Source organism: Somniosus microcephalus, unplaced genomic scaffold (genome assembly GCF_052327205.1).
Source record: "Somniosus microcephalus isolate GS21.2 unplaced genomic scaffold, FLI_Smic_1.0 unresolved_chr9, whole genome shotgun sequence".
In the NCBI taxonomy this organism is placed as follows: domain Eukaryota; kingdom Metazoa; phylum Chordata; class Chondrichthyes; order Squaliformes; family Somniosidae; genus Somniosus; species Somniosus microcephalus.
The window spans coordinates 24,360,610-24,504,788 of NW_028225187.1; the positions used below are offsets into that span (position 1 = coordinate 24,360,610).

The window sequence follows — 144,179 nt, forward strand, 5'->3', positions numbered from 1 at the left end:
AAAGTTCGTTGAACTGAAACAATAACTCTATTCTCTCTCCACAAAGGATGCCTGACTATTTGAGTGTGTCCAGCACTTACCGTATGAAGTAAGTTAGACAGACAATGTGTCTTTGAATTAGTTAAATAGCAGCCACACATACTCTGCCCTTACTTCCTGTAATCCGCTTTCAAAACTGTACGAGAACAGTGTCCAGATCTTGAGAAACCACTGCATGATTTATTGTTTAAGCTACCAGAGCACATCATCCAGTTTGTACCCTGTGAATTACTCGCCCACCTTTTAACAATTACAAATACAGGCCGAGTATTACCGATTATGCGCATTAGAAACAAATACAGCAGCGAGCAACGCCCTGTGTAGACTGTTCCTCAATTCAAACAGTTTGCGTAACTCTCTATTTCAACTTTACATTGAAATAAAAATCTTCGAGGAGTTAAAATTAACAGACACTAGAATCATACTCACTGATCCCAAGAAGAACTGAGAGAGTATACATGTTCTAATTAGATTCGCGCACAATTTTCAGAGCCTCCAAAGGACTGAGATAGATTTCTTTCTTAACTTCCTTAGTCGTTGGTTTGTGCATAAAGGATATGACGTGGCTGTTGCTGTAACCAAGATTGCAACACAGATACCACGTTAATCAAGTTGTTACTAAAGGAACGAATAATCTTCTTCATCCTCATAGGCAGTTCCTCGGAACCGAGGATGTCTTTCTTCCACATTAAAAATGTGTTCACAGGTGACTGATGAGTCCAATGCAGGACCTACAGTCTCTGTCACACGTGGGGCAAACGGTGGTTGAAGGGGCGGGAGGGTGGGGTGCTTCGGTTGACGTGCGCTGCTTGCGCTTGGCTTCCGCTTGCTCCCGGCGAAGAGACTCGAGGTGTTCGGTGCCTTCCCAGATGCTTCTCCTCCACTTTGTGCTATGGTCTCAGGCCAGGGATTCCCAGGTGTCGGTGGGGATGTTACACTTTTTCAAGGAGGCTTTGAGGGTGTCCTTGAAGCGTTTCCTCTGCCCACCTGGGGCTCTCTTGCCGTGCCGGAGCTCTGAGTAGAGTGCTTGTTTTGAAAGTCTCGTATCGGGCATGCGGAAAATTTGACCCATCCATCGGAGTTGATCGAGTGTGGTCAAGGCTTCGATGCTGGGGATGTTGGCCTGACCGAGAATACTGACAATAGTGCGCCTATCCTGCCAAAGGATTTGCAGGATCTTGCGGAGGCAGCGTTGGTGGTACCTCTCCAGTGTTTTGAGGTGCCTCCTGTACATGGTCCATGTCTCTGAGGCGTACAGCAGGGTGGGTATCATTGCTGCTCTGTAGACCAGGAGCTTAGTGCCGGGTTTGTGGTCCTGGTCTTCAAACACTCTCTTCCAGACCTGTCAGCACATACAATTACTACACACTCATTCTGAACATGAATTTGACATGTTACACCGGTGTGTAATATATTGAGTTACGAGGAGAGATTACACAAACAACGCATGTATTTCCTAAAATTTAAATGTGAGGAGGTGATCTGTTCGATGTTATCAAGATAGTAAGGGGAACAGATGGGATAGATAGAGATAAACGATTTCCGCTGGTTAGGGATTCCTGGACTAGGTGGCATAGTCTTAAAATTAGAGCCAGACCTATCAGGAGTGAAAATATGAAATTCCAAAATTATACACACAAATGGTGGTCGAAGTTTGAAACTATCTCTCGCAAACGGCAATTGTTGCTAAATCAATTGTTAATTTTAAATCGGAGATTGATAGCTTTCCATTAACCAAAGGAATTAAGGGATATGGGCCAAAGGCAGATTAACCATGATCTCAATGAATGGCAGAACAGGCTCGAAGGGCGGAATGGCCTCTTCCTTTTCCTATATATGTAAATAGAAGCCTGTAGCATATATTAAACAATGTATTGAAACAACCACCTACAATGCCAGTGCGTTTTAGGCAATCACATATAACTTCCCGGTGCCTCTCTGAAGATGTTTCAATATTAAACATCTTGTTTCAATGATGAAGGACTGAAAACCTTAATTTAAAAAAATAGAGACTGTTTTAGGATCACAGAGAGAAGCTCAGAAGGATTAACTTCTATTCCAGATTATGTTAATTGTATGTTGACGTTATCTTAATATATTTGCATATATATGTACATATTAGTACATTTAATCGCTAAACACACAACAACCCTGTTTAATTTTCAGTACAACAATAAGATTACTCGCTACATTATTCAAAGAGCAGATTTGTATAATAATTAGCTTTACGTACTGTAACCTATCTGCAGCCAGTGCAGTATTTAGCAGGAAGCAATGTTTCATAGCCAAAGATAGTGAACAAATCACTTTACACATATTTCATCTCTGATAATGATACCCTGTATTATTCCAAAGACATGCAGCAAACAATTTGGTTAATCAGAAGTGTTTTGTGTACTTTTCAGAGACATATTACAAATTATTGTATATATATAGTAAAACAGCACAGAATGTGGTCATCGTGCCTGTACAGTCTCTTTGAAAAAACTATTCAGTTGACCCACTCCCCTGTTATTTCACCAAATCCCTGTAAATGTTTCCTTTTCAACTATAAAATCACTTACCTTAAATTAAGTGTGAAATCTGTTTCTATTTTCCTTTCAAGCAATGAATTCCAGGTAGTGATTAATAGGGTATTAAAGAAATATCCGCAACTCCCCTCTTTTTTGCCAATTACCATAAATGTACATCCTCTGGTCAACGATCTCTAGCCAGTGGGAACTGTTTGTCCTAATTCAACCTATCAAAACCCGATATAATTATGATCACTTTAGGTTCTTCTCAGGTACACGATGCAGATTGTGGTATCTATTTCTCCCTACACTCTCTCTTACGATAGATATGGAGAAAGAAAGAGATAGAGAGAGAGGCATTTAGACAAGCTTACATATATACAGACAAGCATAAAATTAAACCGAAAATGAATACATTGCTGAACATGTAATGATTGATATCCAGAATACATATAAAGGCACCTTCTCTGAGCCACAGTTTTCCCTCGCTAATTGATTAGAAGGGAGCTGTATTATTAATGTATCGTTTCTGTGGCATTGATCTATCTGCGAAGAAGACAGCAAGAAAATTGGAAAAAATGTAGACTTGCATTTATATAGCGCCTTTCACGAACATCGGACTTCTCAAAGCACGTTACAGCCAATGAAATACTTTTCAAGTGAAATCACTGTTGTATTGTGGGAAACGGTGCTGCCATTTTGCGTACAGCAAGGTCCCACAAACAGCAATGTGATAATGACCAGATAATCTGTTTTTGTTAGGTTGGTGGAGGGATAAATGTTGGCCAGGACACCGGGGATAACTCCCCTGTTTCTTTGAAATATTGGCCGTGGGACCTTTTTAATGTTCACCTGAGAAGAGGGACAGGCCCTCTGTTTAATGTCTCATCCAAAAGACAGCACCTCCGACAGTGCAGCTCTCCCTCAGCTTTGCTTCAGAGCTTCAAGTATGGCTTTATGTGCTCAAGACCATAGAGTGAGACTCTGAACCCACAACCTTCTGACTCAGAGGCGAGTGTGCTAGCAACTGAGCCACAGTTCACAGGGAAGTGAGTCAAGCAGTTACACTTCCCTCTCTGCACAAAACAGTGTGTATTAAAGGCATCTTCCTCAACTGATGGTGTTGCTGTGAAAATGCCAGCAGCAGCTTACAGCAGAGATATCAGTTTTCAAAGGAAACAGGTTAAATTGAGCAATGCCTGAATCAAGTTTCCTCTAACTGCAGGCAGCTTGTGATTCAGTCTTTGTGAATAATTATTCTGTTTCCATAACTGCCGGCGCCAGGATTACTATTTCATGCTTTATTCTCAGACCTGTACCTGAGATATACCTATATTGATAATTTATTCTCCAATGCGTTTCATCTTATATCATTTGTCTTCAAATTTGCACTAACTTCCCAAACGGGTGGATTTTCCAAATGCTATTTTCGGTTGGCTGAGTGAGGAATAATGACCAGGACAACAGTGCAGCTGCCCTGATCTTCATTGAGTCATGGTGTGGGATAACTTACATCCACCTGAGGGAGGAGGAAGGGGCCTCAGTTTACCATCTCATACTAAAGAGGGCACCTCCGGCAGTGCAGCGCTCCCTCTGGCGATTTTACCACCTGCCCTAAATGTGCACCCTCTGGTTGCTGATCTCTGGACAGTGAAACGGTTTTTCCTATTTGCATCATCAAAATAATTTCTAATTATGAATAACTCTATTAAAACCCCTTGCCCTTCCCTGCTGCACAGAGAACATCACCCTGCTTCTCTACCATTTCCACATAATCGAAGTTCCTCATCTGTTTCCATTCTGTTCAATTTTCTCTGCATTCTTTCCAAGGCTTTTACATCCTTTGTAAAATCTGATGGCCAGAACTGGACACAATGTTCCATCTGAGCCCCCAAAAATGATGTTTAATGATTTAGCATCACCTCATAATTATTCATCACTACTTTATGGCTCTATTTATAAATCACATGATACGGTATACTTTTTAACAGTCTTTACAATTGGCCTGCCAACTTCAAAGATGTGTGTAAGTGAACCTCCAGGTCTATCTGTTACTGCACCCCCTTTAGAATTACACCAAGCTATTTATATTGTCTCACCTCATTCTTCCTTCCAACAGGCATCACTTCCCTGCATTACGTTTCAGCAGCAATGTCTCTGCACATTTGAAATGATGCCCTTTAACCCCAAGTCCAGGTCGTTATTATATAGGAACAAGGGCAGAGGTCTCAATAAGCGAACCATGGGGAACCCCACTACCTACTTATCTCCAGTCTGAAAAACAAGCCTTCAGCACCACTCACTTCTTTCTGACCCTGAGCTGTTTTTATATCCACGCTGCCACAGACTCTTAATTAATATAATTGAGAAAAGGACAATAAGCAACAATAAGTGGGCAATTACCGTTCAATAGTTTTTAATTGAATGTCGAGGAATAAAAGGAGGGACCCGGATACAGTAGCAACACAGGCAGCATCTACAAGCAGGTTGTATTGACTTGTTTAAGGGGTAAGAGTTTACATGTTTTAAGCTGAGGCAAATACAGGGCTATGGCAAAACGGCAGGATATTGGAATTTCATCAGGGTTGCTGCAGCAAACAGCCAGCAGAGAGAGAAACAAACAGACAGAGAGAGAGACAGGGAGAGTGAGAAAGAGAATCACAAACACACAGACATAGACGGAGAGAGAGGCAGAGAAACAGATAGAGAGTGAGACAGAGAGAGAGTGAGACAGAGAGGGAAAGAGGGAGAGTGAGTTAGAGACAGAGAGAGAGACAGACAGACAGAGAGAGAGGCAGAGACAGAGAGACAGAGAGGGAGACAGAGAGACAGAGAGAGAGACAGAGAGAGAGAGAGGGAGACAGAGAGAGACAAAGAGTGTGAGAGAGACAGACAGAGAGAGACAGACAGGGACAGAGACAGAGAGAGATCGAGAGAGAGTAAGACAGAGAGACAAACAGAGAGAGAGAGACAGAGAGAGACAGGGAGAGAGAGGGAGGTCTGAATGGTGTCATGAGCATCTGCAAAATCCTAAAGTTTCAGAACACTTCAAAAGAAGCAATTCATGCGAAAGAGAAAACTGCTTACGTTTGAATGGTGACTGTACTCAAGGTTAAACTAGGCTAAAACAAACAAAGTGACATACTGGTGGGGTGGGAGGGGATCGGTTGATGATGATGCGGTGGTGTACATCACTAATATGCACAGACTGTATAAACGTGCTGTCAGAAAGATATACAGGTTATGAAAGCCTTTATTAAATCAAAACACGATTGTATTCCGTGCATGGGTAGTTTTAAAATCTAGGTGAGTCGATGTTGTAACACAATTAACATAAAATAGAATATGAGTAACTGATATGATATTGTAGTACTGTATAGCCTAGGCTTCACTTTAAAATGTATGTTGGTCTGTTCAAAGATGACAGAAATGCGCAATTGTGGAGCATTTTCTGGACCTGAATCCAGTATTTGAGTGATAGTTCGTTATTTGACTTGTGCAATGTTGTAATCTACAGGATATTTGTCAGCAATTTCTCCCAGTGAATCTGAACCGTTCTTTCCCAAGGGAGGGAAAGACTCTGTAAGTAACCTATTAGAGATTGAAAAGTGGAGTTGAGGAATTTCACGGTTCTCCAAAATTATTCTGCAGAAAAAGGGGATCTCCGGGTGACTCGGAGATAAGGTATTGTATGTGATCAGTGATTAGAGTTGTTAACAAAGGACCACGTCCGTATACCACCTTCTGTGTAAGCGTTCCTGACTTGCTGATAATGAATTGGGTGATGCCTCAGGAAAGGGGCTCGGGTAGGTCTGGCGGTGGATGTCACAGGGAGGATGGCAGTGAAACTGCCAAGAAGGAAATCACTGTGTCTGTCGAAATAAATCTTAGGCCAGCGCTTTTTCTACACTCCTTCACAATGGAATAATTCAGATTCAAAGATTCCCTGAGATATGAAGTGGAAGATCTATTCCATTGATTCAAATGATGCAGCAATTAAATAACATCACAGCCAACCTCATCAACTGAATATGGAAGGACATTGATGATATTGTGCCATTTCAATAAAATTACATCCAGTGTTTGTATACATTGGGCGACATAAAATGTAATGTTTTTGGCCTGATAATTGAGCCACAGGCCTAATTTGCTGCTGTCATATTTGCCTATAACTTCAGTTAAAACATCAGCTCGGCTACACTCTATATTGTGCAGAATATTACTATAAAATTCTAATCCCACAGGGTGGACAGCACTGAGCCAAAGCCATCACGGCAGATGCCTCGTTACTCAGAAGGAGCAATAACCTGCTGTTTGAACATGTTAATACTAAACGGTCACACGCAACAAGAAAGGTGGAACCTGACCAGCCAAGAAAATTAATTGCATTTCAACAGCGGCCAGCTTCTGTTAAGGTGCTTTCCCAACATTGATACTGTGCAGTCACATGGTTCACATAGTGAGAGAGCGGGAACAGTACAGCAACAGGAAATGATAGCTTGACAAAATATTTGAAAGTATTCTTCCTGTTGTAGTGTTAACCAGAGCTCAATGGGTCGCACTCTCGCACAAGCTCATGGGATCAAGTCACGACTCCAGAGACTTGGGCACAAAAACCTGGGGCTGACACTCCAGTACAGTGCTGAGGGAGTGCTGCACTGTCGGAGGTGCCGTCTTTCAGATTTTTCTGCTCTCTAAGTTGGACGTAAGTTATTCCATGGCACAATTTTGAAAAGGAGCATGGAAGTTATTCCCGATTGACCTGGCCAATATTTATCCCACATTCAACATCACAGAAGCAGATGATCTGGTCATTATCACATTGCTGCTTGTGGGAGTTTGCTGTGTGCAAATTAGCTGCCGAGTTTTCTATATTGCACGTCACTAATTTTCAAAAAGTGCTTCATTGGCTGTATAGCATTTTGGGATGTCCGGTGGCCATGAAAGGCGCTATATAAATGCAAATCCTTCTTTCATTTCACAGAATAGGCAGCTAGCTGGGAGAGGTTTTGATCTCAGCTTCATTAGCATATGTTATACCTCTTATATTGTGAAAGTTTAATGCATGTCATTTACTCTGCTTACGTGTTTGTGTCTTTGCTTTCCATTTGTCACTCATTAGCGTGCAGTGAAGGGAATAAAGGCGAACAGCATTAAAGAGTATCTGCATCAAACAGCACCTACCATTCACTACAACTGGCACGGATGAATGATGTACTAATGGCAGAATTTTAACTGCTTTATATTACCCCGAATAAATGGTTTCGTTGGCACTGCCACTCACCTTCCCCTCTTGTGTATTTTGAACATACACAACGGACTGTGAACTTCTTCATCCACCTTGTTATAACTTTCCGTTCCTGACCTTTAATGTCCTTCTCCTCCCTCTAGACTGCCGCCCCTCGATAAATGATTCCATCCTCTCTGATGCCTTGGAGATTTAACCCTTCCATTGACCACTGCTCAAATACTTTCTGTTCCTTTCCCATTGACACAAAATCTTGGCATCACAATGTTGTCATTAGGCTGAACTCCAGCCGAGGCAACTGTCTCGAAAGCTCTCTGTTAATGAGCTGCGATAATGATTAAGCTGGGTCTAGAGCACGAATCACATGAAAAGGTGGCTCTACACCCATTCGATCGTCACCTCCTGTTAAAGTGGGAATTACAGTCACTATTTACAAAGAAACATAGAAGATAGGAGCAGGAGTATGCCATTCGGCCCCTCGAGCCTGCTCTACCATTCAATGAGATCATGGCTGATCTTCCAAAATTAGTACACTGTCCCTGCTTTCTCCCCATATCCCTTGATCCCTGTAGCCTTAAGAAATATATCCAACTTCTTCTTGAATATATGTAATTAATTGGCCTCAACTGTGGTAGAAAATTCCACAGGTTCACCACTCTCTGGGTGAAGAAATTCCTCCTCATCTCTATCCTAATTGGCTTACCCCTTAGTCTGTGACCCCTGGTTCTGGACTCGCCGACCATCGGGAACATCCTTCCTGCATCTAGTCTGTCTAGTCATGTTAGAATTTTATAAGTTTCAATGAGATCCCCTCTCATTCATCTAAACTCCAGCGAGTACAAGCCCAATCGACACAATCTCTCCTCATACATCATTCCTGCCATCCCAGGTATCAGCCTGGTGAATCTTCGCTGCACTCCTTCAATGGCAAGAACGTTCTTCCTCAGATAAAGTGACCAAAACTGCACACAATACTCAAGGTGCGGTCTCACCAAGGCCCTGTACAACTGCAGCAAGACATCCTTGTTCCTGTACTCGAACACTTTTGTTACGAAGGCCAACATACCATTTGCCTTCTTAACCACCTGCTGCACCTGCATCCTTACCTTCAGCATCTGGTGCGCAAGATCACCCAGGTCTCTTTGCACTTCCCCTTCTCCCAATCTATTGCCATTCAAAAAATAATCTGCCTTCTGGTTTTTGCCAACAAAGTGGAAAACCTCACATTTATCCACATTCTAGTGCATTTGCCATGTTTCTGCCCAATCACCCAACCTGTCCAAATCGTACTGGAGGTTCACGACATCCTCCTCACAGCATACCCTCCCACCCAGCTTTGTGTCGTCTTCAAATTTGGAGATATTACATCCAATTCCCTCATCCAGATCATTAATATGGATTGTGAACAGCTGGACCTAGAAATTCATTGTAGCCACTTTTGGGGCGGTAAAGTAGGGCGGCCGCTAAAGTTTGCGCTCGCCGCCAAATCGAGGCCACTTCTCCGATAGTCATTAGCTTCACCCTAAGAGTTTGCTCGAGCGCTAAAACTGGCGCTGCACGCCTCTCTGTAGGCGCTAAGCCGGCAGGCCGGGGTGCTACACCGGAAGTTGGGCGCAGGGCAGGTGCGGCGAGCTGCTGATTGACGGCAGACACTCTGGCTCCGGTGAGCTCTTAAAGGGGGTGGGTGGATTTTTTTGAAAGGCCGACGCTGGTGTATTTGTGGTTTTGGGGAGGGTGTCTCTCCATCAGTTTGTTAAGTGTTCCCGGAACACCTGTCGTCTCCATCTCCTCCTCCTCCTCCTCCTCCTCCTCCTCATTCTCCTCCTCGTCCTCCTCCTCCTCCTCTCCCCCCACCCCCCCAGCCATACCGTACCATTTGTAGTACAGGAGGGCCCTTTAAATTGCGCTCCCCGCAGCCCGCATCGGCTGTGTACCGTTCCACTTCACAGTCGTTACGGCCGCCCGGCGCACAATGGGCCGGCGTGAGTGAAGTTCCGGTTCAGGGCGCACAAAGGGCGTTGCACTAGTAAATGACATCATGATCTGCGCGCGCAGCAGGGCGCGCGCTAAGACTTTGCGCCGGTGCTAAATGTGTACTGAAGTTGGGGCGAGGCGCAGATCGCGCTGCGCCCGGGCGCTAAGCACCTAGCGCTCGAGATCTACTCCTCCTAAGATGCTAACAGCTGGCGCGCCCAACTGAATTTCTAGGCCCTGGGGTCCTAGGACCGATCCATGCAGTACCCCACTAGTCACTGCCTGCCACTCGGAAAATGACCCGTTTATTCCAACTCTTTGCTTTCTGTCTGCCAACTAGTTCTCTATCCAAGTCAATACCTTTCCCCAAATCCCATGTGCTTTAACTTTACACGCTAATCTCTTATGCAGGACCTTATCAAAAGCCTTCTGAAAGTTCAAATACACCACATCCACTGATTCTCCCTGATCTATGTTACCAGTTACATCCTCACAAAATGCCAGTAGATTAGTCAAGCACGATTTATCTTTTGTGAATCCATGTTGAATTTGTCCGATCCTGTCACTGTTTTCCAAGTGCTCTGCTATTACATCTTTTATAATGGACTCTAGCACTTTCCCCACTACCACTGTCAGGCTTACCAGTCTGTAATTCCCTGTTTTCTCCCTACCACCTTTTTTGAATAGTGGGGTAACATTAGCTACCCTCCAATCCATGGCTACTGTTCCAGATTCCATCAAATGCTGGAAGATGATCAGCAAAGCATCAACTATTTCTAGGGCCACTTCCTTAAGTACCCTAGGATGTAGATTATCAAGCAGTGGGGATTTATCGGCCTTCACTCCCATCAATTTCCCTAACATCATTTCCCTACAAATACTGATTTCTTACAGTTCCTCTCTTTCATCAGACCCTATGTTCCCCGAAATCTGTGGGAGGTTTTGTGTCCTCCTTTGTGAAGACCGAATCAAAAAATGTATTTAATTGGCCTGCCATTTCTTTGTTCCCCATTATAAATTCCCCTGATTCTGACTGCAAGGGACCTTAGCTTGACTTCCCCAAACTTTTTCTCTTCACATATCTATAAAAGCTTTTACAGTCAGTTTTTATGTTCCCTGAAAGCTTACTCTCATATTCTATTTTCCCTTTCTTAATTAACCCCTTTGACCTCCTTTGTTGAATACTAAACTGCTCCCAATCCTCAGGTTTACTGCTTTTTCTGGCCAATTTATATGTCCTCTCCTTGGATCTTATGCTATCACGAATTTCCCTTGTTAGCCACGGTTGAGTCCCCTTTTTTGTTTTATTTTCATGCCAAACTGTGAGGAATAAATTCTGTAGTTCATCCATGCGATCTTTGAATGTTTGCCATTGCCTATCCACCGTCAACCCTTTGAGTGACATTCCCCAATCAATCCTACCCAACTCCAGCCTCAGACCATCGTAGTTTCCTTCATTTAAATTTAGGACCCTATGTTACCCATAATATCTTGAAAAGTTCAATAAAATCACATCTTAATCATCTAAATACCAAGGAATACAACGGTAGTTTGTAAAATAAGTGTGTGATATTCACTGGTGTATATTATTATAATTGTGTTGGTCCGTTTATTATAGAACAAACTTTGACAGAAACCTGTTATTTTCTGTCCTTTATATAATGAAGTTTACATTTGTTCTAACACAGCAGCAACATTGTGACACTGAACGCGCACCAGATCATATGTGTTAATGCAATGTTAATTGGCTTATTCATCAGTCAGAGCCTGAGTGTAACATCAGTAATGAATTCTATCGTTTCAGACCCCCCACCTCCTCCAACAAGGCCCAGTTATCCGGTATATCTGGTCAGAGAAGAACTCATCATTATCTGCGAAGCTGCCAATGGTTACACTTTCGGTCAGCTTCAGTGGTTACTCAGGTGGCCGGTTGGCAATGCAGCCAATGTAATATACAAGGAACAACAATCGTTTACTAACTCAATAATAAATGTAAATAACAATAGTGACGGATGCTACAAATGCCTTTATGAGAAACAAGTGTCCGGACGCCGGATTAACTCTATTCCCAGTGATGCTGTGACTGTCCTAAGTGAGTTATACTTTCTGATATTTTATGCCATTCCAATTTTGTATAACGGCTTCCAGAGATCAGCAACACCTTCAGTTGAAGAAACGTAGATATTGCTCTTGGGCTGGTGCACAAATGGGCGCTATCCAATCTGCTGCACGTTTTTGGTCCCGCCTGATGTTGACATCGATTGACTGCAATGGAACTGAATATCTACCTGTAAAACTTGGCTCTGATAATTGGTAAAAATCTTATTGTGTGTGCTCAACCCTCTGTGGAAACGGAAACTGGGCAGTGTTAAAAAGGGGCGGCCGATTAATTCCCACCATTTTGTGCTTCCGCACAACACAAATTTCACCGCAAAAATATGCTTTTACCGAGTTACCACGTTAAATTGTAGCGACATCTAGAATTGTTCTTCTGCTGCATCTTTATGGGGTAGAACTTCCTCCTGGGCAGCAACGGTATAATGGGCGGCATCGCTTCTTCTGCCTGTTCCACACCCCGGTGCGTATAATGGGAGGCCGATTGCATTGCTCACGTTTTGTGTTACACCCGATATGATTTAATACTGCAACATCTTCAGGAAATAAATTTATAACGAATTAACCCGAGCTATGGCAGCAGGCTAAAAACCAGTAATGTAATATAAGAATTGCTAGACGAAATCAATAGAAATGCATCTGAATGATGCCGTTGGCGTCTCTATTGATGTTGGCTGCCTGTGTGTGGCTGCCTCAACTTCAGCTGGATAATATGGGCAATATGGGAATGCTGCCCATTATATATCATGCTCGCTTTTGCTTTGCATTGTTTTCAATGGAAAATAAAATAATGTGGGGCAGGCAGTGGGTATGATTGAAGGATGACCGGAAATCGCCGTTTTACGCCCCTAGGGAAGTTGAGAGTTCTGGCGCATATCTCTGTAATTGTGGCCCATGATAACAGATCTTGTTTTACATTTTTGCGATGGTGCAAATTGGGTGATTTCCATTGGCCGCCTGTAATACTTGCAAGCCTGCTTTTCCCTCCATTGAATTTATTTATAAAGACCGGTCAATTCATTATCAACCGTTTTATACCACCTCGCAAAATTACTTGACCCTCAGAGACTCGCGCCTTAGAGATTTATTTTGCGATACGAATATAAATTCTTTCAAATCTATTATTTTAAACTTCTGTTCCAGGACAAATGATGATCGCCAGTGTTTCTTTATACCACGAGTCGGGTGTGTATATGAAAGTAGAGTCAGCTCCCATTACCTGTTCCGATTCCAACCAGAACAAGGTTAACAACTTCACTTTCTATCGGGACAATTTGTTACTGAGCTCCCTAGATATTGGTTACCCTCATGGTTTTGCCTCGATCATTATCAGCAACATTTCCGATATACGCACAGGATTTTACAGCTGCAAGTACGAGTTGAGAGTGTTCGGGAGGCAATTATTATCACACCTCAGTAACTCTGTGTTAATAACTGTAGAAGGTAACTCTTCCTCCTTCTGCTTTACTTAACAAAATCTCAATTCCTGCAGCTAGAAGGAGTTTATGATTTCCTCACTCATGCAACAAACAATACATCCCCCATCCTTCGGCAAAACATACTCTTTCTGAACTGGTAAGAGATGCGGCTGTTACACAGCTGAATTTCGTCTTTGGCAGAAGCGACAAACGGGCGGAATCTTATTGGCCGCGTGTTATTTGCCCCGCCGGATATTCAGTCCAATTAACATGAATGGGACTGAACCCGCCGGTGAATCACCTGGCGGTAGAAAATCTGTGGAGTTACTGGTCGATCATATCCAGTGTCTTTCACTTCTATTCGTGACAATTGTTGTGATTGGTTAAGCATTAGACTAACTGAATCCTGCTCTAGTGAATTATCCTGCTAAACCTTTTGCCTTGCCACATCTCTGCTCACCTTCAACAATTTTGGCACATGCCATGTAAATCTACTCATAACTGGTATTATGTGGCTGTCTCTCCATATCTGTAGAGCTTCCCCTGTGGAAGCCCCAATACTTTAAATGGGCTATTTCAGAGTGTGTTCCTGTTCTGCAAGACACAGCAGTAAGAATAGTGACAACAATCTGGTTAAACATTAGTCATATAGGGATAGATATTCTACCTACCGCTTGGGCAGATCCCCGGTGTTCCCATTACAGAAACCAATGGAAATGTAACTGGAGACGGTTCTACAACCAGCTGCCAATGCTTAACGACAATTAATACACTTAGCCAGCAAAATAAACAACGAGCCCATTATCCAGGAATGAATCTGCTACCTATGAGGATCCGAACCACACTGAAACTGAAATGGATCAACATTTAGCACATTAAAGACAAACGTGAAGTTGAAGTGTGAAGAATGATTGTGGTGGAATTGGTCATGGCGGCACAGGGGGTAGGGAGTGCGCTTGTAAAACTGACGGTAGCACATTAGTGACCTGGTATATGCTGTGCCCGATGTTCAATTAATTCGCCGAGTAATATGCTGTCAATTGAACTTAATATCAGTCGCTACATAGAGCGGGCGGCCGATCCAACACCATCCGGTTTTCGCCACCGTCCGAGTCCAATTTCTCTATTGACTTCTAACGACTCAATCATATCATCAGCAACTTGCCCAATTGTACTTAGCGCAACTCTACACTGAATTGATGGCAATGGCTTCAACATAGGAAATTTAGTCAAATTCACTCAATACGTTTTCTTTTCAGAGATTTTTAAACCAGTTATATCAATACATCCAGGAAAAGTTGAAATCGGTGGAAACGTCTCTATTACCTGCACCAGACCGACTGTCTATCGCAGCATCATATTCTTCTTGCAGAGAGCTGGCAATACCAATTGCTCTGCCTCCCTGACTGTGTCAGCAGAGGATAATTCTGTCACCTCCACATTCACCTTCACAAATGTGACTCAGGATGATGAAGGAGTCTACTCCTATTGCTATAAAGCAATGGTTAATGGAACAGTGATATCATCAGCTATCAGTCAACTTGTGCAGGTGACTGTAAAGGGTGAGTGCTATTTATACAGTGACATGTGGGTAAAGGTAAAGAATGAATACAGGGCTCGTGGCAATATATACATTTTTCGATTTCTGCAGCCACACTGTATAAATGAATCAATTCATCCTGACAAACAGACAAATAACACATGGAACGAAAGAAAGCTGCATTAGACTCAAGAGATCTGTGGGTAAAATGTAGTTTAACCGAATGTAACCCGTGGCCTAGATTCGAGGTGGTGAAATTCCACCTGTGCGGGGATGGAACATGTGCGGAATCGCATCTGCTTCCAGTTATAAAACCGCTCGAAATTGAATGTAAATTGCTGGGTTCTATCAAGTACAGACAAAATGCGACACCAAATTACCTCCTAAACAATGATGTTGAAAATTTGTCCCAGCACGTCAAATATTCGCTCTTACTTCCCAAATGTGATTCCACGATTGATATAGAAAAGGTAAGAGTAAAGTCCAGGAAGATATTGTTATCAAACAATGAACAACACAAATGGGTGCTGCTTTACACAGTGTCTCAGTGGGTTCAAGCAATGAGGCACTGAGCATTGGCCACTGGCCTTTGAACAACCAGAACAAGAATAATAGACACATTTCACGAAGCACATGAGGGCGCTCTTTGGACAGTAAACAATTTGAGCAAAGCCTCAACTGGGAGACGGGGGGTTCAATGGCAAGGGTGAAAAGAGGGCAGGTGCGGACACATCACCTGTTATACACCCGGCCCGAATTTAGTTCCCATTGAATTTAATAGGTGAATCTTACAGTTGGCTGATGGCGCAGAATGTGCAGTATTGAAATAGACACCCATTATAAACCACACCGGATTTCCCTTTCCACTGAAGGTGATGGAATGTAAAATCGGGAGAGTTGCACATTCAGCGGCTAATTCAATGTCGCCCGTTGTTCACCTGTGACAGGAGTTCAAATTAATCCCAAATGGAAAGTAAAATGAGCTGCGTGTATATCGGTCAGCCGATCCGCTCCCCCCTTTTGGTAAATCTCCCGAATTCGGATTTCACCCTTCGTCTTCCGAGGAGGAAATATTGATAGACCGTGAAGAATTCGCAAAAACTGTGCGCTGGTAAAAGCCAAAAATAGTTTAACGCGGTTTGTGTATTAATAAGAACCATTGTAAGCCCGTTTAAAACTATTAAGTAATATAAAAACCATCAGGTTGTTTCTGACACAAATATTCACATCGAAGAAAATTCAGCACAGCTAATATTCATAGAATCATGCAGCCCAGAAGGAGGCTATTAGCGCCATGGTGCCTTTGCTAGCGCTCTGAAAGTGCTCTCCAAAAAGTCCAACTCCCCTACTCCTTCCCCTTAGCCCTGCAAGTTACTGTCGAAGATGCTTACAACACTTTTTCAGGCATTGCATTCCAGATCATAAATCGCTGAGTTAAAAAAAATCTCCTCACCCTTCCTCTGTTTTTTTGACAAATAAATTAAAATCTGTGGCCTTTGCTTAACAACGCTCCTGCTAGTGGAAACAATTGCTCCCTATGTACTCTATAAAAAAACCCTCATAATTTTGAATACATCTCTACTTAATCTTTCTTCCAAGGAGAGCAATCCCAGCTTTTCTAGTCTCTCCACATGACTGAATTCCCTAATTCTGGTATATCTCTTCTGTACCTGCTCCAAGGCCGTGACATTCTCTCTAGAGTGTGGTGAACATAATAGTACACAAGACTCGAGCTGAGGCGTAAGCAGTGATTTATAAAGCTTTACCATAACTTCCTTGTTTTTGCCTCTTTTTTGAAACCAACGTGTCCTGGATACATTTTTCGCAGCCTTCTCAACTTGTCCTGCGACCATCAAAAATGTGTATATGTGAATGGACAGTTCTCTCTGTTCCCGCATCCAGTGTAAATGTTTTCCATTGAGTCTATTCTGCAGCTCCTCATTTTTTTCCCTGCCAAAATGCATCACTTCACAAATCTCTCCATCAAATATATCTACCATTGTTCTGCCCAATGCACCATTCTTTCTCTTTCCTCCTAAAGTCTGCTACTATGCTCCTCACTGCTCACTATATTTCTATGCTTTGTTTCATTTGCGAACTTGGCGATTATTCTGCCGATACACCGTGCAGTTCATTAATATATATCAGAAAGAGCAATGGTCCTAATATCAACTCCAGGGGACACCGAATTATATATCCCTGCATTCTGAAAAACAGCTGTTCACCACTGCTCTCCGCCTCCTCCCTCTCAGCCAATAGCGAGTCCACGCTGCCAATCCCCTTTAAACTCGAGGGCTTCAAATTTGCTGCGGTTGAGTTTATTTTAAGTGCCATTTACTGTACAACCAATCTTCGACTACTTATTAGATCTCAAGCATTGTGAAAAGTAACCAAGTGTAAAATGAATTAGTGGTGAAATTCAGACATGAACCTATCTGTCTAATACAGCAGCTTGTTATTTCACAGCCAAATCACCGATTGAAATGATGTTTCGCAATGTTTGTGTGATTGCGGTGGGGGTGTTGGAGCAGTTGCTGCAGCGATCGCCATAAGGAACCAGATAAGAAAAGGTAAAATAAAGAATTTGTCATCATTTAACTATCTTCAACTTAAACAGACCAAGTGTTTCATTGCTATGATGATACAACCACATGTGTTTGATACACACATTGAGTTAAATCATGAATATATGTATTTCTACAATGGGGAATAATAAACTCCCGGCCGACTCCAGTCAACTTGCTAGTAAGCCCCAAACATAGAAACATAGAAGATAGGAGCAGGAGTAGGCCATTCGGCCCCTCGAGCCTGCTCCGCTATTCAATGAGATCATGGCTGATCATCCAAATTCAGTACCATGTCCCTGCTTTCTCCCCATACCCCTTGATCCCTTTAGCCTTAAGAAACATATCCAACTCCTTCTTGAATATATTTAATGAATTGGCCTCTACTGCCTTCTGTGGTAGAGGATTCCACAGGTTCACCACTCTCTGTGTGAAGAAATTCCTCCTCATCTCTGTCCTAAATGGCTTACCCCTTATCCTTAGACTGTGACCCCTGGTTCTGGACTCCACGACCATCGGGAACATCCTTCCAGCTTCTAGTTTGTCAAGTCCTGTTAGAATTTTATAAGCTTCGATGAGATCCTCTCTCATTCTTCTAAACTCCAGCGAGTACAAGCCCAATCGATCTAATCTCTCCTCATACGTCATTCCTGCCATCCCAGGTATCAGCCTGGTGAAACTTCACTGAAATCCTTCCATGGCAAGAACATCCTTCCTCAGATAAGAAATACATAAAAATCATATGCGGCATCACAAAGAGGGAAGAAACAAAGAGAAAGGGAGAGAGATAAACATGAATCCTAAATTTATAAAAAGAGGAATTCTAAGTTTATCCGGGTAGAAATCTGTCCCGGGTGATAGCAGAAAAGGGATTTAGTGGAGTGGTCGCTCATTCCACGCCCCGCTTGATTTTGAGTTCCATTGACACTAATGGAATTGAATACTGAGCAGCGCGTGTAGCAGGAGGCCGACCGTCCAAGCTGAACCTCGACTCCAATGAGACTTCTGTGTACCCGGCTTGTGTAATGATTGGTTAACACAACTTACTTTGAAATGAATCAACGACAGAGGTCGGTAAATTGAGCATCATGATCTAACCTGTCTCATGGAATACAACACTTTATGTTCTGAAATTCGCAGGACATGCCAGTTTGGTAAAAGCTGCCGCCAACTTAAATGAAATGAATCCTACCTTCAATGCAGAGGCCACGTTTTGAGAACATAAAGACACCACGATGCAACATATGATGTGATAATTTATACTGCTTTCTTATTTAGACGGTTATCATTCTAAATCGGTAGCACTCCCCATAATAATAAAGGATTCCGCTCTCCTCTTACATCTAACCTGGTGTAGGTTTTTAATGAATTCGGCCCAGAGAAAAGCGCATATCAATGATAACTGCAAGTTTCCGATTTCGCTTTTGGAATAGCCATCATTTATTTGTCTTTATAACAACAGGGGTGTTATTTTGTACAATGCGTTTCAGACTATCATTAGCAACCTGACTGTTTTTATATGAATGGAAGTCTCTTCCATCATTCATATCAAACGGAAGACAAAAAACGTAACATGAAGTTTCATTCAAATAATGTTTTAACATGTTTTATATAATGCACTTAACTCATTACAATATATTAATGGTTATTTTTACTGGCTTCCTAACGAAATCAACATAAATACTTTTGTGATAATTGGCAGGTTGTCCAGTTGCATTCAATCTGTGTTCCTTCTGTAATTTCACTTAACTGATTTCATTCTGTTTTTGTCAAATTTGGTTAATAGATGTGATCAATATATGAGATTAACGTATTGGATTAATAAATCTTTATTTTTGAAATCCCATTACTGGTACAAATTTCGTCATGACACAGAATGCTGAAGATTGTCAGCCAATGCAAAAGCATCATGATTTAAGATACCACACACACACACACACACACATATACACCAACACAGATACACACACATACACAGCTACACAATGTCATGCACAGACACACACACACACAGATACACACACAGACAGATACACAAACACAGATACACACACACACAGATACACATAATGTCATGCACAGACACAGATACACACACACACAGATACACAAACACAGATACACCCACACACAGATACACATAACGTCATGCACAGACACACACACGCACAGATACACAAACACAGATACACACACACATAGGTACACATAACATCATGCACAGACACACACACACATGCAGATACACACACACATAACGACATGCACAGGCACACACACACACACAGATACACAAACACAGATACATACACTCAGAAACACATAACGTCATGCACAGACACACACACACACAGATACACAAACACAGACACACACACACACACAGATACACATACACATAACATCATGCACAGACACAAATGCATAACCACAGACTGAAATTTGCACACAAAACACGGCCACACACACATATATAAACATACACACATAGAGCGCATTCACACACGAAAACACACACACACAGAAATAAACATAAGCACACACACTCCCACACAATCACAAATATACCAATATACAATTAGTAGCAGAAATCGGCCACACAATCCTTCGAACCTGCTCCGCCATTCAATAACATCATGACTGATCTTCGACCTCAACTCCACTTTCCCGCTCGATCTCCATATCCCTTGAGTCCAAACATCTCTCGATCTCAGCCTTGAATATACTCAATGAATCAGCATCCACAGCCCTCTGTGGTAGAGAATTCACAAGATTCACAATCCTCTCAGTGAAGAAATTCCTCCTCATCTCAGTGTTAACCCCGTTATCCTGAGACTGTTCCTCCTATTTTTCGACTCTCCAGCCAGGGGAAATAACCTCTCAGCATCTACCCTGTTAATCCCTCTCTGAATCTTATATGTTCCAATGAGATCACCTCTCATTTTTCTAACTCCATAGAGTAAAGGCTCAATCTACTCAAACTCGCATAGGAAAAAGCCCCCATCCAAGGAATCAGTCTAGCGAACCTTCTCTGCACTCCCTCTAATATATGTATGCACTTTCTTAGATAAGGAGACCAAAGCTGTGCTCAGTACTCCAGGTGTGGTCTCACCAAAGCTCTGTACAATTGTAGCAAGACTTCCATACTCGTATTCACCAACCCACTTGCAATAAAGGACAACAAACCATTTGCCTTCTGCATTGCTTGCTGTGCCTGCATGCTAACGTTCTGTGTTTCCTGACCGAGGGCAACTAAATCTCTCTGAACACCAACATTTAAAAATTTATCATCATTCAAAATAATCTGCTCTTCTATTCTTGCTACCAAAGTGGATAACCTCACACTTCTCCACTTTATCGTCCATCTACTACATTAGTGCCCACTCACTTAACTTCTCTGTATCCCTTTGGAGGCTCTTTGTGTTCTCCTCACAGCTTACTTCCCCACCTAGCTTCGTATCATCAGCAAACTTGGATATATTGCACTCGGTCCCATCATTAATATAGATTGTAAGTATACATAAAGACACACACACACACACACACACACATGAATGGCTTTATATGCAGAATGTATATATTTCGCATCGCTCACAATCACGGGGTTGGGGAATGGAGATGGGGGGCGGGATGCAGGCAACTCATATGCGAAAAAGCACAATCGCACCTGCCACCAGGCCAGCGGTGACAGCATATAATCTGGACAATCTGAGGTCCACACCTGTAGTAATGGTTGCGTAGGAACACATTGTGCAGCTTTAATAATTCGATAGGCACTATTTTTGTTGCACCTATTACAGTTCTACGGAGTACTACATCTGCAGAGTAATAAGCTCGGTAATTTGGTGAGTGAAGTGGTTGTTAAGGGTTGATCTCTTTCTAAAATGTCTTTACATTTTGCATTTAACATTTGGCATTTAACTTAACTTTAACCTTAATTTGTAGTTTATTTCACAGTGATAAACAGACTGCCTGCTAGTGCCAGCTGCACAGTTAATGCGGTATCTAGCTAGAACTGGTTACCTGGTAATTCCTGTCAGCAGGGGCTGAATCAGGGATTTGGAATTTCTGCTGGTTTAATGATCCACGGAGGTAAGTAGCATCGAGTCCAGGTCTATGGATTAATGCTTCGACAGATTAATAAACTCGGAAATTTGCTAAGTGAGGGATTTCGGTGAGGTGGGTGGGGGGGGGGGGCGGGGAGTAAAAGGTTCTGCTTGATGCATAACAAAAATAAACAACAAGGTTAAATTATGACTGTGGGCTAAGTTACAGTAAAGACCTAATGCATATAACTAATTTTAATACACTCAATTGACTATTAATATTAATATTGGATGAGTTAATGAATTTCCGACTTTACTACACTGTAGAGTCACAACCTTCAGGTTAAATATTTCAGATTTGGTACATGGTCAACGACAGGAGGGTCTGATTTCGATTGAGGCAAGTATCGGGATGCAGAAGGTAAACATAGAAACATAGAAACATAGAAGATAGGAGCAGGAGTAGGCCATTTGGCCCCTCGAGCCTGCTCCACCATTCAATGCGATCATGGCTGATCATCCAAATTCAGTACCCTGTCCCTGCTTTCTCCCCATACCCCTTGATCCCTTAAGACTTAAGAAATATATACAACTCCATCTTGAATATATTTAATGTATTGGCCTCTACTGCCCTCTGTGGTAGAGAATTCCACAGGTTCACCACAGGTAAAGAAATTCCTCCGCTTTTCTGTCCTAAATAGCCTACCCCTTATCCTTAGACTGTGACCCCTGGTTCTGGACTCCCCGACCATCGGGAACATCCTTCCTGCATCTTGACTGTCCAGTCCTGTCAGAAATGTATAAATTTCCATGAGATCCCCTCTCATTCTTCTAAACTCCAGATAGTACAAGCCCAATCGACCCAATCTCTCCTCATACATCATTCCTGCCATCCCAGGTATCAGCCTGGTGAATCTGCGCTGAACTCCTTCCATGGCAAGAACATTCTTCCTCAGATAAGGCGATGTAAACTGAACACAATACTCAAGATGTGGTCTCACCAATGCCCTGTACAACTGCAGCAAGACATCCTTGTTCCTTTACTCAAACCCTCTCACTACAAAGGCCAACATGCCATTGCCTTCTTAACCACCTGCTGCACCTGCATGCTTACCTTCAGCAACTGGCGCACAAGGACACCCAGGTCTCGTTTCACTTCCCCCTCGCCCAATCTATTGCCATTCGGATAATAATCTGCCTTCCTGTTTTTGCCATCAAAGTGAATAACCTCGCATTTATCCACGTTATATTGCATCTGCCATGCTTTTGCCAAATCACCCAACCTGTCCAAATCATCCTGGATTTTCTCGGCATCCTCCTCCCAGCACACACGCCCAACCAGTTTTGTGTTATCTGCAAATTTGGAGATATTACATCTAGTTCCCTTGTCTAGATCATTAATATATATTGTGAATAGCATTGGAGAAGTCTCAGCCCTTGCACTTGTCGAACCGGTACGACGTTCTTGCTGCCTGTGTGGACGAGAGCAGGGACTGCAGCAAGGTTGAGTAAACTGAACACAGCACGATTGTACAGGGGGATATTCATGTTGGGGGAGTAAAAACGAATGAAGTAGTGGTAGGGGACAGTATAGTTAGGGGGATAGACACTGTTCTCTGCAGCCGAGAGCGTGACTATAGAAAGCGGTGTTGCCTGCACGTTGCCAATTTTAAGGACATATCGTTGGGGCAGAAGAGGAACTTGAAGTGCGAGGGAATTATCCTGTTGCCGTGGCCCACGTAGGTACCAATGACATAGGTAGGTCTAAGAAAGAGGTTCTGCTAAGTGAGTTTCAGGAGCTGGATCCTAATTAAAAAGCAAAGCCACAATGGTAATTATCTCTGGATTACTACCAGACCCACGATCAAATTGGCATAGGGTCAATGAACTCAGAGATTTGAACGCCTGGCTCAAGGATTGGTGTGGGAGAAATGAGTTTCGAATCATGGGGAACAAGCACCAGTACTGGGGAAAGAGGGGCTTCTTCCATTGTAACGGGCTTCACTTGAACCATGCTGGGACCAGTGTCCTGGACAATTGAATAACCTGGGATGTAGATAGGGCTTTAAACTAAATAGCGGGGTGGGGTGGTGGGGGTGTGTTCAGGTGAGGGGAAACTTAGAAATTTAAATAGAAAGGAGAAGGCCAAAATGCAAGGTAGCTTAGGGGTAATGAGAACCAGAGAGTGCGAAGAAGGGACAAAGCGTACAAACATAAGAGCGCACCAGCAGACAGGGTCAGAGTAGGGAAAATAGCAAAAAGACAACACTAAAGGCTCATTATCTGAATGCACGCAGCATTCAGAACAAGATAGATGAATTAACGGCAGAAATAGAAATAAATAGTTCTGTCTGAGAGTGTTAAAAAACAAGCCTGTCGGCTTTGTGTCTTAATGCGAGGAGCATTCGTAATAAGGTGGATGAATTAGATGTGCAAATAGATGTAAACGGATATGATATGATTGGGATTACGGAAACATGGCTCCAGAGTGACCAGGGCTGGGAACTCAACATCCAGGGGTATTCAATATTCAGGAAAGACAGGCAAAAAGGAAAAGCAGGTGGGGTAGCAATGCTGGGTAAAGAGCAGATTAACATAATTGTAAGGAAGGATATTAGCTCTGATGATGTAGAGTCTCTATGGGTAGAGCTGAGAAAAACCATGGGACAGAAAACGTTAGTGGGAGCTGTATACAGACCCCAAAACAGTCATGTGGAGGTTGGGGATGGCATTAAATGGGAAAATAAAGATGCGTGCAATAAGTGCACAGCAGATATCATGGGAGACTTTAATCTACATATAGATTGGGCTAACCAAAATAGTAGCAATAATGTGTAGGAGGAATTCCTGGAGTGTATACAGGATTGTTTCCTGGAGCAATATGTCGAGGAACCAACTAGAGATCAGGCCATCTTAGACTGGGTATTATTTAATGAGAAAGGATTAATTAGAAATCTTGTTGTTCGAGACCGCTTGTGGCAGAGCGAACATAATGTGATAGAATTCTTCATTAACATGGAGAGTGAAGTATTAGACTCACAGGCTAGGGTCCTGAACTTAAATAAAGGAAACTACGCTGGTATTAGGTGTGAGCTGGATAGGATTGATTGTGGAATGTTACTCAAAGGGTTGACGGTGGATAGGCAATGGCAAACATTTAAAGATCGCATGGATGAACTATAGAATTTGTTCATCTCTGTTTGGCATAAAAAATAGAACAAAAATGTTGACTCAAACGTGGCTAACAAGGGAAATTAGGGATATCATAAGATGGAAGGAGAGGACACATAAAGTGGCCAGAAAAAGCAGTACACCTGAGGATTGGGAGCAGTTTAGAATTCAAAAAAGGAGGACAAAGGGATTTATTAAGAGGGGGAAAATAAAGTATGAGAGTAAGCTTGTAGCGAACATAAAAACTGACTGTAAAAGCTTCTATTGATATGTGAAGAGAAAACGATTGTTGAACTCAAGCGCAGGTCCCTTGCAGTCAGAATGAGGTGAATTTATAATGGGAACAAAGAGATGGCAGACCAATAAAATACATACTTTGGTTCTGTCTTCACAAAGGAGGACACAAATAACCTCCCAGAGATGTCGGGGAATATAGGGTCTAATGAGAGGGAGGAACTGAAATGAATCAGTATTTGTAGGCAATCACAAACATACGAACATACAATTAAGAGCAAAAATATGCCATACGGCCCCTCGAGCTGCTCTGCCATTCAATGAGGTCATGGCGGATCATCCAAACTCAGTATCCTGTCCCTGCATTCTCCTCATATCACTTGATACCTTTAGCCTTACCAAATATATCTAACTCCTTCTTGAATATATTTAATGAATTGGCCTCAATTGCCTTCTGTGGTAGAGAATTCCACAGCTTCACCACTCTCTGGGTGAAGAAATTCCTCCTCAGCTCTGTCCTAAATGGTTTACCCCTTATCCTGCCCCTGCTCCTATCTTATATGTTTCTATGATCTACTAGCCATTACAGAGACGTGGTTGTAAGGTGAACAAGGCTGGGAATTGAATATTCCGTGATATTTGTCATTTCAGAAGGATAGCCAGAAAGGAAAAGAATGGGGGTTGTTCTGTTAATAAAGGATGTGATCAGTACAGTAGTGAGAAATTATCTTGGCACGGGAAATCAAGATGTAGAATCAGTTTGGCTGGAGATAAAAAATAATAAGGGAAATATGTCACTGGTGGGAATAATCTATATGCACCATAACATTTGTTACACTCTAGGACAGATTATCAGTCAGGAATCAATGGGGGCTTGCAAGAAAGGAACTGCAATATTCGTGGGCGATATCTTCATATAGATTCGACAAATCAAATTGCCAAAGGTAGCCTTGAGGACGAGTTTATATAGTTTATTCAGGACAGTTTCTAAAGAACAATACGTTGTGGAACCAAGCAGTGAACAGGCTATTTTAGATCTGGTACTTTGTAATGAGGCATAATTAATTAATTATCTCATAGTAAAGGTTCCTGTAGGGCAGAGTGATCATAACATGTCGGAATTTCACATTCAGTTTGAGGGTGAGAAACTTGGATATTAAACTAGTGTCTTAATCTTAAATAAAGGCAATTACAAGGGTAAGAAGACAGAGTTGGCTAAAGTGGACTGGGAAAATAGATTGAAATGTAAAATGGTAAATAAGCAGTGGCAGAACTTTAAGTAGATATTTCATAACTCTCAACAAAGATATATTCCAGTGAAAAAGAAAGACTCGACGAGAAGGATGAACAATCCATGGCTAACTAAGGAAGTTAAATATGGTATCAAATTGAACGAAAAGGCATGAAATTTTGCAGATATTATTGGTAGGCCAGAAGATTGGGAAATATTTAGAAACTTGCAAAGGATGATTGAAAACAAATAAAGAGGATGAAAATAAATTATGAGAGTAAAAATGCAAGACATATATAAAACAGGCAGTAAGAGCTTCTACAAGTGTATAAAGAAGAAGAGAGTAGCTAAAGGAAACGTTGGTCCATAGTGGATGATTCTGGGGAATTAATAATGGGAAAGAAGGAAATTGCAAAGACTTTCAACAAATATTTTGTATCTGGCTTCAAGAGAGATGTAAAAGCCCCCCAATGTTAGTGGAAAATCAAGTGGCAAAAGGGAGGGACTTAAAACAATCACTGTCACTGGAGAAAATGTACAAGATAAACTAATGGGACAAAAGGCTGAAACTGCGTTCAGACTGGAGGCACCGGCTTTGCAGCAAATGAGAAGCTGCATGAGGCAGAGCGAACGGCATAGTAGTCGTGACCGAGTGGTTAAGTCGATTGTCAATCGAAACCTTTTGGGGTTTTCCCGCCTAACCTTGAATCCTGTCGATGATGTCATCCAAAGTGATACAGTTTTAATTTATTTTCCTGCTGCCTTTCAGTTCCTGCGCAGAGGCACATTCAAAGCTATATAGAATTATCACAGGATCATAGAAATTTACAGCACAGAAGGAAGCCTTTCGGCCGATCTTTTCCATGCTGGATAACAAAGAGCTATTCCAGCCTAATCCCACTTTCCAGCACTTGGTCTGTAGCCTTGTAGGTTACGGCACTTCAAGTGAATATCCAAGTACTTTTTAAATGTGATGTGGGTCTCTGCCTCCACTACCCTTTCAGGAACTGAGTTCCAGACCCCCACCATCCTCTGGGTGAAAAAGAACTCCCCTCAAATCCCCTATAAACTTCCAAACAAGTCCTTTAAATCTATGCCCCCTGGTTATTGAAACTACCGCTAAGGGAAATTGGTCCTTCCTATCCACTCTATCTTGGGTCCTCATAAATTAATACACCTCAATTAGGTCTCCCCTCAGCCTCCACTATTGCAAAGAAAATAACCCCAGCCTATCGAATTTTTCCTCATAGCTAAAGTGCCCCAGCCCAAGCAACATCCTCGTAAATCACCACTGCACTCCTTCTAGTGCAACCACATCCTTCCTCTAATGTGGTGACCAGAACTGCATGCAGTATTCTACCTGTGGCCTAACTGGTGTTTTATTCTATCCAAGCATAACCTCCCTGCTCTTTTATTCTGTGCTTCGGCTAATAAATGCAAGTATCCCGTATGTCTTCTTAACCTACCAGTCTGGCTTGTACAGGTCCCACCTCCCCCAGAAACGGTCCCAGTGCCTCAAGATTCTAGATCCCTCCTGCATGCGCCATCACTCCAGTCATGCATTCATCAGCTCTATCCTCCTGCTTCTGCAGTCATTAGCACGAGGCACCAGGTGTAATCCGGAGATTGCTACCTTTGAGCTCCTGCTTTTTAATCTTTCTCCTAGCTCCCTGAAATCTGCCTGCAGGACCTCATTTCTCTTTCTACCTATGTCGTTGGTACCGATGGGGACCACGATCTCTGGATTTTCACCTTCCCCCTCAGAATGCACTGCAGCTGCTCAGTGACATCCTTGACCCTGGCAGCAGGGAGGCAACATATCATCCTGGAGTCACGTCTGCAGCTGCAGAAAGGCCTGTCTATTCTCCTAACTATCAAATACCCTACAACTATTGCTCTTACGCTCTTCCTCCTCCCAACCTGGGCAGTGGAGCCACCCATGGTGCCGTGAACTTGGCTCTTGCTGCGATCCCAGAGGAACCATCGCACAAACCAGTATCCAGAACTGAATATTGAGCGAGATGCACTCAGGGGACTCCTGCACTACCTGCCTGGTCCTTCGCTTCCGTATGGCGGCCATCCATTCCATTTCTTCCAGCACACTCTAAGAACATAAAAAATAAGTGCAGGATTAGGGCATATGGCCCCTCGAGCCTGCTCGGCCATTCAATAAGATCATGGCTGATCATCGACCTCAACTCCACTTTCCCGCCCGATCTGCATACCCCTTGATTCCCCTAGAGTCCAAAAATCTATCTACCTCAGTCTTGAATATACTCAATGATTCAGCATGCACAGCCCTCTGGGGCAGAGAATTCCAAAGATTCACAACCCTCTGAGTGACGAAATTCTGACTCATCTCAGTCTTAAGTTGCCAACCCCTTATTCTGAGATGATGCCCCCTAGTTCTAGAGACTCCAGCCAGGGGAAACACGCTCGCAGCATCTACCCTGTCAATCCCCTTCAGAATCTTGTATATTTCAATGAGATCACCTCTCATTCTTCCAAACTCCAGAGAGTATAGGTGCATGCTACTCAATCTCTCTTCCCAGGAATCAATCAAGCTCCTACAAATAGCAATGTGATAATGACCAGATAATATATTTTTAGTCGTCTTAATTGTGGGATAAATATTGGCCAGTGCACAGGGAATAAGTCCCCTGCTCTTCTTTGCTATATTGTCCTGGGAGATTTTACATCCACCTGACAGCAGACGGGTCCTTGGTTCAAGGTCTTCTCCGAAAGACAGCCGCTCTGACAGTGTCCTTACAGTGCAGTGCTGGGGTTTGAGCAAGTCTGTGTCCTTACATTACAATGCTGGTTGTTGTAAAGGTCTATGCCCTTGCAGTGCAGTGCCAGCAGCTTTTTACAGGTACGTGTACATACAGTGCAGGTGCCATTATTATGAAGGACTGTTTTCTTAAAGAAAACCGTGCTGCGGCCATACAGGTCTCTGTCCTTAGATTGAAGTGCTGGGTGTTGTATGAGGTAATATACGAATTGGGAGCATGATGTAGGCCATACAGCCCTTCGAGCCTGCTGCACCATTCAATAAGATCATGGCTTATCATGGAACTCAACTCTACTTTCCCGCCTGATCTACATAGACCTTTATTCCCCGAAAGTCCAAAAATCAATTTATCTCAGCCTTGAATATATTCAACGACTGAGCATTCACAATCCTTTAGGGTAGAGAATTCCAAAGATTCACAACAGTCTGAGTGAAGAAATTCATCCTCATTCAGACTTAAACGGCTGTCCCTTCTTCTAATTCATTAATATAGATTGTAAATGTCTGAGGCTCCAGCAATGATCCTTGCAACACCCCACTAGTTACAGCCTGCCAACCTGAAAATGCCCCGTTTATCCCTATCTGTTTTCTGTCCGTTAGACAATGCTATATCCATGCTATTATATTACCCCCAAACTCACGAGCCCATATCTCACGTGGAATGTGGTCGAATCTTAACTCCCCTCAGAATTCACTTAGCAAGCCTCACATTTGTTCCAAACCAGTACGACAGACTTTAAGAAGAATAAAATTGAATGGACAACTCTGCATCGAACTAGGCATTGGATTCGGACAGGACAAAATCACATCCAGCCCAGTCGACCCTGAAAATGGCTGCTCACTAAAACCTGGGGAATCTGCCCAAAATTGGCAGACTTGTCCCACAGACTAGTCAAGCAATAGCCTGACAAAGTCATACTCACAGCATCATAGCATTCAGCAAACATCCCAGAATCCTCCATCACCATCCCTGGATACGTACTGTCTTGGTGGCAGGACTGACACACCAGTGGTTGCTGCACAGTCGGGAGGGAATCGCCCTGTAAGTCATCAAAATTGACACCGGACCCCATGAACTCAGATGGTTACAGGTCAAACATGGGCAAGGAAAACTCCTGCTAATTATCACCTATCGCCCTCCCTCAGCTGATGAATCTGTATTCCTTCATGTTTAACACCACTTCGAAGAAGGACTGAGATTGCAACGGTACAAAATATACCCTGGGTGGGGGACTTCAATGTTCATCACCAAGATTGACTCGCCAGCACCAGTACTGACCAAGCTATCAGAGTCCTGAAGGATATCGAAGTCAGGAAAGGCTTGCCGCATGTGATGATACAACGAGCACGAGGGGCAAAGAAAACAACTTGACCTCGTCCACGCCAATCCCCCTGGCGCAGATGCATCTGTCCATGACAGTACTGTGGAGGAATGTCCGCCACACAGTCCTTGTGGAGACCACATCCAGTTTTCACATTGAGGGCACCCTTTTCCGTGTTGTGTGGCACTACCACCGTGCTAAATGGGGTAGATTCAGAACAGATCTGGCCATTATAACTGGGCAACCATTAGGGGCTTTGGGCCATCAGCAGCAGCAGAATTGTAATCTATACAACTTGTAACCTCATGGGTTGGCCCGGCATATCCCTCACTCTACTGGTATTATCAAGCCAGCGGACTACCTCTTGTTCAATGAAAAGCGTGGAAGAACATGCCATGAACTTCACCAGGCCTAGATATAAAGAGCTGCCAATCTGGCGAAGCTACAATCTGGACCCCATGCATGAGAAACAGCGGAAGCATCGTGATATAGACAGAGCTAACCGATCACACAAACAACGGATCAGATCAAAGCTCTGCAGACCTGCCACATCCAGCCTTGAATGGTGGCAAGGGATGGGAAATAAATGCTGGCCTTTCCAGCGACGCCCTTATCCCATGAACAAATAAATAATAAATCAGCCCAGTCGATTGTTTTCGAGATTAAAAGACCAATTTCCTCCATTCTTTACTCATAAACCAGAGCTTTGGCTTTGGGGATCAGACTCCTAGCCGTTGCGTGCTCTGCGCCCCACACTTAATGTCAGCCTTGTATTTCGGTGAATAAAGCTGAACAGATTTCTTAAACATTGGATGGAGCCGAGCCACACACAGTTGCACGGTGATTTCCCTGACTTGTACTCTCTTGTTTGTGTTTGTAGATGAATATTTTACTGATATTTTTGATTGCTGCATTGCCTTTGTTGGATTGTTCAATGTCCAATCTACTTAAACACCTTACCCTCAGCTCCAACAACACTTTTCATTTAATGCATAGAATTCTAATTCCTCTAACTGTGTGTAGTAATTTACACTGGCCCGCATTAAATTACACCAACCATTATTGTTCTCACTTGAATATTTTGCCTAAAATGTCGTGTTGTTTCTGAGCTGTGTTCTCCACCTATAGCACCCTCTCTGATTTGACAATATCTAAAATTTGATCAATTGACATTGAGTTTCCTAGACTTTCTTAAAGAGGGAAATTAGCAACAATACCTTTCCCAACACCGATCCCCACAAAGCCCACACAGTTCTCCCCCGCCCTGCCGTGCCGTAACTCCTGTAACATTTAACCATTGTTTTCTAACTTTCAAAGTCTTTGTTATCCAGTTCCAAAGTGTGACGTGTCACATTGAAAGTTTTATTCCCATAGCAGTATTAACCTGGGTGTAAAGCGGCTGACGCAAACTGTTTGTTCAAATGACTGTAACTAATATCAATGGCCCGGGGACAGAACTGTACACTGGAGATTTCCCTGCTGTATAAATGAGGGCTGCTTTCAATGTCTCACTTCACAGTTTTCACCGGGGCTGGTGTATCCATCACAACAGGAATAGTCACTTCTCACATTAAATGGAAGTCCCGATACTTCAACAGATAAGAGCCATTTACTTCCCTATTCTCGCAGCTGTTGGTGTTCCTGGTAAGAGGTTATTAAAATATACGAATCGTATAAACTCTGTTAACTACATGGCTTCTGGTGCTGCGTGTCTGACAAAGCAGCTGCTTTTTGAGTTCCTCTCTTGCCGTTATGTAAGCTGCAGTGTCAGTTTAACCTCAATGTTCCTGTTTAATTAATGTGGTGTCTTCTTTCACGCTCTAGTTTCTAGTGACGTCACCGTGCTTTTTCTGAACTGATTGTCTTGCAATCTGGGCTCCGGATCAAAGGACTCTATCAAATGAGAAATGTTGTCACTAGACATGAAGTGTGTAAAATGGCAACAATTACATAGAGCTGATTAATGTCTTGTTTGAAGCATTCTCCAAAATTCACATTGAAATAATTAACAATGTAATTGAATGAGTTTCCCAGGTGTTACAGTATTGCAAGGAACGAACGTCCTACTAATCACTTACTTTCTATTACAGCGATATTTATTTTGAACTGTGCACAGTGAGCACATCAGCAATGTTGGCCAAACTACAAAGTTGTAAATGTTAATGGAATTTCGATGTCTTATTTACTTATGTTTGGAAGCAAGATTCAGTCATGTCTGCACATTGACAACTTCTTGATCTCATGATTCAGCTCAGTCCAATGTTGTCCTACATTCCTGTTGTTGCGTTCTGTTTTAAATCATTTTTCTAACTATAAAGAAAATGCATTTGAAAGTGGAGCTGTTTGATGTTATGTATTGTCACGTTCCTGTGTATCATTAGGAAACCTAAGTTACCGCATTATTTACAGATCAGAATCGGCTCTGGGTGGACTCCTGTATCTCTCCAGTTAGAAAGTGGTGCATCATTTTATTGAGCACAACTCAATCATTTAACATTAAACTCAATGCTTGTTGGAGTGGCTCTCCCTGAAGTTACAGGTTCTCCCAGTAAGCTGCGTTTCAATATGTGTATTTGTTGGCTTGGCTTTGTTGCCAGCGCGCCGGCATTTATTTCAGGAAGTTGTGTGTTCCAGTCTCTCTCTTTCGTACCTAAAACTATAACAAAACTAAAATGTCATTCAGGGGGTGCTGAATGTCAGAGGTTTGTAGAAATACCAATCATTCAATGGTTACACTATAGTGGGGTCATTGCAGCAAGAAGCGCAGGGGAACCGAAACGTGTGTCTGCTGAAAATAATATTTTAATAATATCCTGTAAGTGAATAGGAGTCCAGAAAGAAGTTATATTTGGATAGATCAGTCGGTAATGCAGAACAAAAGAATTTCAGTATGTCAGTATTTGATTCGGTAGATAATTGTGAGGATAATTCTTTGGCTATTTCAGTGTTTAATTCTATACATAATTGAGAGGTGAATTCTTTGTAGATTCTAGTGTTTAATTCGATGTGTAATTGTGTGGATTATTCTTTGGATATCTCAATGTTTAATTCGATGGATATTTGAGAGGATAATCTTTGTATATTTCAGCGTTTAATTCGATGCAGAATTGAGAGTATAATTCATTGTACATTTCAGTGTTTATTTCTCCAGAGAATTGTGTTTAATTATATAGATAATTTAGTGGAAAATTATTTGGATATTCATTGTTTAATTCGATGGAAACTTGTGTTGCTAATTCTTTGGATATTTCAGTGTTTTATTATATCGATATTTTGAGGATAATTCTTTGAAACATTCAGTGTTTCATTCTATAGATAAGTGTCTGGATAATTCTTTGGATATTTCAGTGTTTAATTCTATAGATAATTGAGATAATAATTCTTTGTACAGTTCAGTGTTTAATTCTTTAGATAATTACATTGATACCTCTTTGGATATTGCAAATTTTAATTCAATGAATAATTAAGAGGATAATTCTTTTGATATTTCAGTGTTTAATACTATAGATACATTGTGAGGATAATTCTTTGGCTATTTCAGTGTTTAATTCGATGGACAATTGAGTAGATAATTAATTGTATATTTCAGTGTCTAATTCTATAGATATTGTGAGGATAATTCTTCAGATATTTCAGTGTTTAATTCTATAGATAATTGAGAGGGTAATTCCTCAGATATTTCAGTGTTTAATTCTATAGATAATTGAGAGGATAATTCTTCAGATATTTCGGTGTTTAAGTCTATACAGAATTTAGAGGATAATTCTTTGTAGATTTCAGCATTAAATTCGATGAATAACTGCGTGGATTATTCTTTGGATATTTCACTTTTTAATTCGATGGAAAATTGTGAGGATAATTCTTCAGATATTTCAGTGTTTAATTATATAGTTAATTGCATAGATAATCCTTTGGATACTTCAGTATTTAATTTGGTGCATAATTGAGAGTATAATTCCTTGTACATTTCAGTGTTTATATCTGTAGATAATTGTGTTTAATTATATAGATAATTGAGTGGATAATTATTTGGATATTCAATGTTTAATTCGATGGAAAATTGTGTTGGTAATTCTTTGGATATTTCAATTTCTACTGTTATAGATATTGTAAGGATAATTCTTTGGATATTGCAGTTTTTAATTCGATGGATAATTGAGTAGATAATTATTTGTATATTTCAGTGTCTAATTCTATAGATATTGTGAGGATAATTCTTTGGATACTTCAATGTTTAATTCTATAGATAATTGAGAGGATAATTCTTCAGATATTTCAGTGTTTAATTCTATAGATATTTGAGAGGATAATTCTTCAGATATTTCAGTGCTTAATTTTATCGGTAATTGAGAGGATAATTCTTCAGATATTTCAGTGTATAATTCTATAGATAATTGAGGGGATAATTCTTCAGATATTTCAATGTTTAATTCTATAGATAATTGAGAGGATAATTCTTCAGATATTTCAGTGTTTAATTCTATAGATATTTGAGAGGATAATTCTTCAGATATTTCAGTGCTTAATTTTATCGGTAATTGAGAGGATAATTCTTCAGATATTTCAGTGTATAATTCTATAGATAATTGAGGGGATAATTCTTCAGATATTTCAGTGTTTAATTCTATACAGAATTGAGAGGATAATTCTTCAGATATTTCAGTGTTTAATTCTATAGATATTTGAGAGGATAATTCTTCAGATATTTCAGTGCTTAATTTTATCGGTAATTGAGAGGATAATTCTTCAGATATTTCAGTGTATAATTCTATAGATAATTGAGGGGATAATTCTTCAGATATTTCAATGTTTAATTCTATAGATAATTGAGAGGATAATTCTTCAGATATTTCAGTGCTTAATTTTATCGGTAATTGAGAGGATAATTCTTCAGATATTTCAGTGTATAATTCTATAGATAATTGAGAGGATAATTCTTCAGATATTTCAGTGTTTAATTCTATACAGAATTGAGAGGATAATTCTTTGTAGATTTCAGCATTAAATTCGATGAATAATTGCGTGGATAATTCTTTGGATTTTTCAGTGTTTAATTATATAGTTAATTGCATAGATAATCCTTTGGATACTTCAGTGTTTAATTAGGTGCATAATTGAGTGTATAATTACTTGCATATTTCAGTGTTTAGTTCTGTATATAATTGCGTTTAATTATATAGATAATTGAGTGGATAATTATTTGGATATTCGGAGTTTAATTCGATGGAAAATTGTGTTGGTAATTCTTTGGATATTTCAATGTCTACTTTTATAGATATTGTAAGGATAATTCTTTGGATATTTCAGTGTTCCATTATATAGATAATTGTGAGGATATTTTGGGGGGAAATTTCATTGTTTATTTCGATGGATAATAGAGAGGATAATTATTTGAAGATTTCAAAGTTAATTCGATGGATAATTGAGAGGATAATTCATTGTATATTTCAAAGTTTAATTTGATGGATAATTGAGAGGATAATTCTTTTTATATTTCAGTGTTTAATTTGATTGATAATTGAGAGAATAAGTCTTTGGGTATTTCCGTATTTAATTTGATTGATAATTGAACGGATAATTCAACAGATAATTGAGAGGATAATTCTTTGGATATTTCAGTGTTTCATTTTGAATGGCAATAGATTGGGAGGAGGGGAAGTGCAAAGAGACCTGGGTGTCCTTGTGCACCAGTCGCTGAAGGTAAGCATGCAGGTGCAGCAGCCAGTTAAGAAGGCAAATGGTATGTTGGCCTTCGTAGCAAGAGGGTTCGAGTACAGGAACAAGGATGTCTTGCTACAGTTGTACAGGGCCTTGGTGAGACCGCACCTTGAGTATTGTGTGCAGTTTTGGTCACCTTACCTGAGGAAGGACGTTCTTGCCATGGAGGGAGTGCAGCGAAGATTCACCAGGCTGATACCTGGGATGGCAGGAATGACGTATGAGGAGAGATTGTGTCGATTGGGCTTATACTCACTGGAGTTTAGAAGATTGAGAGGGGATCTCATCGAAACCTATAAAATTCTGTCAGCTCTGGACAGGCTAGATGCAGGAAGGATGTTTCTGATGGCCGGGGTGTCCAGAACCAGGGCTCATAGTCTAAGGATAAGGGGTAAGCCATTTAGGACTGAAATGAGGAGGAATTTCTTCACCCAGAGAGTGGTGAACCTGTGGAATTCTCTGCCACAGAGGGCGGTGGAGGCTAGTTCATTAAATATATTCAAGAAAGTGTTGGATATATTTCTTGAGGCTAAAGAGATCAAGGGATATGGGGAAAAGGCAGGGACAGGGTACTGAATTTGGATGATCAGCCATGATCACATTGAATGGTGGAGCAGGCTCGGAGGGCCGAATGGCCTACTCCTGCTCCTACCTTCTATGTTTCTATCTTTCTATGATTGATAATTGAGAGGATAATTATTTGGATATTTCAGTATTCCATTTGATTGATAATTGAACAAATAATTCTTTGGATATTTCAGTAATTCTTTAACTAAATAATTGAGTGCATAACTGAGTTCGGAATTCTGTTGAAATTCATTGAATAATTACATAAATAATTATTTTGATAATTCTGTTGATAATTGTTCAGATAATTCTTTTATATTTTAATATTTAATTCGTAGATAATAATGTCGATGTTTTAGAGGACAATTCTTCGATTGTTTCAGTTTTTTGTGTTTGGATAATTATTGTATAATTTATGGGTTAAATATATATATAATCCATGTGAATGAATTTCTCGAAATTGTAGATCCAATGAAAGTTATGTCCATGTATCTGTTGTTCGTTATCATAATATTGACTTTCATATTTCAAATTAATCTGTGTTAAATTAAACTCATGTCTTCATTCGGTCTGGTGCTGGTGTCTTGGGGGAGGGAGGGAATTCTGCTTTGAATTATCGAGTGTTTTATCCACAGTTTGTAACATTGCTAAGTAAAGTCTCTGTGGTCAACAGCAGCAACATAATTGATATCAGACAGACAGCAGTGGGGAGCCTACAGCCAAACCATCTTCAGTTCCTGCCCACATGTGAATGTAAAAGCTTTCTCCGCATCTATGTATGAAAATACGCCTATCCTCGTATCCGGTGCTTGCGCTTTCTGCCCAATATCTGCTCCTGGCTTCCCTCCACAGGGCGCTGTTCATGAGCTCTGGCGGCTTCCTATCACGGATTGGGTCCACCTCTAACTATATCACAATGATTCAGCACTTTCAACAACTCATTACTTCATATTCACTTCTTTATCATACAGCAAGCTCGATTTTGAAACGGAGGAAACAGGTGATCGAATTGGACCTTCATCCTGCAAAGTCCCCATTGCAACTTTAACCCCTCCAATCCCCCTTTCTCCTTCGTGAGGCGCAGTACCCATGGAACCGTCACCAGGCCGAGCCCCCATTGATATTTCACACTGCCCAAACCCCACTGCACCTTCCCGCTGCTCAAACCCAACTGCAACTGCTCCCTGTCCAAATCCCACTGCAGCTTCCCCGTTCCCAAAACCCACTGCATCTTCACCCTGCCCAAACTCCACTGCACCTTCACCCTACTCAAACACCACTGCACCTTCCCTCTGCCCAAACCCCACTGCACCTCCCCCCTGCCCAAATACATATGCACCATCCCCCTGCCCAAACACCACTGCACCTTCCCTCTGCCCAAAGCCCACTGCACATTCACCCTGCCCAAAAGCCAATGCATTTTCACCCTGCCCAAACGCCACTGCACTTTCCCGCTGCTCAAACCCAACTGCATCTGCTCCCTGCTCAATTCCCACTGCACCTTCCCCCTGCCCAAAACCCACTGCACATTCACCCTGCCCAAACTCCACTGCACCTTCACCCTGCTCAAACACCACTGCAACTTCCCTCTGCCCAAACCCCACTGCACCTTCCCCCTGCCCAAACCCCACTGCGACTTCCCCCTGCACAAACCCCACTGCACCTTCCCCCTGCACAAATCACTGCACCTTCACCCTGCCCAAACCCCACTACACCTTCTCCCTGCTCTAACCCCAATGCACATTCACCCTGCTCAAAACCCACTGCACCTTCTCCCTGCTCAAAACCCATTGCACCTTCCCCCAGCCCAATCCGCACTGCAACCTCCCCATGCCCAAACCCCAATGCACCTTCACCCTGCTCAAACACCACTGCACCTTCCCCCTGTTCAAAGCGCACTGCACCTTCCCCCTGCTCAAACCCCACTGCAACTTCCCCCTGCCCAAACCACAGTGCAACCTCCCCATGCCCAAATCCCAATGCACCTTCACCCTGCTCAAACCCCACTGCACCTTCCCCCTGCTCAATCCCCACTGCACCATCCCCCTGTTCAAACCCCACTGCACCTTCCCCCTGCTCAAACCCCACTGAACCTTCTCCCTGCTCAAACCCCACTGCACATTCCCCCTGCTCAAACCCCACAGCAACTTCACCCTGCCCAAACCCCAATGCACCTTCACCCTGCTCAAACCCCACTGCACCTTCACCCTGCCCAAACCCCACTGCACCTTCACCCTGCCCAAACCCCAATGCAACTTTACCCTGCTCAAACCACAGTGCAACTTTACCCTGCTCAAACCCCACTGCACCTTCACCCTGCTCAAACCCCACTGCACCTTCTCCCTGCTCAAACCCCAATGCACCTTCACCCTGCTCAATCCCCACTGCACCTTCTCCCTGCTCAAACCCCAATGCACCTTCCCCTGCCCAAACTCCACTGCACATTCCCATGCCCAAACCCCACTGCACATTTCCTCTGCCCAAACCTCACTGCACCTTCCCCTGCCCAAACCCCACTGCACCTTCTCCCTGCTCAAACACCACTGCACCTTCCCCTGCCCAAACCCCACTGCACCTTCCCACTGCCCAAAACCCACTGCATCCTCCCCTGCTCAATCCCCACTTCACCTTCCCCCTGCCCTAACCCCACTGCACCTTCCACGTGCCCAAACCCCACTGCACCTTCCCCGTGCCCAAGTTCCATTGTACCTTCACCCCGCTTGGTTCCCATTACATAGAATAGAATGACGTACAATTCTACATCATAGAAACCAGCCATTATGCCCAAAAGATCTATGCCAGAGTTTCTGTTCCACGGGAGTCATCTTCCACCTTTCCTCATCTCACTCCACCAACATATCCTTCTATTCATGTTTGCCTCCTCTACTTAACTAGCTGCCCCTTACATGCATCTATGCTAAGCGCCTCAGCCTCGAAATGTCATAGAGTCATAGCGTCATAACGGCACAGAAGGAGGCCATTGGCCCATCGACTCCATGCTGGCTCTCTGTAGAGCAATCCAGTCAGACTCATTCCCCCTGGGGGTTGATTTATGAAGAAAGGTTGAGCAGGTTGTGCCAATACCCATTGGAGTTTACTAGAATTAAAGGTGATCTTATTTTCACATATAAGATCCTGAGGGGGCTTTACTAGTTAGATGTAGGGAGGATATTTCCCCGTGGGTGGAATCCAGATCTTGGGGGCATAGTTTCCGAATAAGGGCTCGCCCATTTAAAATGGAGATGAGGTGGAATTTCTTCTCTCAGCGGGTCGCGAAGTTATTGCATTCTCTACCTAAGACAGCTGTGGAGGCTGGGTCATTGAACATATTCAAGATGGAGATAGACTGATTTTTGAAATATAGAGGAGTCAAGGGTAATGAGGAGCGGGCAGGAAAGTGGAGTTGAGGCCAAATCAGATCAGCAATGATCTTATTGAATGCAAACGAGTTTCAAATTCTAACCCATTTTGCACTTTCTCCAGTGCTTCTACATACTTTTTGTACTAAGCAGATCATAACTGTGCACTGCACTCTAAGTGTGGTCTCGCCAATGGTCTATATAGGTTTAACATACCTCCTCTGTTATTGCAACCCATTCCTCTTGAAATAAACTCCGTTGCTTTGAATGCACGTTTTGTGGCTTCCTAAACCTTCTTAGCTACTTTTAATAATTTGTGATTTTGTCCCACTAAATCCGTTTTCTTCTTTCCCCCATTTGGACTCTTATTGTCCAAGGCTCATGTGGCCTCCTTATACCACCTAACAAAATTCACCACCTCACATATATATTTATTTATAATCATTTATCATTTACTCTCCTTGATTCCATTCTGTTAATATCTTCTTGGATTTTGTCGCAGACTTCCTCAGTGTTAACTTTACCGCATAATTTGATGTAATCCGCAAATTTCGATGTTATACTTCTGATTCCCAAGTCCAAACCTCCACTATAAATTGTAATCAAAAGTGGCCCCTGTGGAACAACAATTCCCACCTTCCGCCAATCTGAGCAACTACCTTTAATCTTTACCCTCTGCTTTCTATTCACCAGCCAGTTTAATATCCATGCGGCTACTTGCCCACTGAGTCTACATGCTCGGATCTTAGTCACGAATCTACTATGGTTATGGAAGCTCTTTGAACGTCTATGTATACTACATTCACTAACTTACCCTTACCTACTCTCTCTGCTAGTTTGTCAAATAATGCTATAAAGTTGGTCAAAGATGTCCTTCCCTTTTGAAATCCATGCTGACCAGTCTTTATTATTGACGTAATAAAGACTCACTACGCACTTTAATCGACTTGTAACAAAACATGGAGGTCTAGTTAGTAGCCACTAGCTTCCTGTTTCCAGACTGTCTCTGGCCAAGCTGGGCCCAACCCCTACTATTTATACTCCTCGGGCGACGCCCTCAGCTGGCCGTTCAGTAGTACTTCCTGAGTTACTTCTTGTAGAAGTTGCGATTTATGACAATTATGTTTTCGGATTTTAGAGTTTCTTCTATTTTATGTTTGAGCAAAGATTTTAATACCTTTCCTCTCGCCGATTTTAAGCAAACTGGACGACAGAATTTGTTTTACATATAATAAATCAAAAGAAATATATATATATATATAGTGGCTCTGCTATCTCTTTCTTAGCTTTGAATATGAGGGGTAACTGTCTTTCCAGACCCACGGTTTAATCCTCTAGTTAATTAATGTCTAGTTCATTAAAAATTTCGCTCCTGTCTATCTTAGAAGCCCTGGTTACCTTTTTGGATTCTTTGGCTAACTTCACGTGCACCATGTTTGTGACGCTGGTAAAAACTGCTTTAAAATAACTGTTCAATATTTCTCATTTCACTGCCTTTATTTTAGAGTTTGTCTTGTTCATTCCTTTGTGGCTATATCCCTATGTTCCTATTCCTGTGTTTATAAATACTTAACTATTTATTTTTATATTGGTTGCTAATTTAATATCGTATTTTCTTTTGAGTTAATAATTAGTTATATTAATTTAAGGACAGAAGAACATAAGAAACAAGATCAGGTGTAGGCCACATGGGCGCTCGAGCCTGCCCCGCCAATCAACAGAATCATGGCTGATCATCGACCTCAACTCTACTTTCATGCCCGATCTCCATATTCCTTGATTCCCTAGAGTCCAAATATCTATCTGTCACAGCCTTGAATATATTCAAAGTCTCAACATTCACAGCCCACTGCGGCAGAGATTTCCAAAGGTTCACAACCCTCTGAGTGAGGAAATTCCTCCTTATCTCAAGATTCTATTGTAAGGGGAATAGATAGGCATTTCTGTGGCCGCAAACCAGACTCCAGGATGGTATGTTGCCTCCCTGGTGCAAGGGTCAAGGATGTCTTGGAGCGGCTGCAGGGCATTCTGGGTGGGGGGTGGTTGAGCAGCCAGTTGTCGTGGTGAATATAGCTCACTACGATATAGGTTAAAACATGGCATGAGGTCCTAAAAGTTGAATACAGGGAGTTAGGAGGTAAATTAAAAAATAGGACCTCAAAGGTAGTAATCTCAAGATTGCTACCAGTGCCACATGCTAGTCAAAGTAGAAATAGAAAGATATTTCAGATGAATACGTGGCTAAAGGACTGGTGCAAGGGGGAGAGATTCAAATTCCTGGGACTTTGGAACGGGTTCTGGGGAGGTGGAACCAGAACAAACTGGACGGTTTGCACATGGGCAGGACCGGGACCAACGTCCTTGGGGCAGTATTTGCTAGTGCTGTTGGGGAGGGTTTAAAGTAAAAGGGCAGGGGGTTGGGAACCAGTGCAGGGAGACAGAGGAAAGGGAAACAAGGAACGCACCAAAGGCAAAAGACAGGAAGGAGAAAAGCAAAAGTGGCAATCAGAGAAATCAAGGGTTTATATTAAACATGGCCACAGTAAATAATATTTTTAAAAGGACTATGAGTGCTAAAAAAAAAGCCTGAAGGCTTCATGTCTTAGTGCGAGGAGCATTCGTAACAAGGTGGATGAATTAGCTGCGCAAATAGATGTAAACGGATATGATATGATTGGGATTACAGAAACATGGTTCCAGGGTGACCAAGGCTGGGAAATCATCATCCACTGGTATTCAATATTCAGAAAAGACAGGCAAAAAGGAAAAGGAGGTGGGGCAGCATTGCTGGTTAAAGAGGAGATTAACACAATTGTAAGGAGGGATATTAGCTCTGATGTGGAATCTGTATAGATAGAGTGGAGAAATACCAAGGGACAGAAAACGTTAGTGGGAGTTGTGGTGTATGTGCCTTTAAGAGCCCCAGGTGTGCTGTAATGCCGGTAATTGCCACTCGGGCTATATAAGCCTGTATATTGTGTATATCCATTAGAACCCCCCCCCCCACAGACTTTGCTTAGTAATTACCTATGAACCAACTCCTGTCTTCAGTGTCTTTATCAACACACGGACACTACAGTGGCGATGAAGTGGAAACGGACTTACCTGCAATTCGGCAGCACCTCAAGGACATATTTTCCTCGGGTGTCCAGAAGACTCAAGGAAGTGAGAGAAGCTGTGGTTTCACCAGCTGGCCAAGCTGGTGGCAGGTACTGCGCTAATCCTTCCTGGGCGTCAGGCTGGGCCTCCAGTGGCTGGCTCTACAGCTGAGACAGGCAGCGAAGTCGGAGGCATGCAATAACGGACTGGGAGGGAGTACTCGGGAGACGGCCGGCGCGGCAAGCAGGTCAGCATTCAGATCTCCGGCGGGAACGAGTCTCCAACGGTAACTAAAAAGAAAAAAAAGGAAAGAGAACGGAAACCGCAGTAAACAACGTTGTTATCGGCAGCAGCGGCGGGAAAGCGCGGGAAGCACAATAACTTTGCTACAGAAAAGAAAACAAAGCGCGGGAAGCGCCATATCTTTTCTGAAATGCCTAAGTCTGGCAATATTGATGCTTTTGATAGCGAAATGGAGGATTGGACCACATACGTGGAAAGAGTAGAGGTATATTGCACTGCAAATGGAATAGAAGATGAAAAAAAAGCTTCAGTACTTCTGAAGTTAATGGGCGTAAAGACATACGGGATGTTATGAAATTTAATCACTCCAGCCAAACCAAAGGACAAGAATTTTAAAGAAATTGTTGATACCCTGCAGGAGCACTTAAACCCAACACCGCTGCTGATAGCGGAATGATTCAAGTTCTTCAAGAGAATTCAACATAAGAATGAAAGTAACTCTGATTACCTAACCGAATTAAGAAAGCTATCAAAGTACTGCCAATTCGGGGCAGGACTATCAGATTATCTTCGAGACAAATTCGTTTGCGGTCTCTTAAGTGAAGGGACATAAAAAAGGCTGCTTTCTGAAAAAGATTTAACATTGGACAAAGCTTTCAGTCTGGCTGCATCATATGAAGCAGCAACAACAGGAGCTGCAGAGATACAACAAAAACCACAGGACTTCGGCACGCATGAAATGACACAGGGTTTCGAAAGATGTTATCGCTGCGGCAGATCCACCCATAACTAGAGGGACTGCTGGTTCAAGGAAAAAGCATGCAGGCAATGCGGAAAGATTGGACACATTGCACGGGTATGCCGATCTGGACAAAATAAATCCACAGACAGAAAAAAAAAATCAATAAAGAAAAGTGCAGGAAGGTACAAATGATGATGGACAGTAGCTCCGAAGTCCAGAAGAGCGATAGCGACTTCGAAAACAAGAGGCTAAGCTTTCTCAAATTACATAATGTACTTGCCAAAGATGATTACCAAACCATTTGGGTTCTCCTCACAATAGCAGGGTCCCCAGTTAAAATGGAGCTAGATCCAGGATCAGCTCTAGCCGTAATAAATCGACGGGATTACGAGAAGCTATTTTCGCATATAACTCTAAAAGACACATCCATTATCTTAAAAACATATACGGGGCAGAAAGTATACCCCAAAGGAAAAATAAAGGTGCCTGTTGTATACAACGGCAAAGAAATACAAAAGTTGTATTTATACATTCTACAAGATGGTGGTCCACCGTTGTTGGGACGTGAATGGATCAGGAAGATACGTTTAGACTGGAACTCCATTCAGGAACTAACGGTGACCAGTAAGAAAAAAAACAATGATGACATCATACCTGAACGATTAAAAGACATCTTGGCCAATGCCAAAGAAGTGTTGCAAGAGAAACTAGGAACCTTGAAAGGCATCACCGCCTCAATAAAAGTGGAAGATGCAGCAATTCCCAAATTTTTTAAGGCAAGACCGGTGCCATACGTAATACATGCAGCACTCGGAGCAGAGCTGGAGAATTTGGAAAAAGCAGGCGTATTATCCAAAATAGATTGGACTGATTGGGCAACGCCCATCGTTCCAGTCATGAAAAAAGCATTGAATACAGATAAATCTGAAGAACAGAGAAAAATTCGCATCTGTGGTGACTTCAAGGTGACTATAAACCCGGTCCTTCACACAGTACAGTATCCTCTTCCGAGGATAGAAGATATTTTTGCCTCACTATCCGGAGGGAAACGTTTCACCAAAATTGACTTGGCACAGGCATATCTACAGATGGAGGTTGAGGAGACCTCTAAAAAGTATCTCACGATAAACACACACAAAGGCCTGTACCAGTACAATTGACTGGTTTTTGGAGTAGCATCAGCTCCAGCTATCTGGCAAAGAGGTATGGAGCAAGTCCTGCAAGGGATTCCGGGGACTCAATGCTACCTAGACGACATCCTTGTAACAGGAGAAAACGTAAACGAGCACCTTGCCAATTTGGAGCAGGTGCTAACTAGGCTGAAAGAACGGGGCCTACGAGCGAATCGCCTCAAGTGCGAATTTTTCCAAAATCAGATATCATATTGTGGCCACATAATTAATAATGAAGGGTTGCAAAAGTCACCTGAAAAAATTGAGGCGGTCATAAAAGCCCCAGCACCTGAAAATGCTTCACAATTAAGGTCGTTCCTGGGATTAATAAATTACTATCATAATTTTTTACCGAACTTATCAACTCTTCTACACCCTCTTAATGAACCTCTACAAACAGGAGTGATTTGGAAATGGAACGAAGACTGTAAACGTGCCTTCCATAAATGCAAAGACTTAATCACATCCGAAGAAGTTTTGGCTCATTACAACCCATCACTGCCAATCAGACTGGCGTGCGATGCATCCCCTTATGCCATAGGAGCAGTATTATCGCTTAAATTCCCTGATGTTTCAGAACGGCCGATAGCTTTTGCGTCATGCTCATTAAACTCAGCAGAGCGTAACTATGCCCAAATCGACAGGGAAGCACTCAGCCTGGTATGGGGAGTGACGAAATTCAACCATTACCTACACGAACAAAAATTTACATTGTTGACTGACCATCAACCCCTCATCTCCATATTCAACCCTAAAAAAGGTGTTCCCATTATGACAGCGCAAAGGCTACAGAGGTGGTCCCTTTTTCTAGGGGCACACCAATATAACATAGAATACAAAGGGTCAAAACAGCATGGGAATGCTGACGGTTTATCGCGCCTACCATTACCAACGGTAGAAGAGGCACCTACAGTAGACCCAGTAGAGATGTTCCACTCTACCATAGTGGAATGTCTACCAGTGACAAATTCTGCCATTGAAAGGGAGACGAGAAATGACCCGACTCTCTCAAGGGTCTACGATTTAACAGTAAAGGGATGGCCAGCACATGGCGTACCATTGTTGCCAGCATTCTCGCAAAGAAGTGAACAGCTGTCAGTGTGCCGAGGAACCTTGATGTGTGGATCCAGAGTGGTGATTCCACCCAAACTCCAGGATAAAGTGCTAAAGGAGCTTCACGATGGGCATCTGGGTGGAGTGAAAATGAAGAACCTAGCTAGGGCGTTTGTATGGTGGCCAGGTATCGATGGAGACATCGAAGAAATGACCAAGAGCTGCCTAGGATGCCAGAAGGTCCAAAACGGTCCACCACAAGCCCCTCTACATCCATGGGATTGGCCCTCATCTCCCTGGCAAAGGGTGCACATCGACTTTGCTGGTCCATTTATGGACTCAATGTTCTTAATCACGGTTGATGCACACTCCAAGTGGCCAGAAGTAATAAAGATGTCCTCCACCACCACGGAAATAACCATCACAGTATTAAGGACCACATTTGCCAGGAATGGGCTGCCTGAACAGATCTGTTCTGATAATGGACCGCAATTTGTGTCCGAAGAATTCAGGACGTTCTTAACAAACAACGGGGTTAAGCACTACACGTCCGCCCCACACCATCCCGCCACCAATGGATTGGCTGAAAGGTTTGTCCAGACCATCAAGAAGGCCATAAAGGCCATGGGTAATGGAGACATAAAACTTCAGCACAAGGTGGATAACTTCTTATTCGCATACAGGAATGCAACACATATGGTTACCAACCGAACTCCCGCCATGATGTTCTTCAATAGAAACCTAAGATGCCGGCTGGATTTGGTCAAGTCCAACATCAGAAGGGACGTGGAGAACTGGCAGTTTCAAGGCATGAATGAAAGGCCAACTAGAACCTTCCAGATAGGTCAACAAGTTTTGGCCCGGGACTACCGTACCGAGAAATGGCAGCCTGGAACTATCTGCACACGACTAGGACCACTGATGTATACCGTGGACATCGGAGAAAGCATAATAAGGCGCCATGCTGACCAAATCATAAAGTCATCCAAAAAGGGACAACCTACACCACAACTCTATACATCTAACGATGAAGTAGAGATACCCATATCTACCTCCGATCCGGTGGTACCGAAACCCGGGATACTGGAACCCGATGAACCCGACACTGGCATTCAAGCCGAATCAGCCTTGCCAGAAGAACCTACTACACCACCAGAAACTACTACACCCCCGAGGCGTTATCCGGACCGAGTCAGGAAGCCTCCTGAGAGACTGACTTATAATTAATTAACTACAGCAATGTATATTATTTTGTTTATAGCATGTAATTAATAATTACTTAAAATATGATGTGCTGGGTAGCTAAAAGGGGAGGAATTGTGGTGTATGTGCCTTTAAGAGCCCCAGGTGTGCTGTAATGCCGGTAATTGCCACTCCGGCTATATAAGCCTTTATATTGTGTATATCCGTTAGAACCACCACCCCCCCCCCAGACTTTGCTTAGTAAATACCTGTGAACCAACTCCTGTCTTCAGTGTCTTTATCAACACACGGACACTACAGGAGTTGTATACAGACCCGCAAACAGTAATGCTAAGTTTGGGGATGGCATTAAATGGCCAGGTGAGATTTGAAAACAAGTATGAGAATATTAAAATTTAGGATTTGGCAGACCGGGAGCCAATGAAGGTCAGTGAGCTCAGTGGGTGCTGGGTGAACGGGACTTGGTGCAAGTTGGGATATGGGCAGCAGAGATTTGGACGACTCAAGTTTATGAAGGTTGGAAGATGGTAGGCCGGAAGAAAAGAGTTGGGGTTATCAATCCGAGAGGCCACAGCGGCATAGATGAGGGGGTCAGCAGCAGTTGAGATGAGGCAGGGGCTGAGTCGGTGATGTTACAGAGGTGGAACCTGGCAGTCTTTGTGATGGAGCAGATATTTGGTTGGAAGCTCATATCGGGGTCAATAAAACACCAAGTTTGGGCAAGGCTGGTCCAGCCTCAGAAAGTTGCAAGGGAAGGATGGAGCCAGTGGCTGGGGAATGAAGGTTATAGTGGCGACCGAATACAATGGCTTCGGTCTTCCCAATATTTAGTTGGAGGAAATTATAGTTCATGACAAATAGTGTGAAAATTATGGACAAGGGACGTGTTGGGTGAGCTGGTGGTGAGATGGAGCTGGGTGTCTTCGGCATGCCTTTGATTCAGACGTTGTGTTTACGGATGATGTCGCTGATGGGCAGCATGAAGATGATAAATAGGAGGAGTCCAGAGGTAACGGTGCGGGAGTGGGAAGATAATCTGCTGCAGGCTCCGATTATATCGATAAGATTAGAACCAAGTGAGTGCAGTCCCCTGCAGCTGGCAGACGCTGGAGAAGCATTGGAGGAGAATTGTCTGGACAAAGGATGCAGACAGGTCGTGAAGGAAGAGGAGGGATAGCTTACCACAGTCACAGTCGCATAGGATGGCACTTGTGACTTTGTTAAGGGCCGTTTATGTACTGGGGCAGTGGGTGACACCAGATTTGAGGGGTTCAAACATGGAATTCTGTGAAAGATGGGCACCGACTTGGGAGGAGACAGCACGATCAAGGACGGGGTAAGGAATGGGAGGTTGGAGATTGGGCGGTAGTTGGCAAGGACAGAGGCTTCACGGTTGTTTTTTGAGCAGGTGCTGATGACGGCGGATTTGAAGGGGAGGGGACAGTATGTGGGGAGAGAGAACTGTTAACAATATCAGCTAACATGGGGGCCAGGAAGTGAAGTTGGTTGGTCAGCAGTTTGGTTGGAATAGGATCGAGCGAGCAGTAGGTGGGTCTCATAGACAAGTTGAGCTCGTAGCGGGCATGAGGGGAGCTATGAGAGAAATTGGATAACGATGCGAGTTTAGATTAGATGGCAGATGGCAACCACCAGTGCGTGAATGATTTCCTATTAATCAGTGCAATAATAACTTGAAAGTTTACTCAAAAAAACTTTAATAATGATGGTTTTACTGCGACTCTGAGTGGAAACAAATCTCACTAATCTTTGTATCTCTTGCAGTTAACTTGGTGGCGATTGTGATCCTGTCCCAAGGAAAGTGCGGTCTCTCCAAATGTATCACTCGCTACCTGGTGGCCATGGCAACGGCCGATCTCCTGGTTGTTTGTACGGATGTAATATTAGGGTTGATTGTTGAAATTTATTTCCCAGCTTCATTCTTGACCATTACCCCCGTGTGCTGTCTCAATATAGTCCTGGTTTGTGCAGCCACAGCGGCCTCGGTCTGGTTCACAGTGGTTTTCACCTTCGATCGATTTGTGGCCATTTGTTGTCCGAAGCTGAAAACAAAATACTGCACCGAGAAAACAGCGGCTGTCGTTATCGGGGTGGTGAGTGCGCTGGGATGTTTAATAAACATTCCCTGGTACTTTGTATTTGACCCTGAATATATAATGGAGAACGTACCCCGGGGTTGTGTCTGGAAACCGACCTTTCTTACTTCACCCGCGTGGGCAGCGTTTGACGTCTTTAATCTTACTTTAATCCCTTGTGTCCCATTCGTTCTGATTTTGTTGCTCAATGTTCTCACCGCTAGACACATTTTAGTGTCCAGTCGAGTCCGCAGGGGACTCCGGGGCCTCGGCAATGGAGAGAATCACAAGGATCCAGAGATGGATAACCGAAGGAAATCCATCGTTTTGCTCTTCAGTATATCGGGCAGTTTTATTTTGTTATGGACGACCATTGTTGTTTATTTTCTATTTCTCCGCATTACCATCTTTGATTATGATGATGTTAAGGACATTGAATCGGTGGGATTCATGCTTCAGGTTCTCAATTGCTGCACAAACACATTTATTTATGTGCTGACCCAGGATAAATTCAGAGAGGAGCTAAAGAATGGGGTAAAATATCCACTGAATTCAATTGCAAAAGTATTTAAATAAGTGAAATAGCTGAAGTGTTTCCCACACAATATTTATCGGCGATAGCAATACAGCTCAAAACATGTTTAATGGATCAATCGATATTGGTACAACATTTTAAGCAATGTTGCAAATCGATGCTTGCTGTAATATATTCTCCTTAATAAACTGTGTTATGTATTGTCACAGATGTGATTCTTATGTTAAAAGTTATTAACTGTTAAAATTAAAATAAACGAAGACTGAACATGCCCAGGTAATTCAGTTTCTCTTCTGATGGGAACAATTGTTCTAATGATGCACGATGCTGCATCATTCTTCCAGCGGACACTAAATCCATCCAATCAATCATCTTAAAGCTTGCCATAAACAGAGGGACAACCAGTAAATCTAAGAAAAGAGTGTATACAAATTATATGAATGTATATTTATACATTGTATATTTATAAACATCTGTTTATACACTGTATGGATAGATCTGTGTTTGTGTTCAACCATAAATGTTTTTCGATGCTTTGGCAACATAAGATGCACCTTGTCATGCCAATAAAGCGATTTGAATTTAATTGAATTGAGTGAGATTGGGAGGGAAACCAGGAAAAGGACACGGGGGAGCTGGAGGGGTGTCAAGAGCAGAGGGTTTGGGAATGCGGACAAACTGAAGAAACGGGTGAGGAGACAGAGGATTCAATGCAGGGGGAGGAGAGGCTGGGATTCACAGGGAGAGACTACAGCAGAGAGTGAGAGGAAGTTAATGTATAGATCACAGTAACACCACTCAAATAATAAATTCAAACATTCATTTCTGTGTTTACTGGTGTCAGCTTGTTGGGTTTAAAATGTGGTCAAATAATTAACTCAGCAATTCAGTTACATCAAATTCAAATTCAAATATATCCGTTATAACTGCCTCATTTTTTATTGAATTCATCTGTTGCACAGTTTTAAAAATCCACTATTCCAATAATTGATTACGATTACTAATTCATGCATCCTATATGTTAATTAATTTTTAAGAATGTGTACTTATAAGTCATAAAGTAAGGAAAAATAACATTCACGAAAACAGACAGAGGATCTGACGCACAAACACAGGGAGCGGGTCCAACAATAACATCTCACCAAATCTGACCACATCCTAATAACACCTTGAAGTCACATCTACTTGTAATTTTACTCGAGGTTTCAGTAGCTCCCTCTCTCTCACTTTCACTAAACATATCCTTCTCGCTTGCCTTCTCCCTCCCTGTTTCTCTATAGCTCCTCTATCATTCCGCACTGTCTGTACTCTCTTTGCCAAAGCTTTTTCACATCCGATTCAATCCTATCCTACAACGCCGAAATTCTGCTCACATGCTCCGTGCTCATTGATCCTATTCTCAGTGTCAGTTTGTCCATTGGCGAGATCTCTGAAAAATTAAATATCTCTGCAGATGATCCACGTCTCCTCCTGTTCATCTGCACTCTTCCCTTCATCTGTAATACATGGAATCAACAGAATCGAATATCTCTACCAAACAGAACTATAAGTAATTGAAGTCCTTTCTCCTGTAATTATAAATTGCAGCATTAGATGGGACGATTTTTCAGTTAACAAAACGCCAACATCACCGCTGCTCCTTATAATCTCCAGATCAATAGAAGGGCTTCTGATTCCAACAGATACAGTGCAAACTGATACAGCATATCCTCAAAATATTTCATTTTACAATGAAGTCCAGTGACAGTCAGTGAGTCCATCACACTGAAGCAGAGAAGGATCTATGAAAGTGTCAGCAGCAATGAAGGTAATCACAAGGATCCAGAGATGGAGAACCGAAGGAAATCCATCATTTTACTCTTCAGTATATTTGGCAGTTTTATACTGTTATGGGTGACCCTGATTTTATATTTATTCTCTATCAGCGAATTGCAAAGATTTATGCTTCCTCCGTCAATGACCCTCTTTATATCCCAGGAGCCACAGCAGGAATGCTGCAGCTTCTCAGTTCCTGCACCAACACGTGTATTTATGCTGTGACCCAGACTACATTCAGAGAGGAGCTGAAGAACGCGGTGAAATACCCTCTCAATCTAATAGTTAAATTAGTTAAATCATAGAAAGAGCGGAAGGGTTTCAAGCAGTAAAACTGATTCCCATTCCATGCTTCATTCCCTCAGTCCCCACTGGGCCGAAACTACATTTTTATTAACAGCCCAGAGTCCTAAAATGATCTTAAATCTGATCCTGTTATTATTTTTTGTTGATGATCTGACCTATTGAGGCGGGACTCGCTCCGATGACGACACATTAATTGTTTCTCAAAAAGGCGGCACTAAAGTGCTCAGCTGGAGTTCCAGTAAAGGCCTGCCCTGCACCGACAGCAACATGGGCAAACCCGCCAATCACAGTCGCCGCTCTGGGCCTGGTCAGAGCTCTGCACTGCACATAAATGGAGACACAGAATGACAGAGATAGATAAAGAGATAGGTTATCAATAGATAGAGAAAGGCAAAGAAAAGAATATAGAGTTACATAGAGAGATAAACATACATATAGTGGCAGGTGGAAAGTGGAAATGACAGATAGTGAGAACCCTAAAACAGAGACAAAATATAGGTCAGAACTCAGAAGGGAAGAAAGAGACAGAAAAGAAACGTAGAGCAACCGAAAGTGAAACTGATTGCAGAGCGTAGAGGGGCAGAGGTAACACGTTAAAGAAAGTAAACACAACAAGAGACCAATCAAAATAGGTAAAGAAGCAAAGAGTAAGAGATGTAGATGTTGAAATGGATAGAGAAACAGGAGAGAAAAAAGAATAGAGAGAAAGAGGGAGAGAGGGAGAAATTAATGGGCAAATACACTGAGAAGGCAGAAAGAGAAACCGGCAAAAGATGAGATGGAGGAAAATAGAAAGATATAAATATAATGAGGAAAGTTACACGGAGGATAAACATAAACAGTAAAGGCACAGGTATATAAATTTAAAAAGCAGCACACATTCAGCAGAAATTAAGAGAAAGATAGGAGTTTGTGAGCAAGAGAAAACTGCGAGAAATTGTTGTACAAATGGAGACAGAAACTGAGAGAGGTCGAGGAAAGTTAAACAGGAATAATACAGTCACGCAGGGGATTTATCAGCTTTCATTCCCATTAATTTCTCCAGCACTATTTTTTTACTATTAATGATTTCCTTTAATTCCTCCTTCTCACTAGACCTTTGGTTCGATAGCATTTCTGGAAAGTTAACTGTTTCCTCTTCCATGAAGACAGAACCACAGTATTTGTTTAATCACCGCACCATTTCCTTGTTCCCCGTTATAAATACTCCCGTTTATGACTGTAAGGGACCTCCATTTGTCTTCTCTAATCTTTTACTTTTTACATACTTGTAAAAGTTTTTACAATCCGATTTTATGTTCCTTGCAAGTTTTCTCTCATACTCATTTTTTCTCCTCTTAATCAATCTCTTTTCCCTTTTTAGATGAACTCTAAATTGCTCCCAATCCTCAGGCTTGCTACTTTTCCTGGCAACTTTATATGACTTCTCTTTCGATCCAATACTCTCCTTAATTTCTTTTGATAGCCGTGGTTGTGGCTCTTTTGCTTTTGTGTTTTTGCGCCAGAAAGAAATGAATAACTGTTGCAATTTCACAGTGTTCCGTTTGACGGTCAGATGTAGTTTTAATTACATTAATAGAGCCATGTTCAGAGATGTTTGATGACACTGAGCTGCTTAAAAAATGCGATGTTCAAAAGTGACTCCCGCTGTTACACTGCCTCCGATCCCTCCCGTGCTGATGGCAAGAATTCAGTCATGGCCATGTGATGCCGCGTTGACAATCACCCTATACATCGATGATAAGCAGAAACTGCACCACGGGCACATAAGGTAAATAGCAGAGGATCCACAGTGCGAGTTAGGAATTTTTTTTATGCAGCAAGATGTTATGTTCTGGGCTGTCCTACTTGAAATGGTCGTGCTAGCAGATTGAATGTTAAGTCTTGAAAGAAAATTGGATGTACACATGTAAAATGAAAAACGTGCATGGCAATGGGGAAAGAGCAGGAAGTGGGATGAATTGGATAGCTCTTTCAAAGAGCCGCCACAGGCCCGGTGGGCCGAATGGCCTCTGTCGGTGCTGTACCATTCTAAAATTCTATGATTCTATGATTCGGTTTCTACGATTATATAACAAGTTAGGAAGTGACAACATCCAAGCTTCGACAATTGTTGTATTTGCCTGGAGATCACTAAGCTGCTCCTGTGCAAAGTTTTTCAATTGCTCCATTATGCTTTTCCATTTAGTTCTTCTCCATCCGCTGGTCGGAGAGGCGATAGAAAGTGAGCATGTGACATTAAAATTAATGCCCAATTTATTAATATAAACCTGAGTGCACTATTACGTGACTGATTCATGATTGATTGATAATCGTAATAGATGTAGAGCTCTAGGGCGCGTTAAGTTATCACATAAATTGTTATTTATTCATTCATGGGATTTTGGTGTTGAAGGCAAGTTCAGAATTTATTGCCCATCGCTAATTGCCCTTGAGTGTTATATAGGCCAGACCAGGAAAGGACGGCAGATTTCCTTCCCTAAAGGACATTAATGAAACAGATGGGATTTTTTGACAATCCGGCAGTTACATAGTCACCATTACTGGTACGAACTCTTTATTTTGGATTTATTTAATTAATTGAATTCCAATTCCCCAGTTGCATTTGAACTCTTGTTCCCCACTTATTAGCCCAGGCCTCTGGATTACTAGTCCAGTAACATTAACACTATGCTACCGTTCCCACAATGGAACATTAGAGAACAGTTTCTTAAATTTCTAACATAACCAAATAATATTTCTTTTTTCTCGAGGGGTCATCACCATATTTCCCGTATTTTAAATTTGTTTTTAATAACACTGCCTTTTGCTGTACAAACAGCTTTTATTTCACGTGTTGTATTCATTATTTGGATTTGGCCGTCGCTGATAATGCCAGCATTTATTGCCCATCCCTAGTTGCCCGTGAGAAGGTGGTGGTGAGCCACCTTCTTGAACCGCTGCATTCCGTGTGGTGAAGGTACTCCCACAGTGCTGTTAGGGAGGGAGTTCCAGGATTTTGATCCAGCGACAATGAATAACCGGCCCGATTTATTTACAAGTCAGGATGTGTGAGCTGAAGTGGAACTTGGAGGTGATGTTGTTCCTATGCGTATGCTGCCCTTGTCCTTCTAGGAGTTTGAGGTCATGGATTTGGGAACTGCTGCCGAAGAAGCCTTGGCGAGTTGCTGCAGTGCATCTTTCAGATTGTTCACACTGCTGCCACAGTGCACTGGTTGTGAAGGGAGTGGTGTTTAAGGTGGTGGATGGGGTGCCCATCAAGCGGGCTGCTTTTCCCTTAACGGTGTCGAGCTTCTTGAGTGTTGTTGGAGCTGCACTCATCCAGTCAAGGGGAGAGCATTCAATCACAATCCTGACTTTTCCCTTGTAGATGGTGTAAGGGTGTTGGGGAGTGAGGTGGTGAGACACTTGCCGCAGACTACCCAGCTGCTGACACGCTCTTGTTGCCACAATGTTTTTGCGGCTGGTCCTGTTAAGTTTCTGGTCAATGGTAACCCCCCCAACATTTAATACCGTTGAGTGTCATGGGAAGATGGTGAGACTCTCGCTTATTGTCGATAGTCATTGCCTGTCACTTGAGTATCGCAAATGTTATCTGCCACTTATCCCTGAAGGCTAAATGTCATTCACGTCTTTCTGCATGCGGTCATGGATTGTTCATTTTCTGCATGTTACTGATATCTCTGTAACAATCATTAAAAATTGCATGTCAGTTCCGAAGATGTAGAAGCATTCAAAAGCAGAGAGCATGCTGCCTTCTGACAGTATTTCCATTGATTGACGGATGCCTTTCTGGTACAGAACACATTGAACATGCTGTATTACAATAAGATAAATGTAGGAACCTCGGCTGCCCCGTGTCCTAACACGCAGCAAATTCCCTTCACCCATCACCCCTGTGCTCGCTGTCCGACATTGGCTACCGGTAAAGCAACACCTCGATTTCAAAATTGTCATCCTTTTCTTCAAAACCCTCCAATGGCCCTCGACCATCCCTATCTCTGTAATCTCCTACGGCCGCACAGCTCTGCGAGATATTTGTGTTCCTCTAACTTTGCCCTCTTGAGCATCCCTGATTATAATCGCTCAACCATGGTGGCTGTGCCTTCTATTGCCTAGGCCATAACCTCGGGAGAGCCCTCCCTAAACCGCTCCACCTCTCTACCTCTATTTCCTCATTTAAGACGCTCCTTAAAACCTACCACTTTCACCAAACTTTTAATCATCTGCCCTAAATTCTTCTTATGTGGCTTGCTGTCAATTTTTGTTCGTTTTATCGCACTCCTGTGAAGCACCTTGGGACGTTTTACTAAGTTAAAGGCGCAATATATATATATATATGCACAAGTTGTTGTTGTAGCTTCCTTAAATGAATTCCCTTGCGCAGGAGATGCAACACATGCCCTTATACCAGTCCCTTCCCACTGCCCAGGGCCCCAAACACCCCTTGCAGGTGATACAGCGATTTACTTGCAATTCCTGCAATTTAGTATACTGTATTCACTGCTCACGGTGCAGTCTCCTCTACCTTGGGGAGATCAAACACAGATTGGGTGACCGCTTTGATGGAACACCTCCATTCAGTCTGTAAGGGGGACCGCGAGCTTTCAGTCGCCTGTCACTTTAAGTCTCCACTCCACTCCCACTCACACCTCATGGTTTGCCGCCTTTTACACTGTTCCAATGAAGCTCAACGTAAGCTTGAGGAACAGCACCTCAATCTTTCGATTCGGCACTTTACAGCCTTTTGGACACAGCATAATTTTCAACAATTTCAGATCATAACCTCTGCCCCTATCTTTTTTTATCTATATTTTTCTCTCTCTCACATGGCAGCTGTCCTTCATTCTGCCATTGCCATTTCCCCTTCATCTAGAGCCATCTTTTGTTTCTTAACTTGACCCATTGTCATCTACTTTTGCCTTGCACATCATCCCTTTTGTATCTTAATCTCTCCTGCCTTCCATCCTATCACAGACCTTCCCTTTTGTTCTTTCCTCCCCTCCCCCCTGCCCCCTCCACCTGGCCCTGCACTTCCATCTCCAACCTTATGCCAGTTCTGACGAAGGGTCATCGACCTGAAACGTTAACTCTGTTTCTCTCTCCACAGATGCTGCCTGACCGGCTGAGTATTTCCAGCATTTTCTGTTTTTATTTCAGATTTCCAGCATCCACAGTATTTTGGTTTTGTATCACGATTGATTTAGTTGAAAACACGGTTGCCTTCTCTGATTAATGGTAAGAGTGAATGAAATCATGCAAAGAGTTCATCTCCCAATGCCAAAAGTTACAGTTTCAGATGGGAAAACACACAGTTCAAATCCGAGCGTCTCCGGCCATGGTTTCATTCCTTAATGCTCTTTTTACATTGAATTAGATGGAATTAAAAGCACAGAAAGAGGCCCTTCGGCCCAGTTGGTCCATGCCGATGTTTAGGCATCACGTGAGTCTCCTCCCACCACTTTTCATTTAACCCTATAGCATAACCTAATCCCTCGTGATTTATCTATCTTCCCTATTAACTGCATCTATGCTATTAGCACCAACACTTCATGTGTTAGCCAGCTCCACATTGTAACCACACTCTGGCTGAATACATTGCTCCTAAATTTCCTGTTTGACTTACCAGTTATTCTCTAATATTTATGGCCCCAATTTTGGTTTCCCCACAAGTGGAATCCTTTCAATTTCTCTCATATTCTTAAAAGTCTCTTCAACCCTCAGCGTTCCTTTTTCTACAGAAAGGATCCCCAGTCTGCTCAATCTTTCCGGAGATGTATTACTTTCGGTTCGAGTTAACTCAATTCGTGTATATTGCTCTCTGAGATAAATCCTTAGTTTGGCACTAACCTGAAAGTGTGTTCTCTGATCCTGACACACAGTTAAACTATTCGCAATATTCCAAGCATAGCTTATTGTGCTTTAGTGAAGGAAACATACGAATACAAGAACATAATAAATAGGAGCAGGAGTATGCCATTCGGCCCCTCCAGCCTGCTCCACCATTCAATAAGATCATGGCTGATCTGATCGTGGCCTGAACTCCACTTTGCTGCCCGCTCCCCATAACCCTTGATTCCAATGTGTTTCAAAATCTGTCTATCTCCGCCTGGAATATATTCAATGACTCCGCCTCCACAGCTCTTTGTGGTACAGAACTCCAAAGAATCACGACCCTCTGAGAGCAGACATTCCTCCTCATCTCCGTTTTTAATGGGCGACCCTTTATACTGAAACAATGCCCCCTAGTTCTAGATTCCCCCACGAGGGGAAACATCCTCCCTGCCTCTACCCTGTCGAGCCCCCTCAGAATATTATAGATTTCAATAAGATCACCTCTCGTTCTTCTAACCTGCTAAACATTTCCTCATAAGAAATCTACAGTCCTTACCCGGTCTGGGCTATAGATAACTTCAGCCACACATCGATGTTTTTGATTTCTAACTGCCCTCTGAATTGGTCAAACAACCACTCAGTTGTATCAATACAGCTAGAAAGGAATAAAGCAATAACATCGAATTGATAATTACGCTATGATCTAGACATTGAATAAAATCACAACAACGGCTTATCTCGCACACTAGACCCTGCAATGTCCTCCTCACTGGCATCTGTGGACTGCTGGCCAGTTTGGGCGAACCTAGTGAAGTAAAAGCCTGACGTACGCATATTCATAGAATAATAACTTTCAGCTAACGTCCGTGGTTCTGTCCTGCCCCACCAGCAATGTCTAGCTCTACAATAGGCTCGGAAATAACAACATTGACCGAACTGGCCGGGACCTGAAGGGCACAGATGCCAGACCGGACTTGCTGCAGGTGGAGAGAGAACCAACACGAGCAAATAAGCTATTCAGTAAACCGGTCGCAGAATTATCAGCTCAAATCTGGGCATCGATGTGGCGTAGTTGGCAATCAGCAGCAGCAGAATTGTGTTCCTGCACAATCTGTAACCTCATGGCCTGGCATATCCCTCACTCAAGCATTACTGATAAGTCATGGGACAAACCCTGGTTCGAAGAGATGGAAGGTCTCATCGACAGTTGTATCAAGCAACACTTACTCACCAATAACCTGCTCACTGATGACAAGTGTGGGTTCCGTCAGGACTACGTGACTCCAGCCCTCATTACAGCATTGGGCCAAACATGGACAAAGGAGCTGGCTTCCAGAGGTGAGGCGAGATTGACTGCCCTTGACATCAAGGCCGCCTTTGACCGAGTATGGAATCAAGAGCCATAGTAAAGCTGAAGTCAATGTGAATCGGGTGGGGGGGAACAATCCACTGGCTTGAATCAAACCAAGCAAAGAGGAAGATGATTGTTGCTGTGGATGTCAATCAGCGCAGCCCCAGGATATTGCTGCATGAGTTCCTCAGGGAAACCTCGTAAGCCCAACCATCTCCAGCTGCTTTATCAATGGCCTTTCATCATCATAAGCTAACAAGTGTGGATGTTTGCTGATGATTGCACAGTGTATAGTTCCTTCCGGAACTCCTCAGGAAATAAAGCATTCCATGCCCCATGCAACAAGACCTGGATGACAATCAGGCTCGGGCTGATAAGTGGCAGGTAACATTCACGGCACTCAAGCTCCAGGCAATAAAGATCTCCAACAAGCAAGATTCTAATCACCACCCCTTTACAGTCAATAGCATTGCCGTCGCCGAAACCCCCAACATCAATATACTGGGGGTCAGCATTGACCATAAACTTAACTGGACCAGCAACATAAACACCGTGGCAACATGAGCTAGTCAGAGACGACGTATTCAGCGTCGAGTGTCTCACCTCCTGACTCCTTAAAGATTTTCCACCATGTACAAGGCAAACGTCAGGAGTGTGATGGAACACTTGCCTGGATGAGTGCAGCTCCAACAACACTCAAGAAACTACAAAATCCATGTGAACGCAGCCCTCTTGATTGGCAGCCCAACCGCAACCTTCAACTTACAGTCCCTCCACCACCGGCGCACTGTTGCTGCAGTGTGTACCATCTACAAGATGCACGGCAGCAACTCGCCAAGGCTTCTTTTCCAGCACCACCTAAACTCGCGACATCTACCACCTACAAGGACAAGGGCTGCAGGCGCATGGGAACAACGTGACCTGCAAGTTCCCCTCCAAGTCACACATCATCCTGAATTAGAAATATATCGCCGTTCCTTTATCGTCGCTGGGATAAAATCTTGGAACTCCCTTACTAACAGCACTGTGGGAGCACCTTCACTGCAAGGACTACATCATTTCACCACCTTCTCAAGGGCAAATAGGGATGGTCAATAAATGGCAACCTTGGCAGCGATGCACTCATCCCAGAACGAATGAAAGGAAAAGATCCACTTGGCATGATAGGATTGGCAGGATGATCAACTCACAGTACTGGTAAAGACCAGGTCCTATCTTTATATTGAGGACGCCCTCTGTGGTGAAGTATAGCATTATCGCCATTAAAAGTGGGATAGATTAAGGGCAGATCTATGAGCTCTAAAGTGTGCATTCAAGAGTCGTTGTGCAACATCAGCAGCAGTAGAGTTGTATTCCATCACAAATATGTAGCCCACAAACCAGCATAACCCTCACTCCTCTGACACAAAGATGTCAGATGAACAACTTAAGTTTAATGCGTTTCAAAGTGCATGCGATGATCATAACCAGGTGAACCAGTAAATGAAGTGCCTCTCGGGTGAAGCTGGAACACATGCCTAAATGCAAGATAAAAGTCGGAAGTAGCATGACAGCGCCATTCCAGAACCAACAAATCAGGTCAGAGGTCTGCCATCCTACAACATCCAGTCGTGAATGTGGGTGCAAAATTGTGCAACTAACTGGAGGAGGAGACGGTTAGAACATCGCCATCCGACATAATGACGTGTGAATGCAAAACGCAAGGGGGATGAGTTCGCAAGCATGCTCAGCCAGAAGTGTTGTGCACATGCAGTTTCTTGTACAGCTCCTGAGGTCCTCAACAGATGCCAGCATAAAGCCAATTCAATTCTCTTCACGTAAGCTCAAGAACCTGCTGAGTGCCCTGGACACCTAAAGAACTATGCGGCCTGACAAAGTAGTGCTGGATTCCGCTCCATCAGACTAGTCACAATCATCACCTCACATTCTGCGCCTTTAACTCAGTAGGTGCTTCCAGTAATTGTTGGTCAACATGGAAGAGCACTAATTCATCACTTGTCGAGGAAAAGATGTTCATTGTCAGGAAGACTCCTTCAGCTTGTTTGACTCAATTCCTCAATCCATGAGATTTATTGAGTCTGGATTCAATGTTCATTACCCAATGATCGTGCATTTTTGTCCGGATATAGCATGTTTGGCCTATCCTGAGGATGACACTCGAACTTTACAGGCTTGATGGTGGGATGCTAAGTCATAGCTATGACTCGTTGTAAACAACTATGGGACGCTGTCTATGGGACAGAAGAACGGAAGGTCATCAGAAATAGGAGCAGGCTTTGGCCATAAGGACCCTGGAGACTGATCCTCTATTCAAAAAGATCATGGCTGATCATCGACCTCAACTTCACTTTCCCACCCGAGCTCCATATCCCTTCAATCCATTTGCATCAGCCTTGTATATAATCAAAGACTCAGCATTCACAGAACTCTGGGGCAGAAAACTCCAAGGATTCACAACTCTCTGAGTGAAGACATTCACCCTCAGCTCGGTCTTAAATGGCTGACCCCTTATTCTGAGTCTATGCCTCCAAGTCCTAGACACTCCAGCCAGGGGGAAAACAACCTCTCAGCATCTACCCTGGCAATCCCTTCAGAATCTTGTATATTTCCATGAGATCACCTCTTATTCTTCTAAACTCCAGAGAGTACAGGCTCATTCTGCACAACCTCTCAACACAGGACAGCCCGCTCATTGCATCTTGGAGGCCAGACTGCCCATGGCATTGATTGTGGTGGGAAATACTGGATTGGAGGCAGATTCTCCTCGGTGAAAGACTTTAATGAAACAATTGTAATTTGTATAACAACGCACAGCTTTGCTGAGTATTTTTGCTGCTGAAACTGGCTCGGAAATACCAACACTACACGTAATTTCTAGGCTGCTGTTTCCATACCATAATCAACACACCAAGTGTTCACACCTCGTCTGCAGGTCGGATGTTAAAGTGACAGCAAATCCATCATTGCAATATCATGAAGAGGTTGAGTCAATAATCAAAAAGGCTAATGGAATGTCGGTCTTTATGTCTGGATGACAATATATAAGGGTTTATAAGTTATGCTACCACTAACCAAAACATTGGCTAGACCAAACCTGGTGTACTGTGAGCAGTTCTGGGCAGCACATCTTAGGAATGATATGTTGACCTTGGAGGGAGTGCAGCGTATGTTTACCAGAATGATACCCGGACTTCAAGGGTTAAGTTCAATGTAGAGCTTAAACAAATTGGCTTGTATTCCCTAGAATTTAGAAGGTTAAGGGGTGATCTGATCCAAATTTTCAGGATATTAAGGGAAACAGATAGGGTAGATAGAGAGAAAATATTTCCGCTTGTTGTGGATTCTAGCACTAGGGGGCATAGTCTAAAAATGAGAGCCAGACATTTCAAGTGTGAAATTAAGAAACACTTCCACACACAACGGATGGGAGAACTTTTGAACTCTCTTCCATCAATGGCAATTGGAGCTAGGTCAATTATAAATCTTAAATCTGAGATTGGTAGCGTTTTGCTAACTAAAGATATTGCGGGATATGGGGCAAGGGTGCGTATCTGTACTTAGGCTCGAGGGGCTGAAAGGCCTATTCCTGTTCTTATGTTCCTACATTCCTATGTTCAAACTGCAATGGATAAGGTATGAATTGTTGAAGGTATGAATTGCAGTGCCTCAGAAAAAAGCAGATGGGTTCAATCTTCATCTTAGGAAATGCATTACATTAATAATTCGGGAGTGTATAATTTAAATGTTTGAATAATTTTATTTTCACTTGAGGCAAACAGATGTATGTCTGCGATTGTATCTTCAAACCTGTTCAGTCGCAATGCCCAGAAAATGTCCTCTGTGGAACGATTGACTACATGCCTGTTATCTCACTCGCCAGATAACTTCTCCAACGGCAGGAAGTAGAACAGAACCGTTATGAGATTGTATGTTGCAAATAGGGAAGTGGTGGCAGGCCAGTTAGGCAGGAGATATATTATAATACTGAGAACTCGACATTTTTATGTGCACATTGTGTTTGAATATTTAACCCTTCCATTGTCAAATCAACCGGCATTGTAAATATTAGTTTTCATTTTTTTAGACAATATGGCAGAATGTTGTTCTGTCCCCAGGAATAGATATTAATGCCGCTGCTCTTTTTTACATAGACTTTGACTGGATTTGGTAATAAAGGCAAAATTTCAACGTTTGCAGCTGACACGAAATTTGGAACAGACGGAAACAATGAGGAGGTTCTGGAAACCGATTTAATTTAAATTTTCAATAAGGAATTGGATACATCCTTGGAAAGGAAACTTTGGCAGGGCTATGGTGAAAGAGCAGGTGAGTGGGAACAGTTGGATAGCTCTTGCAAAGAACTGCCACAGGCACCATTGGCCGAATAGTTACTTCCCACTGTAAACACAATTTGGCAATCGAAGAGATCTACTACAGCCTTCTGAGCTGATTCACAACATAATCAAATTACTCTTCATTATCCGTGCTCAATAATTGCGAGTTTACAAGCAGTTTGCGCCACTGGATTTTTGCTCAGGTACAATCGCGTTGCCATGACGTTGTGTTTCAAGGGAAAGAGAATAGAAGAGTTATTCGCTAAGAGAGAAAATATGATCATCCGCCATGTTGCAATGAATTGGAGTGAGGAGCGGAACGTAGATGGACAGGACCGGAAAAAGTAATGATCTGGAAGTAGAGCAATGCCGAGGTCATAATCCGTTGCGTAGGTAGCACAACAGCTGCAGAAGGAAGTGCCAACAAAACCATTTAATGAGGGTAAAATGTATCGTAACAAAATCCTGTCAGTAGCACAGCATTCGTTTTTGTCAGGTTTCCTGAATTGTAGGTGTAGTTTGCTGAGAATTGTCTTTAATGGTGTTGCCCTTTTCTCCCTTTACTGCAACCCTGTGATTGATATATGGAACGTAGAGTCAGTGAAACAAATCCATCTGTAATACCAGTAAGAGTAAATTGCATGTTTTGAATACCCACATATTTTAATGATGCATAACAAAAAACTCTTCCAGATATCTTATGGCTGCAATGCGAAGGAAAATTTCAAAGATATTGTAAAGCTCCCACTTCCTGTTGCTGCACTAACCCTACTCTTAATGCAATGACATGAAAGCAGGAAGGAAGGAGCAGGCTCTTGCTGTGTGAATGCAGTGGCTGCAGAATTTATCAGTTCTGAGTGGACCTCAACAGAAACTGGCCGCTTCAGAAATAGTGAAAGATTTCTCCTCTGATCAGGTTCCATATTTCATGATACCTGTGAGTGGTGAGTATTAACCTGTTCAGACAGTAAGTTATTGTTACATCTCGGTAACGGGAACTGTACTTTATTTGATTTTTTCCAATGCTGTCAACTCTGGTTTAAAATTGTTTAGTTATCTTCTGTACAGTACGCAGTGTAGTTAAACAGGCATTACAGGTGATTGTAAAAGCTGACATTCAAACGTATGGCTTTATCAGCAGGACTACAGTGGAAGTTTGCAACACATAACAGGGCCATTGAATTCATTCTGTCTCTGCTGGCTGTTTGTTGCAGCTAGCCAGAACACATCCTAATATCCTGCTGCTTCCCCACAGCCCCTGGGTTTTCATCTGATTAAAACGTTTATTCACTTAAAACTTTACACGTGGCAATGTACAGTGCTTGCGCTTGCTGCTGGCCCTGACACTTCATCCGGATCCCTCCTGTTATTCCTCGACTTTCAATTAATATTTAGTGACTGTAATTTCTATAGTCGTGGCTGCTTATTGTCGTTCCATCAATTATATTATTAGTAGGGCAGTAGCAGCGTGCATACAACATTGGCTAATGGACAATAAGCACAGTGGTGCTGCACGCTTATTTATCAGCCTTGGGGGGAGAACTTCGTGGTGTTCCTCCGACGTCGGTTATTGAGAACGCTGCTCTTTTTAAGATACATTAATGACCTGGACTCGTTTATAAAGGGCATAGTTTCAAATGGGCAGGCACATGCCATCTGAAATATAATGCAGAGAAATGTGACGTGAAGCATTTGCGAAGAACTATGAGATGCAATACACATTAAATGGTTCTGTTTTAAAGGAAGTGCAGTAGCAAAGAGAATTGACAGTTCACATTGACAATTGTGACGATGACAGGACAAGTAGATACGGCTGATAAATAAAATCATACGGCAGCTGGGCTTTGTAAAGAGAGGCACAATGTAAATTAAAATGAACACATAACAACATAAGAAATATGAGCAGGAGTCGGCCACTCGGACCCTCGAACCTGCTCCGCCATTCAACAGCTGATTTTCAAACTAAACTCAACTTTCCTGCACTATACCCATATCGATTGATTCCCTTAATATCCCAAAATCGGTCGATCTCTGTCTTGAATATACCCAGTTATAGTCCAACTGTTTTATTTGAAATCACAAGCTTTTGGAGTGCTGCTCCTTCGTCAGGTGAAGTGGAGAGATGCCTATAGACACAGATTATATAGCCAGAGAATAATGCCAGATGATTACAGGTAATCTTTCTAACTGCCATTTATCACACCTCGGCAGAGAGATAATCACAGCAATCATCATTGATGTAATGTTTTCCTGACTGACCTGTTTGGACACCATTCACACCTTTGATTGCTGTGATTATCTCTCTGCCGAGGTGTGATAAATGGCAGTTAGAAAGATTACCTGTAATCATCTGGAAATATTCTCTGACTATATAATCTGTGTCTATAGGCATCTCTCCACTTCACCTGACGAAGGAGCAGCGCTCCGAAAGCTTGTGATTTCAAATAAAACTGTTGGACTATAACCTGGTGTTGTGGTGACTTCCTACATTTGTCCACCTCAGCCCAACAGCGGCATCTCCACACCTTGAAGCTACTCAACGACTGAGCCTCCAGAACCCTCAGGGGTGCAGAACTGCAAAGATTCACTACACTCTGAGAGAAGACATTTTTCAACTCAGTCCTAAACGGTGCCCCACTTATTCTTAGACTGTAACCCCAATTCTAGATTCCCCAACCAGGGGAAACATACTCCCTGCATCTAACATGTCAATCCCATTAAAAATGTGTATGTTTCAATTAGATCACCTCTCATTCTTCTAAAATCTAGGGAATATAGACCTCAATCTCTCCTCACTGGACAATCACCACATCTCATGAATCAGTCTGGTGAACCTTTGTTGCACCTCCTTTATGACAAGTATATCCCTACATAGGTAAGCAGAGCAAAACTGTACATATTAGATGTGGTCTAAACAAGGACCGATGAAATTGCTTTAAGATGTCATCACACTTATACTCAAATCCTCTTGTAATAAATGCCAACATATCATTTGCTTCCCAAATTGCTTGATGTAGCTGCATGTTAACTTTCAAACATTAGTGCACAAGGACACCCAGGTCCCTCTGAACACCAACATGTTCCCCGCGAGAATCGGCGGGAATCACGGGCTGAGCGGCTGTATAAAGGCTCGAGAGACACAGGTAAGGCCTCAGTGCGAGAATCGGCGGGAATCGCGGGCTGAGCGGCTGTATAAAGGCTCCAGAGACCAGGTAAGGCCACAGTGCGAGAATCGGCGGGAATCGCGAGCCGAGCGGCTGTCTAAAGGCTCCAGAGACCAGGTCAGGCCTCAGTGCGAGAATCGGTGGGAATCGCGGGCTGAGCGGCTGTATAAAGGCTCCAGAGACCAGGTAAGGCCTCAGTGTGAGAATCAGCGGGAATCGCAGGCTGAGCGGCTGTATAAAGGCTCCCGAGACCCAGGTAAGGCCTCAGTGCGAGAATCGGCGGGAATCGCGGGCTGAGCGGCTGTATAAAGGCTCCAGAGACCAGGTAAGGCCTCAGTGTGAGAATCGGCGGGAATCGCAGGCTGAGTGGCTGTATAAAGGCTCCAGAGACCAGGTAAGGCCTCAGTGCGAGAATCAGCGGGAATCGCAGGCTGAGCGGCTGTATAAAGGCTCCCGAGACCCAGGTAAGGCCTCACTGCGAGAATCGGCGGGAATCGCGGGCTGAGCGGCAGTATAAAGGCTCCAGAGACCAGGTAAGGCCTCAGTGTGAGAATCGGCGGGAATCGCAGGCTGAGCGGCTGTATAAAGGCTCCAGAGACCAGGTAAGGCCTCAGTGCAAGAATCGGTGGGAATCGCGGGCTGAGCGGCTGTATAAAGGCTCCAGAGACCAGGTAAGGCCTCAGTGTGAGAATCAGCGGGAATCGCAGGCTGAGCGGCTGTATAAAGGCTCCCGAGACCCAGGTAAGGCCTCAGTGCGAGAATCGGCGGGAATCGCGGGCTGAGCGGCTGTATAAAGGCTCCAGAGACCAGGTAAGGCCTCAGTGTGAGAATCGGCGGGAATCGCAGGCTGAGTGGCTGTATAAAGGCTCCAGAGACCAGGTAAGGCCTCAGTGCGAGAATCAGCGGGAATCGCAGGCTGAGCGGCTGTATAAAGGCTCCCGAGACCCAGGTAAGGCCTCACTGCGAGAATCGGCGGGAATCGCGGGCTGAGCGGCTGTATAAAGGCTCCAGAGACCAGGTAAGGCCTCAGTGTGAGAATCGGCGGGAATCGCAGGCTGAGCGGCTGTATAAAGGCTCCAGAGACCAGGTAAGGCCTCAGTGCAAGAATCGGCGGGAATCGCGGACTGAGCGGCTGTATAAAGGCTCCCGAGACCCAGGTAGGTTTAACAATCTCCAGTCTTGGAACTCGGAGGGAAGGAGAGAGGTAAAAAGCAATCCAAGTGTGACGTCACCAGAAAGCGGGTAAGTGATTGGTTGGTAAGTATTTCTCCCTTTTTAAGCTTAAATCTCTTTGGTTTATAGTTTCTAAGGTGTGATATTCACCAGCTAGAATCGGGGCAGAGGGTATTTAAGATTAATATTAATAAATTTAATTAATTACATAGAATGGGAGATCAGGTGATGTGTTGCTGCTGCAATATGTGGGAGCTGGTGGACACCATTGATGCTCACGGTGATCACATTTGCAGTAAGTGTTGGCTGCTCGAGGAATTCCGGCTCCGTGTTGAAGAGCTGGAGTCCGAGCTTCAAACACTGAGACACATCATGGAGGGGGAGAGTTACCTGGACTCTGTGTATCACGAGGGATTCACGCCAATTAGATTAATTAATTCAGATGTAGTCCGTGGCCAGGGTCAGGATGGTGTGACTAGAATTTTGGCAGGTACGGGGATCCAGGAGGTAGTGTTGGAGGAACCACAGCCCTTGCACTTGTCCAACAGGTTCGAGGCTCTTACTCCCTGTGAGAATGGGAACAGGGACTGCGGGGAGGATGAGCAACCTGGCAACAGAACCGTGGAGCACGGGGGCCATTCAAGTGGCGGGAGTTAAAAGAAATGTTGTAGTGGTAGGGGATAGTATCGTTAGGGGGATAGATAGAGTTCTTTGCAGCCGAGAGCGAGAGTCCCGAAGGCTGTGTTGCCTGCCCGGTGCCAGGGTTAAGGACATCTCCTCTGGACTGGAGAGAAACTTGGAGTGGGAGGGGGAAGATACAGTTGCCGTCGTCCATGTTGGTACCAACGACATAGATAGCACAAGGAAGGAGGTTCTGCTGAGGGAGTTTGAGCAGCTAGGGGCCAAATTAAAAAGCAGAACCACAAGGTGGATTATTACCTGAGCCACGAGCGAATTTGGCAAGGACAAATAAAATTAGAGAGTTGAATGCGTGGCTCAAAGACTGGTGTGGGAGAAATGGGTTTTGATTCCTTGGACACTGGCACCAGTACTGGTGCAGAAGGGAGCTGTTCCGTTGGGACGGGCTTCACTTGGCCAGAGCTGGGACGAGAGTCCTGGCGGATCATATAACTAGGGCTGTAGAGAGGGCTTTAAACTAACTCGTGAGGGGGAGGTTCCTAGAGAGCAAATAATAAAAATTACAACAGAGAAGGTCATAGACTTAGGTAGAAGTGGGGAAATTAAAAACGAGAGCGTGTCAGGAAGTGGCAGAAGGTATGGAGTATAATGTAAAGTAATAAAAAGGGCAAAAGCAGGAACTAAGTGTCACAAAACATCTTTGAAAGTTCTCTATCTGAATGCACGTAGCATTCGTAACAAAATAGACGAGTTAATGGCACAAATAACTACATATGGCTATGATCTTGTGGCCATTACAGAAACATGGCTGCAGGGTGACAATGCCTGGGAATTAAACATACCAGGTTATTTAACGATCAGGAAGGACAGGCAGGAAGGAAGGGGAGGTGGGTGGCTATGTTAATAAAGGAAGGAATCACTATAATACAGAGAAATGATATTGGGTCAAAAGATCAGGGTAATGAAACAGTTTGGGTGGAGGTAAGGAATAATAAGGGGAAAAAAACACTAGTGGGCGTAGTCTATAGGCCTCCGAACAGTTGCAACTCTGTTGGATGGAGTATCAATCAGGAAATAGTTGAGGCTTGTAATAAGGGAGAATCTATAATTATGGGGGATTTTAACTATCATATTAATTGGACAAATCAAATTGGGCAGGGCTGCCTTGAGGATGAGTTAATTGAATGTATTAGGGATGGGTTTCTTGAGCAGTATGTAACTGAACTGACCAGGGGGCAAGCAACCTTAGATCTGGTCCTGTGTAACGAGACAGGATTAATCAAAAATGTCCTAGTAAAGGATCCCCTTGGAATGAGTGGCCATAACATGGGTGAATTCCATATTCAATTAGAGGGTGAGAAGGTTGGTTCTCAAACAAGCGTGCTAAGCTTGAATAAAGGAGACTATGAAGGTATGAGAGCGGAATTGAGTAGAGTGAATTGGGAAAATAGATTAAAGGGTAAGACGATACATGATCAGTGGTGTACATTTAAGGAGCTATTTTACAACTTCCAAAAATATTTATTCCACTGAGAAGAAAAGGGTGTAAAAGAAAAGACAGCCATCCGCGGCTAAGTAAAGAAATTAAGGATAGTATTCGACTAAAAACAAGGGCATATAAGGTAGCCAAATCTAGTGGGAGGATAGAGGATTGGGAAAACATTAAAAGACAGCAAAAAATAACAAAAAGATTGATTAAGAAAGGGAAGGTAGATTATGAAAGTAAATTAGCAAAAAATATAAAAACAGATAGTAAGAGTTTTTATAGTTATATAAAAAGAAAAAGGGTGGCTAAAGTAAATGTTTGTCCCTTAGAGGATGAGACCGGGAAATTAATGGTGGGAAATATGGAGATGGCAAAAACACTGAATGAATATTTTATATCTGTCTTTACAGTAGAAGACACTAAGAATATCCCAACACTGGACAAACAGGGGGCTAAAGCGGGGGAGGAGCTAAACACGATCAAAATCACTAAGGAAGTGGTACTCGGTAAAATAATCGGACTCAAGGCAGATAAATCACCTGGACCTGATGGCTTACATCCTAGGGTCTTGAGGGAAGTGGCGGTAGGGATTGTGGATGCATTGGTAATAATTTTCCAAAACTCCCTGGACTCGGCAAATGTCCCGGCAGACTGGAAAGCTGCTAATGTAACACCCTTATTTAAAAAGGGCAGCAGACAGAAGGCTGGAAACTATAGACCGGTTACCCTAACATCTGTGGTAGGTAAAATTTTGGAGTTCATTATTAAGGAGACAGTAACAGGACATTTGGATAATCATAATTTAATAGGACAAAGTCAGCATGGTTTTCTAAAGGGGAAGTCATGTTTAACAAATTTGCTGGAGTTCTTTGAGGAAGTAACATATAGGGTGGATAAAGGGGAACCAGTGGTCGTAGTGTATTTAGACTTCCAAAAGGCATTTGACAAGGTGCCACACAAAGTATTATTGCTTAAAATAAAAAATCACAGGATTGGGGGTAATATTCTGGCATGGATAGAAGATTGGCTATCTAACAGAAGGCAGAGAGTTGGGAGAAATGGTTCATTCTCACTGGCAATCAGTAACTAGTGGTGTTCCGCAGGGGTCAGTGCTCTTAACTCTTTACAATCTATATTAACGATTTGCAGGAGGGGACCGAGTGTAACATATCAAAGTTTGCAGATGATTCTAAGATGGGAGGGAAAGCAGTGAGTGAGGAGGACATAAAAAACCTGCAAGGGGACATAGACAGGCTAAGTAAGTGGGCAGAGATTTGGCAGATGGAATACAATACTGGAAAGTGTGAGGTTATGCACTTTGGCAGGAAAAATCGTAGAGCAAGTTATTATCTTAATGGCAAGAAACTGGAAAGTACTGAAGTACAAAGGGATCTGGGGGTCCTGGTGCACGAAACTCAAAAGGTTAGTATGCAGCTGCAGCAAGTGATTAAGAAGGCCAATGGAATGTTGGCTTTCATTGCTAGGGGGATAGAATATAATAATAGGGAGGTATTGCTTCAGTTGTACAAGGTATTGTTGAGACCGCACCTGGAATACTGCGTACAGTTTTGGTGTCCATACATAAGAAAGGACATACTTGCTCTCGAGTCAGTACAAAGAAGGTTCAATCGGTTAATCCCGGGGATGAGGGGATGGACATTTGAGGAGAGGTTGAGTAGATTGGGACTCTACTCATTGGAGTTCAGAAGAATGAGAGGCGATCTTATTGAAACATATAAGATTGTGAAGGGGTTGGATCGCGTGGATGCGGCGAAGATGTTCCCGATGATGGGTGAAAGTAGAACTAGGGGGCATAGTCTTGGAATAAGGGGCTGCTCTTTCAAAACTGAGATGAGGAGGAACTACTTCACTCAGAGGGAGGTAGGTCCATGGAATATGTTGCCCCAAATAGCTGTAGAAGCTACATCATCACATAAATTTAAAACACAAACAGACAGTTTCCTAGAAGTAAAGGGAATTAAGGGTTACGGGGAGCGGGCAGGAATTTGGACATGAGTCTAGGTTCGGATCGGTCATGGCCCTGTGGGTAGCGGAGCGGGCCCAGGGGCCGTGTAGCCTGATCGTGCTCCTATTTCGTGTTTCTAATTCTGTGAGATTCAGGAGGTGGTTCTGTGATAGTGGATTGGCGGTTAGGATCAGATCAGCCATGATCTTATTGAATGGCGGAGCAGGCTTGAGGGGCCGATTGGCTTACTCCTGCTCCTATTTCTTATGTTCTTTTGTTCTTATGTTTTCTCAATTATATTAATTAAGAGCCAGTGGCAGCGTGGGTATAAAATCAACTCAGGGTCAGAAAGAAGTGAGTGGAGCTGAAGGCTAGTTTTTCAGACTGGAGAGAAGTATGTAGGGGGTCCCCCATGGGTCACTTATTGAGACCCCTGCTCTTGTTCCTATATATTAACGACCTGGACTTGGGGTTAAAGGGCATCATTTCAAATGTGCAGAGACCTGGCTGCTGAAATGTAATGCAGGGAAGTGATGCCTGTTGGAAGGAAGAATGAGGTGAGACAATATAAATAGCTTGGTGTAATTTTAAAGTGGGTGCAGGAGCAGATATACCTGGAGGTTCACGTACACACATCTTTGAAGTTGGCAGGCCAATTGTAAAGGCTGATAAAAAGTATACCGTATCATGGGATTTATAAATAGACCCATAAAATAGTGATGAATAATTATGAGGTGATGCTAAATCATTACACATCATTTTTAGGGCTCAGATGGAACATTGTGTCCAGTTCTGGCCATCAGATTTTACAAAGTATGTAAAGGCCTTGGAAAGGATGCAGAGAAAATTTAACAGAATGGAACCAGATGAGGAACTTCGATGATGTGGACATAGTAGAGAAGCAGGGTGATGTTCTCTATGCAGCAGAGAAGGGCAAGGGGTTTTAATAGAGTTGTTCATAATTAGAAATTATTTTGAAAATGCAAATATGTATAACCGTTTCACTGTCCAGAGATCAACAACCAGAGGGTGCACATTTAGGGCAGATGGTAAAATCGCCAGAGGGAGCGCTGCACTGTCGGAGGTGCCCTCTTTAGTATGTGATGTTAAACTGAGGCCCCTTCGTCCTCCCTCAGGTGGATGTAAGTTATCCCACAGCATGATTCAATGAAGAGCAGGGCAGTGTCCTGGTCATTATTCCTCACTCAGCCAACCCAAAATAGCATTTGTAAAATCCACCCGTTTGTGAAGTTGTTGCAAATTTGAGGACAAATGACTATAAGATGAAACGCATTGGAGAATAAATTATCAATATGTATATCTCGGGTACAGGTCTGAGAATAAAACGTGAAATAAGATAATTAACTGAGCAATCCTGGCACCGGCAGTTATAGAAACAGAATAATTAGTCAAAGTCTTCCCTGGGCTGAATCACCAGCTGCCTGCAGTTAGAGCAAGCGTGATTCAGTCATTGCAAATTTTAAGGTGTTTCCTGTGAAAACTGATATCTCTGCTGAAAGCTACTGCTGGCATTTTCACAGCAATACCATCAGGTCCCTATAATCCAAATTTCTCTGTGCAGAATAGTATAGTCGGGAAAGTCTATTTCTGTACTCCCATCGCAAAAAAGTTAGCACCTAAGATTATTGAACCATCATTTTTCACATTGTGCTCTTTGTGATCAGTGTCGCAGATGCTGTAAATTGTGATACAGCTCCTCTCTAATCAAAAGCGCCAGGAATCTTAGCTCATAGGACATGCCTGTAAATGTATTCTGGATATCAATCAATACATTTTCAACAATGGGCCAGAAATTAGGATCGGGGGCTTGCCGCGCGTGCATGCCCCCGATGTGCACTCACCCGGCGCACCGACATCTGAAGCCCGAGCCTGCTTGCATTTCCTGTCATGGGCCCGGTTCAGATGTCGGCGCGATGTGCTTACCTGATCCAGTGGCGTAGCTGGTGCGATGTGCCGGGTGGGATCAGGTGAGCACTGTGCATCCAATCAGGGGAGGGGAAACTCATTCATGAGTTTGATAGTAAAGACTGTCAAACTCATGAAAATTACAGGCGCCCAAAAGACTTGTTTAACTTTAATTAAAATTTAGAAAAACATCCCAATAATTAAATAAACTATAAATAAATTTAAAAAAGTATTTAAAACAATTAATAACATTTTTGAATTTTTTTTTTTACGAGTTCGGATCTAAAAATAAACTTACCTTACTGTAAAGTCCTTAAAAACAATGAAGCTATGGAAAAAATGAAATAATTTTAAATATTAAACCACTTACCTTCAAGAATCCACTGCTTATGCCTCCTTTTTTCATTTCCAAAAAGTTCAGGCCCTTGCACACGCGCAAACCTGTCAAAACGTTGGACCTCTTAACCCCTTAGTTTGATGGAGAGGAAATGCTGGTTTCCCGCGCATGCGCTATGCATGCTGGAATCCAGCAGTTGCAATGGGCCCACGCGTGAGTACACCGTCCGTACTCACGTGTTGGGCCCGGAATTACTGGCCCAATGTATTCATTATTAAGTTTATCCGTGTCCTGCATATATGTAAGCTTATATAAATGTCTCTCTCGCTAAATGTACATTAGAGACAGAGAGAGAGAGACAGAGACAGATAGAGACAATGAGAGACAGACAGACAGAGAAAGACATAAAAAGAGAGACAGAGAGAGACAGACAGAGAGAGAGAGACAGAGAGAGAGATAAAGGGAGAAGGGCAGGGGGAGAGAGAGACAGAGAGATCGAGACACGGATGGAGAAAGAGAACGTGAAGTACAGGGAGAGAGAGGTAGAGAGAGAGACAGATAGAGAGAGAGGGTGAGAGAGAGATACAGACAGGGAGAGAGAGAGAGAGAGTGACAGAGAGAGTGACAGAGAGAGATACCACAATCTGCACCATGTCTCTGTGAAGAAAATAAAGTGTTGTTAATTATGAACGGTTTGGATACAGTGAATAAGGAACAAGGTTTCCATTGGCTAGAGGTCGGTGACCAGGGGATGCACAATTATGATAATTAGCAAAAGCATCAGAGGGGAGATGAGGATTTTTTTTAATAACCACTTATTTTGTATCTGTCTTCACTGTAAAAGACGCAAAAAGCAGACCAAAATTTCTGGGGAAGCAAGAGTCCAATTAGGGTCAGGACTTAAACTTACTAATATAAGTAGAGAAAAAGTACTAGAGAAACTAATGGGAGTAAAAGCCAACAAATCCCCTGGACCTGACGGCCTACAAGCTAGAATTCTAAAAGTGGTGGCTGAAGAGACAGTGGATGCATTGGTTTTGATCTTCCAAAATTCCCTAGATTCTGTAGAGGTCCCAGCGAATTGGAAGGTCACAAATGTAACACGGCTATTCCAGCAAGGAGGAAGAGAGAATACAGGGAATGACAGGCCAGTTAGCCTGACATCAGTCATCGGGGATATACTGGAATTCATTGTTACGGAAGTTGTATGAGGGCACTTGGAACATTTTAACATGTTTACGCAGAGTTAACATTGTTTTATGAAAGGGAAATCGTATTTGCCAAATTTGTTAGATTCTTTTGAGGGCAATCTGTGGATGTAGTATATTTTGATTTCCAAAAGGCATCCGATAAGGCATCACGTAAAAGGTTATTACACACGATAGGGGCTCATGGAATAACAGCAGAAAATGCTGGAAAAACTCAGCAGGCCAGGCAACATCCGTGGAGAGATAATAGAGTCAACGTTTCCGGTGAAAACCCTTTGTCGAGACTGGAAAGGCACAGGAAATGAAATAGATAAAGAGGTCAGGCTGGGAGAGAACAAAAGAGTAGTGAAGAGACATTAAGAGGTATTCAAAACAAGACGAGATCGTGATAGGACTAGTGGAGAGACAAAAGACGGCTCTAGATTAGATGTGAAATGCGCTGGCAGAATGGGAGACAGCTGCCATGTGGGAGAGAGAAAAAAAAGGTGGGGGGGAAAGGTCAAAAACAAAGGTGTGGATAAAAATATAAGAAAAAATGGAATAGGGGCCGAGGTTATGATCTGAAATTGTTGAACTTGATATTGAGTCCGGAAAGCTGTAAAGTGCCGAATCAAAGATGAGGTGCTGTTCCTCGAGTTTACGGATAGGGGCTCATGGGGTTGGGGGTAATACTGTAGCATGGATGGAGGATCAGTGTTGGGGCCTGAGCTTTTTACAATCAGTATCAATGACCTAGATAAAGGGACCGAGTGTAATGTATCCGAGTTCCGGATGACACAAAGATAGGTGAGACATTAAGCTGTGAGGAGAACTCAAAGAGTCTCCCAAGGGATATAGATCGACTTAGTGAGTGGGCAGTACGGTGGCAGCTGGAGTATAAATAAGTGTAACATTGTAGGAATTGGTAAATTCCTGACGAAAATACTGAGAGCGAGTCAATCAGATAACCAAACGATGTTTAATGCAAACTGGAGGAAGTAACATTCAAAACTGCAGGAGAACTAATCAACAGGTGTTTGCTTAAGGCTGGCTCCAAGAGGACTGAGAGGGGAGGCTCCTCAGTCCGACGTCATGACGTCATCACGTTTCCCGCCGTTGGGAACATCACGTGACCCACGTGGTGACGTCATCTCGTTTGGTCTTAATCCTTTAGCGACGCGCTGCTTACATGCAGCAAACGAATACAGATACCGATTCACTCTGTTAAAGGCAATTATGTACATCCATATAAGAGTCCCTTGGTGGCTCTGCCACAACCTGACGTTATTCACTTTGGTAGGAAGAATAGAGAAACATAATCTTTTTTCGATGGTGGGAAACTTTTAAATGTTGGTGTTCAGACAGATTTGGGCGTCGTCGTGCAAGACACACTGACAGCTAGCATGCAGGTACGGCAAGCAATTAGGAAGGAAATGGCATGTTGGCCTTTATTGCAATGGGTTTGGAGTATAAATGTAAGGAAGTCTTGCTACAATTGTACAGGGCCTTGGTGAGACCACACCTGGAGCACTGTGCACAGTTTTGTACTCTTTATCTAAGGAAGGAGATACATGCCTTGGAGGCGTTGCAAAGAAGGTTTACTAGATTGATTCCTGGGATGAGAGGGCTGTCCTGTGATGAGAGGTTGTGTAGAATGGGCCTATACTCTCTTGATTTTAGAAGAATGAGAGGTGACCTCATTGAAACATACAAGATTTTGAAGAGAATTGTTAGGGTAGATGTTGGGATGTTGTTTCCCCTGGCTGGATTGTCTTCAACAAGGGGGCATGATCTCAGGATAAGGGGTAGGCCATTTAAGACCGAGATGAGGAGGCCTTTCTTCATTCAGATGGTTGCGAATCTTGGAACTTCACTGCCCCAGAGGACTGTGAATGATGATTCTTTGAATATATTCACGGCTGAGATAGATTGATTTTTCAACTCCAGGGCAATCAAGTGATGTGGAGATCGGGCAGGAAGGTAGAGTTGAGGTCAATGATCAGCCATGATCTTATTGAAAGTGGGAGCAGTCTCGTGGGGCCATATGACCTACTCCTGCTGCTATTTCTTATGTTCTTATGTTCTTATTATCAGGAATTAATTGTCTGAAAGGGTAATGTAATCAGATTTAATAGTTATATTGAGGCAATTGGATCTATGCTTAAAAATAAAACATTTACAGAGCTATGGGTAAACAACTGGGGAAAGGGATAAATTGAATAGGTCTTTCTTGGAGAGTGCATAGGCGCAATGGGTCAAATGATCACATACTGTACTGTTTCGTTCTAAAATTCTATACATATATGCATATGTATATTTAATACATATTGCAAAAACATTGTCAAGACCTCAATTTATTTATTTATTTATATGAATTCATTAATACAACAAATTGCCACTAATCAAAAAAATATCTGGTTGCAACATAACTATTTCTAAAATAACATAGGGAATATATAGGACCAGGGAAGATCACATTTATCTATCAACTAACCAATTTATTCCATTGGTTATGTCTGTGGTCTGTAGCCGTTCCAACCTTAGAATAGAAATGAAATCTTGAAACATTAGCACACTTGGAACATGAGGAGGCCATTCAGCCCCATGAGACAGATTTGATATTCAATGAGATCTTGGATGGTCTGAACCTCAAATCCATTTACCCACCTTTGCTCCATATGTTTAATACAATTAAGAAACAAAATTGAATTTATCAATCTTGTCATCTCTATCTGATTCAAGATCCAAAGCGTTTTGATGGGATAGTTTGGGCCTTCAAAAATCCTATGTTTGAAATATATTCTCCTTATCTCTCGCTGTTTTTTTCTGCCAGTTGTCTTCAATCTGTGATCTTTGGTTACCCGCCCTCCTAGCAGTAAAACCACTTCCTCCTTGCTTACTCTATCAAAACAACTCATAATTTGCAATAGCTCTAGCAAATCTCCCCTTAACCTTCTCTGCTCTATGGAGAACAACCCCAGCTTCTCCAGTCTCTCCACATCACTGAAGTCCCTCATCTCTGGTACCATTCTGGTCAATCTCCCCTTAACCTTCTCTGCTCTAAGGAGAACAATCCCAGCTTCTCCAGTCTATCCACATCACTGAAGTCCCTCATCCCTGGTACCATTCTAGTCAATCTCCCCTTAACCTTCTCTGCTCTAAGGAGAACAATCCCAGCTTCTCCAGTCTATCCACATCACTGAAGTCCCTCATCCCTGGTACCATTCTGGTCAATCTCCCCTTAACCTTTTCTGTTCTAAGGAGAACCCCAGCTTCTCCAGTCTCTGCACATAACTGAAGTCCCTCAACCCAGGTTCCATTCTATTAAATAACTTCTTGTACCTCATCATGGCCTTGACACACTTACTGAAGTGTAGTGCCACAGTTGCACACAATACTCCACCTAAGGCCAAAAACGTTGTTTATAATTTTTACCATTACTATAACTTCACTGTATTTGTTCTAAAGTTTTAACATAATTGATTTAATCTATTAATCGGAAAAAACGTTTGCATCACGTTCTTTTCATATACTGGAATGTATCTCTTGATTCTCCCAAATATTGCCAATTGATACATTCCCATTGTGTTTGTTCGCCATCTTATCTGCCAAACTCTCTTCCCAATTTTATCCAGCGGTTACCTTTTATCTCATCCAAGTTGACTTTTTTATTTCCAGTACAGTAACATTGTTGTTGACTATCTGCTTTCAGATTCATTTAACGGCCTGCCTAATAACATATTGGCTCTTTTATAATCCCATATTCCTAATTCATTTAGTAGAGTTGTGCCCAGGGATGCCACCTTTCCTTTGCTTTTAGTAATATTGTAACCTAGTAATAGTTGCAGGCAGCGGAATATCTTGTCCAGCTCGCCCACCTATCCCAGGTGTCAGCCTTGTCTAAGTGGTAACACTGTTTCATCTTAATCAGAAGCGCATGGGTTAAATTCTAACGTGAGAAATTTGATCACGTAATTTAGACTCACACATCAGTGCAGTCCTGAGGGAGCGCAGCAGTGTCGGAGTTACCGCCTTTATCATGAGACATTAAACCGAAGCACCATCTGTTCTCTCAGCTTGAACAGCATTATTCAATTAAGAGCAGAAGAGTTTCACTGGTGTCCTAGTGACTACCTAGTGACTAGTGAGCCCTAAACCAACCCAGGAACTTCCCGACTTTGGCCGTCTGGTCTCACACGTTGGGAATGCTTCCAACATTTCGACGTTAATCAATGTCCTGCCTTGGAAAAGGAAGAGGAACTTCAGGCATGAAGCAATATAAAAAAAAGCAAGTGTCAAAATATCCGTTGATGAGCAATTGAATGTTTGAAGACAAATGATTATGAGATAAAACACAATGGAGAATAACTGATCAACATGCATATCTTGGGTAAGGGCCATAGATTAAAGCATGGAATGAGATAATTAACTGAGGTTTCCTGGCCCATGCACTATTAGATGCAGAATAATTTGTCAAAAACTTCACTGGGCTGATACGCCAGATGCCGGCAGTTAGAGCAAGTTTCGTTCAATCATTGCTCAATTTAACATTTTTCCTGTGAAACTGACACCTCTGCTGAAAGCTGCTGCTTGCAATTTCATAGCAACACCATCAGTTGAGGAATATGCCTTGAATACAACTGCTTTGTGCAGAGCAGTGTATCTAGGGAAGTATAACTTCTGTATTCACATCTCTGTCAGCTGTGCTTCAGTTGCTAGCACACTCGCCTCTGAGGCAGAAGGTTGTGAGTTCAGAGTCTCAATCTAGGGTCTTGAGCACGTAAAGCCTTGCATAATGCTCCAAAGCAAAGCTGAGGGAGAGCTGCACTGTTGGAGGTGCCGTCTTTCAGATGAGATATTAAACCGAGGCCATGTCTTCTCTCTCAGGTGAATGTTAAAAAGATCCCATGGCCACTATTTCAAAGAAGTGCAGGGGAGTTATCCGCGGTGTCCTGGCCAATATTTATCCCTCAACCAACCTAACAAAAACAGATTATCTGGTCATTATCACAGTGCTGCTTGTGGGACCTTGCTGTGTGCAAAATGGTTGCCGCATTTCCCACAATACAACAGTGATTTCCCTTCAAATGTACTTCATTGGCTGTAAAGCGCTTTGAGATGTGCGATGGTCGTGAAAGGCGCTATATAAATGCAATTCTTTCTTTTTTTTCAATTTTCCTTCTGTCTTCTTTGCAGATAGATCAGTGCCGATGAAGCGATACATTAATAATACAGCTCCCTTCTAATCAATTAGCGAAGGAAAACTGTGGCTCAGACAAGGTGCGTTTATATGTTTTCGGGATATCAATCATTACATTTTCAGCAATGTATTCATTTTCGGTTTAATTTTATGTTTGTCCTGTATATATGTAAGCTTGTATAAATGCCTCTCTCTCTCTCTCTCTCCGGAGCAGGAGGTGAGTTGGGGTCACTCGGGCCGGGCCTCACAACCGATCGGCCCGAGACACAGAGCGGGGGAGTGGCAGCGGCCGGCCGTAAACAGCGCGGCCCTGTAAACTGCCATTTTATAAAAAAGCCTTGGCAACGCCGGGCCCCCCCCCCAGCTACTATATATGTAGTGAGGAAATAAAATTAATTAAATCCGCACACTAGTCTGTAAATAGTAAAATAGCCAAGCAATTTATTTAAAATACAAAATTATTTAACAGTACAATATGGACAGTCCGCGCAGGTATCTAAGGGCTGATCAGGGAGTACAGCTTAGAGTTCCTGCCAATTGTTGCTGGCTGACTCCCCGATTGTCTTTGGTCTCTGGTATTTAAGTGTACAATAACCGTGGCAGGCTGGTGCATAATCCATTAATTGGCTTAAAGCCCACGTGCACATTTGCTAATTGGCTGATTCCCTATCTCGCATCACATAATCTTTCCCCTGTATTTATTGTCACATGATCTTTATGACCTCACCTATTATTGTATCTTTGCGACCTCTAGTAAAGTTGCATGTCTACATTTCTATCTCACTGTGCCCCGTGTGATTTTACTTAACTCTAGGTTCCATTATTTGTGGTTGGTGCTTCTGTACCTGTTTTATCTAATCTTGCAAAAGCATCAAGTCCTTGCGGTTAACATGTCTGAACTGTCTCCGCTGTTGTCTCGTGTGCAAGCTGCATTGTTAACCCCTTAATTCCTGAAGGGTGCCAATGCTTCACTTCTGAGCCATATGCAAAGCCTCTTTATTTCTGGCTGTTGTTGCCAGGCAGAAATGCATTGACTACTTATTCTTACACATGAAGCTATGCTTCTGCTAAGTGTGATTTCTAAAAATCCACTTCAATATATATATAGTGAGAGAGAGTGATAGAGAGAGAGAGAGAAAGAGAGAGAGAGAGAGAGAGATACCACAATCTGCATCATGTATCTGAGAAGAACCTAAAGTGATCATAATTATAAAGGGTTTTGATAGGTTGAATCAGGACAAACGGTTCCCACTGGCTAGAGATCATTGACCAGAGGATACACATGTATGGTAATTGGCAAACAAAGAGGGGAGTTGCGGATATTTTTTTAGTACCCTATTAATTATTACCTGGAATTCATGGCTTGAAAGGAAAATAGAAACAGATTTCAGAGTTAATTTAAGGTAAGTGATTTTATAGTTGAAAATGAAACATTTACAGGGCTTTGGTGAAACAACGGGGGAGTGGGTCAAATAAATAGTTCTTTCAAAGAGACTGCACCGGCGCGATGTCCACATTCTGTGCTGTTTTATTATATATATACAATCATTTGTAAAATGTCTCTGAAAAGTACACAGAACACTTTTGATTAAACAAATTGTTTGCTGCATGTCTTTGGAATAATACAGGGTATCATTATCAGAGATGAAATATGTGTAAAGTGATTTGTTCACTATCCATGTGTATTAAACATTTCTTCCTCCTAAATATTGAAATGGCTGCAGATAGGCTACAGTAGGTGAAGCTAATATTTAAACAAATCTGCACTTTGAATAATGTAGTGAGTAATCTTATTGTTGTACAGAGAAATAAACAGCATTGTTGTGTGTTTAGCAATTAAATGTAATAATATGTACATATATATGCAAATATATTAAGATAACGTCAACATACAATTAACATAATCTGGAATAGAAATTAATCCTTCTGAGCTTCTCTCTGCGATCCTAGAAAAGTCTCTGATTTTTTAAATTATGGTTTTCAGTCCTTTATCATTGAAACAAGATGTTTAATATTGAAAGGTCTTCAGAGAGGCGCCGGTAAGTTATATGTGATTGCCTAAAACGCACTGTCATTGTAGATGATTGTTTCAATACATTGTTTAATATGAGCTACAGGCTTATATATAGGTATATAGGAAAAGGAGGCCATTCAGACCCTCAAGCCTGTTCTGCCATTCATTGAGATCATGGTTTATCTGCGATTTATTTCCACAAACCCGCCTTTGGCCCATATCCCTTAATTCCTTTGGTTAACGGAAAGCTATCAATCTCCGATTTAAAATTAACAATTGATCTAGCAACAATTGCCGTTTGCGAGAGATAGTTTCAATCTTCGACCAGCATTTGTGTGTAAAATTTTGCAATTTCATATTTTCACTCCTGATAGGTCTGGCTCTAATTTTAAGACTATGCCACCTAGTCAAGGAATCCCTAACCAGCGGAAATCGTTTATCTCTATCTATCCTATCTGTTCCCCTTGCTATCTTGAAAACATCGAACAGATCACACCCTCACCTTCTAAATTTTAGGACATACAATCCTAATTTGTGTAATCTCTCCTGGTAAATCAATATATTAAACACACACACACACACTGGTGTAACATGTCAAATTCATGTTCAGAATGAGTGTGTAGTAATTATATGAGCTGACAGGTCAGGAAGAGAGTGTTTGAAGACCAGGACCTCAAACCTGACACTAAGCTCATGGTCTACAGAGCAGCATTGATACCCGCCCTGCTGCACGCCTCAGAGACATGGACAATGTACATCAGGCACCTCAAAACACTGGAGAGGTACCACCAACTGTTCCTCCACAAGATCCTGCAAATCCTTTGGCAGGATAGGCGCACCAACGTCAGTATTCTCGCTCAGGCCAACAGCCCCAGCATCGAAGCTTTGACCATGCTGGATCAGCTCCGATGGATGGGTCACATTGTCCGCATGCCCGATACGAGACTTTCAAAATAAGTGCTCTAATCGGAGCTCCGGCACGGCAAGAGAGCCCCAGGTGGGCAGAGGAAACGCTTCAAGGACACCTTCAAAGCCTACTTGAAACAGAGCAACATCCCTACTGACACCTGGGAATCCCTGGCCCAAGACCGCACAAAGTGGAGGAGAAGCATCCGGGACGGCACCGAACACCTCGAGTCCCTTCGCCGGGAGCAAGATCAAGGAGCGCACGTCCACCCAAGCACCCTACCCACCCGTGCCTTCAACCACTGTCTGCCCCACCTGTGACAGAGACTGTAGGTCCTGCATTGGACTCATCAGTCACCTGCGAGCTCAGTTTTATTGTGGAAGAAAGTCATCCTCGGTTCCGAGGGACTGCCTATGAAGAAGAAGAAGAAGATTATTCGTTCCTTTAGTACCAACTTGATTAACGTGATATCTGTGTTGCAATCTCGGTTACTACAGCAACAGCCACATCATATCCGTTATGTCCAAACCAATGAATAAGGATATTAAGAAAGAAAACTATCTCGGTCCTTTGGAGGATCCGAAAATTGTGCACGAATCTAATTAGAACATGTATACTCTCTCAGTTCTTCTTGGGATCGGTGAGTATGATTCTAGTGTCTGTTAATTTTAACACCTCGAAGATTTTTATTTCAATGAAAAGTTGAAATAGAGAGTTACGCAAACTGTTTGAATTGAGGAACAGTCTACACAGGGCATTGCTCGCTGCTGTTTTTTTTTCTAATGAGCTTAGTCGGTCAAACTCGACCTGTATTTGTAATTGTTAAAAGGTGGGCGAGCAATTCACAGGTTACAAACTGGATGATGTGCTCTGGTAGCTTAACAATAAATCACACAGACGTTTCTCAAGATCTGGACACTGTTCTCGTACAGTTTTAAAAGCGGATTAAAGGAAGTAAGGGCAGGGTATGTGTGGCTGCTGTATCACTAATTCAAAGACACATTGTCTATCTAACTTACTTCAAACAGTAAGTGCTGGACACACTCAGAAGGTCAGGCATCAACTGTGGAGAGAGAGTAGAGTTATTGTTTCAGTTCAAAGAACTTTCATCAGAACTGGAAGTTGTTAGTGATGAGCAGCTTTTAAGAATATAAAGTGCCAGGATAAAGTCGACGGGAAATTAATAAAAGGAGGCAGTCTGTGATAGATTGGAGGACATGAGTGATTCAGTGACAAAATGGATGATGGTGTAAGGCAAATGGGAGTGCTAATGTTGCAAGTCTACAAACACATATTGGGTGCGAAGGATTTTTAATGGTTACAGTAGAACAGCAACAGGTAAAGGAATCGTGGAAAATCTAACAAGGTGGAGAAGCTTAACCTGGTTCGGGAATGAGGCGGAAGATAGTAGGTAGACTCCCACGGGTGCGGTTGGTGGTCGGAAATTGTTTCTGGGAGGGAAGGGCTGATGGTGGAAGTGTGCGAAAGAGGTTTCTGGGAGTTGTTCCCAGTCCCTGCTCTTATTTTAAAAGCACCTCATCTCTAATATCTTCTAGTTCTCATTTCAATTATCGACCTGAATCGTTAACTCTGTTTCACTCTCCACAGATACTGCCTGACCTGCTGAGTGTTTCCTGAATTTCCTGTTTGTATTTCAGGATTCCAGGATCACAGTGTTTTGTTTTATCTATCTGCCTCACTATCTCGTTGTTTTTTCTTTCTTACACTCTCTTTTTCTTTCTTTCCTTCTTTCTTTATTTCTTTCACTCTCTCTTTCCTTCTGTGCCTCTTTCTTTACTTCCCTCTTTCTTTCTTTCTCCCTCTTTCTTTCTTATTTACTTTCTTTCTACCATTCCTCTTTTTCTTTCTCTCTCTTCTGTCATTCTTTCTTACTTTCTTTCTATCTTTCTTTCGTTCTTTCTCCTCTTTCTTTTTTCTTTCTTCATTTCTTTCTACCACTCTTTCCTTCTCATTCTTTCAATCTTTCTTTCTTTCTTTCAATCTTTCAATCTTTCTTTCAATCTTTCTTTCAATCTTTCTTTCTTTCAATCTTTCTTTCTTTCAAACTTTCTTTCAATCTTTCTTTCAATCTTTCTTTCTTTCAATCTTTCTTTCAATCTTTCTTTCTTTCAATCTTTCTTTCAATCTTTCTTTCAATCTATTTTTCTTTCAATCTTTCTTTCAATCTTTCTTTCAATCTATCTTTCTTTCAATCTTTCTTTCAATCTTTCTTTCAATCTTTCTTTCTTTCAATCTTTCTTTTTTTCAATCTTTCTTTCAATCTTTCTTTCTTTCAATCTTTCTTTCTTTCAATCTTTCTTTCAATCTTTCTTTCAATATTTCTGTCTTTCTTTCAATCTTTCTTTCAATCTTTCTTTCAATCTTTCTTTCTTTCTTTCAATCTTTCTTTCAATCTTTCTTTCAATCTTTCAAACTTTCTTTCAATCTTTCCTTCAATCTTTCTTTCTTTCTTTCAATCTTTCTTTCAATCTTTCTTTCAATCTTTCTTTCTTTCAAACTTTCAATCTTTCTTTCTCTTTCTTTCTCTCTTTCTCTCTCTCTTTCACTCTCTCTTTCTCTCTCCCTTTCTCTCTGTTTATTTATTGCTCTGTGTCTATATCGATGTGTGCATCTATCACCTTTTGCACTATTCCACAGGTTGTTCCCCTGTGTCTATTCCCGTGAGCTATTTGACTGGCAGTCTGGACCCGAGCCGTTCATTTCTTTTTCCACTTTCTCTCCCCTTTTACTTTTCTTGCTATCCCTCCATGACCGTGCCCTCCTGTTGTTCTGCCTCCTTCCCTCTCTCCACTTTTGGATAGTCTACCCTCCCAAATCCCTACTACAATCCAACATAAAGAATAAGAGAAGTTATCCATTCCTTTTTATGACAACTTGACTAATGTTAACCCAGTGCCCTAATAAGTGACTTCAGTCTGTGTTGAAATCTCGGTTACTACAGCAACGTTCCTGTCATATCCATTATCTCCAAATCAATAACAAAGGCAATTAACAAAACACAATATCTCGGTATTTTGGAAGATCCGAACAGTGTGCACGAATCTAATTAGAACATGCTTACTCTCGCAGTTGCTCTTGTGATCAGTGGCCATGGGTGTACTGTCTGGTAACATTAACTACTCGAAGATCTTTATTGCTTGAAATGAGGAACTGCCGACACAGGGTTCAGCACACAGCTGTTTTTTCTCTAAAGTGCATATTTGATCATATTCGACATTTCTTTGACATTTTAAATACATGAAGTAGCAATTCACAGGATACAAACTGGATGATGTGCTCTAGTAGCTTATAATATAAATCGCACAGATGTTTCTCATGATCTGGACAATCTTACCGTACAATCTAAAAGCTTATTAAAGGAAGAAAGCAGAAGGTATGTGAGGCTGCTATAGACATACGTCAAAGACACATTGGCCCTGTATTTCCGATCGGTGGCTTTGTGCGTGCGGATGTCTCCGATCAGGAAAAATCTACGCATTAACCTGTTGGCTCTGTAGGTGCCGAGGATTGCGATCCTGGTTCTCTCCACTACAAAATGCGAGGAGGACCATGTATCCCAGGGACTCATGTGGTTCGGAGGCTTGCCCTGTTCAAAGTGCAGAGGCTTGTCCTGGATCGGCAATGTGGCAGACGGAAGGTAGTTAGACTCCCAAGGGGGGCGGATATTTATTATAAATGCTCTTCATCTCTAATATCTGCTACTTCTCATTACATTTATACACCTAAAACTTTAACTCTCTCTCTCTCTCTCTCTCTTTCTTTCTTTCTTTCTTTCTTTCATTCTCTCTTGACAAATGTTTGAGGAGGTTGGGCCTATACCCATTGGAGTTTAGAAGAATGAGAGGTGATCTTATTGAAACATATAAGATTCTGAGTGGGATTGCCATGTTGGATGCTGAGAGGATGTTTCCCCTAATGGGGGTATCTAGAACTAGGGGGCATAGTTTCAGAATAAGGGGTCGCCCATTTTAGACGGAAATGAGGAGGAATTTCTTCTCTCAGAGGGTCGTGAATCTTTAGAATTCTCTACCCCAGAGAGCTGTGGAGGCGGAGTCATTGAATATATTCAAGGCGGAGATTGACAGACATTTGAAATACAGGGGAGCCAATGGGTATGGGGAGAGAGCGGGAAAGTGGAGTTGAGGGCAAGATTGGATCAGCCATGATCTTATTGAATGGCGGAGCCGGCTCGAAGGGCCGATTGGCCGATTCCTGCTCCTGGTACTTATGTTCTTATGTTTCTTATGATCTTTAACTCCCTCCTTCTTTCCTTCCTTCTGATTCTTTCTTTTTCTTTCTTTCCTTCTTTCCGTCTTTCTTTCTGTTGTTCTTTCGCTCTTTCTCTGTTTCTTTCTTTCTATCTTTTTCCTTTGCTCATTCTCTATTTCATTCTTTCTGTTTACGTGATTATCTCGATGTATCCGTCAATCTCTTTATCCCCCTGACTATCTTTCTTTCTTTCTTTCTGTTCACTTGATTACCTCGATGTATCCATCAATCTCTTTATCTACCTGACAATGTTTTTCTTTCTTTCTTTCTTTCTTCTTCTTAGTTTTTCTTTCCTTCTTTCCCTCTTTTTCTTCTGTCGATCATTCCCTCTTTCCTTGTTTCTTTCTTTCTTTTTTCTTTCTATCTTTTTTCATTCTTTCCTTCTTCTTTCTTTTTTCTTTTTCTTTCTTTCCTTCCTTCTTACCATCTCCTTTTTTCTTTCTTTTTTCTCCTTTATTTCCTTCTTTCTTTCTTATTTGCTCTTTCTTTCTTTGGTTCTTTCTTTCTGTCAATATGACTATCTCGATGTATGCATCAATCTCTTTATCTACCTGACTTTCATTCTTTCTTTCATACTTTCATTCTTTCATTCATTCTTTCTTTGTTTCTATCTCTTTCGTTATTTATTGCTTTTTAATTTATTTTTCTCTCTTCCTTTGTTTGTTTCTTTCTTGTGCTCATTCTCTATTTCTTACTTTCTCTTTCTTTCTTTGCAACTATCTCTTTTTGCAACAGTCTAGAACAAGATGTATTAACATTTATATCAACTACGAAACACAAAGTGGCATTTCAAAATGTTTTTCTCGGTGTATACGATCTGTTTAATTATGTAGTAGTATAATTATGCTTGTTGTTGTCTGATAATTTTGATTCAATTTGAATTTTGTGCCATACCTGTACTGAATTACAAAGGTACACCTAATTCTGGGAAAGAAAATCTGATGGCAATTTCGGAAGTGATAACATGCGAGCTCTGGGAGCAGTTGGTTAATGCGACAAGTCAACCGGTTATTGATAGGCAAAAACTTTTCATTGATTCATTTTTTTTCTTTCAGTTCATTTCCAGGCGTTGTTCGGACAGAAAATAAAATGTATGTATGCGACATTAAAATGAATAGTCAATTCATTAATATAGTCATCAGTTAGCCGAAATTAATACTTCATAGTTGGAATGTCGTTTAACTCCAGGGCGCACTGATCTAATGCAGGAAGTGTTGTGCAACATCCCGCAATTGTTTCTTAAATTCTGATATTCAAAAAAAAAAATTGCACTTATTTGAATGGCGATCACGGCTTGTACGCGTTTTGTAAAATTGTATTTATTAACACTGTCCATCACTATTATTAGATAGGGCTCAACATTCATCTCGGGCGGGGCGCAAAACGGGCAGCATCGGATCAGCCGCCCGTAATACACAGCGCCTGATATTCAGTATTTGGGTGGATCAATTGGTTGGCGACCCTTTCGGGATGCCAAAGTCGCCGGCGCTAATTTTTGCGCCCCGTAAATGTTAGCGCCACTCCGCCGGAAATTCATTAGTAGTGTCCCAAGCAGAATGTGGAGAGCGACTGGAAGAGCCCCACCTCCTTCTTGGGCTGCCATAACGGATGATCGGGTGGCTATGTGCAACAGCATCACGTGCGTTGGAGCATACCGCTGCCTCATTGCAGGGTTCCTCCCCTGATTAATAGGGTGGAATCTAGCGCCGCACATATCGGGGCCCTGCTAGACCACCAGGGAGCGGGGTGCAGTTAAAACAATCTGGTATGCCCCTGTGGGCGCTAACGGGAGGCGCTAATCCACCTAATTTACCCGTTTCTAATATGACTGCTGTTGCACTTTCCTGTTGTGTTGTTTGAAACATCATGTCACTGTTACAGCAATTTAAAAATTGCACATTAATTCCAATGATCTACAAAGCGGAGAGCTCGCTATCTCCTGACACATTTACCATTTCAGTGCGGGGGCATACATTGGTAAAGGGCAGGTTGAACTTAGGTTATTGCAGTGATATTGATGTTAATTGATTGAAGCTTTTCGGTGCTTAAACTCTTTTCACTGTGCTTTCCTCAGATGATTTATCGAAGCAAATCTTCACTGTGAATCCACCATATGAAGTCATTTTAGATGGAGAGACAGTAACTATGACTTGTCGCTGTCAGTGTCCCCTCACAATGAACCGTTATTACCGAAGGCAAGGTTTATTCACGGAACTGGAAGCTCCTGAAGGACAATGTTATACCGCTTGTGAATTCATCGCAGATCATGGCTATCAAAATCGTTACTCATGTGTATGTCTACACTCAGAGAATGAACAATGGAGATCTTCAAGACCGAGCAACACTATTCAGATAATTATTCGAGGTATGTTAACAAAACCTATTCTCCCAATGGGATTAGAACAATTTGTGCTTACTCAGCAATCAAACGATCCAGTGGAACAGAAGGACACTTGCGCTGCAGTTATATTGGACCTTTGATGTTAGTTTTCAAACCCAACCTCTTTACATGGTGTGAGCGGATTTCTTAATGGTTACCAGCACAGCAAAGGGTTATCCGGTGACAATAACTCAACTTAAGATTCACACACGATTTTTTTTTCTATTAACAGGTTTAGTACATACACTATTAACATTAATTTTATATAACTGTTCTACAAGGTTATATTATTTCACAATAGAACCTTAGATTGGTTACAGCACAGAAGGAGGTCATTCGGCTTGTCGAGCCCATGCCAGCTCTCTTCAAGAGCATTTCAGCTATTCCCGCTCCTCCCGCAATTTCTCCATAGCCCTGCCATTTTTTTCCCTTCAGGTACTTATCCAATTCCATTTTGAAAGCCATGATTGGGTCTGCCTCCACCACCCTTTCAGGCAGTGCTTTTCAGATCTTGTTGCTCGTACATCAACATTCTGTATTGTCCAGTCAATGCACATTCCATCAGCAGATTCATACCCACACATGTTGACATTTCTCATACATCAATATTCAGTAGTTACTGGTCTTTGCACTGTAATTCAGACGCCTTGTATGCACACAAGTTTACACTTCTCGTAGATTAACATCCCATTGCTTAGTTTGCAATTGGGCCAGAAATTCGGGTCAGAGGCTTCCCGCGGGTGCAAGCCCCCGACCTGCACTCACCTAGCATGCCTGCCATTGTGCTGTGGGCCCGCGTGGGATCCCGATCCTGGGCCTCCTCCAGCTGCCGGCGTGCAGTCCTTGCATATCCCAGGGGTGCAGTTAATTCAAAGCGTATCCTGGGATCACGTGGGCCATGGAGAGCCAATCGTAGCAGGGAATCTCTATTCATCAATTTGACAGGAAGACCTGTCAAATCTATGAAAAGAGATCAGCCCCAAAACCTAACTAAAACTTCAAATACATTTTTTAAAATCACATTTTTAAATAATTATAAATTACATAAATTAACTAATTTAAACAATAATTTTAATTAAAAAAAAATTAATTACAATTTTTAACGGGGCTAAAATTAAACTTACCTTTCTTTAAAGTATTTAAAAATAATAAACCTGTGGAAAAAATGTTTTAATTTTACATAATTCACCACTTTCTTTGTTAAAACCAGGCCTTATGTCTGCTTGTTATAAGCATAGCTGCTGGAGACTTACACTCCTGAGCAACCTGGAAAAAAACAGAATTTCCATGCATACACGCTGCCTCTCTGGCGCATGCGTTTGACCTCCGAACTCCTTCCTTCAAGGGAATGGAAGTTCCAGTTTCCGGTGCATGCACGAAACCGGCACTTCCGTTGGGCCTACGCATGAGTATCCAGCGCATACTTACCCGTGGGGACCCGAAAAGGTTAGTTGATGGGATGTTTATATTAAGGCAATACAATAAACATCAATCTTGAACACTGGCTGTTGCTAAGTGAAATCACTCTCTCGCTCTCTCTCTCATTCTCTCTCCAATGATGCCAACAGCATTTATTTGCTGTGTACTGAATGAACTATACATGAAAACCTTTCAGAAGCCGATTAATCCGAGTTCCAACAGAATCAGATAAATGGAACGTCGGCCTGGGAATGGGAGGTCATTTAAAGCGTTGAGCCAAAAGAAGGTCGGGTTTTGTAGATTGAATGGAGATGTTCAGGAAGCGGCTAACCAAAGGTGATTATTGAAAGCAGAAAAATAAAGACTGAATTAAATAACTTGCATAATAGAAAAAATCAGCACATTCTGGTTCACCCTGTGTCCCATCTGTCCTTTCCTTGAAATAATAATAAAAAGCGAAGTATGCATTGGAATGAAGGCGACAGATTTTGTTCCATTTTCACAAAAGTGTCCTGATATGTTATTGAGTAGACTTTTGACACACAATTTCATGCGGTATTTTTGATACAGATGAACTCCCGGAGCCGACATTCTACATGGACCCACATTCCGGTGCAGTTTCAAATGGGGAAAATGTTGGCATTTCCTGCAAAGGCGACATTCGCTCAAGAGGGGGTACATTTCTATTGTACAAAGATCAGAAAATAAACCATGTACAGGCTCGCACTGTGACTGGCGATGAGCGGAATGTGACCTTCAACATAAATACCCGAAGCAAAGGCTTTGTGGGAAATTACAGTTGTCGATATCAAACAGATGTTGCAGGACGTTCGATAAATTCGCCATTCAGAAAAGATGTCCCGATTATGGAGACAGGTAGGGACCAACACATTTCAAAATGAGGTTGTGTGTTCTTGTATCTCAATGTCTGTCTCGTTCGCTCATATATTGTAAATATAGATGACCAATTCCCTTTAAAATCGAACTGAGACATACATATTTCGCTGCAGCTGTTAACTGGGGATCGTTCTGTTATCTGCTGGCTTAAAGTTCCCATTAGTTCTGCATAGCCTGCAGAGGCTGAACCCCTCCGCCTGTTATCCAGAAATAATGGTCACGAATTAAGAGCTGGAAGCGTTATTTAACGCTGTTTCTTCATAAGCGTTGAAACGCCAGAAAGCTCCTGAATTTGATTTCCATTCGCTTTGAGCGCTGTGCATCAGCAGCAAACATACCAGGGAATGGTCTCTGCATACATTCAGTGCTGCCTGATAGGGTGCACCACAGTTCTTGTGTCTGTCTCCACCAAGAGAACTGTGCAAAAGATTAATAATACATGAACCAGTCTGCGGCTGAGAATATTCCCAGGGCAGAGGTACGAAAGCGTCGGTATCGGATATGCCGCCCGTCTTAATCAGCAGTCGAATATCTCGCCCATCGATATCTTCTGATTTTTAACTTGGGCACTCCTCCATTTTCTGCATGGTCTGATGGGCGTGGAAGGCCAACTCGGACTATCTGTGATCCATCCAAGTAAGGAGATCACACATTGAATGAAATTGACACGTTAAAGATGGCGCAACGCAAATTCACTGTGATGCTGCCTGGTATGATGAGATAGAGATATGAAAAAATCCTTCAAATATACAGGCTAGTTTTATTGGACCAGATATTCTGATTCCTACGGGTGGGTATGCGCTGTGTACCCGCAGGAGTAAGACCTGCTTTTACCAGGATAAGAGTTCAAAAAAGAAAAAAACATTTCACTGATTTATCATTTTAAAATACTTTTTAAAAAAATGTTAGTTTATATGTAGCCCTGTAAAAAACTTGAATTAGTTCTTTCAAAAAATTATTATTTTGTTTAAAATGCTTAATTTATTGTAATTTCAAGTCATTTTAAAAATGTGTTTTTTAAAATAACATTATTTAAAGTTTTGCTATGTTTTTTCATTGATCTCAATTCATATATTTGACAGGTCTTCCTGTGAATTGCATGAAGGGAGATTCCCTCCTGCGATTGGCTCCCCAAGGCCCACGAGATCCCAGGGATGCTGTGATTGGAAAATATGGGCCATTATAAAAATGACAATTAAAATGGCCCTGAAATTCAGGTCGGGGGCTTCCCGCGGGTGCAAGCCCCCGACCTGCACTTACCTGGTGCGCCGGCCGTTGAGCTGTGGGCCCGCGTGGGATTCCGATCCTGGGCCTCCTCCAACTGCCGGCACGCAGTGCTCGCGTATCCCAGGGGCGCAGTTTGTTCGATGCGTCCCCTGGGATCATGTGGGCCATGGAGAGCCAATGGTAGCAGGGAATGCTTCATTCATAAGTTTGACAGGAAGAGCTGTCAAACCTATAAATACTATAAGCCCCAAAACATCACTAAAACTTCAAATATTTTGTTTTTAAATCACACTTTTAAAATAACTATAAATTGCATAAAATAACTATTTTAAACAATAATTTAAATTTTTGAAAAAATGAATTACATTTTCTAATGGGGCTATAAATAAACTTATCTTTCTTTACAGTATTTAAAAATAATAAACCTGTGGAAAAAATGTTTTAATTGTAATTAATTCACCACTTACCTTGTTAAAAGCAGGCCTTGCGCCTGTTTTTAAAAGTTTAACTTCTGGACACTTACCCTCCCGGAGAAACCTGCAAAAAAAAATGTAAGTTCGATGCGCACGCGCTGCCTCTCCAGCGCACGCCTTCCACCTCTGAACCCTTTCCTTTAAGGGAACGGAAGTTCCGGTTTCTTGTGCATGCGCAGTGCATGAACGAAATCGGCACTTCCATTGGGCCTACGGGTGAGTACCCCGAGCGTACTCATCTGTGGGGACCCGAATTTCTGGGCCATAAATGTTTTTTAAATTATGAAAGCACGGAAGTTGGCTTCTATGATAATTTAAAATCATGATAGAAGCAAACTAGTGTCAATAGTTAGGGGCCTATAAGGAAGTGTAGTAAATACAATATTAGAGGGGAGACAGCAGGAAAAGTCCCTCTATACAGAGAGATGTGAGGATATGGGGCTTAGAAATTTGGCTCGGGCATTGGCGCAGAACGGGCGCCATATTGGCTGTATCGGTCTGCAATGGAATTGAATATCATGAGCTTCATATAATTGATGGCCGATCTGATATCGCCGATCCTGCGCCACCGCCCGAGTGGAATTTCGAGCGCAATGTAACTGGAAATCAAACGGGGCGTAAAACAAGATAACAGTGCGACACTGACGTTTTCTTTGAATTTTCTGCCCATGTTCAATTTCACCCCAATATAATCATACTCACGTCAAATTAATTTAATTTCAGGCGTGGGGTAGAATGTGTCACTGATGCAAAGCCATCAGTCAAGCAGAGATTAGCATCTCGTGCCATTTTATGCACCGGATATTCTGCTGGGCGTAAGTGCTGACAGTTCTTGTGTGCTGATGAAATCTTAGCAATCTTCCATCTTTCTATCACTGTATAGGTGCAGATAACAGTTTATTGCTGAACATTGGCCTGGGATGTGCTGCTGGGCTCATCGTTTTACTGGTTGTGGTGCTGACCTGGTTCGTGATCGCGAAGAGAAGTAAGTGATCATGGGGGAAAAAAGTACGAATTTTCACATGAACTAAGACCGTTGAAAAGCTGGTCAGGCCTTGCAAACAGCCTGCAGTCCTCAGTCCAGCGTTAAGATTGTGAAAGGTGACGGTAAGGCAAATGTTGAAGAGTTCTGTCTGCTTGCTTTGGAAAGGCTTCTCTGTCTAGTCGGATCTCCAGAATATATTGGCCCGGATATTGCGGGGCCGATGACGGTGTATGCACAGCGTACACACCATAGGAAGCCCTCAGAATGGCCCCGCAAGTTCCAGGTTTCGGCATAACGCTGTGCATGCACGATAAACTGGAATTTGCAACCTGTCGAGGTGATCATCGCATGCGCTATAAAAAAAACTCTATTGCTGGAGCAGTTTTGGATTTGACTATCTCGGGATTAAAAAGAAGCTGTGCGCATATGGGGTCCAGAATTGCTCTCTTTTTTTCAAATGGTAGATATTTATTACATGCCCTTGCAATTTAAAACAAAATCCCATTGCTGATCTACAGTCCTGTCTGTCAAGCTTTGTCTTTCCACCTTGCCTCAATCCGCTCACTCATCTTTGCATAAACCTTTTCTCTTTCTATTTGGACCTGAAACCGTGTCATTTGTTGGTCACTACTCCTGAGATGACTCATCTACTTCAGTGAGTGCCCAGGAAAACACTGGCGCCTGGTAAAAGCAGGCACTGGCCCTGCTTTTACCAGAGTAAGGATTAAAATAGATGTTAAATTACATTTTCTAAATGATAAAAATATAAAAAACCTTTAAAATTAACTCATCTAAATTTTGTCCTGAATTAAAATTATTTTTCAGACAATTCAATTTTTATTTTAAATGCTTAATTTGGAGCTTTTAATTAATTTTGAACATGAGAATATTTAATTTTATTAGAATTTTGTAAATTATTATTTATTTGGGGATTTTTCATTTGCTTATGTGGATTCTCCCTTCTAATGTGTTTACGTAGGATTACATAGGATATACGGCAAAGTAACAGGCCATTCAGCCCAGGCAGCCCATGCGAGTGTTTATGCTCCACTCGAGACTCCTCCCGTCTTTCCTCATCTAACTCTATCAGCGTATCCCTCTATTCCCTTCTCCCTCATATGCTTGTCCAGCCTCCCTGAAATACATCTATACTATTCGCTTCAACCACTCCCTGTGGTAGCGAGTTCGTCATTCTCACCACTCTTTTGGTAAAGAAGTTTCTCCTGACTTCCCTGTTTGATTTCTTGGTGACTATCTTATATTGATGGCCTCTAGTTATGTTCTTCCCCACAAGTGGAATCATTTTCTCTATATCCACTCTATCGAAACCTTTCATAATTTTAAAGACCTCTATTAGGTCACCCCTCAGCCTTCTTTTTTCAAGAGAAAAGAGACCCAGCCTGTTCATCCTTTCCTGATATGTATGCCCTCACATTTCTGGTATCATCCTTGTAAATCTTCTCTGCACCCTCTCCAGTGCCTCTATATCCTTTTTATAATATGGCTACCAGAACTGTACGCAATACTCCAAGTGCGGTCTAACCAAGGTTCGATACAGGTTTAGCATAACTTCCCTACTTTTCAATTCTATCCCTCTAGAAATAAACCATAGTGCCTGGTTTGCTTTTTTATAGCCTTGCTAACCTGTGTCGCAACTTTTACAGATTTGTGAATTTGTACTCCGAGACCCTTTAATCCTCTACACGACCGAGACTCGAATCCTCCAAGTGACCAGTGACCTCCCCACTCTCCCTCTCAAAATGTAGTACATCATATTTTTCCGTGTTGAACTTCATGTGCCAATTATATGCCCATTCTCCGAATTTACTGACGTTCTCCTGTAATTTGTTGCAGTCCTCCTCAGTTTTGACTATCCCCCCCAATTTGGTGTCATCCACAAACTTAGAAATAGTGTTTTTGATTCCAAAGTCTTAATCGTTAATGTAAATTGTGAACAGCAGTGGTCCCAGCACTGATCCTTGTGGAACACCACTACCCACCTTCTGCCACTGTGAATAGCTACTCTTTACCCTTGATAGTGTCATCTGTGGTCCAGTTCGCCTGAGTCCGTAGGTTGTGGGTTCAAGTCCCACTCCAGATAATTGAGCACAAAAATCTAGGCTGACAGTCCTCACTGTAGTACTGAGGGAGTGCTGCACTGTCGGAGGTGCCGTCTTTCAGATGAGACATTAAACCGAGGCCCCGTCTGCCCACTCAGGTGGATGGAAAAGATCCCACAGCCACTATAGAAACATAGTAACATGGAGTAGGCCATTCAGACTTTCGGGCCTGCTCCGCCATTCAATATGATCATAGCTAATCCTCTATCTCAATACCATATTCCCATTCTCTCCCCATACCCCTTGATGCCTTTTGTGTCTAGAAATCGATCTATCTCCTTCTTAAATAGATTCAGTGACTTGTCCTCCACAGCCTTCTGTGGTAGAGAATTCCACAGGTTCACCACCCTCTGAGTGAAGAAATTTTTCCTCATCTCAGTCTTAAATGTCCTACCACATACCCTGAGACTGTGACCCCTCGTTCTAGACACACCTGCCATTCTGAGTAGCTACACGTTACTCCTACTCACTGCTTTCTGTCCTGAAGAGAGCCAGCAATCCATTCTGCTACTTGTCCCCTGACCCCGCATTCCCTGACCTTGTTCATCAGTCTATTATGGGGTGCTGATCTGGCTCATGGGAATCGAGGAACGCTTCCTAACCACCTGCCTACCTGGGATCCGTGGGCCTTTATGCGGCCCGAGGACGCAACGGCTCTGATGCCCGTGACAGAAGAACATAATAAGTAAGAGCATGAATAAGCCATACGGCCCCTAGAGCCTTCTCCGCCATTCAATAAGATCATGGCTGATCATCGACTTCTACTCCACTTTCCCGCCCAATCTCCATATCCCTTGTTTCCACGAGAGTCCAAAAATCTATCGATCTCAGCCTTGAATATACTCAAAGACTCAGCCTTCACAGCCCTCTGGGGCAGAGAATTCCAAAGATTCACCGCCCTCTGAGTGAAGAAATTCCTCCTCATCTCAGTCTTAAATGGCCAACCCGTTATCCTGAGACTATGACCCCTAGCTCTAGACTCCCCAGCCAGGGGAAACAACCTCTCAGAATCTACCCTGTCAATCCCCCTCAGTATCTTGAATGTTTCAATGAGATCACCTCTCATTCTTCTAAACTCCAGAGAGTACAGGCCCATTCTACACAATCTCTCACCATAGGACAGCCCTCTCATCCCAGGAATCAATCTAGTGAACCTTCGATCCACCACCTCCAAGGCAAGTATATCCTTCCTGAGAGCCGGCAGGTACTTTTGGATTTATTTTTCAGGTCGGAGGCGTACTCCGGAGGTACACTTCCAACCGCAAATTTAGGCCCAATACTATTTAAGGTGGTAATAGCTTCCGACTTTGCTGTCAATATTTTGGGGTAGGAAGAGACGAATTTCTAGACCGAAAACAGCAAGCAGTTCGCGTTGTTGCTGAGGTAACCAAGTAGAGGAAACTGTTTTTTTCTTTCTCATTCCATATTTTCTTGCACCTTTTGTGCGTATGCACGTCTCCATTCCTTGATTTCTTCTGGGAAGGGTGCATATTAAACAATTTAATCTACTTCACTTGTATTAATATTGAACAGTGGAAATGTTGATAGTTTGGGTCACTTTATTGCGAAATTTAACATAGTGATTTATATGTTCCCATTGTTACCTTGCAGGACAATTAAGAAGGCAAAATATTGAGAGGTGAGAATACCATGAGACACACTTTATTTTGATACTCATAGTTTTATGCAAATTATGCAATTATACTTTAATCACTCAAGTTCATTGCATCTTAGGTAATGGTGCAGAGACTAAACATTAATTTGGGGCTATATTTAGGATAATATAACATGTTTGTGTATGTTACAGAAGGGCAGCCTCTGCAGATGGAGTTACGAGTCACGAAGATGCTGATAACACGTGTAAGTGCGGTGTTGCTTTAATGAATAAGGTTAAATATAATGGGCCAGAATTTGCCATGGAAATGTGCAGCACGTTCGGAATTTCCACATGCGAATGCACGTGCACAACATCCCGAAATTGCTCTCTGTTCCGTTCCGACTTGACAGATGATTTGCACCGATGGGGATATTCTAATTGCTGGCCAAAAATTAGGGCTAATTGCTCAGCAACATTACAATTTTAACAGCTTATGCAAACAGGCGCAGGGCATGACACATACCGCCTGTCAATTCCAAGAATTTCTAAAAGCTATATGCGGCCGGAAAGGGAAGCATTTTCAGATTTTGCTCAGGCAATTTTTCTAATGTCCATGTAAAGCTCGGAGGAAGTGCTTGGTACATTGAGCTAAGTGCGCATTGCGTTCGGAGTAGTTACGCTGCCGACCGTAAGATCCAGGTCAATATGATTCTATGCGACGCTAACAGCGACAGATATCTTAATGGCTTAATTTGTAATATTTGTAGCTGGATCGGCTTTTAGTTATTAATGCACTGGTGTAAATAATATGGAATGAAAAATGCAAAATAATACCCTGCATACGATTGAATTAGATACAATGCAGGTGAAATTTGACACGGGCCTGGAAACAAACAGGCGGATTTACATTTTTAAAAATTAGTTTATGGGATCAGGGCATCGCTGGCAATGCCAGCATTTATTGCCCATCCCGAGTTGCCCTTGAGAAGGTGGGGCTGAGCCGCATTCTTGAACCGCTGCAGTCCGTGTGGTGAAGGTGCTCCCACAGAGCTGTTAGGGAGGGAGTTCCAGGATTTTGACCCAGTGACGTTGAATGATCGGCGATATACTTCTAAGTCAGGATGGTGTGTGACTTGGAGGGGAATTTGGAAGTGGTGGTGTTCCCGTGCGCCTGCTGCCCTTGTCCTTCGAGGTGGAAGAGGTCGCGTGTTTGGGAGGTGCTGCTGAAGAAGCCTTGGCGAGTTGCTGCAGTGCATCTTGGAGACGGTGCACACTGCAGCCATGGTACACCGGTGGTGGAGGGAGTGAATGTTTAAGGTGGTGGATGGGGTGCCAATCAAAGGGTCTGCTTTGTCTTGGATGGTGTCGAGCTCCTTGAGTGTTGTTGGAGCTGCACTCATCCAGGCAAGTGGAGAGAATTCCATCACACTCCTGACTTGTGCCTTGTCGATGGTGGAAAGGCTTTGGGGAGCCAGGAGTTGAGACACTCGCCGCAGAATATCTAGCCTCTGACCTGCTCTTGTTGCCACAGTATTTATGTGGCTGGTCCAGTTAAGTTTTCGGTTAATGGTGACCCCCAGGATGTTGATAGTGGGGGATTCAGCGATGGTAAAGCCTTTGAATGTGAACAGTTGTACGACACGTCTGATATTCCAATCTATTCAAGTTAATGGAACTGAATGACGACTTGAGCGGATTACAGATGACAGGAGCGATAATGCCTTTATTGCATCACACCCATGTACAAATTTGTCCCCCAAATATGTGAAACAATTAATAATGTCGTGGAGTCAAATTTAGCTCTTTGGAGCCTGGCTACCCGGCACCATCTGAACGGGGTGGAAAAGGTACTAGCTCCATGGAAGGGACGCATGCCTACATAAGAACACAATAACATAATAAACAGGAGCGGGTTTAGGCAATTCGGCCCCTCGTGCCTTCTCCGCCTGTCCATGAGATCATGGCTGATCATCGACCTCAACTCCACTTTCCCGCCAGATCTCCATATCCCTTGATTGTCCTAGATTCCAAAAATGTATCTATTTCAGCCTTGATTATACTCTACGACTGAGCATCCACAGCCCTCTGGGGTAGAGAATTCATAGATTCAAAACCTTCAGAGTGAAGATTTCCTCCGTATTTTGTCTTAAATGGCCGACCCCTTAGCCTGACACTATGCCCCCTAGTTCCAGACACTCCAGCCAGGCAAAACATCCTCTCAGCAGCTACCCTGTCAATCCCCTTCAGAATCTTGTATGTTTCAATGAGATCACCTCTCATTCTTCTAAACTCCAGAAATATAGGCCCATTCTAAACAATCCTTCATCATAGGACAGCCCTCTCATCCCAGTAATCAATCTAATGAACCTTCGTTGCACCGCCTCCAAGGCAAGTATATCCTTCCTCAGATAAGGAGACCAAAACTGTGCACAGTACTCCAGGTGCGGTCTCACCAAGGCTCTGTACAATTGTAGCAAGGCGTCCTTACTCTTATACTCCAACCCACCTTGCAATAAAGGCCGACATGCCTTTTCCATTACATATTGCTTGCTGTACCTTTATGCTAGTTCTCTGTGTTCCTTGCAGGTGGACACCCAAATCTTTCTGAACACCAACATTTGAAAGTTTCTCATCGTTAATAAAATATTCTGTTTTTCTATTCTTTCTACCAATGTAAATAACCTCACATTTCCCTACATTATAGTTGGTCTACCACCTTAATGCCCACTGACTTAATCTATCTGTATCCCTCTGCAGACCCTTTTAGTTCTCCTCACAGTTTACTGTCCCACCTTGCATTGTATTGTGATCAATTTTGGATACATTTAAGAACATAAGAACATAAGAAATAGGAGCAGGAGTAGGCCAATCGGCCCCTCGAGCCTGCTCCATCATTGAATAAGATCATGGCTGAACTGATCCTAACCTCAAATCTACTATCACTCGCAATCGCACCCGAACCCATGTGAGCTCCCGGGAGAGGCGAAGAACCAGATAAAAAACCCAATGGCCAATTTGGGGAAAAAAATCTGGGAAATTCCTCTCCGACCCATCTAGGCGATCAAAACTCGTCCAGGAGATCAATCTGTCCCTGTATTTCCTACAGTACTTACCTTCTGTAAAAGTTGATCTCCACCCCAGCCAGGAACAGGCCCAATTTACTCTTGAAGGACACCTAGCTGGAAGCCTGTTCGATGTCTCCACTAATCCCTGTGAATAGAACCATCTCCAGAAATCTAACACAGAATTAGAACACAAGAAGTAGGAGCAGGACCAGGCTACACGGCCCCTGGGCCCGCTTCGCTACCCACAGGGCCATGACCGTTCCGAACCTAGACTCATGTCCAATTTCCTGCCCGCTCCCCGTAACCCCTAATTCACTTTACTTCTAGGAAACTGTCTATTTCTGTTTTAAATTTATTTAATGATGTAGCTTCCACAGCTTTCTCGGGCAGCAAATTCCATAGACCTACTACCCTCTGAGTGAAGAAGTGTCTCCTCATCATGGTTTTGAAAGAGCAGCCCCTTATTCTAAGATTATGCCCCCTAGTTCTAGTTTCACCCATCATTGGGAACCTCCTCACCGCATGCACCCGATCAAGCCCCTTCACAATCTTATATGTTTCAATTAGATCTCCTCTCATTCTTCTGAACTCCAATGAGTAGAGTCCAAATCTATTCAACATCTCCTCATATGTCCACCCCCTCATCCCCGGGATTAACCGAGTGAGCCTTCTTTGTACTGACTCGAGAGCAAGTGTGTCTTTTCTTAAGTAAGGACACCAAAACTGTATGCAGTATTCCAGGTGCGGTCTCACCAATACCTTGTACAACTGCAGCAATACCTCCCTGTTTTTATATTCTATCCCCCTAGCAATAAAAGCCAACATTCCATTGGCCTTCTTGATCAGTTGCTGCACCTGCATACTAACTTTTTGAGTTTCGTGCACCAGGACTCCCAGATCCCTTTGTACTACAGTACTTTCCAGTTTCTTGCCATTAAGATAATAACTTGCTCTATGACTTGTCCTGCCAAAGTGCATAACCTCACACTTTCCAGTATTGTATTCCAACTGCCAAATCTCTGCCCACTTACTTAGCCTGTCTATGTCCCCTTGCAGGTTTTTTATTTCCTCCTCACTCACTACTTTCCCTCCCATTTTTGTATCATCTGCAAACTTTAATATGTTACACTCGGCCCCCTCCTCCAAATCATTAATATAGATTGTAAAGTGTTGGGGACCCAGCACGGACCCCTGCAGAAAACCACTAGTTACTGATTGCCAGTCTGAGAATGAATCATTTATCCCAACTCTCTGCTTTCTGTTAAATAGCCAATTCCCCACCCATGCCAGAATATTACCCCCAATCCCGTGATTTTTAATCTTGAGCAATAATCTTTTGTATGGCACCTTGTCAAATGCCTTTTGGAAGTCTAAATACAATACGTCCACTGGTTCCCCTTTATCCACCCTGTATGTTACTTCCTCAAAGAACTCAAGCAAATTTGTCAGACATGACTTCCCCTTCATAAAAACATGCAGACTTTGTCCGATTAAATTATGTTCATCCAAATATCTCATTACTGTCTCCTTAATAATGGACTCTAAAATTTTACCAACCATAGATGTTAGGCTAACAGGTCTATAGTTTCCAGCCTTCTGCCTACTACCCTTTTTAAATAAGGGTATTACATTAGCAGTTTTCCAATCTGCCAGGACCTTTGCTGAGTCCAGGGAGTTTTGGAAAATTATTACCAATGCATCCACAATCCCTACCGCCACTTCCCTCAAGACCCTAGAATGTAAGCCATCAGGTCCAGGGGATTTATCCGCCTTGAGTCCCATTATTTTACCGAGCACCACTTCCTTAGTGATTTTAATCATATTTAGCTCCTCCCCCACTAGAGCCCCCTGTTTGTCCAGTGTTGGGATATTCTTAGTGTCCTCGACCTTAAAGACTGATACAAAATATTTGTTCAGTGTTTTTGCCATCTCCATGTTTCCCACCATTAATTTCCCAGTCTCATCCTCTCAGGGTCCAACATTTACTTTAGCCACCCTTTTACTTTTTATATAACTATAGAAACTTTTGCTGTCTGTTTTTATATTTTTTGCTAATTTACATTCATAATCTATCTTTCGTTTCTTAATCAATCTTTTAGTTATTTTTTGTTGTCTTTTAAAGACTTCCCAATCTTCTATCCTCCCACTAGATTTGGCTAACTTATATGCCCTTATTTTTAGTCGGATACTATCCTTAATTATCTTACTTTGCCAGGGATGGCTATCTTTTCTTTTACGCCCTTTTTTCCTCAGTGGAATATATATTTTTTGGAAGTTTTAAAATAACTCCTTAAATGTACACCACTGATCAAGTACCGTCTTACCCTTTAATCTATTTTCGCAGTCCACTCTAATCAATTCCGCTCTCATACCTGCATAGTCTCCTTTATTCAAGCTCAGCATGCTTGTTTGAGATCCAACCTTCTCACCCTCTAATTTAATATGGAGGATCCTTTACTAGGACATTTTTAATTAATCCTGTCTCATTACACAGGACCAAATCTAAGGTTGCTTGCGCCCTGGTCGGTTCAGTTACACACTGCTCAAGAAACCCATCCCTAATACACCCAATGAACTCATCCTCAAGGCTGTCCTGCCCAATTTGATTTGTCCAGTTAATATGATAGTTAAAATCCCCCATAATTATATCTGTTCCCTTATTATAAGCCTCAACTATTTCCTGATTGATACTCTGTCCAACAGAGTTGCAACTGTTCGGAGGCCTATAGACAAGCCCACTAGTGTTTTTTCCCCTTATTATTCCTTATCTCCACCCAAACTGTTGCACTATCCTGATCCTTTGACCCAATATCATTTCTCTGTATTACAGTGATTCCATCCTTAATTAACATAGCCACCCCACCTCCCCTTCCTTTTTGCCTGTCCTTTCTGATTGTTAAATAGCCTGGTATGTTTAATTCCCAGTCATGGTCACCCTGCAGCCATGTTTCTGTAATGGCCACCAGATCATACCCATATGTAGTTATTTGTGCCATTAACTCGTCCATTTTGTTACAAATGCTACGTGCATTCAGATAAAGAAATTTCAAATACGTTTTGTGACACTTAGTTCCTGCTTTTTCCCCTTTTACTACTGTATCTTTTACTCCATACCTTCTGTCCCTTTCTGACACGCTCTGGTTTTTAATTCCCCCACTGCTACCTAAGTCTATAGCCTTCTCCGTTGTCATTTTTATTATTTGCTCTCTAGAAATCTTCCCCCCACTAATTAGTTTAAAGCCCTCTCTACAGCTCTAGTTATATGTTTCGCCAGGATTCTAGTCCCAGCACTGGCCAAGTGAAGTCCGTCCCAATGGAACAGCTCCCTCCTGTCCCAGTACTGGTGCCAGTGTCCCAAGAAGCAAAACCCATTTTTCCCACACCAGTCGTTGAGCCACACATTTAACTCTCTAATTTTATTTATCCTAGCCAAATTCGCTCGTGCTCAGTTAATAATACAGAGATTATTACCCTTGAGGTCCTGTTTTTTAATTTGACCCCTAGCTGCTCATACTCCTTTAACAGAACCTTCTTCCTTGCCTATCTACGTCGTTTGTACCAACATGGACCACGACAACTGGATCCTCCCCCTCCCACTCCAAGTTTCTTTCCAGCGCAGAAGAGATGTCCTTAACCCTGGCACCGGGCAGGCAACACAGCCTTCGGGACTCCCGCCCTCGACTGCAGAGAACCCTATCTATCCCCCTAATGATACTATCCCCTACCACTACAACATTTCTTTTTACTCCCCTCACTTGAATGGCCCCCTGTTCCACGGTGCTGTGGCCAGGTTGCTCATCCTCCCTGCAGTCCCCGTTTCATCCCTCACAGGGAATAAGTACCTCGAACCTGTTTGACAAGAGCAAGGGCTGCGGCTCCTTCAACACTACCTCCTGGATCCCCGTACCTGCCTCACTTATAGTCACACCATCCTGTCCCTGACCACGGACTTCATCTGAATTAATTAATTTCATAGTTGTGAGTACCTCCAGAAACATACTTCTCCCCCTCCCTGTTTTCTCTTGGTCCCTTCATTCGCCCATTAATATAGATTGTAAATAGCTGAGGCCCCAACACTGATCCCTGCTTGTAACCTAACCCGCCAGATTTCCCTTCCTTTGAAATGAAGTGCCATGTTATACTTGTTGTGATATTTTGCTTTCTGAAATGTGGCCTTGTGATTGTTATTACCCATTAGGTAAAGACAAATATCTAAACATGATTTAAATTTTGCGCTAAATTTGTGGTAATGAGTGATTAGTGAGGACATTTTTTAATATCGGGGAAGATTTTCAGTGCGGGGATGAACTGCCCATCAACTGATTTTAAAGGAATTTAGTAACTAGGCATTTGCTATAAAGCATGGCAACGGCAGTTGTCTGCCCGAGCAGCCAGTTGGCATTCTAGCCCTTTGAAACTCACTGGAAAAACAGGCAGAGACTTCACAAAATAAATGTCCTTCTTTTCAGATGAGACTGCGAATCTTCCTTTAGATCCTGACAAAAACGTAAGTTCAATTTTTCTCAAATACCAATCATTACGCCTCTTGCTTTGCAAACACCGATAAGCTGGCTCCTGTAGAGAGAGTCGGAAACTTACAGAATAGTGAGCGAGGGAGAGTGCGAGAGTGAAAGAACGAGATAGAGAGTGAGTGAGAGAGAAGGAGAGAGAAAGACAAGACCGAGAGAAGAACAGATGGACACAGAGATAGAGATCGATACATTTATAGATAGATAGACAGACAGACAGACAGATAGATATATAGATAGAAATATATATAGGTAGACAGAGAGGCAGAACGACAGGCAGAACGACAGGCAGAATGAATGACAGACAGAACGACAGAGAACGACAGAAAGAGAACGAGAGACAGAGAACGACAGACAGACAGAACGACAGACAGACAGAACGACAGACAGACAGAATGATAGACAGACAGAAACACAGACAGACAGAAAGACAGACACACAGACAGACAGACAGATAAACAGACAGACAGACAGACAGAACGAACAGAGAGACAGACAGACTGACCAGACAATATGAACAGACAGACAGAATGAACAGACAGACGAACGAACGAGAGTCAGAGGTGTGAGAAACAAAAGGGACAGACAGACAGACTCCAAGAGAGACAGACACAGAAACAGAGAGTGAGAGAAAGAGAGAGAGAAACTGCAGTGAGACACAGCGACACAGAGAATGATAGACAGTCAAAGGCAGAGAGCCAGATGGAGAGTAAGATAGCTGAGAGAGAGAGAGAGAGAGAGCGAGGCAGAGGAAGTGAGACAGAGAGAAAAAGATTGATATGGAGAGGCGACGAGAGTTGGAGAGGAGGAAAGAAACACATTATCTGTACATTATCTACTTCTGCCATTTTTTCATGTTATTCTTCACAGGGAGCGTCTGTTGATGTACCAGAGAGCGACCACCAGGAACTCACCTATGCTACTTTGAATATGGAAGCTCTGAACCAGAAAGAAGCTGCCTTGGCCACTGCTGCAGAAAGCATTGTGTATGCCGAAGTGAAAAAGAAATAAAAGTTCTCAGCAGCATTGATATATGTTACTCACCAAGACCTGTGGAGACAACTGCTTTCTCGGGATGGATGGTGGGAGTAGGGTCGCGATTTTCGTAATTAATGCTTGGAGATTAAGCATGACCGGGGCGAACGGCAGGCTCGAAATTCCGGCAGAATATTATGCACAACTCCGACAGAACTGGCCAGAGTTCCTTTCCATTAATATCAAAATAGAAAATGAGGTGGTTTCTATTACAGGCGATTCACCCCGCTGGATTTTCAATTTTCTGCTTTGCCCAGAACATGCTTAATGCCCTAGTGGTAAACACAAAAATCTACAACTATATTGCCTCATTATTTTTTAGCTCAGCATGTTTTTTTTTAGTAGGTATAAAGGATTGCATGCTTTTCACATGCAAGCTGTTACATGTAGCAACATGTTTTATACTAATTGCTTCAATCATAACATGGAATGGATGATGTGAGGATGATGTATGGAGGCACCAAGGGGATATACACAGGCGAATGAGTTGGCAGGAATATGGCAAATGCAATATAACGTGGAAATTTGTGAAGTTATTCCTTTTGGTAGGAAAAATAGAAAAGCAGAGTATTTTTTAAATGGCGCGAGATTGGGAAATGTGGGTGTCCTTGTACAATAATTACTGCAAGTCAACATGCAGGTACAGCAAGCAATTAGGAAAGCTAATTGTATGAGGGCCTTTATTACAAGAGGATTTGAGTATAAAAGTAAAGACGTCTTACTGCAATTATATAGGGCCCCGGTGAGAACACACCTGGAGCATTCTGGACAGTGCTGGTCTCCTTCAAGGAGGACGGATATACTTCCCTTAGAGGGGGTGCAACGGAGTTTCACCAGGCTGTTTCCAGGGATGGGAGGATTGTCCTATGAGGAGAGATTGAGTAGATTCGTCCTATATTATCTAGAGTTTAGAAAAAATGAAAGGTGAACTCATTGAAGCATACACATTTCTTACAGGACTTGACATGGTTGATGCAGGGAGGAGGTTTCCCCTGGCTGGCGAGTCTACAACCAGGGGTCACAGTCTCAGAATAAGAGGTCGGCCATTCAGGACTGAGATGAGGAGACATTTCTTCACTCAGGGAGTGGTGAATCTTTGGAATTCGCTAAACCTGACGGCTGTGGAGGTTCAGTCTTTGAGTATATTCAAGACAGAGATCGATAGATTGTTGAATATTAAGGTAATCAAGTGATATGGGGATAGTGCAGGGAAGTGGAGGTAAGGTAAAAGATCAGCCATGCTTTTATTGAATGACAGAGCAGGCTCGAAGGACCAAATGTCCTACACCTGCTCCTATTCCTTTTGTTCTAATGCTGTGGGCATCTCTTATCATATGTGACATTTACGATGCGAAGCAGTTGATTAAAAAAGCTTGAAAGCAATGTTTTAATTTCGATTTGCATGAAGCTGGAACAATAAACAATATTTACGCTTGAAAATGCCTATTTATTAGATGTAACATAGAAACATAGAAGATAGGAGCAGGAGTAGGCCATTCGGCCCTTCGAGCCTGCTCCGCCATTCAACGAGATCATGGCTGATCATCCAAACCCTAGCACCCGGTCCCTACACCGACAGGCAACCCACCCAAGCCCTATCCCCGTAACCCCACGTATTTAATCCCCCCTAACACTAAGGGTCAATTTTTATCATGGCCAATCAACCTAACCTGCACATCTTTGGACTGTGGGAGGAAACCGGAGCACCCGGAGGAAACCCATGCAAACACGGGGAGAATGTGCAAACTCCGCACAGTCAGTCACCCGAGGCCGGATTTGAACCCGGGTCCCTGGCGCTGTGAGGCAACAGTGCTAACCACTATGCCACCGTGCTGCCCTTAGGAAGGATATACATTTGTAGAAGTGCCCTCGGGACCGAGAACATTTTAAGGATTCGGCCATCAGTAGTCTATTTCCTGGGAAAATAAGCTATATACCGTTTTAAATGATCGAATCAGTCATATCCCCTCTAATCAATTACAGACAACAAAATTAATCTGTTGCTCAGAGAACGTGCCTGTTAATCAATACTGGATATCAATGATAATACATTTTCAACAATGTAGTCATTCAAGGATTAATTAAGATATGAGAGAGAGAGAGAGAGAGAGACAGGGAGAGATTTAGCAAAATGCATTATTGCTCTGAGAGGGCACAATGTACTTCGGATTAACTGAATTACTTGCTGCATTTTTTGGAATAATGCAGTGGCTCATTTTCGGAGATGAGAGATTTGTGAAATGGTGTGTTAACTATCTACGGGTGTTCAAAATATCTTCCTCTTAAATACCTCACTGGCTGCATATAGTTTTCAATAAGTGAAGGAAACAGTTTATCAAATCTGTAACATGAATAATGTAGCGAGTAAACTTTTTGTTGTCTTGAAAGTTTCTTTTTGTTTTTGCAATGTCAGATTTAATTAAATATGCAAATACAATAAGATGACGTCAGTATTGTATTAACATAATACAGTCTAGAAAAATTGTAGACTTGGAAGATAAGTGTCAAATTCACTTTAATATAAATAAATGTGATGTGATGCATTGATAGAAATGTCACCTATTCCGTGTAATATAAGAACTTGAATGTGGCGAAGAGTACAATGAACTAGTGGTAAAGGTGAACATATAATTAAATGCAGCATCACAGATCAGCAAAATAATTAAAACTGCTAAAAGAGCACTGGGATTTATTTCAGGGGAATAGTGTTCCAAATTAGTGAAGTTATGTTGAACCTTTTTAGGACCTTGTTCACGCCGCACAGATCAGACCTCCACATTATGATAAGGCCACAGAATTAGTGGAAAAAATGATCAAAATATTTACAAGATGGTAACATAAATGAGATTACAGCATTCGGGAAAGATTGAACAGCTTTAGACTCTTTTCTTTGGAACAGAGAAGTTTTAAAGGTGATCTGATCGAGGTCATTATAATTATGAATCATTTGTCCAGGGTAAATGTGAAATTAGGTTTCCACTTGCGGGAGATCAAAAACAAAATAGATTATAATAATAACAATAATAATAATAATCAACTTTATTGTCATTGTTAGTGCACAAGTGCAGTACAACGAAATGTAGTCTAGCGGCTCCCGAGAGTGTACATTTAGATTAAGACATTTAACATTCGACATTCATTTGGCTTGTAATACATAAACATAAACATAATAAAGTGCATTGGCAGATGAGCAGGCTTTAGAGTTTATTTGTAGAGTTCAGTAGGATGACAGCCCTGGGAAAGAAGCTGTTCCTAAATCTGGTCGTTCGGGTGCGAATGCATCTGTAGCGTCTCCAAGATGGCAGCGGGGTGAACAAACTGTGGCTGGGGTGGGTAGGGTCTTTGATGATGGTCAGTGACCTCCGTAAACAGCGTTTCTGATAGATGTTCCCTATGGTCGGCAGCCGGGTGCCGGTAGTGCGTTGGGCAGTTTTGACTACCCGCTGCAGGGCTTTCCGATCTTAGGAGCTACAGCTGCAATACCACACTGTGATACAGTTCGTCAGGATCCTCTCTATTGTGCAGCGGTAAAAGTTAGAGAGGATGAGGGGTGACAGGTTACATCCCTTCAGCCTCCTTAGGAAATATAGGCGCTGCTGGGCCTTCTTTACCAAAGAGGAGGTACGGAGGGACCAGGAGAGGTCTTCCATGATGTGGACTCCGAAGAACTTAAAGCTGTCCACCCTTTCCACCACAGCCCCATGGATGTGGACGGTGGTGTGACTTCCACCTTTTGACTTCCTGAAGTCCACAATGATTTCCTTGGTTTTCTTGATGTTAAGGGCCAGGTCGTTATCGGCGCACCACTTCAAGAGATGCTGGATCTCCTCCCTGTAGGCTGACTCATCCTTGTTGGTGATCTGGCCTACCACCATGGTATCATCCGCAAACTTGATGATGGTGTTGGAACCATGAACAGCCACACAGTCGTGGGTGAAGAGGGAGTAGAGGAGGGGCTCAGCACACATCCTTGTGGGGCCCCCGTGTTCAGGGTCGGTGGGGGAGGTGTGGTTACCTAATTTGACAGACTGGGGTCTGTTAGTTAGGATGTCCAGGGTCCAGTTGCAAAGGGAAGTGTTCAGGCCAAGAATGTGGAGTAATACATCCAATAGCGAAACAAGGGGACATTCCTTTACTCAAAAATGGATAGAATGTATGTCTCGCTACAACAGGAGGCGGTTGAAGCAAATAACTTAGATGTGAAGAGGAGAGGCATTGAAGGAAGTGGCATGAACTGGAGGAGCGTAGGATGGTGTGAAATGAAGAGGGAAAAGGGAGAGGAGAAAGGGACAGCGAATGAAGGTGGAGGCGGAGCACTGATTGCTGGTGGGAGAGGAGGATGGTAGCTAGATAAGTAAGGGAGGGGAGCAATGTGAGAGGATAAGGATAGAGGGAGGGTGAAGATGGGTTTCTAGGAGTCGTGGGTGTGGTAGGGGGGTGAGTGCAAGGGGAGAGGAATAAGCAAGGAGTTGGAGAGAGGGGAGAACAAGGGGCAGAGGAGGGGTGCAGAGGGATGAAGGATAATTAGAGAGAACGAAAGAGGATGAAATGAATGTTTTTAGCGAAGGGCGAGGTTGCAGGACCAAGCGCGAAGGAAAGGAAACTGCAACACAAAAGTGCGGGGAAGATGTTTTTTTCCCATGTGAAGCCCTGTAAAAAATATACAGCTCAGGGAATACATCTAAAAGAACATTCATACATCAGTAGGCTTATATGCAACAACTAATGAAAGCATTGCTACACTCACATCTTCAAAGGTTGCAGAAGCTCGGGCTAATGTTTAAAAAGATAGATGAAGGAAATGCCACCTCTTTCTGATACCACGATAGGTGGACACGCTGTGCACATCCACCATTGTACATTTGCACCTTCAAATTATAAACCTATAATGAATAACTCAGTACTTGTATTAATAGAAATGTAGAAACATAGAAGATAGGAGCAGGAGTAGGCCATTCGGCCCCCAAGCCTCCTCCGCCATTCAATGCGATCATGGCTGATCATCCAAATTCAGTACCCGGTCCCTGCTTTCTCCCCATACCCCTTGATCCCTTTAGCCTTAAGAAATATATCCAACTCCTTCTTGAATATATTTAATGTATTGGCCTCTACTGTCTTTTGTGGTAGAGAATTCCACAGGTTCACCACTCTCTGGGTGAAGAAATTCCTCCTCATTTCTGACCTAAATGGTCTACCCCTTATCCTTAGACTGGCCCCCCTGGTTCGGGACTCCCCGACCATCGGGAACATCCTTCCTGCATCTAGTCTGTCCAGTCCTGTCAAAATTTTAAAAGTTTCAATGAGATCCCTACTCATTCATCTAAACTCCAGCGAGTACAAGCCCAATCGACCCAATCTCTCCTCATACGTCATTCCTGCCATCCCAGGTATCAGCCTGGTGAATCTTCACTTAACTCCTCCCATGGCAAGAACATCCTTCCTCAGATAAGGCGACCAAAACTGCACAAAACACTCTAGATGTGGTCTCACCAAGGCCCTGTACAACTGCAGCAAGACATCCTTGTTCCTGTACTCAAACCCTCTCACTACGAAGGCTAACATACCATTTGCCTTCTTAACCGCCTGCTGCACCTGCATGCTTACCTTCAGCGATGGGTGCACAAGGACACCCAGGTCTCGTTGCACTTCCACTTCTCCCAATCTATTGCCATTCAGATAATAATCTGTTTCCCTGTTTTTGCCACCAAAGTGGATAACCTCACATTTATCCACGTTATATTGCATCTGCCATGCTTCTGCCCAATCACCCAACCTGTCCAAATCATCCTGTAATTTCTCGGCATCCTCCTCACAGCACACACGCCCACCCAGCTTTGTGTCATCTGTAATGCAAACAAGGACTCAGTAACACACTTCAGATGGTCTGCCTGGTTCAGCAGAGATGGCAAAACTCATCTCATTTGAAAGGCTTAAATATGTTAACGGCCAAAAAATGCGCGAGCAATACCAAATTTAACTGAAGCAAACAGTAAAAATGTAAAGTAAAGCATCCGACTGCAAGAGCCCACAGGTATATGGTGGGTTTGATTGATATTTGTAATTAAAATGGAAATCCAGTCAAAGAGAGAATTGGGCTGTATTTTCCGATTGGAAGCTTCCTGCATGCGGAGGCCTCCGATTTGGAAAAAATCTACAGACTTACCTGAGGGCTCCCAAGGTGCGTACACTTCCATTCCTGGGCCTCTCCAAACTCGAAATGTGCAGGGTCCACGTAGCTCAGAGGCGCATGCGTTTCGCAAACGTCCCTGGGATAACTTGGGCCATGGGGAGCCAATAGGAGAAGGGACTCTCCCTTCATACACTTGACAGATAGATCTTTAAATAAATGAATGGCGATCACCCCCAAAACACAGTAAAACATTAAATACATTCTTTTTTAAATCACATTTTTAAAATGAGTTGAAATGACAATAAATTAAATATTTTAAACAAAAATTTTATCTTTTGCGAAAAATAATTAGTTTTTTATGGGCCTGTAAAATAAACTTAACTGTTTTAAAAGTTTTTAAATGATAAATGAGTGGAAAAAAATTCTCTTTGTGGGAGCTTGCTGTGCGCAAATTGGCTGCCGCGTTTCCTACATTATAACAGTGGATACACTGCAAAAGTACTTCATTTGCTGTAAAGCGCTTTAGTACGTCCAGAAGTCATGAAAGGCGCTATGCAAGTGCAAGTCTTTATTTGACCAAAACTAGTATATTTTTGGTTATTTTAAATCATTCTGAACTCAAGTTGCTCTTTACTCTCCAATTAATAAAGTTATGATGCATGGCTGTAGGTCAAAATCCTAACGAGCATATAAGGGATGGAGCGGAAAACAAAACCCTGAAAATGCATTGCTGCCGTGTCTGCGGAAAATAGCAAGGCCTAGAAAGTCCGTGGGCTGCGCCACCCATTAGCACCTTAAGAGGGCGCGATGTGGGTCGTAAGCCACTGGCCGTGCCTCCCGCTAAATTCAGCGGGACTCTAATGGTGGCACTAGCCGTTAGCGTGGCGCCACTACTGATGACGTCATCGGTGTGCACAGCGCCCAGCTGACGCCCCGATCCCGATATTTAGATGCGCCACCTGCTTTAACGCCGGACGCTATGTGCGAACAGTTCAGGGGGGCCTACCTGCGGCGGTAGAGGTGCTAATTGAAAGAGAGGTGCGGAGGGCTGCCATTTTTGTTGCTGGCCGCCTGCCAGCACCTCTCCGCGCTGCTGTCCCCGGCCTCCTGAGCCCCCCAGCCCCTGCGGATTGCTGACTGCTTTCCAAGAGCCCAGCACTTCTCCTCAGTGCCGGGCTCTTTTGCCGGCACTCGCGATCCTCGGGGGTCCAGCTGGGCCTCAGATCGCGCTGCACAAAGCCCCTCCCTTTCAAGAAGGGGAGGAAGGCCTGCAGTACTGCAGTGCGACGTGCCACAGCGATATTCAGCTGCAGCGCCCCAAGAGGGATGCGGGGCGCCTTCCAGCAGCGTCGCGCTTCCCTCTGGGGCGCAACAACTGAATTTCCGGCAGGCGGCCGCGAGGCTTCTGGGGCGCTACTTTTAGCGCCCTGGCGAGGCTGGCACCCCAAATGGGGCGATAGTCAATTTCTATGCCCAAAACTTTTACTGGATATGTTTAATTACACGACCAGCAAAGATTATTTCTACCCCCTAGACTTTGCACCCTTATTAAGCCGGAACAATAACTGGCTCGGAGCACTGTTTAGAACTTAGTACTCTCTGCATAACTCACCCAAGACCTGCTCATCCACAGTTGTTGTGGTGAGAGCCAGGATTGCGCAAGGCTGCCATCAATGTGTTTCCGCTCACCATCTACAATGATGAACACATATCCCTGCTGTCCCACTACCTCATGTGAACATCAAAAATATTATTGGGGGACACGATATGCTTATTTGTGCACATAAACTCATCTGCTCACTCCCCTGCTGCCATGTCGAGGGTGCCGTCTTTCGGATGAGACATTAAACCGATGCCCCGTCTGCTCTGTCGCGCGGATTTAAATGATCCCAAGGCACTATTTCGAAGAAGAGCAGGGGTGTTATCCCCGGTGTACTGGGGCCAATATTTATCCCTCAATCAACATCACTAAAAAAATTTCAGATTATCAGGTCATTGTCACATTTCTGTTTGTGGGAGTGTCCTGTGCGCAAATTGGCTGACGCGTTTCCTACATTGATGATGAAGCACTTTTGGACATGATCGTGAAAGGCGTTATAGGAATGCAAGTTTTTCTTTGTTTCATAACAACAAATGTGTTACCTATCAAGAATATAAACTGAACCACTCCAAGACCCTAAACATCATATTCACAAATGAGAAAAACATTGCTAGTTCTCCATGTGAACCAACTGAGGGTAAACATCTGCAACATAACGATAAACGAACAAAGAAGTTTCGTAATCGTCAGCAAGTAGTTTCGCAAGTAAATTAGGAAACCATAGCAAACACAATAATATTTTCATCATTTGCACCCTTGCCTTTTAAAAAAAAACTCCACATAATATGCTGTTATTAAAGTGGGTTTCATCTGGATCCTCACATTAGTTTGCAAAGCAAAGGCAGGCGAGAAACAGATGGATATTGCCCAGACAGACATTTGAATTTGCAGCGTTCAGTACACTGATGATTTCAACTGTCACATTTAGGGTATGGAAGCATAGTGGTTATGTTACTGGACTAGTTATCCAGGGCCAGTAGACTGAGAGTTCAAATCCCACCATGGCAGCTGGGGAATGTTAATTCAATAAATCTGAATAAAGAACTAGTAGCAGTAATGATGACCATGAAAGGCAGCTTTTTATCTGAATGGCAACAGATTGGGAGAAGGGGAAGTGCAACGAGACCTGGGTGACCTTGTGCACCAGTCGCAGAAGGTAAGCATGCAGGTGCAGCAGGCGGTTAAGAAGGCAAATGGTAAGTTGGCCTTCGTAGTGAGAGGGTTCGAGTACAGGAACAAGGATGTCTTGCTGCAGTTGTACAGGGCCTTGGTGAGACCACACCTTGAGTATTGTGCGCAGCTTTGGTCGCCTTATCTGAGGAAGGATGTTCTTGCCATGGAAGGAGTTCAGCGAAGATTCATCAGTCTGATACCTGGGATGGCAGGAATGATGTATGAGGAGAGATTGGGTCGATTGGGCTTATACTCGCTGGAGTTTAGAAGAATGAGAGGGGATCGCATTGAAACTTATAAAATTCTGACAGGACTGGACAGACTAGATGCAGGAAGGATGTTCCTGATGGACGGGGAGTTCAGAAGCAGGGGTCACAGTCTAAGGATAAGGGGCAAGCCATTTAGGACAGAAACGAGAAAGAATTTCTTCACCCAGAGTGGTGAACCTGTGGAATTCTCTACCACAGAAGGCAGTAGAGGTCAATTCATTAAACATATTCAAGAAGGGGTTGGATATGTTTCTTAAGGCTAAAGTGATGAAGGGATATGGGGAGAAGGCAGGGACAGGGTACTGAATTTGGATGATCAGCCATGATTGCATTGAATTGCGGAGCAGGCTGGAGGGGCAGAATGGCCAACGCCTGCTCCTATCTTCTATGTTTCTATGAAACTACCGGATAGTTGTAAAAAAAAGCATCTGTTTCACTAATGTCCTTTAGTAAAGGAAATCTGCCGTCCTTTCCTGGTCTGGCCTATATGTGACTCCAGACCAACAAAATCATGGTTGAATCTCACGTGCTTCTCTGAGTATGGCCTAGCAAGCCACTCATTTGTACCAAACCGCATCAAAGAAGTATCCTGGACTGCAGCTTTTCAAGAAGGCGGCTCGCCACCACCTTCTCAGTCCAGGATGGCCAGTAAATGCTGGCCCTGTCAGCGACACCCACAACCCATGAATGAACAAAAAAAGGAATGTTCAACTTTAATCAGTGCTTTCCGATTTATCTTCGCCATGCCTGCTTCGATGTTAAAGGCACAGGGAGGATCGCTCAGTCTCTCATCTCACCAAATTGCATTACTCTGCAAGATTCACTGTTCAACCATGATCCTGTGGGAAGCATAACCCATCGAGTCGCTGATTCTAGTGTTTAATAATTGTGAGGATGTTCAAAGTGTCACAATTCTTTTATGTGGAACAAGGCCAATATTGGCACATCACTGAGGTTCAAACACTTGACATGAAGGCTCACTGACCATATTTCGGGGACAATGGAAAAATCAGATATTATGGGCTTTATTGAATTAGCTGTCAGAAGAAGCAAACAACAGAACCTTTCTCCTTTTTATCCTTCATCAAAGATGGCTGCAATTTAGAATAGAATGGTCACCACACAGAAGGAGGTCTTTTGGCCCCTCGAGCCCGTGTCGGCTCCCTGCAAGAGCACTTCTGCTCGTCCCACTCTCCTGTCCTTTCCCCATAGCCTTGTATTTTTTTTCCTTCAAGTAATTATCAAATTCCCTTTTGAAAGCCATGGTTCAAATTGCCTCCACCACCCTTTCAATCAGTGCATTCCACATCCTAACATGTCGCCTTTGGCTGTTCTGCCAATCACTTAAATCTGTGTCCTCTGGTTCTCGACTCTTCTGCCAACGGGAACAGTTTAAAGGGCTAAAAATTGAGTAGCGGCTCAATTGGGCCGCTAACTTCGCCGGGGTGCTAAAAGTACCGCCCTGGAAAAATTAGCATCCCCGCACCGGAAATTGAGTGGTTGCGCCCCAAGATGGAAGTAGGGCGCTTCTGGAAGCACCCCGCATCCCTCTTGGGGCACTGTGTGTCAATATTGCGGCGTTATGTGCCGCAGCGCCACACGCTGTGGCACGTCGCGCTGCAGTTTTGCAGGCCTTCCTCCCCTTCTTTAAGGGGAGGGGCATTGTGCAGCGTGACCCGGGGCCCAGCTGGGCCCCCGGGGATCAGCTGGGTCCCCGGGGATCGGGAGTGCAGGCAAAAGAGCCCGGCACTCAAGAGAAGTGCCGGGTTCTTGGAGCGCATTTCAGGGGGGGGCGTTTCAGGAGGTCTGGGTTGGGAGCGCAGGAAGGTGCTGGCAGGCAGCCAGCAACAAAAATGGCCGCCCCGCACCTCACCTTTAAATTGCGCCTCCCCGGCCGCAGGTACGTCCCCTGACCCCATCGGACTTAGCTTCAAGCGGTAAGTCAGGGGGCGCACCCGAAGTTCATGGCGGGGGCGTAAGCGGGGTGCTGCGCACACCAATGACGTCATCGCCAGCAGCACAGCGCGGCAGGGCGGTACTGGTTAGCGCCACCAGGAAGCGCCCGCTGAATTTTGCGGGAGGCGTGGGCAGTGCCGCGCCCGGGCGCTAGATGCGTCCCATTAGCGCCCTCTTAAGGCGCTAACGGGAGCCACAACCAAATGAATTTTTCCCCCAATGGAAATCTTGAACATTTAAAGTTGATTATCCGTTTCCGTTTAAATATCTGAGAGAAGATTATTTGGACGAACGCATTAAGCATCTGATGCGTTAATATCCATTGATTTTAATGGTCAACCTGGTGATCAGTCAGGCAACACCTCAGACAGCATAAATCTCAAAGTTATAACCAAATTGGGTGGCACCCATTTGGGCACTGTACGCGGCGATGACGTCATCACCGGTGGTGCAACGGCGCGGGCTGGTACTGGCTGCCACCGCCATTTACCTCCTGCTGAATTTCACGGGAGGCGTTAGCGGCACCGCGCATGAGCACTTGGGGTTTCGAGCTATGGAGAGGCACAAACCAAACCATTTACCCCCTAAGCCTTCAAGCTAGCAACCCAAACATGCAATTCATATTATTCAACCTTGATGCCAGAATTACATCACAAAGTCTTTACTCCTTTCCTCCGTTTCTTTCTGCCTGCCTCACTCCCTCTCTAACTTGCTCCATTATGTCTCCTTCCCTTCATTCCTCCATCCTTCCTTCCTTCGATCATTCTCAATAAAATTACTGACACGAACCAACTCGTCGAATGCAATGCAATGCACGTTCCTACCTCATCTTAATGAGTATGTCCCAGTAAGATACAGAGAAAACGTCCCCTAGGAATTGATTAGCGCAGGGCCTGGAAAACAACGAGTCGGCTTACTGAATGTGTTGAGATCCAATGTCGTATTTTACTAACCAACTGTTACCTGCAAATTGACGTTGCCACAAACTGCCCTTTTGGTTTAGGAGTCTCACCTATGTGTGAATCATCCAGAATACGTTCATACAGCTTGTTAGCAAACAAGAACTTTGGTAAACTGAACGCGAGCATATGTCCAAAGTGTGGCTTATTAAGCTGTTCGGATGCTGCTCTGCAGGCAAGGAATACAGTAACTTCGCATTGTTTTGATAGTTAGTTGGTGTGCTACCAAGTAAATTTATGAGCACAAAGAAAGCAACATGCAGCTAAAGAATATTACTTGATTTTTAAAACTATTTTTTTTATCTATATGGGACATCTTCAGGAGTCTCAAATGTTAAGGATTATCGCTGCATAGGCATACACCTATCAATTGCTATAATTCTGGTGCATTACTCATAATGATTACAGCATAAACAGGGTTCAAGTCGATCTTGCACCGAACCTACGGGAGTTGATATGAAGCACCCAAGAGGAAACACCTTGTAGAATTTAACTCCGTCCAGAAGACCTCACTTCGACGTTATTCTGTGCTCATTGCAAATTGCGTTTCCCCATTCTCTGTTATGAACATTATCTTGGCACTTGCCAAGTACCATCGCCTCACTGCCACTGAAATTGAAGCATTCCACCGTGTAATTAAAATTTCCACCAATGCTAACATCCTGCTATTCTGATGATATGAACATTTCTTTCACTCACGGAGAAAACATGATCCACCAACTCTTTTTGCTTACATTCACAGCACTTTTATCAGTGTCTGGGCGCCGGGCATCAGGAATTAAATCAAACAGAAAATACTGCAGATAATAATAATAATAATAATAATTATCAACTTTATTGTCATTTTTAGTGCACAAGTGCAGTACAATGAAATGTAGGCTTGCGGCTCCCGATAGTGTACATTTAAATTAAGACATTTAAACATTCAACATTCATTTGGCTTGTAATACATAAACATAAACATAATAAAGTGCATTGGCAGATGTGCAGGCTTTAGAGTTTATTTGCGGAGTTCAGTAGGATGACAGCCCTGGGAAAGAAGCTGTTCCTAAGTCTGGTCGTTCTGGTGCGAATGCATCTGTAGTGTCTCCCAGATGGCAGGGGGGCAGAAAGCTGAATGCTGGAAAGCTGAATAAAAAACAGGAAATGCTGGAGATACGTAGCAGGTCAGCATCTATGAGGAGAGAAATAGAGTTAACCTTTCAGGTCGATGACCCTTCATCAGGAATTAAATATTGGGCTTGGAGGGCGAGCAGTGCAGATTCCCCAGAATGACACCGGTACTGAAAGGTTTAAATTATGCGGACAGGTTGCAATTGTTAGGCTTGTGTACCCTTAAGTATTCAAGGCTAATGGGTGATCTAATTGAGGTGTTTTAGATGATGATAGGGGAGATAGAGTGAAACTATTTCCTCTGGTGGGGGCAGTCCAGCACAAAGGGGCCATATCCTTAAATTAAAGCTAAGTCGTTTAGGGGTGATGCCATGACGCACTTCTTCACACTAAAATGGAAATCAGGAGCTCTCTCCACGAGATAGCTGAGGCTTTTTGTATTGAAATTTGAAAACTAGCTTTGATTGATTTTTAATAAGTAATCATATTATGGGATACAGAACCAAGGCGGATAGATGGTGTCCAGGTACAGATCAGCTATGATCTAATAAAATGGTGAAACAGGTGTGTGGGGATCAGTGGCCTACTCCTATTCCTACGTTACTATGAAATTATCTGAATGCAGCATGAGAGTTGTATAGTTTCATTATAAGATTGGGAATATCCATATATAGAACTGTTGTTAAAGTATCTCATTATATAATTGTCCCAGAAATTCGGGTCTCCACGGTTGAGTATGCACGGGGTACTCACCCATAAGCCCAATGGAAGTGCCGGTTTCCTGCATGCACTGCGAATGCGCAGGAAACCGGCACATCCATTCCCCTGAATGAAGATGTTCAGAGGTCAAACGTGCGCGCCGGAGAGGCAATGCGTGCGCATCGAACTTACGTTTTTTGGCAGGTTTTCCCAGGAGGGTAAGTCTCCAGAAGTTACACATAAAAAGCAGGCACAAGGCCTGCTTTTAACAAGGAAAGTGGTGAATTAATTAAAATTAAAACATTTTTTCCACAGGTTTATTATTTTAAAATACTTTAAAGCAAGGTAAGTTTATTTTAAGCCCCGTTAGAAAATAAAATTATTTTTTTCAAAAATGTATATTATTGTTTAAAATAGTTATTTCATGTAATTTATCGTTTATTTAAAAAATGTGATTTAAAAAAAAATTATTTGAAGATTTAGCGATGTTTTGGGGCCCGTAGTATTTATAAGTTTTGACAGCTCTTCCTGTCAAACTTATGAATGGGCATTCCCTGCTCTGATTGGTTCCCCATGGCCCACGTGATCTCAGGGGACGCTTCGAACTAACTGCGCCCCTGGGATACGCAAGCACTGCGCGCTGGCAGTTGGAGGAGGCCCAGGATCGGAATCCCACGGGGGCCCTCAGCTCAGCGGCCGGCGCGCTAGGTAAGTGCAGGTCGGGGGCTTGCACCCGCGGGAAGCCCCCGACCCGAATTTCTGGGCCATTACTGCTTGGAGCTCTCAAGAGTGAGACACATGATAGAGTCTGGCACTCACATATAGCTTGGTTCCCGATGGAGAAATTGAAGGTGGTCTTGTCTATTTGCATTATACCATTCTTCCTACTTCCCCATTACCTCATTTTCTCCACTACACTGAGCTTCTGTCAAGTAGCATTCAGGCTATTATTTACAAACGTCACACCAGCTGAGAGCTGATAAAGTGTTAGCCGTCGCCTCTGAGTCAGAAGGTTGTGGGTTCAGGTCCCACTCCAGGGATTTGAGCCCATAAATCAAAGCTGACAATCCAGTGCAGTGCTGAGTGAGTGCTGCACTTTCGGAGTTGCCATTTTTTGGACAAGACGTTAAACCGAGGCCCCGTCTTCTCTCTCAGCTGGTGGTAAAAGACCCCATGGCCACTATTTCGAAGATTAGGAGTTAGCCCCGGTGTCCTGGCCAATATCTATCCCTCAATCAACATAACAATAAAAGAGTTTATCTGGTCGTCATCAAATTGCTGTTTGTGGGAGCTTGCTGAGAGGAAATTGTGGAAAGCGGTTGTCACATTTCAACAGTAACTATACAGATGGGGAGGTATAAGAGGAGGGGGTGTCGCAATATTAATTAAGGAGTCAATTACTGCAGTAAGGAGGGATGATATATTAGCAGGGTCCTCTGATGAGGCCATATGTGTGGAGCTTAAAAACAAAAAGGGGGCAAGCACTTTGCTGGGAGTGTACTATAGGCCTCCAAACAGTCAGGGGGAGATAGAGGAACAGATATGTAGGCAAATCTCAGAGAAATGTGCAAATAATAGGGTAATAATAATGGGGGATTTCAACTTCCCCAATATTAACTGGGATAGTCAGAGTGTGAAAGGCTCAGAGGGTGTAGAATTCTTAAAGTGCGTCCAAGAGAGCTTTTTGAGCCTGCATGTAGAATGTCCTACAAGAGAGAGGGCGGTACTGGACCTAATTCTAGGGAATGTGGCCGGCCAAGTGGAAAAAGTGCTAGTAGGTGAGCACTTTGTTGATAGTGACCATAATATGGTAAGATTTAAGGTGGTCATGGAAAAGGACAGGGTTGGGCCGGAAATAAAGGTTCTAAATTGGGGGAAGGCCGATTTTAATAGGATAAGGCAGGATCTGGCCAAAATGGACTGGGATCAGCTACTTGTAGGAAAATCCGCATCGGAGCAATGGGAGGCTTTCAGAAGGGAGATTGAGATCATACAATGGCAACATGTTCCCGTAAAGGTCAAGGGTGGTTCCAAAAACCACAGGGAACCTTGGATGTCAGGGGATATACGAGAATGGGTTAGGAAAAAAAGGAGGGCTTTTGGTAGATACAAAAGGCTAAAGACGGAGAGAGCCCGAGAGGAGTACAAAAAGTGCAGGGGATACTTAAAAAAGAAATTAGGAGATCAAGGAGGGGCCATGAAATAACACTGGCGAGCAAAATATAGGAAAATCCGAAGATGTTTTATAAGTATATTAAGGGTAAGAGGATAACTAGGGAAAAAATATAGCCCATTAGGGACAAAAGTGGCAATCTGTGTGTGGAGCCGGAAGATGTAGGAGGGGTTCTAAATGAATTTTTTGCATCTGTTCTCACTATGGAGAAGGACGATGTAGACATATAAATAGGGCAGGGGGACTGTGATATGCTCAAACATATTAACATCGAGAGGGAGGAGGTATTGGCGGTTTTAGCTGGCCTAAAAATGGATAAATCCCCAGGCCCGGATGAAATGTATCCCAGGCTGCTGTGTGAGGCAAATGAGGAGATTGCGGGGGCTCTAACACATATATTCAGGACCTCTCTGGCCACAGGGGATGTGCCAGAGGACTGGAGAACCGCTAATGTAGTACCATTATTCAAGAAGGGTAGTAGGGTAAAACCGGGGAACTACAGGCCAGTGAGCCTAACATCAGTGGTAGGAAAATTATTGGAATAAATCCTGAGGGACAAAATTTGTCTCCACTTGGAGAGGCAAGGATTAATCAGGGATAGTCAAGATGGCTTTGTCAAGGGAAGATCATGTCTGACTAATTTGATTGAATTTTTTGAGGGGGTGACTAGGTGTGTGGATGAGGGTAACGCAGTGGATGTGGTATACATGGATTTCAGTAAGGCCTTCGATAAAATCCCGCACAGGAGACTGGTCAAGAAGGTAAGAGCCCATGGAATCCAGGGTGCCTTGGCACATTGGATACAAAACTGGCTTAGTGGCAGAAGGCAGAGGGTGATGGTCGAAGGTTGTTTTTGTGACTGGAAGCCTGTGGCCAGTGGGGTACCACAGGGATCGGTGCTGGGTCCCTTGCTGTTTGTGGTCTACATTAATGACTTGGATATGAATGTAAAGGTTATGATCAGTAAGTTCGCGGATGATACAAAAATTGGTAGGGTGGTCAATAGCGAGGAGGGTAGCCTCAGTCTGCAGGACGATATCGATGGGTTGGTCAGATGGGCGGAGCAGTGGCAAATGGAATTTAACCCGGAAAAGTGCGAGGTGATGCACTTTGGGGGGACTAACAAGGCAAAGGAATACACAATGAATGGAAAGACCCGAGGCAAGATGGAGGGTCAGAGGGATCTGGGTGTGCAAGTACACAGATCCCTGAAGGCGGCGGAACAGGTGGATAAGGTGGTAAAAAAGGCATATGGGATACTTGCCTTCATTAGCCGAGGCATTGAATATAAGAGCAAGGAGGTTATGATGGAGCTGTATAAAACACTGGTTAGGCCACAGCTGGAATACTGTGTGCAGTTCTGGTCGCCACACTACAGGAAGGATGTGATCGTGTTAGAGAGGGTGCAGAGGAGATTCACCAGGATGTTACCAGGGCTGGAGCGCTTCAGCTATGAAGAGAGACTGGGCAGATTGGGTTTGTTTTCCTTGGAGCAGAGGAGGCTGAGGGGGGACATGATTGAGGTGTACAAAATTATGAGGGGCATAGATAGGATGGATGCCGAGGAGCTTTTTCCCTTAGTAGAGGGGTCAATAACTAGGGGGCATAGATTCAAGGTAAAGGGCGGGAGGTTTAGAGGGGATTTGAGAAATAACTTTTTCACCCAGAGGGTGGTAGGAGTCTGGAACTCACTGCCTGAAAGGGTTGTGGAGGCAGAAACCCTCACAACATTTAAGAAGCATTTGGATGTGCACTTGAAATGCCATAGCATACAAGGCTACGGGCCAAATGCTGGAATATGGGATTAGATTAGGCAGGGCTTGATGGCCGGCGCGGACACGATGGGCCGAAGGGCCTCTATCCGTGTTGTATTACTCTATGACTCTATGACTCTAAATGTATCACTGGTGGGAATGGCAATGACCGATCTTCTGGCCGTCATCAATGATCCCATATTGAGCTGCATGTATCTGAATTATTTCCCAAATCATTCCTGAGAATTACTCCCGTGTTAAGTCTCGTTACCTTCCTGGTTTATCCAACCACGGCGGTTTCTGACTGGCTCACAGTCGCTTTCACCATTGATCGATTTGTGACCATTTGTTGTGAGAAGCTGAAAACAAAATATTGCACCGAGAAAACGGCCACTGTGGTTACCGGTACAGTGAGTGTGCTGGGCTATTTAGATCCTGTCCCCTGGTACTTTATTTATGAACCTAAGAATATACTTGATTATGTTCCCTGGGATTGTGTCAATCAACCGAGCTTCTTTCCATCCCACGCATGGGTCGCATTTGAGTTGTTGCACCTATTTTAACCCCTTGTGTCCCGTTCTTTCAGATTTTGTTGCTCAAAGCTCTGACGGTCAGATGTATTTTAGCGGCCAGTAGAGTCCGCAGGGGACTCCGGCGTCGCAGCGATGGAGAGAATCACAAGGACCCAGAGATGGAGAACCGAAGGAAATCCATCATTTTGGTTTTCAGTATATCCGGCAGATTTATAGGTTTATGGACGCCCATTTTGTTTATTTTCTATCTCTCCATATCCAAGCCCTCTCTTCTTCCTCATCTACCTCCTTCCCATTGAAACATCCATCACCAGATATGGGATCCTCTTCTACATGTCCATTGAAGCCACCAGTTTTAACATCTCCTCTCTCGACCCCCCTTTCCTGTGTTATCCGACTACTTTTCCAACATCCTGCTTTGAATGAGCCATAACTTTCTCTAAACAAACATTGGCAAGGCAAAAGCCATCATCTTTAGTCAAATTTTACAAACTTTACAAATATTGTTCCCTAACCACCAGTACCAATCCCCACATTGGCCGTGAGCTGCCAATGACCCTCAGCATCTCTCTGATCCTAGCTTCTGCGTTATAACCATCAGTCACGCTATAACAAAGTCCACTGACTTCCGCCTCAGTAGCATCACCGCCTCCACTGTTGCCACATAGGCCCGATCTACTCAAACTCTAATCATAGGACAATCCTCCCATCTCTTGGATCAATCTAGTAAACTGTTGTTGCACTGTCTCTAAGGCAGGTATAACCTTCCTCAATTAAGGAGACCATAATTGTGCGCTGTACTCCAGGTGTGGTCTCCCCAAAGCCCTGTACAATGGTAGTAAGGCTTCCTTACTTTTGCACTCCATCCCATTGCAATAAAGACCAACAAGCTATTTGCCTTCCTAATTGTTTGCTGTACCTGCATGCTGACCTTCTAAGGTTCCTGTTCGATAACACCTATATCTCTCTGAACTTCAACATTCAATATTTTGGCACCAGTTAAAACGTATTCCCTTTTTCTATTCTTCCTACCAAAGTGAATAACCTCACATTTCCTCACATTATACTGCCCAATTGCATAACCTGTCTATATCACTTTGCAGGATCTCTGTATCTTCCACACAACTTACTTTCCCACCTAGCTTTCTATCGTCATGAAAATTGAGTACATTACATTCGGCCCCTTCATGTATATCATTAATTTAGATTGTAAATAATTGAGGCCCAAACAATAATCCTTGCGGCACCCCAATAATTATAGCCTGTCAACCGGAAAAATGACCCAGTTAACCCTGCTCTCTGTTTTCTGCCCGTTAATCAATCCTCTAACCATGCCAGTAATTTACCCCGACCTAATAAGTCTTTATCTTCCATAACATTCTTTAAAGTGGCTCCTTATCGAATGACTGTTGGATATCCAAATATAGTACATCCACTGCTTCCACTTCATCTACCCTGCTTGCTGCATCTTCAATATACTACAATAAATTTGCTAAACACAATTTCCCTTTCAAAAAACCATGTTGAGCCTGCCTAATCATATTATGATTTTCTAAGTGCCCTGTTATCACATCCTAAATAATGTTAAGAGAAAAAGGTAAAAAAAAAGTGGTAGTTTTGATCAAATGCATATGATTGGATTAGATCTGATTAAGCCTGTAAACCGATATCGGAATTGAGTCCCTCAATTAAAACAGCAACGTTGAGTTATAGGTAATGTTAAGTGTAATTTGAACCACTATTACATGTACAATATAAGTAATGATTCTGATATACCTGGTATTAGACGTTTATGAACGTCTCCTTCATAGCTCTTATTGTTTGCATTTTCAGCACAGGCCTCTTGCCTCATCGAGCGAGCACAAGCATCTTAGTTTGCAGGTGGGTTTTTAGAGCACAACCCATGGGGAGTGAGGTTAATTCTACCTTGTCTTTGCTTTTAGGCTAGTTCTCATGATAGAAGAAAGTTGCTCGAGTGAAACTGATCAAAAATAATACGTGATACATCTCTGGATTCATAGCGCATTCATTCATTGGGTGAAAACGTGTATTGGTAACAGAATATCTGTCACAAGAGCCTTCAACTGCGTCTTGCTGGTTAAAGATATTAGGTAAAGTAAGACTTGCTGGTGAAGGAAGTGTCTCAGATCTTGTGGAAGGTCGTAAGGCAGTACATTTCAGATATTGTTTGTTGCATTGAGAGGAAAGTGACTGCAATTGACAATCTTCCTTTTTACACAACACTCTTACGGGCCATGCTTGTCTCCAGTTTCTTTGGCTGGCCTGATATGGGCTGAACATGCCCAGGTGATTATTAATGTTGCACACGATGATTTATTGGATGGATTTAGTGTCCGCTGGAAGAATGATGCAGCATCGTGTATCATTAGAACAATTGTTCCCATCAGAAGAGAAGCTGAATTACCTGGGCATGTTCAGTCTTCGTTTATTTTAATTTTCACAGTTAATAACAGGAAAAGTTTTAACATAAGAATCACATCTGTGACGGTACATAACACAGTTTATTAAGGAGAATATATTACAGCAAGCATCGATTTGCAACTTTGCTTAAAATGTTGTACCAATATCGATTGATCCATTAAACATGTTTTGAGCTCTATTGCAATCGCCGATAAATATTGTGTGGGAAACACTTCAGCTATTTCACTTATTTAAATACTTTTGCAATTGAATGCAGTGGATATTTAACCCCATTCTTTAACTCCTCTCTGAATTTATCCTGGGTCAGCACATAAATAAATGTGTTTGTGCAGCAATTGAGAACCTGAAGCATGAATCCCACCGATTCAATGTCCTTAACATCATCATAATCAAAGACGGTAATACGGACAAACAGAAAATAAACAACCATGGTCGTCCAGAACAAAATAAAACTGCCCGATATACTGAAGAGCAAAACGATGGATTTCCTTCGGTTATCCATCTCTGGATCCTTGTGATTCTCTGCATTGCCGAGGCCCCGGAGTCCCCTGCGGACTCGACTGGACACTAAAATGTGTCTAGCGGTGAGAACATTGAGCAACAAAATCAGAACGAATGGGACACAAGGGATTAAAGTAAGATTAAAGACGTCAAACGCTGCCCACGCGGGTGAAGTAAGAAAGGTGGGTTTCCAGACACAACCCCGGGGTACGTTCTCCATTATATATCCAGGGTCAAATACAAAGTACCAGGGAATGTTTATTAAACAGCCCAGCGCACTCACCACCCCGATAACAACAGCCGCCATTTTCTCGGTGCAATATTTTGTTTTCAGCTTCGGACAACAAATGGCCACAAATCGATCGAAGGTGAAAACCACTGTGAACCAGACCGAGGCCGCTGTGGCTGCCCAAACCAGGACTATATTGAGACAGCACACGGGGGTAATGGTCAAGAATGAAACTGGGAAATAAATTACAACAATGCACCGTAATATTACATGCGTACAAACAACCAGGAGATCGGCCGTTGCCATGGCCACCAGGTAGCGAGTGATACATTTGGAGAGACCGCACTTTCCTCGTGACAGGATCACAATTGCCACCAAGTTAACTGCAAGAGATACAAAGGTTAGTGAGATTTGTTTCCATTCAGAGTCGCAGTAAAACCCTCATTATTCAAATTGTTTTGAGTGAACTTTCAAGTTATTATTGCACTGATTAATAGGAAATCATTCACGCACTGGTGGTTGCCATCTGCCATCTAATCTGAACTCGCATCGTTACCCAATTTCTCTCATAGCTCCCCTCATGCCCGCTACGAGCTCAACTTGTCGATGAGACCCACCTACTGCTCGCTCGATCCTATTCCAACCAAACTGCTGACCACCCAACTTCACTTCCTGGCCCCCATGTTAGCTGATATTGTTAACAGTTCTCTCTCACCACATACTGTCCCCTCCCCTTCAAATCCGCCGTCATCAGCACCTGCTCAAAAAACAACCGTGAAACCTCTGTCCTTGCCAACTACCGCCCAATCTCCAACCTCCCATTCCTTACCCCGTCCTTGATCGTGCTGTCTCCTCCCAATCCGTGCCCATCTTTCACAGAATTCCATGTTTGAACCCCTCAAATCTGGTGTCACCCGCTGCCCCAGTACATAAACGGCCCTTAACAAAGTCACAAGTGGCATCCTATGTGACTGTGACTGTGGTAAGCTATCCCTCCTCTTCCTTCACGACCTGTCTGCATCCTTTGTCCAGACAATTCTCCTCCAATGCTTCTCCAGCCTCTGCCAGCTGCAGGGGACTGCACTCACTTGGTTCTAATCTTATCGATATAATCGGAGCCTGCAGCAGATTATCTTCCCACTCCCGCACCGTTACCTCTGGACTCCTCCTATTTATCATCTTCTTGCTGCCCATCAGCGACATCATCCGAAAACACAACGTCTGAATCAAAGGCATGCCGAAGGCACCCAGCTCCATCTCACCACCAGCTCACCCAACACGTCCCTTGTCCATAATTTTCACACTATTTGTCATGAACTATAATTTCCTCCAACTAAATATTGGGAAGACCGAAGCCATTGTATTCGGTCCCCGCTATAACCTTCATTCCCTAGCCACCGGCTCCATCCCTCCCTTGCAACTTTCTGAGGCTGGACCAGCCTTGCCCAAACTTGGTGTTTTATTGAACCCGATATGAGCTTCCGACCAAATATCTGCTCCATCACAGTGGCTGCCTGCTTCCACCTCTGTAACATCACCGACTCAGCCCCTGCCTCATCTCAACTGCTGGTGACCCCATCAACTCTGCCGCTGTGGCCTCTAGGATTGATTACCCCAACTCTCTTCTCTCCGGCCTACCATCTTCCAACCTTCATAAACTTGAGTCATCCAAATCTATGCTGCCCTTATCCCAACTCGCACCAAGTCCCGTTCACCCAGCACCCCCTGAGCTCGTGACCTTCATTGGCTTCCGGTCTGACAAAGCCTAAATTTTAATATTCTCATTCTTGTTTTCAAATCTCATCTGGACATTTAATGCCATCCCCAAACTTAGCATAACTGTTTGCGGGTCTGTATATAACTCCCACTAACTGTTTCTGTGTCTTGATATTTCTCAGCTCTACCTATACAGATTCCACATCACCAGAGCTAATATCCTTCCTAACAATTGTGTTAATCTCCTCTTTAACTAGCAATGCTGCCCCACATCCTTTTCCTTTTTGCCTGTCTTTTCTGAATATTGAATATTGATGATGTTTTCCCTGCCTTGGTCAGCCTGGAACCATGTTTCTGTAATCCCATTCATATCATATCCGTTTATGTCTATTTGCGCAGCAAATTCATCCACCTGGTTACGAACGCTCCTCGCATTAAGACACAAAGCCTTCAGGCTTGTTTTTTAGCACTCTTATTCCTTTTAAAATTATCATTTACTGTGGCCATGTTTAATATAAACCCTTGATTTCTCTGACTGCCACTTTTGCTTTTCTCCTTCCTGTCTTTCGCCTTTGGTGCATTCCATGTTTCCCTTTCCTCTGTCTCCCTGCACTGGTTCCCAACCCCCTGCCCTTTTACTTTAAACCCTCCCCAACAGCACTAGCAAACACTCCCCCAAGGACATCGGTCCCGGTCCTGCCCATGTGCAAACCGTTCAGTTTGCACTGTTCCCACCTCCCCAGAACCCATTCCAAAGTCCCAGGAATTTGAATCTCTCCCCCTTTCACCAGTCCTTTAGCCACGTATTCATCTGAAATATCCTTCTATTTCTCCTTTGACTAGCACGTGGCACTGGTAGCAATCTTGAGATTACTACCTTTGAGGTCCTATTTTTTAATTTATCTCCTAACTGCCTGTATTAAACTTTTAGGACCTCATACCAGGTTTTAACCAATATCGTTGGTAACTTTATGCACCATGACAACTGGCTGCTCATCCCCCCCCCAACCCAGAATGCCCAGCAGCTGCTCCGAGGCATCCTTGACCCTTGCACCAGGGAGGCAACATACCATCCTGGAGTCTCATTTGCGGCCGCAGAAACGCCTATCTATTCCCCTTACAATAGAATATTGAGATAAGGAGGAATTTCTTCACTCAGAGGGTTGTGAACCTTTGGAAATCTCTGCCGCAGTGGGCCGTGAATGCTGAGGCATTGAGTATATTCAAGGCTGTGATAGATAGATTTTTGGACTCCAGGGAGTCAAGGGATATGGAGGTCGGGCATGAAAGTAGAGTTGAGGTCGAAGATCAGCCATGATTTTGTTGGTTGGTGGGGCAGCCAATAGGGGCAATGTGGCCTACACCTGATCTTATTTCTTATGTTCTTCTGTTCTTAAATGTATGTAAACAATTAGGAATTCAAAACAAAATACGAAATTAAATTAGCAACCAATATAGAAATAAATAGTTAAGTATTTGATAAACACAGGAATAGGAAAATAGGGATATGGCCACCGAGGAATGCACAAGATAATCTCTAAAATAAAGGTAGTGAAATGAGAAATATTGAACAGTTATTTTACCGCAGTTTTTACAAGCGTCACAAACATGGTGCACGTGAAGTTAGCCAAAGAATTCAAAAAGGATACCATGGCTTCAAAGATAGACAGGAGCGAGATTTTTAATGAACTAGACATTAATTAACTGGACGATATAACCCGGGGTCTGGAAAGACAGTTACCACTCATACTCAAAGCTAAGGAAGAGATAGCAGAGGCACTATATTTATATATATATTTTTATTTATTTATTATATGTAAAACAAATTCTGTCATCCAGTTTGCTTAAAATCGGTGAGAGGAAAGGTATTGAAATCTTTGCTCAAACATAAAATAGAAAAAACTCTAAAATCCGAAAACATAATTGTCATAAATCGCAACTTCTAGAAGAAGTAACTCAGGAAGTACTACTGAACGGCCAGTTGAGGGCGTCGCCCGAGGAGTATAAATACTAGGGTGTGAGGCCAGCTTGGCCAGAGACAGTCTGGAAACAGGAAGCTAATGGCTACTAACTAGACCTCCATGTTTTGTTACAAGTCGATTAAAGTGCATAGTGAGTCTTTATTACGTCAATAATAAAGACTTGTCGGCAGGGATTTCAAAAGGGAAGGACATCTTTGACCAACATTATAGCATTATTTGACAAACTAGCAGAGAGAGTAGGTAAGGGTAAGTTAGTGAATGTAGTATACATAGACGTTCAAAGAGCTTCCACCGCCATAGTAGATTCGTGGCTAAGATCCGAGCATGTAGCCTCAGTGGACAAGTAGCTGCATGGATAGCAAACTGGCTGCTAAATAGAAAACTGAGGGTAAAGATTAAAGGTAGTTGCTCAGATTGGCGGAAGGTGGGAAGTGTTGTTCCACAGGGGTCATGTTTGGTTACAATTTATAGTGGAGGTTTGGACTTGGGAATCAGAAGTACAACATCAAAATTTACGGATTACACCAAATTATGGTGTAAAGTTAACACTGAGGAAATCTGCGATAAAATTCAAGAAGATATTAACAGAATGGAATCAAGGAGAGTAAATGATAAATAGTTTTCAATAAATATATATGTGAGGTGGTGAATTTTGTTAGGTTGAATAAGGAGGCCACATGAGCCTTGGAAAATTAGAGTCCAAATGGGGGAGAGAAGAAAACGGATTTAGGGGGGCAAATTCACAAATTATTAAAAGTAGCTAAGGAGGTTTAGGAAGCCATAAAACGTGCAGTCAAAGCAACGGAGTTTCTTTCTAGAGGAATGGGTTGCAATAACAGAGGAGGTATGTTAAACTTATATAGAACAGTGGAGAGACCACACTTAGAGTGCAGTGCACAGTTATGATCTGCGTAGTACAAGTATGCAGAAGCACTGGAGAAAGTGCAAAATGGGTTAGAATTTGAAACACGTTTGCATTCAATAAGATCATTGCTGATCTGATTTGGCCTCAACTCCACTTTTCTGCCCGCTCCTCATTACCCTTGACTCCTCCATATTTCAAAAATCAGTCTATCTCCATATTGAATATATTCAATGACACAGCCTCCACAGCTGTCTGAGATAGAGAATGTAAAAGATTCACGACCTGCTAAGAGAGAAGAAATTCCACCTCATCTCCGTTTTAAATCGGCGACCCCTTATTCTGAAACTATGACCGAGATCTGGATTCCACCCACGGGGAAATATCCTCTCTACATCTACCTAGTAAAGCAGCCTCAGAATCGTATATGTTACAATAAGTTTACATTTAATTCTTCTAAACTCCAATGAGTTTAGCCTGCTCAACCTTTGAGCACAACCTGCTCAACCTTTCTTCATAAAACAACCCCCAGGGGGAATGAGTTTGACTGGATTGCTCTACAGAGAGCTGGCATGGAGTCGGTGGGCCAATGGCCTCCTTCTGTGCCATTATGACGCTATGACTCTATGACATATTGGCCTAGAAAATCAGTTGGTTGCGCCAGCCGTTAGCACCTTAGGAGGAGTAGATTCCAGGTGCGAGGCGGCTTGCGCCCGGGAGAAGCGTGAACTGCGCCTCGCCCCAACTTCACTAGAGATTTAGCGGCGGCGCAAAGTCTTTGCGCGCGCTCAGCTGCGTGCGCAGATCATGACGTCATTTCCTCGTGCAACGCCCTTTGTGCGCCCCCAACCAGAACTTCAGTCGCGCCGCCCCTTTGTGCACCTGGCGCCCCTAACGAATGTGAAGTGGAACGGTACTCAGCCGATGCGGGGCGCGGGGGGCGCAAATTGAAGGGCACTCATCCTGCAGTATAAAACGCTGCCATTTTGCAGCACACCTTCTTGCGAAACGGATCTTTGGAGAGAGACCAAGGTAGATAGCTTTCTGCTTTGGCCCAACACTCGGACAGGTACTTCTGGCTTCAGGCCACAGCTTTCAAAAAGTTTTTGCCTTCATTGACATCTCATTGTTTGCCAGCATATTATGGGGGCTGCAATGGGTGTAAACGCTGGCTTTCTCAATTACATCCAAAGGGCTCAGAGACGCCATGAGAGACTGGCAGCCCTGGCTAGATGGTAGAGGGGGCAACAGGCGTCGGCAAAGGAGGCCTTACCCACCCAGGGTATACCGCCAGCAGTTCTCCTATCTCCAGATGTCTGAGGAGCAGTGTGTTCGGAGGCTGCGATTCAGAAGGGAGGTGGTCACAGAGAACTGCCAGCTGCTTGCCGGTGATCTGCAGCCACAGCTGAGGTGCAGGACGTCTCTGTCGGTGGCAGTGAAGGTGACGGTGGTTCTCAACTTTTATGCCACCGGCTCCTTCCAAGCCGCTACTGGCGGCATTGCCAACATCTCCCAATTCGCCGTGCATTGCTGCATCCGCCAGGTGAACAATGCCCTTTTCAAAAGGAGACGTCAGTTCAGCTCCTTCTCCATGGCCCTTGCCAAGCAGCAACAGCATGCAATGGGCTTTGCAGCATTCGCAGGCTTCCCCATGGTGCAGGGCACCATTGACTGTACGCATGTGGCTTTGCGGGTACCTCTGGAGAATGCCGAGGATTACCGCAACCGGAAGGGCTACCATTCGCTGAATGTACAGCTGGTGTGTGACCACAGGCAGCTCATCCTAGCTGTCAATGCCCGCTTTCCAGGCAGCAGCCACGATGCCTTCTTCCTCCGACAGACTTCTGTGGCAGACATGTTCCAGGCCCAGCCTCACCCACGAGGATGGCTTATCAGGGACAAAGGCTATCTTTTGTTTACCTGGCTGATGACCCCGCTCCGTGCGCCCAGCACCCCTGCTGAAGAGCAATACAACGAGAGCCATCAATCGACCAGGAACATCATCGAACAAACAATCGGCGTCCTGAAGCAATAGTTCCGCTGTCTTGATCATTCCGGGGGAGCACTGCAGTATTCGCCGGAGCGAATCTCCCATTTCGTCATCGTTTGCTGCATGCTGCACAACCTGTCTATCCGCAGGACTCAGCTACTGCCACCACACATTGGAGGACCACCTGAGGAGGAGGAGCAGGAGGAGGAGGAGGAGGACCAGCACAGGAGGGAGGCACAAAGTGCAAGGGCCGCCCGTCGCCGGCTTATTGAACGTTGGTTCTAGGCCCCCTCTCAGGGACCGGCTTGTGCCAATGTCAGCAGATGAATGTAGCCGCTCCACAAGCCCTCAGCCGAGCAGGGCAACCAGGACTTAACCAAAAAACCATGCACATAGCAATTTAACAACAAAAATTTATTGAAAACCTCTGCCCTTCCCACATTACATGCTCATGTGGAGAAGCCCCCTCCAAAAACACAAAAATACCAGTCTCGGCCTTACAAAAAGAAAGAAAGACACCAGTCTCAGCCTTACACAAATAAAGAAAGACACCATTCTCGGCCTTACACAAATAAAGATATACACCAGTCTCGGCCTTACACAAATAAAGATAGACACCAGTCTCGGCCTTACACCCAAACAACTGCACAAGTGTCGGCCTTCCAACAAGCACCAGGCATTTGTGCATACCTCTATTATTTGCCCTGCGAGGGCGATGCCTTGCGCATCCTTGCCTGGCCCCTGCCCGCCCTGCTGCTCCTCCTCAATGGGAGCCCAGTGGCTGCAGCAAGGCTGGGGGAAGGCTGCTGAGGGGCAGATGGTGAGACGGCAGATGCCCTTGGGGGTCGGCCTGCACCAGCTCTGGCCTTGGAGGGGCCGGCTGCTGACTGCTCCAACTGTGGCTGGGCGGCAGCAGTCTGTCCAGCAGCTCGTGGCAGCTGCAATGGCAGAGTGGCAGTGTCGGCTGCAGGGATGGTGGCAACCTGGCAGATCGCAGGTGCTCGCTGGTCGCCTGACACATTGGCACTCGCACGGGCCAGCAGTGCAGCATGCGCAGCAACCAGCTGAAGGACAGATTGCTGGGCTGCTGCTGCACGGCGAGTGCCCTGGCGAGGCCTCGCTGATCCAGCGAGGGTGGCAGCAGTTAGTGCCCGTGTGGCCCTGGTCTGTGTCCGCAATACACCAGCCAGTGAATGGACGGCACGACTGAGCACTTGCTAGAAGCCGACTGTGCTGCCGTGAAGTCCTGCAGACTCGTGGCCTGTGCTACCGTGATGTCCTGCAGACTCCTGGCCTGTGCTGCATTGATGTCATGCACACTCCTGGCCTGTGCTGCACTGAATTGTTGCAGACTCCTGGCCTGTGCTGACCCGAATTCCTGCACACTCCTTGCCAGTGACTCTATGGAGTCAGGCATCCGTGCCACTGCAGCCATGAGCTCAGTGTGCCTCCACTCAGCCTGGATGGCCATTTCCTCTAGGAGGCGCACCTCCTCTGCGCTGACCGTCGCAGGACTGGAGGCCGCACTCACCCTCTGGAGAGAAGTCCGCCGAGCTTCCCCACCCCTCCCGCATTGCTGCAGGCCGCTGGTCCCCGGAGCTTCACTCTCCTCCGACCCTTCCCCCGGCTCACCTCCAGGGAAGACGTGTCCCCTACATCGGCATGGGCTGGCGCGGCTGAAGGTGGCACTGATGGGCCGGCTTCCTCTTCCTCCTCCTCGTCTTCTGAAGGGCTGACAGTGGCAGCTTGAGGGCCCGCCTCCTCACCTGGCGATTCACCATCTGAAAGCAGGAAGGCACAAGAGTAGCTTTAGAATGAGGACAGGGCGGCAGCGAGGGAGGCATGAGTGGTGCCATTCACCGCATTGGTCGGACAGTGGCAAAGGATGCTGATCTGATGCGCAAGTGGAATGAGAGAGGTCCAAAAGGTCATGCCCTTACCATTGGTGCCCAGAACAGGGTCGGCATCTCCAGTGGCGATGAGGCCAATCAGCCGACCTCCCATAATGCGCTCCACACGCTGGTCGAGGTCGGAGAGCTCTTTGATGACAGGATGGCCTCCCCCGGTCTCAGTTTGGTTGCACCGGTTGTGCGCAACCTTGGCCTGCAAGAGAAAGGATGGCCTCTGTGTACAGTGTGTAGCCCTGATCTTGGCTGCATTGCCACCCATGTTCGAATAGCTTGTACAGTGTGTAGCCCTGATCTTGTCTGCACTGCCTCCCATGGTCGAATAGCTTGTACAGTGTGTAGCCCTGATCTTGTCTGCACTGCCTCCCATGGTCGAATAGCTTGGACAGTGTGTAGGCCTGATCTTGTCTGCACTGCCTCCCATGGTCGAATAGCTTGGACAGTGCGTAGCCCTGATCTTGTCTGCACTGCCTCCCATGGTCGAATAGCTTGGACAGTGTGTAAAGTGCTGAATGTGCAAGTGATTTTCATGCCAGTCCCATAGCTGCTGGGTGAGGGCTGGCCATTAGGGCTTTCAGGTCCCTTTGCCCATAGTGTGAGGCGCACATGCAAGGATGAGGAGGACACTGGAAAGGGTACTCACCCTGACAACCCGAGTGAGGTCGTTGAACTTCTTCTGGCATTGCACAGCAGTCCTGGCAACCACGCTGTGGGAAGAGAATCTGTTGGACACCTCCCTCCAGGCTTTCCAGTAGGCGCTGGGCAGCGGCCTCTTGCCACCTGCTGGGTACAAAACATGGTGCCTGCGCTCCACTCCGCCAACCAGCACCCTCAGTTCACTGTCGCTGAAGTGCTGCGCTCTCTCCCTGGCCTTCTCCATCGTCCTGGGCGTTGTACAGGTGAAGCTGAAGTGGTCAGGCCTAGGTTGAGGGCTGCAGTGTGCAGGGCGTGGCAGGCAAACAAATCGACCCTCCCCCTTTAAGAGCTGACCGGCGCCAGAGTGTCTGCCGTCAATCAAAAACTCGCCGCACCGGTGCTGCGCCCGGCCTCGGGGGTATCGCTCAGCACCGCTGGCTTAGCACCTAAAGATAGTCATGCATCGCCTGTTTTAGCGCAGCAGCAACCTCTTGGGGCATTGCGACTGAATATCGGCGAAGGGGGCGCGACTTTGCGCCGGGCGCAAACTTTAGTGGCCGCCCGACTTTACTGCACCAAAAGTGGCTATACTGAATTTCTAGGCCATAGAGGCTGCGGCGCTTAGCGTAGATGCACTTAAGTGGCAACTAGTTAACTACAGGAGGCAAACATGAATTGAAGGATATGTTGGTGGAGTGAGATGAAGAAAGGTGGGAGATGTCTCTCGTGGAACATAAACTCTGGCATAGATCAGTAGTGCAGAATGGCTGGTTTCTGTGATGTAAAATTGTTCGTCATTCTATTCTATGTAATGGGAATCATGCGGGGTGAAGGTACAATGGAAACCGTGCAGGGCGAAAGTGCAGAGGGGTTTGGGCAGGGGGAAGGTGCAGTGGGGTTTGAGCAGGGGGAAGGTGCAGTGCGGTTTGAGCAGGGGCAAGGTGCAGTGGTGTTTGGGCAGGGGGAAGGTGCAGTGGGGTTTGGGCAGGGGGAAGGTGCAGTGGTGTTTGGGCAGGGGGAAGGTGCAGTGGGGTTTGGGCAGGGGGAAGGTGCAGTGAGTTTTGAGCAGGGGGAGGGTGCAGTGGGGTTTGGGCAGGGGGAAGGTGCAGTCAGGTTTGAGCAGGGGGAGGGTGCAGTGGGGTTTGTGCCGGGGGAAGGTGCAGTGGGGTTTGTGCAGGGAGAAGGTGCAGTGGGTTTTGGGCAGAGGGAAGTCGCAGTGGAGTTTGGGCAGGGTGAAGGTGCATTGGGGTTTGGGCAGGGTGAAGGTGCATTGGGGTTTGGGCAGGGTGAAGGTGCATTGGGGTTTGGGCAGGGTTAAGGTGCAGTGGGGTTTGGGCAGGGTGAAGGAGCAATGGTGTTTGGGCAGGGTGAAGGTGCAGTGGGGTTTGGGCAGGGTGAAGGTGCAGTGGGGTTTGGGCAGGGGGAAGGTGCAGTGGGTTTTGAGCAGGGGGAAGGTGCAGTGGGGTTTGGGCAGGGGGAAGGTGCAGTGGGTTTTGGGCAGGGGAATGTGCAGTGGGGATTGAGCAGGGGGAAAGTGCAATGGGGTTTGGGCAGGGTGAATGTGCAGTGGGGTTTGTGCAGGGTGAAGGTCCAGTGGGGTTTGGGCATGGGGAAGATGCATTGGGTTTTGGGCAGAGGGAAGGTGCAGTGGGGTTTGGGCAGGGGGAAGGTGCAGTGGGGTTTGAGCAGAGGGAAGGTGCAGTGGGGTTTGGGCTAAGGGGAAGATGCATTGAGTTTTCGGCAGAGGGAAGGTGCAGTGGGGTTTGGGCAGGGGGAAGGTGCAGTGGGGTTTGGGCAGGGGGAAGGCGCAGTGGGTTTTGGGCAAGGGAAAGGTGCAGTTGGGTTTTGGGCAGGGGGAAGGTGCAGTGGGGTTTGGGCAGTGGGAAGGTGCAGTGGGGTTTGGGCAGGGGGAAGGTGCAGTGGGGTTTGAGCATGGGGAAGGTGCAGTGGGGTTTGAGCAGGGTGAAGGTGCAGTGGGTTTTAGGCACAGGGGTGGTGCAGTGGGGTTTGGGCAGAGGGAAGGTGCAGTGGGGTTTGGGCAGGGGAAGGTGCAGTGGGGCTTTGGCAGGGGGAAGGTGCAGTGGGGTTTGAGCAGAGGGAAGGTGCAGCGGGGTTTGAGCATGGCAAAGGTGCAGTGGGGTTTGAGCAGGGGGAATGTGCAGTGGGGTTTGGGCAGGGGGAAGGTGCAGTGGTGTTTGGGCAGGGGGAAGGTGCAGTATGGTTTGGGCAGGGGGAAGGTGCAGTGGGGTTTGGGCAGGGGGAAGGTGCAGTGGTGTTTGGGCAGGGGGAAGGTGCAGCAGGGTTTGGGCAGAGGGAAGGTGCAGTGGGGTTTGGGCAGGGTGAAGGTGCATTGGGGTTTGGGCAGGGTGAAGGTGCAGTGGGGATTGGGCAGGGGGAAGGTGCATTGGGGTTTGGGCAGGGGGAAGGTGCAGTGGGGATTGGGCAGGGTGAAGGTGCAGTGGGGTTTGGGCAGGGGAAAGGTGCAGTGGGGTTTGGGCAGGGGGAAGGTGCAGTGGGGTTTGGGCAGGTGGAAGGTGCAGTGGGGTTTGCGCAGGGGGAAGGTGCAGTGGGTTGTGGGCAGGGGGAAGGTGCAGTGTGGTTTGGGCAGGGGGAAGGTGCAGTGGGGTTTGGGCACGGGGAAAGTGCAGTGGTGTTTGGGCAGGGGGAAGGTGCAATGGGTTTTGGGCAGGGGGAAGGTGCAGTGGGGTATGGGCAGGGGGAAGGTGCAGTGGGGTTTGGGCAGGGGGAAGGTGCAGTGGGGTTTGTGCAGGGGGAAGGTGCAGTGGGGTTTGAGCAGGGGGAAGGTGCATTGGGGTTTGGGCAGGGGGAAGGTGCAGTCGGGATTGGGCAGGGTGAAGGTGCAGTGGGGTTTGGGCAGGGGGAAGGTGCAGTGGGGTTTGGGCAGGGGGAAGGTGCAGCGGGGTGTGGGCAGGGGGAAGGTGCCGCAGGGTTTGTGCAGGGGGAAGGTTCAGTAGGGTTTGGGCAGGGGGAAGGTGCAGTGGGGTTTGGGCAGGGGGAAGGTGCAGTGGGGTTTGGCAGGGGGAAGGTGCAGTGGAGTTTGGGCAGGGGGGAGGTGCAGTTGGGTTTGGGCAGGGTGAAGGTGCAGTGGGGTTTGGGCAGGGTGAAGGTGCAGTGGGGTTTGGTCACGGGGGAAGGTGCAGCAGGGTTTGGGCAGGGGGGAGGTGCAGTGGGGTTTGAGCAGATGGAAGGTGCAGTGGGGTTTGAGCAGGGGGAAGGTGCAGTGGGGTTTGAGCAGGGGGAAGGTGCAGTGGTTTTTGGGCTGGGGAAGGTGCAGTGGGATTTGGGCAGAGAGCAGTTGCAGTTGGGTTTGAGCAGCGGGAAGGTGCAGTGGGGTTTGGGCAGGGTGAAATTTCAATGGGGGCTCGGCCTGGTGACGGTTCAATGGGTACTGTGCCTGGCGAAGGAGAAATGGTGGGGATTGGAGCGGTTTAAACTGCAATGGGGACTTGGCAGGATGATAGAGAAGTGAAAAATAAGTAACGTGTTGTTGTAATTGCTGAAGCATTGCGATTTTGTTAGAGGTGGACCCAATCTGTGATAGGAAGCCGCCAGAGCTCATGAATAGCGCCCTCTGGAGGGAAGCCAGGAGCAGATATTGGGCAGAAAGCGCAAGCACCGGATACGAGGATAGGTATATTTTCAGACATAGATGCGGAGAAAGCTTCTACATTTACAGGTTGGCAGCATCTGAAGATGGTTTGGGTGTAGGCTCCCCACTGCTGTCTGTCTGATATCAATTATGTTGCTGCTGTTGGCCACAGAGACTTTGCTTAGCAATGTTACAAACTGTGGATAAAACACTCGATAATTCAAAGCAGAATTCCCTCCCTCCCCCCAGGCCTCGCCACTAAACCAAATGAAGAGATGAGTTTAATTTAATATGGATTAATTTGAAATATGAAAGTCAATATTATGATAATGAACAACAGATACATGGACAGAACTTTCATTGGATCTGCAATTTCGAGAAATTCATTCACATGGATTATATATATATTTCACCCATAAATTATACAATAATTATCCAAACACAAAAAACTGAAACAATCGAAGAATTGTCCTCTAAAACATCGACACAATTATCTACGAATTAAATATTAAAAAATCCAAAGAATTATCTAAACGATTATCAACGGAATTATCAAAATAATTATTTATTGAATTATTCAACGAATTTCAACAGAATTCCGAACTCAGTTATGCACTCAATTATCTAGTTAAAGAACTAGTGAAATATCCAAAGAATTATCCGCTCTATTATCAATCAAATTTAATACTGAAATATCCAGATAATTATCCTCTCAATTAACAATCAAATTAAACACTGAAATATCCAAAGAATTATCCTCTCAATTATCTGTAGAATTAGTAACTGAAAGATATGAAGAATTATCTTCACAATTATCTATAGAATTAAACACTGAAAAATACAAAGATTTATCCTCACAATTATATATCGTATTAAACACTGAAAAGAAGGAAGAATTATCCTCTCAGTTATCCTTCGAATTAAACACTGAAATATCTGCACAATTATCCTCTCAATTAACCATCGAATTAAACTCTGAAATATACAAAGATTATCTTATCAATTATCCATCAAGTTAAACACTGAATTATTGCAATAATTATCCTCACAATTATCAACAGAATAAAACACAGAAATATACAAAGATGTATCCTCACAATTATCTATCGAATTAGACACTGAATATAAAAATAATAATCCTCTCAATTATCTATATAATTTATTATTGAAATATCCAAAGAATTAACCGCACTATTATCAATCAAATTAAACATTATAATATCCATCGAATTATTCTCTCAATTATATATCGAATTAAACACTGAAATATACAATGAATTATCCACTCAATTATCTGTAGAATTGAACATTGAAATATCCAAATCTTTATCCTCTCAATTATCCATCGAATTAAACACTGAAATATCCAAAGAAAGTTCCTCACAATTTTTTACAGAATTAAACACTGTTTTATTCAAAGAAATATCCTCACAGTTATCCACATAATTAAATACTGAAATATAGAGTCATAGAGTCATAGAGTTATACAGCACGGATAGAGGCCCTTCGGCCCATCGTGTCCACGCCGGCCATCAAGCCCTGTCTAATCTAATCCCATATTCCAGCATTTGGTCCGTAGCCTTGTATGCTATGGTATTTCAAGTGTTCATCCAAATGCTTCTTAAATGTTGTGAGGGTTCCTGCCTCCACAACCCTTTCAGGCAGTGAGTTCCAGACTCCAACCACCCTCTGGGTGAAAAAGTTCTTTCTCAAATCCCCTCTAAACCTCCCGCCCTTTACCTTGAATCTATGCCCCCTAGTTATTTACCCCTCTACTAAGGGAAAAAGCTCCTCAGCATCCATCCTATCTATGCCCCTCATAATTTTGTACACCTCAATCATGTCCCCCCTCAGCCTCCTCTGCTCCAAGGAAAACAAACCCAATCTGCCCAGTCTCTCTTCATAGCTGCAGTGCTCCAGCCCTGGTACCATCCTGGTGAACCTCCTCCGCACCCTCTCTAACGCGATCACATCCTTCCTGTAGTGTGGCGACCAGAACTTCACACAGTATTACAGCTGTGGCCTAACCAGTGTTCCATACAGCTCCATCATAACCTCCTTGCCCTTATATTCAATGCCTCGGCTAATGAAGGCAAGTATCCCATATGCATTTTTTACCACGTTATCCACCTGTTCCGCCGCCTTCAGGGATCTGTGTACTTGCATACCCAGATCCCTCTGACCCTCCGTCTTGCCTAGGGTCTTTCCATTCATTGTGTATTCCCTTGCCTTGTTAGTCCCCCCAAAGTGCATCACCTCGCACTTTTCCGGGTTGAATTCCATTTGCCACTGTTCCGC

The 144,179-nt window shown here is 43.6% G+C and overlaps 1 protein-coding gene across 1 annotated transcript; it reads left to right on the forward strand.

The window, feature by feature from the left end:
* Positions 1-13,040: 13,040 nt before the first annotated feature.
* Positions 13,041-108,399, forward strand: LOC147084935 (immunoglobulin superfamily member 1-like). The gene is made up of 9 exons (XM_085979380.1): positions 13,041-13,332; positions 14,567-14,869; positions 89,995-90,285; positions 92,290-92,595; positions 95,200-95,301; positions 99,033-99,060; positions 99,229-99,281; positions 106,553-106,590; positions 107,483-108,399. The coding sequence occupies exons 1-9, from the start codon at positions 13,041-13,043 to the stop codon at positions 107,621-107,623; spliced, it is 1,554 nt and encodes a 517-aa protein (XP_085835506.1). The 3' UTR covers positions 107,624-108,399.
* Positions 108,400-144,179: the final 35,780 nt, after the last annotated feature.

Coding starts and splice junctions, on each gene's coding strand:
- LOC147084935 (XM_085979380.1), top strand. CDS start 13,041: ATGATCGCCAGTGTTTCTTTATACCACGAGTCGGGTGTGTATATGAAA. Junction 14,870..89,994: donor TGTGCAGGTGACTGTAAAGG/GTGAGTGCTATT, acceptor TGCTTTCCTCAG/ATGATTTATCGAAGCAAATC. Junction 106,591..107,482: donor CTTTAGATCCTGACAAAAAC/GTAAGTTCAATT, acceptor TATTCTTCACAG/GGAGCGTCTGTTGATGTACC.